Source organism: Hyla sarda, chromosome 5 (assembly GCF_029499605.1).
Source record: "Hyla sarda isolate aHylSar1 chromosome 5, aHylSar1.hap1, whole genome shotgun sequence".
Classification (NCBI taxonomy): Eukaryota; Metazoa; Chordata; class Amphibia; order Anura; family Hylidae; genus Hyla; species Hyla sarda.
Window position 1 is genome coordinate 189305656 of NC_079193.1, and position 144179 is coordinate 189449834.

Genomic DNA, 144179 nt, shown 5'->3' on the forward strand with positions numbered 1-144179 from the left:
CCAGTAGTAAGCTACCTTTTTAGTAAGGGCCAGTAAAAAGAGTCTAGTTAGTGCTGGACAAGCAGGTTTTCTTTTCTTTTATGCCAATGTTAATATGGCTGTTTTTTTTTTTTTTTGTGGACAATACACTACAGGAGAAGCCATGCATTTGAACAGTGTCACTGTCTTAGACTGCTGTTTACTGCCATTTGCCCATCTCTACCAAGCTAAACACCCACAATATATAGACTATTGCAAAACAGTATAAAAATAATAAAATAAAATAAAACAGTGACAAAAGCCAAATCTGAATGCATGTATTTTATGACAGGCAACTTAACCACCTACTATGCCTATGTGGAAATTGTAAACTGGACTAATAACCTAAAACGGATTTTTTTTTATCAATTCTCTGCCTGTGGAAAAGGCTATAACAGACAGGGCATAGGTTGGCTGCTGTTAATAAGTGGTTGAGCTCAAGAGTCATCCAGAGGATGAGCAGATGAGGGAGGGCTATTGCCTATTATCTTCCAGCAGCTCATCACTCTAGCACAAGTTCAGGGAGAGCAGTGCATCTTCACACCTCACTTGCTCTTATAGAGATGAAGACTTCCTACACATCTTACAACCAAGGAGGATCCAGAACATGAGAAGGCTTTGAGGGTTTTTGTTATTGCTATTTCACTTTATGAATTAAAAAAAAAAACACAACCAAGAGAAAAGAAATCCTATTTGATCTTCAATATTTAACTTTTTTTGAGTTTACATGGGAAAGATTTACACACAGTAAGTAAAATCTTTTTACTACTATGTATTAAAAAAAAAGACTTGGCTTATTTGTGATACTCTGTATTTGTGTATTGCTGAAAATATGAAAGAAAAGATTTAAATCTGAATCAACAATATAAGAAATGTATTTATTGGAATTTATATTAATATTTTGTTTAAAATAATTGAGAGTGCCTTAATAATGTTTTATGGAATTTTGGTGGAAGTTTCAAACCTGTTATGTAAATAGATTTAAAAAATGTATCACATAAGTTACAAATAAAAATATGCTTTGGGCTATGTTCACACTAGTGTGATGTCTTCACTTTATAGCAGACACAAATGGCTTCTGGCAATCTCACGGATTTTAGTAAGGTCTGTCATGGTTATATCAAGTCTAGTATTCTTGTTGTACTAATGTGAACACAGCCTTACAAAATAATGAGTTCAGTGAGTTTACTGCATTTAGCTTCATATGTATTTGAGGCTTTTTTTTTTATTTTTATAAATGCAAGTTTATTCTAAAACTCTCTCGGAAGGGTTAATATTCTTACTGTTACACAAAAAACAGACTGATTCTTGTAAGTAATCTTGTAATCTAATGATTCAAGCCCCATGTTATCACAGGGAGCACTGCGCAAATGTAAGCATTTCCAATAACCGTTATAGATGTCAACTTTTAACTCACTGATTGATTTACTAAATGTCAGGCTGCCATTTACCTCGCCATCTCCTATAGTCAAATTTACATTTACATATTATATTAAAAATGGGAAACAAATTTTGAAATCATTTTCTATAAGTACTCATAATGTTATGTGTTTCAAAAGCATCCAACATTGGTCATTGTAGTATGTTTTGGAAACAAGATATAGGGTAACGTTCTCTATGTAGATTGATTCGCATAAAGACTTAGGGTAGGGTTACAATTTCCGTATTTTGCTGTTTATTTGCTGCTGCGTATTTTCCTACTTACTGAAGTCAATGGGTAGCAAAATATGCAGATGATTTTGCTACCCATTGACTTCAATGGGTAGGAAAATATGCAGCAGCAAATTTGCAGCAAAATACTGCACATGTGACCCTATCCTAAATACACTAACCTTTTCATTTTTTTCTGAATGTTTTTGACAGTATCTAAAAATCCCTTATTTGAATCGGAATCATAGCTAGAAAGCAGAAAGGTGATGGACGCTGTCCGGTCTTTGCTGGTGCTGAAATGTCATATACTTGACGGTTATTATACAACTCCAGATAACACCCATGTTAATCTAAGAATAGTCAGTGTTACATTTCTGCATATAATTTGTAACATAGTAGCCCAAATACAGTCCTCTTATTTATACTACACTGTATACAAGCTTCTGTTTGGAAGGTTATTCCATGTTCTTTTAGGTAAGTTTTTAAAATGATTCTATAAGTGACACACATTTAAATCCCAGAGTTTTTTCGTTTATCTTTTTTTTCTGCATGATGGTTAATATATCAAAGCGTTATACTGAAAGTGTAATAATTCTAACAATATTCATGTCCATAGACACTTTCATTTGCACTACTTACTTGTCTCTACAGTTTAAAAATCATTCTAGTCATAGAAATTGCCTTACACTGGGTACATGCATATAATAAGAATTTTTTATGCAACTTGAGTCCATCATGATATGTAAGTTATCACAGAGAATACAACAAAATGACAAATAGTAAGAGTGAGCGTAATGTTACAGGTGTTTGGTTGGTTACAAAACTGCAAACAAGACCTGTATTTTTCATATGATGATATTCATACATTTGTACTTTCTATTCAAATAAACATAACTGCTAAATGATGTTCAGTTATATTCTGCTTTTAACCTTTTTTTGACCATGATATTTTTATTACATGATGGGTAGACACTTCTGTATATACTAATGTGTTTTTAGTGGCCATCTTTTGTAATTTGATAGGTAATGAAAAAATATGATTTGTGTTTATTTTCACTGCATAGAATATTATTTCCCTATTTAAAATTTTTCAAGTAAAATAACTTTCATTTCTGAACTGTCACCCCATACTGTACATGTGAATCAGTTTATATGACCCTAGTTTCTACAGCTAAAATGTGTTATTTGTGATATTTTTTTTACCGTATAAATGAATATCAACTCCAAATGGACACAATATTATATTATATCTTCATTTCCTGCTGCCTGTTATAAGGTATAACTTTCCTGCAGTTTTACAGTTGTCACAATTAGATTACCTTTTTTTTTAATCCTGGGTTTTGTTAGTCTTGCCAGTCCCCCTCGAGGTGAAAGAAGCATTATATATATGCCCAAAGCAAGGGTTAGTGCATGAACATTTAGTTCTGTTGATTTATGTAAGAGGCGCTCATATAACATAACAAGTACAGTCACTTACAGATGGCTACATGATTGCATGTGCAGGCGCTAACACATATATACAATGGCTTCAGTTTTACAATATTTTCAACATACAATGGTCTTTTCTGGACCATTGTAAGTTGAAACCAGACTCAGCATGCAATGCTACAGACAGTCCAGATCTGTGAAACGTGTCAATGGCTGGAAGAACTGATCAATCGGAGTGAGCATTTCACTGGTAAACCATCTGTATTACTGAAATGCATGCACTTATGCGCCGTCTAGTTATGCTTCTCTAAAGTATGGTATGGAACTGCATGTCCGATATTGCTCTTTTACTTGTATCAGGATGAGCTGCTTTGGACACTGCTCCATTTTCCAGCTGCTCTTTCTGACTTGTAAGGACTTGCTTTATCTGTATTAGTAGTCTGCTTAAAGTGGAACTCCGCCCCTTGACATCTTATCCCCTATCCAACTTCCTTCCATCTTATCCCCTGTCCAATCGCAGGGGTCCCACTGCTGGGGACCCCCGCAATCTCTCCGGCAGCCCCCCGAGTCATCAGCTCTCCGGAGCTAGGTTTGCTCCATGGCTGATGACTCATGATACAGGGACTGGTGGTTCGTGACATCATGGCTCCGCCCCCTCATGCCATCACACCCGCCCCCTTAATACAAGTTTATGGGAGGGGGCGTGGCTGTTACCACGCCCCCCTCTAATAGACTTGCATTAAGGAGTCAGGTTGTGATGTCCTGAGGGGGCGGAGCCATGATGTCACGAACCATCGGCCTCTGTCATCAGCCATGGAGCAAACTTAGCTCCGGAGAGCTGATGACTCGGGGTGCTGCAGGAGAGATTGCGGGGGTCCCTAGCAGCGGGATCCCTGCGATCAGACATCTAATCCCCTATCCTTGGATAGGGAATAAGATGTCTCGGGGAGGAGTTCCCCTTTAATATTCTTTACTATTTTTTGTTAATATTCTTTCCTATTTTTTTGTTAAAATTTTGGGGACATCAGAACCAATTGTTAGTTTTCCATAGTTATGGTCCCAAGATGTAATGGTTTTAACTAACAATGAACTGCAACAGAACCAATTATTATAGTGACTTTGGCACAGACCAAAATGCACCAAATTTATTAAGAACATGTCTTTTACTCATGTAGATCTTACGCAATTTGTATAAAATTAGCATATTAAAATATGGGTACAAACAACTAAGAGGTGTGCCTCATTTTTTAAAAGTATTTGGGGGAAATTTTTTATAAAGTTTCAGACTCAAAATATAAATAAAAAAACATATATTTACCTCCCTTGCTCCCCCACAACTGTCACTGAGTCGGTCCCTGCTGTGCTGTAATTCCTTGTATCGGTGTCAGCAAGGACCTGCCCTATCAGCCAGTCAGCGGCTGCAGTGGTGTTCTGCCTCAGTCACTGATTGGCTAAATGGGAAAGTCTTTGTGTTGATACCAACAAGAGGAAGTGCAGCTCAGCGGGGACTGACACTATGACAGAGGTGGGGCGAGTGAAGAAGAAAAGTAGGGATTTTTTTTCTATTTTACTGGACCCTGAGCCTGAATTTCTTGTGGAATACCCCTTTAAGTGCTTTTACCAGTTTTAGAGTAATAAAGCTTAATCACTGCCTAAACTAAGTTTTTTTATGATGCTTTATCTTTCAATGACAGTGAATGTGATCCCGCAAGTTTACTTCCGAGGCTTTAACCCCATACATACTGCTCTCAGTTGAAGATTTGCTTCAAGCGTTTTCAGTCTAGACAATGCTCTGTGAGCAGCACAAACCTATCCAGTTGTTTGCTACAATGTATCAGCCTGGAGCCCAGGCTGTGTTGTGCATTACAATTGTATCAGCTTCTCAGCTGAGAGGATAACCTATGTACCAGCTTACTTTCTCTAAATGTACACAAGAGCATTCTCATTCACTGACAGTAAAATACAACTAATTTGAATGTATATGTTTTTACTTTGCTGGTCAAGTTAAAGCATTTTTGTCTGCAAGTGAGAATGACTTGCTCTTCTTCAGTGTTGCTTATTATTTACATTTCTTTGTAAAACAGGTAACTGAATTGTCCGTTGTATAATTATGTTGAGTGATAACAATCTTGTTCATCAATATGGATCCTACTTTATACCACAATTGATACAAATATTTGCACACAGTCTTGTATTTGTCTGATTCTGTTCACTACTGTGTTTGTCTACTACAGGTATAAATATTGATCCTTCTTACAACTCTGGTATACAGTCTATAGTCTTAGTAGCACCTAATGAATAAACCTAGAGCACCAGTCGGGCAGATGTCTTCAGTGGTTGCTCCTGCTAAAGACTCTAATGCAATGGGAACCAAGGAAGTAGAGCTTATACTCGTAAAGGAACAAAATGGAGTTCAGTTTACTAATTCTGTACTGGTAACCCCATCCCAGACACATCCTGATAATGAAGAGAGGGAGACCTGGAGTAAGAAGATTGATTTTCTTCTTTCCGTTATTGGATTTGCTGTGGACTTAGCTAATGTTTGGAGGTTTCCCTACTTGTGTTACAAAAATGGTGGAGGTAAGCCGTATGCTGTCAGCCAACAAGCATGTATTTACTTTGCATAACTGTTTGGTTGGTATTACTAATCAGAAATGTAATTGTTTAACATTGATACTAACAACATTGATAACAAACATGTTGGAAAATGTAATAAATGGATGTCCTTGAGATGAGAACCCCACTGTTTTCTAGAACCAAGTGGCTGTTGGGCTGTCTTGACTTTACTTGGTGTATGTTCATGGAAACGCTTATCCCTACATCTTATCGTCTTACTGATACAGAAATATCCACAATTGTATATCAATGCATACACCACATACTTTGTTTGCTATTTTAATATCAAACTTGTGGATGCTTCTTTATCAGCAAGACAATAAGCATTCCAGTTAACACATGTACTTTGTAAGAACAGGACATTGTTGCTCTAAGGTAACAGCATATACCAAACATGATGGCATGGCCCTTTCACTCTTTTCAGATTTTGTTATGGTGAGGCCTTGTGCTAAAGTTAACAAAATTAAAGTTTTCTTAATAGAAATGTAAAAACTACATTTCAGAAATGATTGCAAATGTATTAAAAAGGAAAATAAAATATTGCATATACAGTACTCAGACCCTCTACTCTGTACTTTGGCAGAGATTACAGCCTCTAGTCATCTTGGGTATGATGCCACAAGGTTTACACACCTGGATTTGGAGATTTTCTGCAATTCTTTACTGCAGATCCTCTCAAGATCTGTCAGGTTGGCAGCAATTTTCAGAGATGTTTGATAGGGTTCAAGTCATCACTCTGGCTAGGTCACTCAAGATCATTCATAGAGTTGTCCCTCAGCCACTCTTGTGTTGTCTTGGCTGTATGCTTAGGGTCATTGTCTTGAAAGGTGAACCTTTAACCCAGTTTGGTGTTTAAAGCACTCTAGATAAAGTTTTTATTAAGAAAATATCTGTACTTTGCTTCACCCAGCTTCCTACCCTATTTAGTTTCCTTGTCCCAGACACTAAAAAACACCCCCACAGCATGATGCTACCACCACACCAGGCTTCACTGTAAGGATGATATTGGGCAGGTGATTAACATTGCCTGCATACCTCCAGACATGACACTGAGAATTGAGGCAAGAAAGTTAAGCTTTGGTTCTATCAGACTAAAGAATTTTGTTTCTCACAATCTGCAAACTCTTTAAGGGTTTTCTTGAAAACTATGGGTGGGGTTTCATGTGTATTTTACCAAAGAGGGGCTTCTTTCTGGACACCCTGTCTGGTGCCCATATTGGTGAAGTTTTACAAAAATTGTTATCCTTCTGGAAGTGTCTCTCAATTGCACATGATCTTTGTAGCTTAGCCAGGGGGTTTGGGTCACCTCTTTCACAAGGACATTCTACTTAGGTTTGGTGGGGTGACCAGCATTAGGAAGAGTTCTGGTTGTTCCAAACTTCTTCCATTTAAGAATTATGGAGGCCACTGTGCTAGTTAGTTAGTCTTTCCAAATTATGTCCAGTTAACTGAATTTACCACAGGTGACTCTAATCAAGGTATTTAAACGGAACGGAGGTTCAAAAAACGCCAGAAAAAAACAACCTGTGTGGAAACCTAGCCAAAAGGTCATTTATACTGCATGGTGAACTTGCAAAAACAAATCCCCCAAAAATGTCATAATTGCTTTATGAATTAGTTCTACATGTTTAAAACATTTTTACAATACATTATTATAAGGTACATAAAACTACACCACTAGAAAATACAACTCGCCTGGCAAAAAAACAACCATGAATGAGAAAAAAAAAGAAGAAAACTTTGGCTGTGTTTGGAGGGGATACCAATGTGGGATTTATCATCATGGTCCAGATAGAATTTTTAACAATCAGACATTTATCGAAATTGATGGTCAGAAAACGTTTTCAGCTTATCATATTGAGCATACTGTATATTTCTCTCAATCTTATCATCTAATTTGACTTGCATATGTTTTGTTTCATTGAGATGTAACATACAGATTGGCTCTGTTGATGGCTCTGTGGGCAGATTATTATATATATTTTTTCTCATGTACTGAGTCTCCTTGCAGAGATCTGGTAATAACGTAGCAATGTTCCCTGGAAAGAGTATAAAAAATATAATTCTATGAAGAAAACTGATTCTCAAGCTCTTGGATGCACCCTACCATTATGATGATAATTTATACAACAGGTTGAAAAGATCATTATATTATTTTAATTATTTAGGGTACACATTTTGCTGCAGATTTTCTGACAATGTGAAGGAAAATTTGCTGCAGATAATATGCAGTCAATATGCAGCAAAATCCGCAGCAGAATGCGCACATGTGAAAGTACCCTTAAAGGAGTACTCCGGTGGAAAACATTTTTTTTTAAATCAACTGTTGCCAGAAAGTTAAACAGATTTGTAAATTGCTTGTATTAAAAAATCTTTACTCTTCCAGTACTTTTTAGCAGCTGTATGCTACAGAGGAAATTCTTTTCTTTTTGAATTTATTTTTTGTCTTGTCAACAGTGCTCTCTGCTGACACCTGATGCCTGTAACAGGAACTGTCTAGAGCAGGGGAAAAACCCCATAGCAAACCTATGCTGCTCTGGACAGTTCCTGACATGGACAGAGGTGTCACCAGAGAGCACTATGGACAAGACAAAAAAGAAATTAAAAAATAAAAGAATTTCCTCTGTAGCATACAGTTGCTAAAAAGCACTGGAAGGGTAGAGATTTTTTAATAGAAATAATTTACAAATCTGTTTAACATTCTGGCATCAGCTCATAAAAAAAAAAGTTTTCCACTGGAGTACTCCTTTAACCTCTTAAAGGGGTACTCCGGCGCTTAGACATCATATCCCTATTCAAAGGATAGGGGATAAGATGCCTGATCGCGGGAGTCCCGCCGCTGGGGACCCCCGTGATCTTGCACACAGCACCCCAGTTAAAATCAGTCCTTGGAGCATGTTCGCTCCGGGTCTGATTACCAGCGACCACAGGGCAGGCGGCGTGTGACGTCACGCCTCCGCCCCCGTGTGACGTCATGCTCCGCCCCTCAATGCAAGCCTATGCAAGCCTAGACTTCACGCCTCTGCCCCCGTGTGACATCACGCCCCCTCCCATAGGCTTGCCCTGTGGTCAGCCTGCCCTGTGGTCTGCCCCTGTGTGATGTCACGCCCCCTCCCACAGACTTGCATTGAGGGTATGGGCGTGACGTCACACAGGGGCCTAGTCCTGACGTCACGGACTTCCATTCCCGTAGTCGCGCCTTAGACCCTCCAGCGCTTCTGGACAAAAAACAGGTGGGTTCCGCATGCAATACTGCGGGGGTCCCCAGCGGCGGGACCCCCGAGATCAGACATCTTATCCCCTATCCTTTGGATAGGGGATAAGATGTCTAGGGTGGGAGTACCCCTTTAAGGGGTTAAGAAATATTACCATTTTCTTTATGGTTGGAGCATATGACAGGAAAATCCTGATGTATGTTCTAATTCTATGACCTAAATGTAGGCAGCGTTATGCCATACACTTGCATTTGCTGCCTACAAACTTCCATAGGCAATATAGGCTAAATGTGTGTACTGTGTAGGATATGTTTTTCTCTTTTCTTTTTTTTTTTTGCAGGATTTCTTGGTACTAAAAGTGTAGTTGACTATATTATAGATGTTTATGTAATGTAAATTTTTTTGCTTTTGTATTTTTCTATTTAGGTGTATATGTACACACTAGGATGTTCTGAGCAGTTTGCTATTATCCCTGGATAGGGAATAGTTAATGCTCTGAGCCAATGAGAACTCGGGTGGGGCTATTTAAACCGGAGTTCTCCTGCATTCTGTGCTGGTTATTTGAGCAAAACTCTGATGATGTCTGTTCCATGATGCACCTTGTATTTATCTGTTAATATCGAGTTTTAACCATGGTTTCATTATCCTGTTTATGATAGATTTTAGTCTGCTTGGTTTCAAAGGACATTTGTCGGTTTTTAGGATTATGTATGTCCTTTCTGCTTAGTCTGTGTTCACACTATGTTAGTCTCGCTTGTTACCTGTGTTCTGTGTGTAATAATTCCTGTTTGGAATCCTGGAGTCTGTTCAGACTCATCTGGTTCTAGTCTAGTGTTTCATATTTCTGTTTCCTTCTGGGTCAGCATCCTGATCACACGGTGGAGTGTGCCCACTGGCTAGTAGTCTATTTGGCTTTATTATACTGTCTACTCCTTTTGTGGAGTGAGGTGTCCAGTTTTCGGTTCTGTGTCCCAGTGCGAAGAGTGTTCTATGTTCCTGATCAGTTTGGTGTTTAGCATTCAGTTTTTCTGTTCACCCCCTGCATCTCTTGGATTCTGCTGTATACTTGTTGCATACCTAGCCTTGTTCATTTAATTATGTCTGCCATTTATCTGGATTCTGGTTTGTGAACTGTTTGTAAGTACACTGCATCCTGCCCTGTTTGCTTGTATATATTCTTTCTGGTATATCTGGTTGTCTGGTAGTTTTCCCATTCGGTTTTTGGCCTGTGTCCAACTAGGTATAATATTAGTTTTACACCCATTGCACTTTAGCGCAGGGAGGGACCGGCTCCAAGTTGTCGATCCACCGTTTAGGGTGGATGGGCAAGTAGGCAGGGAGAGTTTTTCTAGGGTCAGTTTAGGGCTCACTCTCCCTGTCCACCCCTGGTCATGTCAGTTTAAATGTGATCATTAGAACATCTTGATGTATGGTATTGCATCCAGTCTTATGTGTGATTAAACTTTATAGTATCCATGTATGTACGAAAATGCTGATATAGGTGAACATCTTACAGAAAAGATTTTGTGTTTATTTAGAGGAACATGTTTCTTTCCCAAAATTCACCTTCTAATCATTATAGGGTTTTCATGGAAAATTTGTGGATTGCTTGACCAGGAGGGTGGTGACATCTGGAAATCCCACCTACATTCATGGCCGTAAATATTGGCACCTCAGACATTTTTCTAGAAAATGAAGTATTTCTCAAAGAAAAGGATTGCAGTAACACATGTTTTGCTATACACATATTTGTTCGCTTTGTGTGTATTAGAAATAAACCAAAAAAGGAAGGGAAAAAAAGCAAATTGGACATAATATCATGCCAAACTCCAAAAATGGGCTGGACAAAATTATTGGGATCCTTTCACAATTGTGGAAAAATAAGGTTTTAAGCATGTCATGCTCCTTTAAACTCACCTGGAGAAAGTAACAGGTGAGTGCAATATAAAAATCAGACCTGAAAGCAGATAAAAAGGAGATAAGTTCACTTAGTCTTTGCATTGTGTGTATGTGTGTGGCACACTAAGCACGGACAACAGAAAGAGGAGAAGAGAACTATCTCAGGACTTGAGAACCAACATTGTGGAAAAATATCAACAATCGCAAGGTTACAAGTCCATCTCCAGAGATCTAGATTTGCCTTTGTCCACGGTACACAACATTATCAAGAGGTTTGCAATCCATGGCACTGTAGCTAATCTCCCGGTAGTGGACAGAAGAGAAAAATTCATGAAAGGTGTCAACGCAGGATAGTCCGGATGGTGGATAAGCAGCCCCAAATAAGTTCCAAACATATTCAAGCTGTCCTGCAGGCTCAGGGAGCATCAGTGTCAGCACAAACTATCCGTCGACATTTAAATCAAATGAAACGCTATGGCAGGAGACCCAGGAGGACCCCACTGCTGACACAGAGACATAAAAAAGCAAGACTACATTTTGCCAAAATCCTTCTGGGAAAACGTCTTGTGCACAGATGAGACCAAGATAGAGCTTTTTAGTAAAGCACATCATTCTACTGTTTACCTAAAACGGAATGAGGCCTACAAAGAAAAGAACACGGTGCCTACAGCGAAATATGGTGGAGGTTCAATGATGTTTTGGGGATGTTTTGCTGCCTCTAGAACTGGGTGCCTTGAATGTGTGCAAGGCATCATGAAATTTCAGGATTACCAACGGATTTTGGGTTGCACTGTACAGCCCAGTGTCAGAAAGTTGGGTTTCCGAGATCTTGTGTCTTCCAGCAGGACAATGACCCCAAACATATGTAAAAAAGCACCCAGAAATGGATGACAACAAAGCGCTGGAGAGTTCTGAAGTGGTCAGCAATGAGTTCAGATCTAAATCCCATTGAATACCTGTGGAGAGATCTTAAAATTGCTGTTGGGAAAAGGCGCCCTTCCAATAAGAGAGACCTGGATCAGTTTGCAAAGGAAGAGTGGTCCAACATTCCGGCTGAGAGGTGTAAGAAGCTTATTGATGGTTATAGGAAGCGACTAACTTTAGTTATTTTTTCCAAAGGGTGTGCAACCAAATATTAAGTTAAAGGGGTACTCCCGTGGAAAACTTTTTTTTTTTTAAATCAACTGGTGCCAGAAAGTTAAACAGATTTGTAAATTACTTCTATTAAAAAATCTTAACCCTTCCAGTACTTTTTAGGGGCTGTATACTACAGAGGAAATGCTTTTCTTTTTGGATTTCTCTTATGCCACGACCACAGTGCTCTCTGCTGACCTCTGCTGTCCACTTGAGGAACTGTTCAGAGCAGGAGAAAATCCCAATTGCTCTGGACAGTTCCTAAAATGGACAGCAGAGGTCAGCAGAGAGCACTGTGGTCATGACAGAAGAGAAATCCAAAAAGAAAAGCATTTCCTCTGTAGTATACAGCCCCTAAAAAGTACTGGAAGGATTAAGATTTTTTAATAGAAGTAATTTACAAATCTGGAATAAAAAATAGTAAGTTCAGCTCACAACTTAGCCGAGGTACAATATGGTTGAACACCTACACCTTAGGTGTAAAATAAATTTGTAGAAAGAAGAAAAATTGTAACCATAAACCTCAAGGCCAATGTGAGATGAACCGATACATGATGAATGTAAAAGAACCGTGCTTCAATTGTATGATGAAAGAAATGTATACATTTATTAAAATGCATATACCAGAAATTGTATCAGTAATAAACCTCCTTTCACAGGGCCCTTGTGAGGAGGTAAATGTAATAATACATATCAAAAAATTTAAATGAATAATAGGTTTAAAATCACACCACTGTGTGCAATGTTGTATAATATAATTAGTTAGATCGGCATTTGTTAGTTCAGAACATGGAACTTTCACAGTCCGCAAACTAGAGTAATATGGGTATATAGACCCGAGTCCATGAGTTAGACACCAATGATGGATGTATATTTACCAGCCAGATTAAGTTAACAGATAGATCGCTCCAAAGAAACTGGTGCCGGCAAGCACCCGAGTCGGGGTCTGTGTGCGCTGAGCACAAGCGCTGGCATGCGCTTCTGCGGCTGGCTTCTGCGGCTGGTCTATGGTTAAAAAAAATGTCTTCTTTTTACTAATTTACAAATCTGTTTAACTTTCTGGCACCAGTTGATTTAAAAAAAAAAGTTTTCCACAGAAGTACCCCTTTAACCCCTTAAGGACCAGGCACATATGAGTACGCCCCTGCGCCCTGGGTCTGAACAAAAAACCAAGTGCTCGTCATTACTGGAGCGGGGACGTCCTCTATCAGACCCCGCTTTACAGTATGGTGATGAGACGGAAGCGGTACGAGGCAATTCGGAAATGCCTGCATTATGCAGATAATGTGGCATGTCCGCCCCGAGGTGATCCCGCCCATGACCGGCTTTACAAAGTGAGGCCGGTCATCGATCACTTTGGGGCCAAATTTTTGGAGGCCTACGTACCGCTCAGGGACCTCTCTGTAGATGAGTCTCTCATCAGTTTTAAGGGGCGACTCATCTTCCACCAGTATATTCCCTCGAAGCGGGCGCGGTATGGCGTGAAACTCTACAAACTCTGCGAGAGTACCTCCGGGTACACTTGCAAGTTTAGAGTACATGAGGGACGAGATTCCCGTATCGAACCCTCAGAATGTCCCCCCACTCTGGGTGTTAGCGGGAAACTCGTTTGAACGTTGTGCACCCATTGCTGGATGAGGGTTTCCACGTATACGTGGATAACTTTTATACCAGCATCCCTCTGTTTAAATCCCTTTCCGCCATGCGGAAGAACCAGAGAGGCCTCCCTCTAAATTTGGTCCAGACGCCTATCCTCAAGGGGGAGTCCCGTGCCCTCACCCATGATAACCTGTTGTTGGTGAAGTATAAGGATAAGAGGGATGTCCTTATGCTCACCCCTATTCATGAGAATGGCAGCACCCCTGTCCCTGTGCGAGGTACCGTGGGACTGGTCCTCAAGCCCGATTGTATTCTGGACTATAATCGGTATATGGGGGGAGTTGATCTCTCAGATCAAGTCCTTAAGCCATATAACGCCATGCGGAAAACACGGGCATGGTACAAAAAAGTTGCGATCTACTTGGTACAGGTTGCCATGTACAACACTTTTGTCTCTGCATAGGCTGCTTCAGGGAGTATCACACTTCCATGGAGCCCTAAATTTTCCCTTTTCAGTTTAATTTTCCATAATTTGACCAATGTACCAAGTCCAGAGTACATTCCAAATTGTTAACCTCCTAAAACCACAAAATTGCCCCAAAAAACTGGAAAAAAAAATACCTGATAAGACCTCTGGGGGTGTTTTTTCAAAAATGGGTCATAGGTCACTGAGTTACTATCATCGGGGACTTTTTTATGTTGCCTCAAATGCGCAGCGCTCTCTCTTCACCTGAGAGGGTGCGCATTTGAGGCAACAGGTTAGGGACGGCCACACACATCACATTCCCAGAATGATGACTCAGAGCATAGGGTTTGGGGTGGGCATATATTTTTTAGTTTTGGCTACGCTCTGGGTCATCATTCTGGGAATATATCCTTTTTTATTATAATTTATAATTTTCTGGCCCATTGTCCCCCATAGTGTTCCCCTATTTTAGGGCTCAGTGCTCCCCCCATTAATGCTCCTTGAGGGGGGGTCCCACATCCTCTGCTATGAAAAGCTCAAGGCCCCTGACTGACCTCATGCCTATACCAAGACCTGGTGTTCACCAGAGGAGCCAAAATCATCCAAAAATCAGGTATGTCCTTACTCCAAAGAAATGTATTTACAAATTGTGGGGTGTCTTTTCTGCTATTAACCCTTGTAAAAATTTAACATTTTGGGGAAAACCCACATTTTAGTGAAAATGTTTTTTTTTTTTTACATATGCAAAAGTAGTGAAACCCCTGTGGGGTATTAAGGCTCACTTTATTCCTTGTTATGTTCCTCAAAGGGTCTAGTTTCCAAAATTGTTTGCCATGTGTTTTTTTTTTGCTGTTCTGGCACCATAGTGGCTTCCTAAATGCGACATGCCCCCTGAGCAAAATTTGCTCTCAAAAAGCCAAATATGACTCCTTCTCTTCTGAGCATTGTAGTTCGCCCGTTGTGCACTTCAGGTCAACTTATGGGGTACCTCCACACCCAGAAGAGATGGGGTTACAAATTTTACAGGGTATTTTCTGCTATTAATCCTTGCAAAAATGTGAAATTTGGGGGGAAACACACATTTTAGTGAAAACATTTTTTTTTTACATATGCAAAAGTCGTGAAACACCTGTGGGGTATTAAGGCTCACTTAATTCCTTGTTACGTTCCTCAAGGGGTCTAGTTTCCAAAATGGTGTGCCGTGTGTTTTTTTTTGCTGTTCTGGCACCATAGGGGCTTCCTAAATGCAACATGCCCCCCAAAAACCATTCAGAAAAACGTACTCTCCAAAATCCCCTTGTCGCTCCTTCGCTTCTGAGCCCTCTTCTGCGCCCGCCGAACACTCTACATAGACATATGAGGTATGTGCTTACTCAAGAGAAATTGGGCTACAAATACATTGGGCTACATTAAAGGTTCATTCGTTTGCCATAGACTTCAATGTTAAAATTATGATGTCCGTGTTTTCTTCCGTTTTTTTCACGGAAGAAAAAATACTGCATGTGCCGTTTTTTTCTTTTATGAAAAAAACGGAAATGAGTGCAAATGGGTGCACACGGATGTAAAGGGATTGTAAAAAAAATCCCATTGACATGAATTGGATTTTTAAAAAAACGTTTTTAAGGGGTGGATAGAGATGGGCTGTAAAATGTATGTAAATCAAGTAATTTATTGCTGTATCATGTAATATGCAATATGAAAAAAAAATAGTATACTATACAATGAATGGAGCTGAGGCTTCTGGCCCCTTCTCTGGTTACATCCAGGTGCTGCATATGTGCAGAACAACTGGTAGGCAGGAGTCCTATGTGTTGCTATCCTATCAATCAGTTATTAGATAGGACATCCTTTAATATTCTATGGAAAACCTCTTTAAAGGGGTGATCCGCCCCTAGACATGTTATCCCCTATCCAAAGGATTGAGTATAAGATGTCTTATTGCGGGGGTCTCGGCACCTCAGACATCCAGTGCATAGAGCGAACTTCGCTCCGCGCTGGATGACTGGTGATGCGGGGCGAAGGCTTGTGATGTCACAGTCACGCCCCGCTCGGGATGTCAGAGTCACGCCCCCTCAATTCAAGTCTATGGGAGGGGCTGTGAGATTGTCATGCCCCCTCCCATACCTTAGACTTGCATTGACGGGGTGTGGTCATGACATCACAAGCGGGGCATGACCGTGATGTCACGAGCTTCCAGCGCTGCACCCGATGCTCTAAATGAATGCGAGGTGCAGCAGGGAGGTCGCGGGGGTCCCCAGCAGCAGGACCCCCACAATCAGACATCTTATCTCTTATCCTTTCAATGTTGACTTATATTGCTATCATACTATAAGCACTTGAAATATAGACATATAATATCAAAATACATAAATCCTTAATAATCATACCATTTAGATACTACTGTATAGTGTAGACTATAGTGCTGCTCATTAAGAGTCATGACATAGCCACAGCCCCCATAACTTCTGAGAATATTGATCAGAAGGAAAACATATCAGTAAAGAGCTTCTCTTGAATACAGTTTTAAAGCTAAAGATGGTACATTTCCTAGCCATCAAAAATTGCCAATGTGAAATGCACTTATGTTACAGCTGTAATACACAGAACTACGTTTATACTAACGTCACAGCTATAAGTGGCCAAATGTCTAACACCATTGGTATATAGTTAGTGCAGTGGTGGACAGTGTTGGGTGGGACACCACCTGGGAGATTTTAAAAATATTATTATTAAGATGGATAAGAGATCACTTTGTTCCCTATGATAATTAGTAAATACAGTAGTTTGGCTACTGATTTACCTCACCACACACTGAGATTCAATATATTAACAGTTTGCCGTCTAAGGACGAGCCGGCTCATCCTGAGACGGCAAGTGGTGTGTGACGCGGGCTCCTGACTCGAGCCCGCGTCATACCGGCCAGCGTTAATAGCCGACATGCGACCACCAGGGACATTTAAACCATCCCTGGTGGTCCAGTGGGGTGGATCTCCCCCCCCCCCCCGCAACGCGATTGTGGAGGGGGGAGATCCACTTCTGAGGTAGCCGGAGGGCTTACCTCTCCACCTGTGCTGGCTGTTGCACTGAGAACGATAAAGCCTGGCAGGACCAGGCTTTATCAATCAAACGTAGAGCACACAGATCAATTGATCTGTTTGAGGAATCTACTGATTCCTCCTAAATGTTCCCTATGGGGACTAAAAGTGTAAAAAAAAAAAAAGTTGAATAAAAAGTTTAAAAACACACACATTAACCCCTTTCATACTAAAAGTGTGAATCTACCCCCCTTTTCCCAAACTCTATATAAAAAATATGTAAACATAATAAAAATAAACATATGTGGTATCGCTGCGTATGTAAATATCGGAACTATAAAATTATAATGTTAATTAAACCGCGCGGTCAATGGCAAATGCGTAAAAGAAATTCCAAAGTCCAAAATTGCATATTTTTAGTCACTTTGTATACCCTAACAAAATGTATAAAAAGTGATCAAAAGGTCCCGTCAAAACTAAAATGGTACCGATAAAAACTTCAGATCACCGCAAAAAAAATTAGCCCTCATATATCCCAGTATTTGGAAAAATAAAAAAGTTATAGGGGTCAGAAGATGACGATTTTACACATACTAATTTTAGTGCATATAGTTATAATTTGTTTTAAGTAGTAAAATAAAAAAATAAAACCTAAATAAATTAGGTATCCTTGTAACTGTATGGACCGACAGAATAAAGATAGGGTGTCATTTGTACCGAAAAGTGCACTACATAGAATCGGAAGCTCCCAAAAGTTACAAAATTGTGTTTTTTTTTTCAATTTTGCCCCACAAATAAATTTTTCAGGTTTTGCGGTAAATTTTGTGGTGAAATGATTGATGTCATTATAAAGTACAATTGGTGGTACAAAAAAGCCCTCATGTGGGTCTGTATGTGCAAAATTGAAAGCGTTATGATTTTTAGAAGGTGATGAAGAAAAAACGAAAGTGCAAAAACTGAAAAACCCTTTGTCCTTAAGGGGTTAACCCCTTAAGGACGCAGGACGTAAATGTACGTCCTGGTGAGGTGGTACTTAATGCACCAGGACGTACATTTACGTCCTAAGCATAACCGCGGGCATCTGAGCGATGCCCGTGTCATGCGCGGCTGATCCCGGCTGCTGATCGCAGCCAGGGACCCGCCGGCAATGGCCGACGCCCGCGATCTCGCGGGCGTCCGCCATTAATCCCTCAGGTGCCGGAATCAATACAGATCCCGGCATCTGCGGCAGTTCGCCATTTAAATGAACGATCGGATCGCCCGCAGCGCTGCTGCGGGGATCCGATCATTCATAACGCCGCACGGAGGTCCCCTCTCCTTCCTCCGTGCGGCTCCCGGCGTCTCCTGCTCTGGTCTGTGATCGAGCAGACCAGAGCAGGAGATGACCGATAATACTGATCTGTTCTATGTCCTATACATAGAACAGATCAGTATTAGCAATCATGGTATTGCTATGAATAGTCCCCTATGGGGACTATTCAAGTGTAAAAAAAAATGTAAAAAAATGTAAAAGTAAAAGTAAAAAAAAAGTGAAAAATCCCCTCCCCCAATAAAAAAGTAAAACGTCCGTTTTTTCATATTTTACCCCCAAAAAGCGTAAAAAACATTTTTTATAGACATATTTGGTATCGCCGCGTGCGTAAATGTCCGAACTATTAAAATAAAATGTTAATGATCCCTTACGGTGAACGGCGTGAACGAAAAAAAATAAAAAAAAGTCCAAAATTCCTACTTTTTTAATACATTTTATTAAAAAAAAATTATAAAAAATGTATTAAAAGTTTTTTATATGCAAATGTGGTATCAAAAAAAAGTACAGATCATGGCGCTAAAAATGAGCCCCCATACCGCCACTTATACGGAAAAATAAAAAAGTTAGAGGTCATCAAAATAAAGGGATTATAAACGTACTAATTTGGTTAAAAAGTTTGTGATTTTTTTTAAGCTCAACAATAATATAAAAGTATATAATAATGGGTATCATTTTAATCGTATTGACCCTCAGAATAAAGAACACATGTCATTTTTACCATAAATTGTACGGCGTGAAAACAAAACCTTCCAAAATTAGCAAAATTGCGTTTTTCGTTTTAATTTCCCCACAAAAATAGTGTTTTTTGGTTGCGCCATACATTTTATGATATAATGAGTGATGTCATTACAAAGGACAACTGGTTGCGCAAAAAACAAGCCCTCATACTAGTCTGTGAATGAAAATATCAAAGAGTTATGATTTCTAGAAGGCGAGGAGGAAAAAATGAAAACGTAAAAATTAAATTGTCTGAGTCCTTAAGGCCAAAATGGGCTGAGTCCTTAAGGGGTTAAACAAGACTTATCCACGACAACATTGCCCTTGAAGAGCATTTTATGGTCTACAAGAAAAGCTGTACAGATCTCCAACAATTTGCTGTTTTAGGAAGTCTGTCAAAAGCTGATTTTTTCTTTTTTGTTGTGATATGCACTTCATATCTTGCTGTTATTTTCTGCTTTTACAGGTGCATTTCTAGTGCCATATCTGTTTTTTATGATAATTGCTGGGATGCCTCTTTTCTACATGGAATTGGCTATAGGACAGTTCAACAGAGAAGGAGCTGCAGGTGTTTGGAAGATATGTCCAATATTCAAAGGTAAACATGCATGTTTAAGCTTTACATTTGGGAAGTCATTAATAGTGTTAAGCCAATTTACAGTAAATGCAGGTAAAACCTTGTGGTTCGGTCGTTGATTCGTTTAGTCTGCATAAATAGACTGTACCAATCTTTTCCAGGCACCTGGAGCATTTAGAAAACAGAACAAATTTAAGCGGACTAAAGCAATCAATAGCTGATCCATCAGGTACAGATTTGGCTGCATTTATTGTAAGTGATCACTAGCTGACTACGCTTAAGCCATTGAATTGAATGGGCCCGTGCTTGTCCAAGCATGATTAACTATCAATGTTCATGCTGTAATCTATGGTAGTTATAATGCAATTCCCTCTTTAAACAAATATGGGATTTAACAAAACCTGTGTAGAGGAAGAGTTGTGCAGTTGCCCATACCAGCCTAACAGATTGCTTATTTCATTTTTTAGAGCCCTTTTTTTAAATCAGATATTTATAAAATTTTTGAACATTTTTTAAACATACAGACAAAGAAACAATTGATTCGGTTCCAACGAGGAGGGTAACCGGACCAGGTAGGGAGCAGCAACCTCCCAGGGGAGCACAGGAGACCGGGTTCCCAGTGCAGGAGAGGCCGAGGCTCTGGGGCCTATATCCCGTGGTGGAGGCCGCCAGCCCCAAAACAGGAGGGAGCCACAGAAAACAGGGCCAGAAGGTAGCAAAGAGCAGTGGGGGCACCACTACAGAGGCAGATGACCACAAATATGCAGGATGGCAGGGATAAATGGAGGATAAACTGGCAGGATGGCGGGAGCTCTAAACAGGCGTGTCCGCTCAGGCAGCCATGCAGACCACGCCCCTCTTCAGAGGCCTTTTTAAAAATGAAAGAAGCAATCTAGTTGGTTGCTATGGGCAACTGCACACCTTTTACAGTAGACAGGTTTTGTTAATCTCCCCTATCCTCAATAAGGATTGCTAATCCAAAAATATCTAAAAGACTGGTATTATGTATGCATCACTTTATATGGAGGTGCAGATTTTTGTACAGCATCATTGGTGGCAGGACAACATTTAAATTGTTCTCTGTAGTAAATGAACAACCAGTGCTGTGGCTGATATGGTAGTGGAATTGGTATGCTGGATGGACAGAAACAGGAACCTAGACAAAAAGAATTTTTGAGGCTCAAGGTCTTTGGATAAGGAACACACTTGTTGGTTAAAATATATGAAATATTAATTAATTAATTAATTAATTAATTACTATCAACTGATAGTCCGGGATCACAGGGCCCTTGTAAATCCACGGAATCCGTGGATTTACAAGTGCCCTGTGATCCCGGACTATCAGTTGATAGTAATTAATTCATTAATAAATATTTCATATATTTTAACCAACAAGTGTGTTCCTTATCCAAAGACCTTGAGCCTCAAAAATTATTTTTGTCTAGTCCTCCCTTTTCAGACACCTTGGGTACAGGTGTTAGTTTGAGTTGCCCGGGTCATTCTAGTGAAACTTTCCGCAGGAGCCTCTCCGTCCTTTTTTCTATATTAGAAACAGGAACCTGCCTGCTACATTTAAGATACATTGGAGATAATTTAGGACAAGAAGAAATAGGTGCTTTTTGGCTGTCTCCAGCTTAATAAAATGCAAATTATGGAGATTACTTTACAGCATGCTTAATTATGCAAAGTGTTAATTTGGCAGTGTTAAATACTGCAGAGAAATTGAGAAAAATCAATAGTTGAAACTGCATTTAGATGTAAGGAGATCATTTAAAGGCGTTATTCACCATAAGGTGATTTAAGTACGTACCTGCCAGACAGTAATAACCATGCTTAGGACGGATCTGCGCTTGTCTTGGGGCTAAATGGCTATGTTGTGAGAATGCCACAAAACTGAGGATATATTTTTGTGAACTGGCTATTTGCTTTTAGAGTTTACTACAAATCCCATATTTCCTTGTTTGTTAGTGTAAGGTCCATTTTCTCCCTCCCACACATCAGCCAGCCCACCCATTGAAACACACCTGTGATTTCTTCAATGCAACAGACCAGTGTTTTCTGACCAGGGTGCCTCCAGCTGTTGCAAAACAGAATGATCTTCCTGCCACTCAGCGGTCACTTCACCCATTGAAGCAAAGACAGACTCACTCTGATGACCTGACTAGTGATGTAATGTCTCAAGCTGCACTACAACCTGGGAAAACCAAAGACACTCAATTTGTAAACCTTGGGGCAAAAATCATAGAAGAATTGCAAGACCACCATGAAACATAGGTGCAGACACTACATTATGAACTACACAAACTTTACGGCCCCTGTAGCATAAAAAATATCCTAGAATACCCCTTTAAGACTTTAGTTAGGGAATTCTCTGTACAGTGTAAAATACCTAAACAAGATTGTGAGGCTATGTTCACATGCCAGAATTTCCGGGCGGAATTCCGCATTGGTATTCCGCCCAGAGATCCGCAGCAGAGTCCCATTGGTTTCAATGGGATTCTGCTGCGCTGTGCACATAGCTGAACTTCCTGGCGGGAAACATCTGGCACGGAAATACAAATGTCCATTCTTCCTGCGGACTCCGCATGGAATGCATTGCTGTCTATGAGACGGCACATTTCTGAGCAGTCCTAGCGCCAGCATATCATGCCAGCTTCCTCAGAATGTCCACACAGAGATTTTCCGTGCGGACATTCTGACATGTGAACATAGTCTTAGAGTTCTGAAGAAACTTAGCTGATCAATTGAGAGTAGACTAAGTATTCCAAGAGTTTAGAGGTGATGACGTGGGCCGTACCAGGGGACCGGTTCTAAGAAGTTACTGGTTTTCACCAGAGCCCGCCGCAAGGCGGGATGGACTTGCTGTGGCGGTAACTCCCAGGTCGTATCCCCTGATAGTGACTTGACCTCACTGACAGCTGAGATAGGCATGGTACACAGGGACAAGGCGAAGGCAAGGTCGGACGTAGCAAGAGGTCAAGGCAGGCGGCAAAGGTTCGTAGTCAGGGGCAACGGCAAAGGGTCTGGATACACAGGCTAGGGATACACAAAACGCTTTCTTAGGGCACTAGGGCAACAAGATCCGGCAAGGACAGGAAGGGGAAGTGGGGTTTTTATGTATTTTGCACTGATTGGGCCAGGCACCAATTAGTGGTGCACTGGCCCTTTAAATTTCATAAAGCCGGCATGCACGCGCCATAGAGGGCGGGGCCGCGCGCGCCGGGATAGAAGTGAAGGGGGATGCGGTTGGTAAGAGACATGGGACGCGATCCGTGAGCGGGCACGTCCTGTCCCGTGGATCGAGTCCCCTTCGGTGACAGAGGAGCAGCGCTCACGGTCAGCGGCGCCGACCGGAGCGCTGCAAGCAGACGGACGCTGCGAGCGCTCCGGGGATGCAGCGGGACCCGGAGGGCTCGGCGTTACAGTAGCCCTCCCTTAGAACTCCCCCTCTTTTTGGAACCCAAGAATCTACGAATGAGTTCCTTGTCAAGGATATTAGCCTTGGGTTCCCAAGACCTCTCTTCGGGGCCACAATTCTCCCAATCAACAAGATTTTTTTTTTTTTTTTTTTTACCTCAGACGACCTTAGAGGAATACGAAGAGAAGAAGGAAGATGGAGCTTATAGGAGACGGAATTGATTTGATTTTTGATTTTAAATGGCCCAAGGTACCGAGGACCAAGCTTGTAGCTAGGGACACGGAAACTGATGTATTTGGCAGAGAGCCACACTTTGTCCCCGGGGGCAAAGACAGGAGGAATTCTTCTCTTTTTATCAGCATGTCTCTTCATGCGAGATGAGGCCAGTAGGAGCGACTTTTGAGTTTTCTTCCAGATAGAGGAGAAGTCTTGTGTCAATTCATCTACGGCAGGGACTCCAGATGAAATGGGAATGGGGAGGGGGGAAGCGGATGACGGTCGTACTCCACAAAAAATGGAGATTTGGAGGAAGATTCAGAATTTTTGAAGTTGTACGAGAATTCAAACCAGGGCAGAAGGTCAACCCAATCATCTTGGCGGGAGGAAACAAAATGTCGCAGGTAGTCACCAAGAATCTGGTTCACTCTTTCCACTTGTCCATTGGATTGCGGATGATTAGCAGAAGAAAAATGTAATTCGATTTTTAATTGACTGGAAAGTGCCCTCCAAAATTTTGAGACAAATTGAACGCCTCTATCAGAGACAATATGCGTGGGAAGCCCGTGGAGACGGAAAATTTGGAGAAAAAATTGTTTTGCCAATTGATGCGCAGAAGGAAGGCCTGGAAGTGGGACAAAATGAGCCATTTTGGAAAAGCGATAAAATGACCATCCAAATGACAGTGTTGCCATGAGGTGAAGGAAGGTCGGTGATTAAGTCCATAGCTATATGGGACCATGGTTGTTCAGGCACAGGCAGAGGAAGGAGAAGACCAGCAGGCTTCTGGCGTGGAGTCTTGTCATGTGCACACACTGTACAGGCCCGTACGAAATCCGTCACATCTTTCTCCAGGGAGGACCACCAATATTGTCTGGCAATTAGCTGTATGGACTTTTTGATTCCAGCATGACCAGCCAGGTGGGAGGAATGACCCCATTTGAGAGTTTGGAGGCGAAGACGTGGAGGAACATAAGTTTTTCCCGGAGGAAGAGGCACCAGAGAAGCAGGAGCAGAGGAGATCAGACAATCTGGAGGTATGATGTGCTGAGGAAGAGCTTCGGATTCTAAGGCATCGGTGGAACGTGATAGAGCATCTGCCCTGACATACTTGTCCGCAGGGCGAAAATGAATCTGAAAATTGAAACGGGCAAAAAACAACGACCATCTAGCCTGGCAAGGATTTAAACGCTGGGCGGACTGAAGATAAGACAAATTTTTGTGGTCCGTGTAGATGATGATGGGATGAAGGGACCCTTCCAGAAGATGTCTCCACTCTTCAGGTGCCAACTTAATGGCCAATAATTCACGGTCACCTATAGAATTGTTTTTTTCAGGAGGAGAAAAAGTTTTGGAGAAAAATCCGCAAGTGACGTTTTTTCCCTTAGCGGTTTTTAGAAGAAGGACAGCTCCGGCTCCGACTGAGGAGGCGTCAACCTCAAGGAAGAAAGGTTTGAGAGGATCTGGCCTGGACAAGACTGGTGCAGAGGCGAAGGCGGCTTTGAGGTGGTTAAAGGCTTCCTCCGCCTGCGGTGGCCAGGATTTCGGATTAGCATTTTTCTTGGTCAATGCTACAGTGGGAGCAACGATGGTGGAGAAGTGGGGAATGAATTGTCGTAATAATTAGCAAATCCAAGAAATCGTTGGATAGCTCGCAGACCAGTGGGGTGTGGCCAATCTATTACCACCGATAGCTTGTCAGGGTCCATTTGAAGGCCTTGACCGGACACTATGCATCCCAGGAAAGGTAGACTGCTGCGCTCAGAGACATTTTTCAATTTTGACATAAAGTTGGTTTTTGCGCAGGCACTGAAGCACTTGACGGACACGGAGGCGGTGTTCGTCTAGGTTGGGGCAGAAAATGAGGATGTCATCAAGATACGACTACCACACAGAAATACATCAAGTCCCGAAAAATCTCATTGACAAAGTCCTGAAAGACTGCAGGGGCATTGAAAAGCCCAAAGGGCATGACAAGGTACTCAAAGTGTCCATCTCTAGTATTGAAGGCGGTTTTCCATTCATCACCTTCTCAAATACGGATGAGATTATAGGCACCCCTGAGATCGAGCTTGGTAAAAAATTTTTGCTCCCCGCAGGCGATCAAATAGTTCTGAGATGAGAGGCAGAGGATAACGGTTCTTTACACTGATTTTGTTAAGACCGCAGTAATCAATGAAAGACCATAGGGATCCATCTTTTTTGGCAACGAAAAAGAAGCCTGCTCCTGCAGGAGATGAAGATTTTCGAATAAAACCCTTTTTAAGGTTTTCTTGTATATATTCAGACATGGCCTGCGTTTCAGGAGCGGATAGTGGGAAAATCCTGCCACGGGGTGGAGTAGTGCCAGGAAGCAAATCAATAGGACAGTCAAAGGGTGTGTGTGGCCGTAAGACTTCTGCTTGCTTTTTGAGAAAACATCAGAGTAGTCCTGATAGACTTGACAGGTAGGAACAGACTCGAGACATCGTTTGTGGCAGGAAGATCCCCAACTTTTAATGACCCCAGTGGCCCAGTCGAGGGTAGGTGCGTGACGCTGGAGCCAGGGAAGACCAAGAAGAATTTCAGATGTACAGTTGGGTAATACAAAAAATTCAATACTCTCATGATGGAGATCTCCAACGCTCATGAACAGAGGTTCTGTGCGATAACGCACGGTGCAGACCAGTCTCTCTCCATTTACAGATGAAATGAAGAGAGGTTTGACAAGACGGGTAACAGGGATATTGAATTTATTGATGAGAGAGGCTTCAATTAAATTTCCTGCTGAACCTGAGTCCAGAAAAGCCACAGCGGAGAAGGAAGTATTGGTACTTGCAGGTAGAGAAATCCGCACAGGTATAGTCAGACGTGGAGAGGATGAATTCACACCTAGTAATGCCTCTCCCACGTTAACTAGGTGCGCACGTTTCCCTGACGCGGAGGACGAATAGGGCAGTCCTTTAGGAAATGTTCGGTACTAGCACAGTACAGGCACAAATTTTCATTTCTGCGGCGAGTCCTCTCTTCTTGGGTCAAGCGGGACCGAACCACTTACATAGCCTCCTCGGTGGGAGGCACAGGAGTAGGTTGCAGTGGACTCTGGAAAAGAGGTGCCAAGCGAAGAAACCGCCTGGTGCGAACAAAATCCTTTTCTTGGCGGAGCTCCTGGCGTCTTTCAGAGAAACGCATATCAATGCGGGTGGCCAACTGGATAAGTTCAGACAGGGTAGCAGGAATTTCTTGTGCGGCCAGAACATCTTTGATGTGGCTGGATAAACCTTTCTTGAAGGTCGCGCAGAGGGCCTCATTGTTCCAGGCGAGTTCAGAGGCGAGGGTACGGAACTGTATGGCATATTCGCCCACTGAAGAGTTCCCTTGGACAAGATTCAGAAGAGCCGTCTTGGCTGAGGAAGCCCGGGATGGCTCCTCAAAGACAGTGCGTACTTCAGAGAAGAAGGACTGGATGGACGCAGTTGCAGGATCGTTGCGGTCCCAAAGCGGTGTGGCCCAGGACAAGGCCTTTCCAGACAACAAGCTGACCACGACAGCCACCTTAGACCGTTCTGTGGGGAACTGGTCCGATATCATCTCGAGGTGCAGGGAACATTGAGACAGGAACCCACGGCACATCTTAGAGTCCCCATCAAATTTCTCAGGAAGAGACAGGCGGACTCGAGAGGTAGAAGCGGCAGCTCGCAGTGGAGGGGAAGCTGGAGCTGGCGGAGGAGATGATTGACGCTGTGGAGGAAGAAGCTGCTGGAACATGGCGGTCAACTGCAACAGCTGTTGTCCTTGTTGGGCGAACTGTTGAGACTGCTGGGCAACCATGGTGGTGAAGTCAGCGAGATTTGGCAACGGCACCTCAGCGGGATCCATGGCCGGATCTACTGTCAGGAACCGGACTGGTATGCGGGTAGTGGATCCTCTGTATCAGTGAGGCGATGACGTGGGCCGTACCAGGGGACCGGTTCTAAGAAGTTACTGGTTTTCACCAGAGCCCGCCGCAAGGCGGGATGGACTTGCTGCGGCGGAAACTCCCAGGTCGTATCCCCTGATAGCGACTCGACCTCACTGACAGCTGAGATAGGCGTGGCACACAGGGTCAAGGCGAAGGCAAGGTCAGACGTAGCAAGAGGTCAAGGCAGGCAGCAAATGTTCGTAGTCAGGGGCAACGTCAAAGGGTCTGGATACACAGGCTAGGGATACACAAAACGCTTTCTCAGGGCACTAGGGCAACAAGATCCGGCAAGGACAGGAAGGAGAAGTGGGGTTTTTATGTGTTTTGCACTGATTGGGCCAGGCACCAATTAGTGGTGCACTGGCCCTTTAAATTTCATTGAGCTGGATGGAAGTGAAGGGGGATGCGGCTGATAAGAGACATGGGACACGATCCGTGAGCGGGCATGTCCCTTCCCACGGATCGAGTCCCCTTCGGTGACAGAGGAGCAGCGCTTCTGGTCAGTGGCCCCGACTGGAGCGCTGCAAGCAGAGAGACGCCGTGAGTGCTTCGGGGATGCAGCGGGACCCGGAGCGCTCGGCATTACAGATATCATGTTCTTGTTAAAGAGGATCTGCAGACAGTCTGAAAAAACAAGTTGAGCTTGTACCCTTCAGTGCCCTATTTTTATTTCCATGCCCCTTACCTCTTTCCAACATATATGGACTTTACTGTGTGGCTACAAATTTGCACACTTCCACCACTACTAAAATGGGCAGTAACTTTCTTAGGAACAAGCTACTTGAATGTGATACCCAGGGGATTTATGTCCCCCCCCAAGCCTATTATTTACAACCCTCCCAAAAAATTTTACTGTCCATTTGGGTGTTGGTAGAAATGTGCAATTTAACAGCCAAACATATCTATCTTCCTAGGCTCTGGTTAAAATAAATAAAAACTGAGCTGTGATTAGTTGTTATGGACAAATCCAGACAGGTTTTGTTTCAGACAGATTAATAAATCTGGGCCATATTTTTTGTATTGAAGTTATTGTAATTACTATTCAAAGCGTGCTTTGTTTTTTCTTACTAGGTGTTGGCTATACAGTTATTCTCATATCGTTATATGTTGGTTTCTTCTACAATGTTATCATCGCCTGGGCCATACACTATCTGTTCTCCTCATTTACATCAGAACTTCCTTGGATTCACTGCAACAATTCATGGAATAGTCCAAACTGTTCAGAGACAATATATATAAATTTTAATGAGTCTGGATTTTCCTACATCAATGATAGTTATAGAGTAACACCTGCTGCAGAATACTTTGAGTAAGTACTTCTACCCATTTCCAGTATCAAAGTAACTACACTATGAGAAATTGGCCTACTTAGTAATGTTTTAACTGTCAGAGAATCCAATTCATGCTTTACAAGCACCTATGTATTCCCCTAGCAGATTAACCTTAAAGGGAAACAATCATCAGATTTTACCCTATATAACGCTTGGCAAATCATTATATAGGGTAAAATCTTTATCCTCACCATCCCCAGGGGATGCTCCTGCCCCCAGGGATGATGAAGATTTGAAGTTATAAACTAGTCACTGCTGCAGCCATAAGTAGGCCCCTGGGTGGGGAGCTCCACTCACCTAGTCCCGTGTCTTTGGCTGGCAGCAACGCCCCATCGGCTTGATTGACGGGCCGTGTCATCGCTCTGCTTACTGAACAGACGGAGCAGAGCGATGATGCGGCCCGTCAATCAAGCCGAGGGGGCGTTGCTGCCAGCCAAAGACACGGGACTAGGTGTGGAGTGGAGCTCCCGACCCAGGGGACTACTTACGGCCATGGCGGTGATATCTGAATAGGACCTTGTATCTTTTTTTTATTTTTATTAAACTTTTTTTTAAACTAAAGGAAAGAAAAGAGACAGAGTTTACAGATCAGAAGCAAATTGCTGAGGCAACTCATGATGCCTGAAGCCTCTCCTGCAGAGATTCTGAACAGCAGAGGCAATACACAGGAGATACAATTTAAGTGCAAAATATTCCAAAAAAAATGCTCATAGGCATTGTGATAGCCCAGCTCAAGTTTTAACTGTGTGGTTTGTATGAGGCCCATGACCATCATTGCCCAGAGACCCCAGGCCATTTTCAGGCTACCCCTGGGGGCTTGTCATCTACTTTGGGTAACTAGGCAAATTAGTAGAATGAAATCTCTGGCTGTTATATGGGCCAAATTTTTACATATGTGCACAGGTTAACTGTTAGAATCATGTTAAATTGTTTGTAAAACTTTTTAGGAATTGAGTGGATTGATCCAAACTATGATAGTTACCTTAGACAGATGGTCTTTTATCTCCAGTAAGATGTGCTTTTGTTGTGCAAATCCTCCACAGCAGCAGATGTTACGGCTGTCATGAGGTTTTGATGTGTGGCAGCTACTTGTTTACCATGATGTCTGATTTAGAGAGGTGGAGAAGTTCTTTTGAGGTATTAATGTTTTCCTTCTTTTTGCCAAAAGCTGTTTAGCTTTGATAGCTTCTAAATATGTTAGCTTTGTGACTGTATCTACACAAAGATCTACAAGTGAGCAAACAAATATAAAACAGCAATGTTAAGTGCAAAAAACACATTTGAAAAAAAGGGCCAAAGGTAAACATCTTCTGATTAGCTGCCAGCAAGAATCACATAATATCTAACCAATAATTGTTACGACTTAAGAACAACTTAAAATGACGTCAATTTTAAATATCTAGAATCCAAAAAAGGCCTCAGCATTTATGTATCGTGCAAAAAATAGTTGTTAATTCTCCAATATCAAAAGCTGCAATGTTATAGCCCAACATTAGGCCTTTTTTTTTTATCATAACAGATGCATTGTGGTATATGTACAATTGGGCTCAAAAGTCAGTATACCCTTGCAGAAATTGTGAAAATTAATTTTATAAATATGACTGGTCATGCAAATAAGTTATCTTTTATTTAAGGATAAAGACCATAAGAAACAATGTATTATTGTATAGTTGCTTGGCTCCTTTTTGAATCATGATAATAGCAGAAATCACCCAAATGGCCCCTGTCAAAAGTTTACATACCCTTGAATGTTTGGCTTTGTTACAGGCACACACAGGTTAAAGGTGACACACACACAGGTTAAAGGTGACACACACACACACAGGTTAAAATGGCAATTCACAATAAATTTCCCACCCACAGCTGTGGCTTTTTAAATTTAAGTTAGTGGCCCTCATTTACTAACAGGATCTTGACACTTTTTGTCGGGTTTTGCGCCAGAATTCTGTCTGAGCCAGAATTTGCGCCAGAAACTGGCGCACAACCTGACAAAATCAAAGTCACTCAGAGTGAAAAAAAAAAAAACTACAAAAGGGGCGTTTTTCCCGACAAAATGGGCGTGTTCCCGACAAAAAGAAAAAAAAACCTCCGAGTGTGAAGAAAACTCAGCTCTGAGCTGTCGGGAAATTACTCCAAACGGAGTGAATCCTGCTACCCCCAGCATGGAACAGGGTTTGTTCCATGTTGGGGGTAGTAGTACAGGGGCTGAGTGATTGATCGCACCGGGTCTCACTTCTGAGACCCGATTCGATCAAAAGTTATTAAGCAGGGGAGCAGGCGGCATGTTCCGATCCCCTGCAATGTACTGTAAACTTTCATTTTTAAATTCCCCACCAGAAGCCCTCCTGGCAGGGTTTTAATATAGAAGCGCTGTGGTGGGCAAAGATGTATAGATGTATAGAATCACTGGGGGGGGGGGGGGGGGGGGTTATATACCTTGCCCCTCCAGCGTTTCTATATATATTTCCCCCTGCTGCGCTATATAAAACTTAGTGGCCGCTGCGCTTGAATAAATGTACTGCCCCCCCAGCGCTATTATATATCTATACTGACCCCCGCTGCACATATACTGACCCCTGCTGCGCATGTTAATATATATACTGCCCCCCCAAGCTGTGCATATTAATCTTCATCTTCTCCCTCCCCTGGCTGCCAATGAATGAAAACTCTATTAGCGGGGGAGTGGAGGGCTGCTGCCTGCTCTCGCTGCTAAGGGTTTGTCATTCATAGTGGGCAGCAGCTGCATATCATGCTGTGGGGGTCAGACATATGGATATATGTCTGACCCTCACAGCATACATATACAAATGCCGGCTCACCACTATGAATGACAAGTAAAGCAGTGCAGGGAGCGGAGGCTCGCGCTGCTGCTGCCAATAGCTTACTTGTTTTCATTCATTGGCAGCCAGGGGAGAGAGAAAATGAAGATTAATATGCGCAGCTTGGGGGGGTGGCAGTATATATATAAATATGCTCAGCGGGGGTCAGTATATGCACAGCGGGGGTCAGTATAGATATATAATAGCGCTGGGGGGGGCAGTACATTTATTCAAGCGCAGCGGCCACTAAGTTTGGTATAGCACAGCAGGGGGAAATATATATAGAAACGCTGGAGGGGCCAGATATATAACCCCCCCCAGCGATTCTATACATCTTTGCCCACCACAGCGCTTCTATATTAAAAACCTGCCAGGAGGGCTTCTGGTGGGGAATTTAAAAATGAAAGTTTACAGTACATTGCAGGGGATCGGAACATGCCGCCTGCTCCCCTGCTTAATAACTTTTGATCGGATCGCTTCTGAGACCCGGTGCGATCAGTCCCTCAGCCCCTGTACTACTACCCCCAACATGGAACAGACCCTGTTCCATGAAGGGGGTAGCAGTACAAGCACTAATGTAGTCAGAATTTGCAGAGACTTTTTCTGTGACCCTGCGACAGAAAGAAAGGGAAATTGGGCGACAGCTTAGTAAATCACAAGGGAAAAAAAGACGAGTACACTGAAAAAGAAAACTAACCGACACTCCAGTCTTTGTAAATGAAGGCCAGTGTGTGTGTGTGTGTGGTGTCCCGGTACCGTATTCTATACATTACCTATGTAGAGGTCCCCATAGTCAGAGTCCCTAGGACTTCGGGGTCCCTCTTTTCTAGTCTTCCCCTTGTCACCTCTCACTTAGCCACTAAATTTATAGTAGTTCTATATGATATTTATACAGTTATAAGTATAAAAAGTGTATATATTGAATTGTCTAACTGTTTGTAGCGTAACAGGACCTGCGGGTCATGTGATCAGGTGGAAAACTCTATGGTTTTGCTTTAGGACCTTAGGAGGTCCCAGTGACGTGTTCATCCACCATGCCTTGTAACGGTGAGTGACAGCTGACACGGACCAATCAAAAACGGCCCTGCCCATATAAGGGAGCAGCGGCCATTACTCGCTCTCTTACCTCGTGGGCTGCTGATGAAGGAGGATCTGCGCAGCTGTCATCAGAAGTGACTAGGCCCAAGCCTTGCGGCAACGGCCATTCAAACAAAACTGTGAGTTATCTCAATCCCTGTTAACTTCGCAAGATCACCGGACCTAAACAGACCCCTAAATCCGGACGGATCTCTGCAACAATCCTAATTCTATTAATCCTTGGATAATTCAATGGTCCGCAGCATCTGTCAATCACTGCCGTACTATATAGAGACTGTATTGCTAAGACTGCTGCTGTTAATTGGATGTATCGCAAGTACTTCAGTAAAGTTTATGCAAGTTCAAGTTCATCCCTATTGTGGACCTTGATTCATTTAAGCACGCACCTATCGTTTCTGGGAAGGGTGGCTATAGGCTGAAGATTTACCTCAGCGTATTAACCCTCACCCTGGCGTCACGAGTGACAGGGGTTAAATTAACCCCTCACATACCGAAGCAACACCCCCACTGTATTATATCCCCCCAAGGGCTACCACAAAGCCTTTTTGGCATTGCACGAACAGGATTCGGGTGTGTGCCTTCTACAGTTGCCACTAGTGAAAGTGTACTCCCCCAAGTAACAAACTTTATTCATGTGCTGCGAACCGTGTTGTTGTGTACAGGAGCGGTGTCCGTGGTGCGCCATACAAGGGGGCCACGAGAAAAGTAAGGGGGGAGGCGAAAATGTATCTGCAACTAGGATGTGTAAACTACGCAATGAATTCATGCTGCGATCCTCTAGTCCGGTCAGCACAGGCGGAGCTGAACTGCTGCCGGAAAAGCGTGCGAAGAAGGCCCACCCTGCGCCACGCCCCGTGGCTGCCAAGTTGCTGTGTCGCAGCCGAAGGGGAACTTGGAGATACAGGAGTCGCCTCTGGAAGGACCGGAAGTCGGGGCTGCACCGATGACGTCCTTCCTGCCGACTGCCATTTTGGGGAAGCCCACTATAAAGACACCACGCACAGCGACCTCTTCAGTCTGCACAGAGAGCCGGAGAGTACAGACATGGCGGAGAGCAGCGCTCCACGTGGTGAAGATGGCACAATGGCGCCGGAACAGCGGAAAGTCGTGGCAGTCGCAGCCCGACTATTCCAAGAAATTGCTGACCGTCTGCAGCGGTTGTCATTAGACGAAGAGGGGGGCTGCAATCTTCCCCCACTGCCTGATGATGATGACGATTGGCCAGAGACACCTCCAGCGGAGAGCGCAGGGACACCTGGAGGTGCATTGCCGGTGAGACTGTCCCCTCACCACAGAAATTGGGGCTCGTGGGCCGAGATCCCATCGGAGGAGTCTGCAGTGAGCACCCCGCCAGAGCCAGACTTTTCTTCCTCCTCCAGCCCTGAAGCTATACCTCGATCAAATTTGCCAAGTGCACGACCGTGCTCATCAGATTTACCCCAGTGGATCTTTGGGGACGAGCCGGGACTCATCGAGTATATGCACACGGTTCTACTACCTATACCTGGGAAGCCACTCCCACCAGTTCCAGCCGCACAAAGGGAAAGGGCCCGTCAAGAAGCCGAGCTGGCTGAACTGATGGAAAGATTAAAGGCCTGACACAGAGAACTGTATGCCCCCAAGCATGTGCATTTGCCTCCTGAGGAAAGAATCCGCTACCAGGAGAATACTAAAGAAATGGAAGCTTTATTCATCCGCAAGTGGGACAATCCCCGAGAAGGGGTGGAGCCTCTAGAACGGCGAAGGGCATCTGTAGCCAAGTTCAACAAGGTCAGAGGTTACGGGACACTTCTTGATTGCCACACTGGGCAAACCACCCTCGTAAACCGGCGAGCAGTACAGAGGCCATATCTTTACAAGTAATGGAACTTTATAAAGATGGAAAAATATAAAAAACATATCCAAATCCTTGAAAATGCCAGTCAGTATTATCCAATTACTTGTTAGGAAGTGGAGAATTCAGGGATCAATTAGACCAGGAAACATTTCAGACACAACAGCCAGAAGATTTTTTTGGGACAGAAAAAAAAAAACCAGATGTAAAATACAGACTTCTCTGGAAAAAAGACATTGGGGGACATTTATCAAGGTATTTAGACCCTTTTTCTGCTTACAAAAGTTTTTTTAACCCACTTTTGTGGGCAAGCAAAAAGTTACAAACAGTTTTCACTTTGCAGCGGTCAGGTATTTATGATGTGCGAAAGTCACACGCAAACCACCTTCAAAAAGTCTCAATTCTGCTCTAGGTCTGACCTGAACGTGAGCAAATTTAAAAAGTCACCGCCACTCATCTCATCTCTCCTCCACCGCCGCCCATCTCTCCTCCCACCGCTCATCTCCCCCCTGCTCCCTCGGCCGCTCATACCCCCCCCCTCGCTCATCTCTCCCTCCCGACTCTCATCTCCCCCCCCCGCTACTGGGAGAGATGAGTGGTGGCGGGGGGTGATGAGCGGTGGCGGCAGGGGAGAGATGAGTGTCGGTGGCAGAGGATAGATGAGCGGCGGTGGGGGAGAGATGAGTGGCAGTGGTGGGGGACAGATGAGCAGCAGCAGCGGGGGACAGATGAGCAGCAGCGGGGGACAGATGAGCGGCAGCGGGGGACAGATGAGATGCCAGGGCAGCGGAGCCAGCATGCTCCCAGAAATATGACTTCAAAGACGTAGAAATATGCAGTCGGCACTCACCATGTTCTTCTGTCTTAAGATCTTTATTTGCATATACTCACATATACATATGACAGGACGGGAGACGGTGCATGGAATGGGGGGGGGGGGGGGGGGTACCACCAGGCTACAGCACTGTTTCACTCTTTACAGAGCTTCAACGGGCCTGTTGAAGCTCTGTAAAGAGCGAAACAGTGCTGTAGCCTGGTGGTACCCCCCCCCCCCCTATTCCATGCACCGTCTCCCGTCCTGTCATATGTATACGTGAGTATATGCAAATAAAGATCTAAATACAGAAGAACATGGTGAGTGCCGACTGCATATTTCTATGTCTTTGAAGTTGTATCTACTACTTTCTTCGTCTGAGCACCGCACAGTTCTCACCCATTTACAGCCGTGATCCACAGGCATATATCTCACACCTCTATTTGCGCTCAGTGCCGGACTTACTTTTACTTCTTTATGTTGGTCGCAGAAATATGAAGCTACACTGTAATTTCATATTTCTCAGCCGAGACCGACCAGCCAATCACAGCCCATGGTGGGAAATATGAAATTACAGTGTAGTTTCATATATCTGGGAGACGTCCGGTTCCACTCCTCGGCCACCCGCCTGGAACTACCAGCCATTGCAACTACAACTCCCAGCATGTCCTCACTGAAAGGGCATGCTGGCAGTTGTAGTCCTGTAACAGCTCAGGTAGCCAGTGGGTGGGAGATGTCGAGAGCAGAGGGGGACATGAGTGGGGGGGGGGAGAGCGGCGGGGGACATGAGCGGAGCGGGGGGGGGGGGGTAGATGAGGGGCCGGGGCACAAGAGCCGGCCGGCTCCCAGAAATACTAAACTACACTGTAATTTCATATTTTTTCCGGGCTGTGCCGTGATTGTCCGAGACCATCAGGCCAATCACGGCACCGCCCGGGAAATATGAAAGTACAGTATAGTTTTGTATTCCTGGGAGCCTGCCGCCTCAGCAACCCAACCACCTGCCCGCAACTACCACCTGCCTGCTAGCCATTGCGATTACAATTCCCAGAATGTCCTCACTGTTAGGGCATGCTGGGAGTTGTAGTCTTGCAACTGCTAGCAGGTGGGTTGTAGGTGAGGGCGGGTGCCCGGTGAGTGGCTGGTGCCTCCAGCTGTTGCTAAACTACAACTCCCATGACAGTAGTTGTACTTTAGGAACGGGGTGCCTCCAACTGTTGCTAAACTACAACTCCCATAACGGGAGTTGTAGTTTAGGAACGGGGTGCATCCAGCTGTTGCTCAACTACAACTCCCATGATGGGAGTTGTAGTTTAGAAACAGCGAGACTCCAGCTGTTGCTAAATTACAAGTTACATCTTTCCCAGACAGCCAAAGGCTGACTGGAAATGATGGGAGTTGTGGTGTAGAAACAGCTGGAGACTCCCTGTTTGGAAACGCTGGTTTATGGGCATTTCCCTAAGGGAGGGCACCATAAATGTACTTACCAATTTTACGTGTTTTTTTCTTCACATTTCAGATCCGTGTATGCAGAGGAATTCTTCAGAATCGGCGGACTATGTCGGTGACCAGCGTTTTTTTGTTTAAAATTAATAAAATGGTTAACGAGGGCTTGTGGGGGAGTATTTTTTGGAGTAAAAGTTTTTAAAATGTGTTTTTTTATTTACTTTACAGGCTTAGTAGTGGAAGCTGTCTTATAGACAGAGTCCTTTACTAAGCTGGGCTTAGCATTAGCCACCAAAACTGCTAGCGCTAACCCCCAATTATTACCTCGGTATCCACTGTCACAGGGGTTCCAGGAAGAGCTGGTACCAACAGGCCAGGAGCATCAAAAATGGCGCTCCTGGGTCTAGGCGTTAACAGGATGGCATTATTTATGCTGGGGAGGGCCAGCAATGGTTCTAGATCACCCTGGTAACATCAGGCTGTTGCTGCTTGGTTGGTATTTGGCTGACAATAAACATAGGAGGAACCCTATGCGTTTTTTTTTTTTATGATTTATGCTTCGCACCTGTTGGTGCCGGCTCTTCCCGACACCCCTGTGGCAGTGGGTAGCGGGGTAGTAATTGGAGGTTAGCGCTAGCTGTTTTTGGGCTAACACTAAGCCCCGGCTTAGTAATGGATTCCGTCTATAAGACAGCTTCCACTACTAAGCCTGTAAGGTAATTGAAAAAAAAAACCACAACACTTTTTAAAAACTTTTATTCCAAAAAACACTCCCCCACAAGCCCTTGTTAACCCTTTTATTAATAAATAAATAAAAAGCTGGTCATCGACGTAGTCTACAGAATCCGAAGAAGTCCTCTGCTTACACCGATCTGAAATTATAAGATAAAAAACCTCAGGAAAAGTGGTTAGTACATTTATGGTGCCCTCCCTTAGGGAAAACACCCATAAACCAGTGTTTTCAAACAGGGAGCCTCCAGCTGATACTAAACTGCAACCCCCATCATTTCTAATGCTAATTTTTATGTAAATACGCAAACGTCCGTCAGTCACTTTTTTGTTTGTGCCTTAACAGACGTTATTTTTGATGGGGCACAATGGGAAACAATGGGTCCCGACAGATGCCATTCAGTGTTATGGGGTCTGTAGGGTGCCATTGTTTTTTGACGGGCACAACTGGAGGAAAAAACATTGCATGATGTATTTTTCCTCCTGCAATTCTCCACGGATTCCCCCACAGACATCACACTGTTGTGTCACAACGGCAGTGTGAAAGAAGCCTAAGTTTGATATAATTTCAACTGTATGGACCTACACAATATATAGAATGTGTCATTTTTACTGAAAAGGGCAATGGGTAGAAATGGAAGGTCCTAAAAGTCACAAAATGGCGTTTTTTTTCTCCACAATCTCACACTTTTTTTTTTTTACAGTGGAGAGGAGGTGGGGTTACAAAGTGGTGTTCAGGAGTCATTTATTGGTTTTTGCTTATGTGTACTAAAAAAAAATGGTATTCAAAGGTGATTTATTGGTTTTTGCTTATGTTAGCCAAATTTATCACCCCCCCTGTGATAGTATAATAAATATTTCACAAAACCAAAAGCAAGGAAAAAATGCCTACAAAACTTGCTTACCAAAGCAACGATGATAAATGCCCCTGATTGTGGTCATTTCAGGGAGCACTATACGACGATATTTGAAAAGAAAAAATAAGCTGCAACAAGCCACTAAAAAAGTGGTCCTGATAACACTTAGACATGCCTCACAGCTTCTGGCACATTGAAATTTAAAGCGACAAGACCAAAATTGAGCTTTATGGGCACAATTTCAAGCGATATGCTTGGTGAGCGGTAAACAATGTTCATACCAAACCAACCCAACTGTAAAGCATTGTGGTGGCTCACTGATGCTTTGGGGGTATGTACAGCTCAAATCATGATGGTAAGATGCAGATTGTTGTCATAAAATACTGGCAGACAATTTGCATTATTCTGCTCAAAAGCAGTGCATGGTACTTTCAAACACTGCAATGACCCTAAGCACAAGGCCAAGTTGACCCTCCAGTCATCAACATAAAAAGGTGAAGGCTCTGCAGTGTCCATCACAGGGCCACTCTAGGCAAATTCAAACATCCAGTTCCCTTCACATAAAGACTCTGCATGACCTAGAGGCATTTTGCCTAGAGGAACAGGCAGCTATACCACCTTCAAGAATTCAGGGCCTCACAGACGACTATTACAAAAGACTTCCTGCTGTAACTGATTCTAAATTGATGCATTGAGGGGAGTACACTATTAAAAACAGACTTCTGAACAGGGGTCATTTAATTATTTTATTTGTTGCCATGTTTTGTTTTATGATTTTGCCATTCTGTTATAACCTACAGTTGAATATGAATCCCACAAGAAATAAAAGAAATGTTTTGCCTTCTCGGGTCATTTAAAAATGGTACAAATATTACTAATTCTCCAAGGGTATGCAAACTTTTGAGCAAAACTGTATACATTTATATATATGCTAGTTATTAAAGTTAGAATAAAATCTTCCCAGAAAAGGGAAGCTGTTACATCTGCCACCTTAGAAGAAGCTGCTTACAGTGTGCCACTTCTCCACTTGCTCTATGCATAGTTATTGATAAATGACTATAGGCAGGTTCTAATTGCTGCCTAAAAGACATGTTACAATCATTAAAAACATAATATGATTAATAATATTTTTGGTTTTGTTACTTTTAGGCGAGGTGTTCTACATGTTCATGAAAGTGCAGGAATCCATGATTTAGGCCTGCCACGCTGGAAGCTTACCTCTTGCCTTATTGTTGTGATTGTATTCCTTTATTTTAGCTTATGGAAAGGCGTAAAAACCTCTGGCAAGGTAAGATTTTCTTGTGCATTCCATCTGATAATGACAGAAGTGCATGTAACTTTATCTTCATATTATGGAAATGAAGACAGCAGTATTAGGAGCTTCCTCCATTTTCATCTGCACTATTTTTCTGTTTGGATTTTAGGTAGTGTGGATTACAGCTACAATGCCTTATGTTGTGCTGACAGCATTGTTACTTCGTGGTATCACTCTTCCAGGAGCTATAGATGGAATTAAAGCTTATTTAAGTGTTGATTTTCTTCGACTTTGTGACCCTTCGGTAAGTGGACATATAGTCAGTAACAGGATTCATTGTGTAGCTTTATTGTCATAATTTTGGCATATTAATATTGTTTAATCTCATGGCACATTTCTACTAAGCTAAATCTGAGAGGGTAATATGTCTTCTTGGGGAAAGCATTGGGCTGGCGTGGGGAATCTTGTAAGCCTCCTTGGAAAAAATTATATAATGTAAAGGGGAGGCTGGCAAAGTCTAAATCATGGGTTCCACTATCCAATTTACTAACTTGGATGATAAAATGGGATTTAGTCATTAGTTTGATTGGTCAGTTCTCAAGTAAAAATGATGCTATAAAATAGGGCTATAGTTTTTTTTTTTTTTAGCTATGCAACACTTCCTACAAAAACATACTGTTGGTATTATTGTTTGCTATGTAACAAATACAGTTTAGCTGCAGCTTGGTCACCATTTCTATGAACTTGCTAGCTGCCATTGTTCTTGGCTTTTACATTACTCTTGCCACTCCTGTTTCCTTCCTTAAAGGGTACCTCTCATCTAATAAACTTTTGATATATTTTAGATTAATGAATGTTGAATAACTTTCCAATAGTATGTTAATGAAAAATATGCTTCTTTCTATTGTATTTTTCCCGATCAGTCCTGTCAGCAAGCATTTCTGACTCATGCTGGAGTCCTAAACACTCAGAGCTGCTAGCCTGCTTTGTTCACAGCCAAACCGGCTGTGAACAAAGCAGGCTGGCAGCTCTGAGTGTTCTCCTTTGTGAACAAAGCAGACTGGCAGCTTGTAGTGTTTAGGACTCCAGCATGAGTCTGAAATGCTTGCTGCCAGGACTGGTAGGGAGACCCCTAGTGGTCATTTCTTCAAAGTGGAAAATTAAATAGAAAGAAGCATATTTTTTAATAACATGCAATTGTAAAGTTATTCTGCATACATTAATCTATAATATATCAAACGTTTTTTTGATGAGCGGTACCCTTTAACTCCTGATAGTTCATTCATGTAATCATACAGCTCTCCCACCACAAGACTTATACCAAGACTACTGTAATCACCAGACTTTATTTCCCAGATTCTTCCCCTTACAAATACACAAGCAGCTTGCAATTCTGACACTGACACCAATGGGAAGAAAGTAAGAGGCAACAGTAATTCAAGTCTTTATCTATTTTGTCCCATATTCAAATAGTTACATAGCGTGTAAGGCTAAAAAAGTAATACAGTGATCCCTCAAGTTACAATATTAATTGGTTCAAGGACGACCATTGTATGTTCAAACCATTGTATGTTGAGACCATTACTCTATGGAAACCTGGTAATTGGTTCTGAAGCCCCAAAATGTCATCCAAAAATAGGAGAAAAAAAGTGAGGACTAAAGAAAAATAAGTAGATAACTAAAATATAGATAAAGCAAATCCTTACATATACAAGTAAGAAAGATCTGCTGGAAGCTGTAAATCACTGTCTATGTCAGTGTTTCCCAACCAGGGTGCCTCCATCTGTTGCAAAACTACAACTCCCAGCATGCCCGGACAGCCGTTGGCTGTCCGGGCATGCTGGGAGTTGTAGTTTTGCAACAGCTGGAGGCACCCTGGTTGGGAAACAATGGTTTATGTAGAGGACAGGAGCTTCTTCAGGGTCCTATACAGTACACAGTGTCCCAAATGGAGCTGCCCTTACTTGGTGTCCAAAAGGAGCAGCTAACCCTGGCACAGGTAAGGAGTAGTACAGAACTTGTAGTTCCTCCCTGTACTGCAGGGGGCGCTACCAGACCACCAGTCGGTGCATGCACTTCAGTAATACAGGTGATTTACCAGTAAAATGCCCATTCTTTCGGTCGGTTCCTCCAGTTGTGACACGTTTCACAGATCCTGACTGTCTGTACATTGTATGTTGAGTCTGGTTTCAAGTTACGATGGTCCAAAAAAGACCATTGTATGTTGAAACTATTGTATGTTGAGGCCATTGTAAGGTGAGGGATCACTGTATGTCCATTCAATTCAGCATATTGCCCTATAATGTTGATCTAGAGGAAGACAAAAAAAAAAAAAAACCCAGACAAATTTTTCTCATTTTTCTACTTGACTCCAAATCTGGCTTTCAGAATAAATCCCTGGGTCAACAACCCCTGTCAAGAATCTAATGACTATAACCTGCAATATAGACAGGAACAAAAGACACTGCGGCAATCAGGCACTGCACCTGTGGCATTGACAACACCTAGTGAATTCGGGTAGAAAAACAGACATGGTGCACATCTACAATCTTGTATAATGATCTGATTGCTTCTCAGCATAATATCAAAAACTAACAGGTTGTTAGTATACATTTTTGATCAAAAAGTACAAGCCCACTCGCCACGTCAAGGCCACCTATTTTGAGTGGGTCCCTAACGTCCCTAGCATAAAATGGCGCAGCACCGAGCGGCGACCACCACCGCCGCGACACCAATGCCCACAGGGGGGGGAACGACCCACCGGCAGAGCGGCCCCAATGCCACTCAAACCAGTCTATGGGCCGCACCCCCCCCGCAGACACGGCGCCACGGCAGTAACGGACACCGCACAGCACCACACCAGTGTGAACAGGGTGTAATGGCTCACTTACCATGCTCTCCCAGTCAGACTGGGAGGCTGCTAGGAAAGAAATGACCCATGTGTAGCTAACTACTACTTATATAGGGTTGGGCTGAGGGGGTGGGGAAGAGTGCAGACAACATGTTCAAACCAAAAAAAAGGAGGGGATAGAAATCACAGTGTGAATTCGGGTAGAAAAACAGACATGGTGCACATCTACAATCTTGTATAATGATCTGATTGCTTCTCAGCATAATATCAAAAACTAACAGGTTGTTAGTATACATTTTTGATCAAAAAGTACAAGCCCACTCGCCACGTCAAGGCCACCTATTTTGAGTGGGTCCCTAACGTCCCTAGCATAAAATGGCGCAGCACCGAGCGGCGACCACCACCGCCGCGACACCAATGCCCACAGGGGGGGGAACGACCCACCGGCAGAGCGGCCCCAATGCCACTCAAACCAGTCTATGGGCCGCACCCCCCCGCAGACACGGCGCCACGGCAGTAACGGACACCGCACAGCACCACACCAGTGTGAACAGGGTGTAATGGCTCACTTACCATGCTCTCCCAGTCAGACTGGGAGGCTGCTAGGAAAGAAATGACCCATGTGTAGCTAACTACTACTTATATAGGGTTGGGCTGAGGGGGTGGGGAAGAGTGCAGACAACATGTTCAAACCAAAAAAAAGAGGGGATAGAAATCACAGTGTGAATTCGGGTAGAAAAACAGACATGGTGCACATCTACAATCTTGTATAATGATCTGATTGCTTCTCAGCATAATATCAAAAACTAACAGGTTGTTAGTATACATTTTTGATCAAAAAGTACAAGCCCACTCGCCACGTCAAGGCCACCTATTTTGAGTGGGTCCCTAACGTCCCTAGCATAAAATGGCGCAGCACCGAGCGGCGACCACCACCGCCGCGACACCAATGCCCACAGGGGGGGGAACGACCCACCGGCAGAGCGGCCCCAATGCCACTCAAACCAGTCTATGGGCCGCACCCCCCCGCAGACACGGCAGTAACGGACACCGCACAGCACCACACCAGTGTGAACAGGGTGTAATGGCTCACTTACCATACTCTCCCAGTCAGACTGGGAGGCTGCTAGGAAAGAAATGACCCATGTGTCGCTAACTACTACTTATATAGGGTTGGGCTGAGGGGGTGGGGAAGAGTGCAGACAACATGTTCAAACCAAAAAAAAAGGTAGATGTGCACCATGACAGCTCTTCTACCCGAATTCACACTAGAATTCTATCCCCTCCTTTTTCTTTGTTTTAACATGTGCTGCACTCTTCCCCACCCCCTCAGCCCAACCCTATATAAGCAGTAGTTAGCTGCACATGGGCCATTTCTTTCCTAGCTGCCTCCCAGTCTGACTGGGAGAGTATGGTAAGTGAGCTTTTACATCCCTTTTCACACTGGTGTGGTGCTGTGCGGTGTCCGTTGCTGCCGTGGCGCCTTGTCTGCCCGGGGGGGGTGCGGCTCAATGACTGGTTTGAGTGGCATTGGGGCTGCTCTGCCAGTGGGTCGTTTTCCCCCCGTGTGGGCATTGGCGTTGCGGCGGTGGTGGTCGCCGCCCGGTGCTGCGCCATTTTATGCTAGGGACGTTAGGGACCCACTCTGGATAGGTGGCCTTGACGTGGCGAGTGGGCTTGTACTTTTTGATCATAATGTATACTAACAACCTGTTAGTTTTTGATATTATGCTGAGAAGCAATCAGATCATTATACAAGATTGTAGATGTGCACCATGACAGCTCTTCTACCCGAATTCACACTAGAATTCTATCCCCTCCTTTTTCTTTGTTTTAACATGTGCTGCACTCTTCCCCACCCCCTCAGCCCAACCCTATATAAGCAGTAGTTAGCTGCACATGGGCCATTTCTTTCCTAGCTGCCTCCCAGTCTGACTGGGAGAGTATGGTAAGTGAGCTTTTACATCCCTGTTCACACTGGTGTGGTGCTGTGCGGTGTCCGTTGCTGCCGTGGCGCCTTGTCTGCCCGGGGGGGGTGCGGCTCAATGACTGGTTTGAGTGGCATTGGGGCTGCTCTGCCAGTGGGTCGTTTTCCCCCAGTGTGGGCATTGGCGTTGCGGCGGTGGTGGTCGCCGCCCGGTGCTGCGCCATTTTATGCTAGGGACGTTAGGGACCCACTCTGGATAGGTGGCCTTGACGTGGCGAGTGGGCTTGTACTTTTTGATCATAATGTATACTAACAACCTGTTAGTTTTTGATATTATGCTGAGAAGCAATCAGATCATTATACAAGATTGTAGATGTGCACCATGACAGCTCTTCTACCCGAATTCACACTAGAATTCTATCCCCTCCTTTTTCTTTGTTTTAACATGTGCTGCACTCTTCCCCACCCCCTCAGCCCAACCCTATATAAGCAGTAGTTAGCTGCACATGGGCCATTTCTTTCCTAGCTGCCTCCCAGTCTGACTGGGAGAGTATGGTAAGTGAGCTTTTACATCCCTGTTCACACTGGTGTGGTGCTGTGCGGTGTCCGTTGCTGCCGTGGCGCCTTGTCTGCCCGGGGGGGGGGTGCGGCTCAATGACTGGTTTGAGTGGCATTGGGGCTGCTCTGCCAGTGGGTCGTTTTCCCCCCGTGTGGGCATTGGCGTTGCGGCGGTGGTGGTCGCCGCCCGGTGCTGCGCCATTTTATGCTAGGGACGTTAGGGACCCACTCTGGATAGGTGGCCTTGACGTGGCGAGTGGGCTTGTACTTTTTGATCATAATGTATACTAACAACCTGTTAGTTTTTGATATTATGCTGAGAAGCAATCAGATCATTATACAAGATTGTAGATGTGCACCATGACAGCTCTTCTACCCGAATTCATTCATTGACAACACCTAGTTTGCTGTGTGTAGCACAGTCTCTATACTCCATAGCTGAAAGGGAGTTCTAGCATTCACAGTAGAGATTCTAACGAAAAAGTCCTCTCAAAAAATTAAGAAAGCTGAACTCACACACAAGATTCTTGCCAGGGAATAAGCTTAATTGAAGTGTATTCCAAGAAGGTAAACAGGAGTCGGATTAGTGGGTAGTGAGACGCAGCTCTCGGGTGTGGGGGCGTACCACTAGATTACGACTAGTTTCACGTCATGAAGATGCTTCTTCCGGTCAGTAGTACGACCATCTGTAGTGGTATTGATGCTTATATAAAGGTGAGGGATTTGTATAAAAAACAAAAATTACAAAAACCAATATCAAATTGATACACCTAGTGAATTTAAAACATAAGCAAACACTACCATTTGTCAAAAAGACAGCACTACCAAAAATGTGCTTTCAAAAGAAAGAGGAGTGGTCGTTCCTTTCATTTAACCCTAAGGGGCCCAGTGCACGATCCAAAAAGCTTCTCTACGGAGCAGATAGGTGTGCTGATCCTCTCCTTGTGGAACGCTTTCTCTTCATTTGAGGCTGGCAAACTTGAGGTCTCTGATATTACTATTATGATGTTCTCTCATATGTGTAATGAAACGTGTGGCGCCCTTGCCTGTCTGGAGTGAATTGAGGTGTTCACGTATACGTGTACATAGTTTTCTCTTTGTCTAATGAAAGAGTACACAACAAAAATTTTTTGACATGAGAGAAACTGGTTTACAAAAATGTTTTCACCTCCTTGAATAAAATTGCTTTTTTCTAAATTCAATTTACAATAGTTGCAATTTCTACAGGGGTAATTCCCTTTTGGGGTGGACATAGTGAGCTAGTTATCTTTTTTTCTTCTGAGTTTTCTGTTTTTCATTTTTTATGATATCGCCTATTGTTTTTGTATGCGGAAAAGTGATGATGGGCCTTTCCTTTGCATATTCATATTGATGGTATGGGAGGGTACACAATTAGAATTTGACACTTTTGTACAGTACCTTAACCCCTTAAGGACAATGGATGTACTCCTACGCCCCCGTTTCCGAGTCCTTAAGGACCGAGGATGTAGGAGTTCATCCTGTCCATTCCCGGCCCCCCCGCAGCCAGCTGGAGCGGAGACGGTGCCCGATACCTGCTGATATCGATCAGCAGGCATCGCGGCATATCGCCCATGTCATGATGACCCCCCATGTCGGCAATGGCCGCAGATCGCTGAACAATTCAGTCCAGCAATCTGCGGCGGATTCTGGGTCAATCGGGTCTCCAGTGACCCGGTGACCCGGAATTACTGGCGGATCGGGGCCGTCTCTGACGGCCCCGAACAGCCATAGCTAGCACTGGTGCCACCTCACGATCGCCCTGATTCGTCGGCCGGTTTACCGGCCGACCAATCAGGGCAGCTGCTGCGGGTGTCACTCCCGCAACTGGCTCCGCCCCTCTTCCGGAGGACGTGATCGAGTGCGGGAAGAGGACCCCGGCAGCTGTGGACCCCGATTCCCAGCGTCCCTGTTGGGATCAGGGCCCCAGGAGCGGCGGCGGCGGCGAGGGACTGACCTGCAGCGGCGGGGTGGATCAGCAGTTGGACGTGAGTGACAGCCTCCTGCTGTTGCTTAGCAACAGCTCCCAGCATGCAAAAAGGGCATGCTGGGAGCTGTAGTTATGCAACAGCAGGAGGCAGACCACCACAACTCCCAGCATTCCCTTATGGGCATGTTGGGACTTGTAGTTTTGCAACAGCTGGAGGCACATTTTTTCTATGGAAAAGTGTACCTTCAGCTGTTGTATAACTACAACTCCCAGCTTGCACAATCAGCTAAAGTGCATGCTGGGAGTTGTAGTGGTGTATCTGCTGGTTGCATAACTACAACTCCCAGCATGCCCATTGGCTGTCGGTGACTGCTGAGAGTTGTAGTTTTGCAACAGCTGAAGGCACACTGGTTGTGAAACACTGAGTTAAGTAGCAAACCAGTGTGTCTCCAGCTGTTGCATAACTACAATCCCCAGCCAAAGTAGTATGCCTCCAGTTGTTGCATAACTACAAGTCCCAGCATGCCCTTCCACTGTCTGTACATGCTGGGGGTTGTAGCTTTTGCAACAGCTGAAGGCACACTGGTTGCGAAAAACTGAGTTTGTTACCAAATTCGGAGTTTCACAACCAGTGTGCCTCCAGCTGTTGTAAAACTACAACTCCCAGCATGCACTGATAGACCGCACATGCTGGAAGTTGTAGTTTTGCAACAGCTGGATGTTCCCCCCCCCCCCAATGTGAATGTACAGGGTACACTCATATGGGCGGAGGTTTACAGTAAGTATCCGGCTGCAAGTTTGAGCTGCGGCACATTTTCTGCCGCAGCTCAAACTGCCAGCGAGAAACTACTGTGAACCCCCGCCCGTGTGACTGTACCCTAAAAACACTACACTACACTATACTAACACACAATAAAATAAAATGTAAAAAACACTACATATACACATACCCCTACACAGCCCCCCTCCCCTCCCCAATAAAAATGAAAAACGTCTGGTACGCCACTGTTTCCAAAACGGAGCCTCCAGCTGTTGCAAAACAACTACTCCCAGTATTGCCAGATAGCCACTGACTGTCCAGGCTTTCTGGGAGTTTTACAACAGCTGGAGGCACCCTGTTTGGGAATCACTGGCATAGAATACCCCTATGTCCACCCCTATGCAAGTCCCTAATTTAGGCCTCAAATGCGCAAGGCACTCTTTCGCTTTGGAGCCCTGTCGTATTTCAAGGCAACAGTTTAGGGTCACATATGGGGTATCGCCGTACTCGGGAGAAATTGTGTTACAAATTTTGGGGAGTATTTACTGCTATTACCCTTTTTTAAAATGTTAAATTTTTGGGAAATCAAGCATTTTAGGTAAAAAAATTTTTTTTTTTTTTACATATGCAAAAGTCGTGAAACACCTGTGGGGTATAAATGTTCACATTACCCCTTGTTACGTTCCCCAAGGGATCTAGTTTCCAAAATAGTATGTCATGTGTTTTTTTTTTTTTTTTTGCTGTTCTGGCACCATAGGGGCTTCCTAAATGCGGCATGCCCCCAGAGAAAATTTGCTTTCAAAAAGCAAAATGTGACTCCTTCTCTTCTGAGACCTGTAGTGCACCAGCAGAGCACTTTTCACCCCCATATGGGGTGTTTTCTGACTCGGGAGAAATTGGGCTTAAAATTTTGGGGGGTATTTTCTGCTATTACCCTTTTAAAAATGTAAAATTTTGGGGAAACCAAGCATTTTAGGTAAAATTATTATTATTTTTTTTACATATGCAAAAGTCGTGAATCACCTGTGGGGTATTAAGGTTCACTTTACCCCCTGTTATGTTCCCCGAGGGGTCTAGTTTCCAAAATGGTATGCCATGTGTTTTTTTTTGCTGTTCTGGCACCATAGGGGCTTCCTAAAGGTGACATGCCCCCCAAAAACCATTTGTCGCTCCTTCCCTTCTGAGCCCTCTACTGCGCCCACCGAACAATTTACATAGACATATGAGGTATGTCCTTACTCGAGAGAAATTGGGTTTGAAATACAAGTAAAAATTTTCTCCTTTTTACCCCTTGTAAAAATTCAAAAATTGGGTCTACAAGAACATGCGAGTGTAAAAAATGAAGATTTAGAATTTTCTCCTTCACTTTGCTGCTATTCCTGTGAAACACCTAAAGGGTTCAAACACTTACTGAATGTCATTTTAAATACTTTGGGGGGTCGCAGTTTTTATAATGGGGTCATTTGTGGGGTATTTCTAAGATGAAGACCCTTCAAATCCACTTCAAAACTGAACTTGTCACTGAAAAATAGCGAGTTTGAAAATTTTGTGAAAAATGAAAAAATTGCTGCTGAACTTTGAAGCCCTCTGGTGTTTTCCAAAAGTAAAAACTCATAAATTTTATGATGCAAACATAAAGTAGACATATTGTATATGTGAACCAAGAAAAATTTATTTTGAATATCCATTTTCCTTACAAGCAGAGTGCTTCAAAGTTAGAAAAATGCAAAATTTTCATTTTTTTCATAAAATTTGGGGATTTTTCACCAAGAAAGGATGCAAGGTACCACAAAAATTTACCACTATGTTAAAGTAGAATATGTCACGAAAAAACAATCTCAAAATCAGAATGATAAGTAAAAGCATTCCAGAGTTATTAATGTTTAAAGTGACAGTGGTCAGAATAGCAAAAAATGCTTTGGTCCTTAAGGTGTAAAATGGCCTGGTCCTTAACCCCTTAACGACGCAGGACGTATATTTACATCCTGCGCCGGCCCCTGCTATATGAAGCGGGATCGCGCTGCGATCCCGCATCATATCGCGTCGGTCCCGGCGCTCATCAACGGCCGGGACCCGCGGCTAATACCACACATCAAAGCTGACCGCCGCTTCTAAAGTGAAAGTGACTCGGCTGCTCAGTCGGGCTGTTCGGGACCGCCGTGGTGAAATTGCGGCGTCCCGAACAGCTTGCAGGACACCGGGAGGGCCCTTACCTGCCTCCTTGGTGTCCGATCGGCGAATGACTGCTCCATGCCTGAGATCCAGGCAGGAGCAGTCAAGCGCCGATAACACTGATCACAGGCGTGTTAATACACGCCTGTGATCTGTGTAAAAGATCAGTGTGTGCAGTGTTATAGGTCCCTATGGGACCTATAACACTGCAAAAAAAAGTTAAAAAAAGGGTTAATAAAGGTCATTTAACCCCTTCCCTAATAAAAGTTTGAATCACCCCCCTTTTCCCATAAAAAAATAAAACAGTGTAAAAAAATAAATAAATAAACATATGTGGTATCGCGTAAATGTCCGAACTATAAAAATATATCATTAATTAAACTGCACGGTCAATGGCGTACGTGCTAAAAAATTCCAAAGTCAAAAAAAGCGCATTTTTGGTCACTTTTTATACCATTAAAAAATTAATAAAAAGTGATCAAAAAGTCCGATCAAAACAAATATCATACCGATAAAAACTTCACATCACGGCGCAAAAAATGAGTCCCCATACCACCCTGTACGTGGAAAAATAAAAAAGTTATAGGGGTCAGAAAATGACATTTTTAAGTGTATAAATTTTCCTGCATGTAGTTATGATTTTTTCCAGAAGTGCGACAAAATCAAACCTATATAAGTAGGGTATTATTTTAATCGTATGGACCTACAGAATAATGATAAGGTGTCATTTTTACCGAAATATGCACTGCGTAGAAACGGAAGCCCCCAAAAGTTACAACATGATGGCGTTTTTTCTTCGATTTTGTCGCGCAATGATTTTTTCCCGTTTCGCCGTGCTTTTTTGGTAAAATTACTAATGTCACTGCAAAGTAGAATTGGCGACGCAAAAAATAAGCCATAATATGGATTTTTAGGTGGAAAATTGAAAGGGTTATGATTTTTAAAAGATATGGAGGAAAAAACGAAAGTGCAAAAACTGAAAAACCCTGAGTCCTTAAGGGGTTAAAGGGGTACTCCGGTGGAAAACTTTTTTTTATTTAAATCAACTGGTGCCAGAAAGCTAAACAGATTTGTAAATTACTTCTATTAAAAAATCTTAATCATTCCAGTACTTATTAGCTGCTGAATACTACAGAGGAAATTATATATATATATTTTGGAACACAGAGCTCTCTGCTGACATCACAAGCACAGTGCTCTCTGCTGACATCTGTCCATTTTAAGAACTGCCTAGAGTAGGAGAAAATCCCCATAGCAAACATATGCCGCTCTGGACAGTTCCTAAAATGGGCAGAGATGTCAGCAGAGAGCACTGTGCTCATGATGTCAGCAGAGAGCTCTGTGTTCCAAAAAGAAAATAATTTCCTCTGTAGTATTCAGCAGCTAATAAGTACTGGAAGGATTAAGATTTTTTAATAGAAGTAATTTACAAATCTGTTTAGCTTTCTGGCACCAGTTGATTTAAATAAAAACAGTTTTCCACCAGAGTACCCCTTTAAGGTACTGTACAAAAGTGTCAAATTCAAATTGTGTACCCAACCCATAACACCAATATGAATATCCAAGGGAAAGGCCCATCATCACTTTTCGGCATACAAAAACAATAGGTGACATCATAAAAAAGGAAAACCGAAAACTCAGTAGAAAAAAAGATAACTGGCTCACTATGTCCACCCCGAGAGGGAATTACCCCTGTAGAAATTGCAACTATTTTAAATTGAATTTAGCAAAATGCAATTTTATTCTAGGAGGTGAAAACATTTTTGTGAACCAGTTTATCTCATGTCAAAAAAAATTATGTTGTGTACTCTTGGTTTAGAGAAAGCTATGTAAATGTATACGTGAACACCTCTATTCACTCCAGACAGGCAGGGGCGCCACACGTTTCATTACACATATGAGAGAACATCATAATAGTAATATCAGAGACCTCAAGTTTGCCAGCCTCAAACGAATAGAAAGTGTTCCACAAGGAGAGGATCAGCACTGAGTTCCAAAAAGAAAATAATTTCTTCTGTAATATTCAGCAGCTAATAAGTACTTGAAGGATTAAGATTTTTTGATTGAAGTAATTTACAAATCTGTTTAACCTTCTAGCACCAGTTGATTTAAATAAAAAAAGTTTTCCACCGGAGTACCCCTTTAATACAGTAAACAACATGAATATGCTGTTTGCCATATTTGGGGGCAAGACCCTAGATTTAGATGTCAAATTGGAATTAACAGACAACATTTCAGAAACTTCTGGTTACCGCAAAACTATAGCAGAAAACTCTTTATTGCACTATGACAGCTCCCATTTAAAACACGTAAAGGATAACATCCCCTATAGCCAGATGTTAAGACTAAATAGAATCAACAGTAATCCCAACACTTTTAAAAACCAATTGCAGGACCTTTGTCTTAGATTATCCGAATGATGATATCCAAAGGAAGTTATCAATAATGCCCTAGGAAAAACTGAAAAAAAGAACCAGACAAGAATTGCTAAGAAAACCAAATAGTAAGAGGGAAATAAAAGATGCATTTTTTTTACTTTGCAAACACATGTATGAACCACAGAATTAAGAAAAGTATTCTAAACAATTGGTTCATTTTTGAACATGACCCTGAGTTACATGAATATGCAAAGGAAAGGCCCATTATCACTTTTCGGCGTACAAAAACAATAGGTGATAGCATAAAAAATGAAAAACGGAAAACTCTGAAGAAAAAAGATAACTGGCTCACTATGTGCACCCCGAAAACGAATTACCCCTGTAGAAATTGCAACTATTGTAAATTGAATTAAGCAAAACACAATTTTATTCTAGGAGGTGAAAACATTTTTTGTGAACTAGTTTTTTTACGTTGGAAAAAACAAAAAGAAAACTATACACAGGCATACGTGAGCACCTCTATTTGCTCCAGACCGGAAAGGGCGCCACACGTTTTGTTACACATATGTGAGAACATCATAATAATAATATCAGACCTCAAGTTTTTTGGCCTCGAACGAATAGAAAGCGTTCCACATGGAGGCGATCGGCACACCTATCTGCTCCTTAGAGAAGCTTTTTAGATTATGCACTTACAATCATTGGGCCAGTTAGCTTTAAATGAAAGGAACGACCACTCCTCTTTCCTTTGAAATCACATTTTTTGTAGTTCTGTCTTTTTGACAAATGGTAGTGTTTGCTTATGTTTTTAATTCACTAGGTGTATTTATTTGACATAGGTTTTTGTATTGTTATTTATACTAATCACTCAGCTTTATATAAGCATCAATACCACTACAGATGGAAGTACTACTGACCGGAAGAAGCATCTTTGTGACGTGAAACTAGTCGTCATCTAGTGGTACGACCCTGTACCCAATAGCTGCATCTCTCACTCCCGCTCATCCGACTCCTGTTTGCCTTCTTGGAAGACACTTCAATAAAGCTATTTCCCTGGCAAGAATCTTGTGGGTGAGAGCAGCTTCCTTACTTTCTTTTTGGATTTTTTTAATAACCTGCAATATAACTATTCTCCACAAATGTGTCAAGGCTCCTTTTGAACTCTTTTATTGAGTTCAACATGACCATTTCCTTTGGTAGTGAGTTCCATAGTCTAACTGCACATAGTCTCCCATCTGTGCTGGTGTAGAAACCTTCTTTCTTCTAGTAGTAGAGGATTCCCCTTGTTATAGATACAGTCCTGGGTATAAAAATTGTCATGGGAGAGATCTTTGTACTTCCCCCTGATATATTTATACACAAAACAAAATTAACGCTATTTTTAATAATCTTTCTGGGGACTGTAGTCCTCCCACTCTATGTATTACTTTGGTTTGGTTTCTCCAACTTCACTATATCTTTCTTGTTCACTGGTGTACACAGTATTCCATGTGTAGTCTTACTTGTGATTTGTACAGTGGGCATCTATGTCCCTTTTGATGTACACCATGATTTTATTTGCCATGGCAGCAGCGGCTGACACTGGTCGCAGCAGTTAAATTTACTATTAACTAAAACTCCTAAGTCTTTTTCCATGTCAGCTGTCCCCAGTGTTTTTCCATTTAACACCTAGTATCAGCCTGGATTTTTCCTCCCCATGTGCATAACTTTACATTTATCAGTTAAACCTCATCTGCTACTTCTCAGCCCAAGCCTTTGACCTTTCCAGATCCATTTGTAATAGTGCTCTGTCCTCTATTGTGCCAAATGCTTTTCTGAGCTTAGTATCATCTGCAATTGATACATTACTATACAATCACTCTACAAAGTGATTAATAAATATATTAAACCCCTGTGGTACCCCACTAGTAACAGTCACGCACTCAGAATGCGTACCATTAATAACTACCCTCTGTTTCTTATTTCCGAGCAAGCTACTTACTCACACACATTTTGGAGTTTAACTGGAGTTTGCAGCATTTAAGTCTCTGAAGCTATCAAACAGCCTAGCACCCATTTTTTTATTTGAGTGAGCTCCTCTTACAATCAAATTTGTATTGGTACCCCTTGTCCTCAGGACCATGCCATCTGGCATTTTAAAATGCTCTATGTCTTCCACTACTTCTGAATGTAATTCAATAAACACCAATACTGCAGATAAATTATTGAAACTATTGCTTAGTTCAATAGTTTAATGACAAGTTTACAGATTTGTTTTCTGAAGACATCTTTAGTGTACTATATACTATGAATGAACAATACCATAATTGTATTATATTAAACGCACCATCAAAGATATTTTACTTAAATTAATTTGTAAGAAATAAAACAAAAGACAACAAAACAATGCAACTGAGTCCATTCTTTTTCATTTACAACTAATTTAAACCAATATTTTATTTTCCATAAGAAAGAGCGCCAGAGGGGCATAATTTCCCTCTCTGTGAGCTCACGACTTGACAACTCAAAGCAATAATCGGAGAAATTGGAATTGGACTCAGTAATTGGTGAAATTACCTTGCATTCAACAGTATCTTTCATCTTTATGCTGAATGAACTTCCTGCAATTATCTCTAATAACAGCTCTCCCTCTCTCCCTCCTCCTTCTACCATTCTTTGTCTGGTTGGTTCTGGGGATTGTTTAAGGTTTGGATTGATGCTGCCACTCAGATCTGCTTCTCACTTGGTGTTGGATTTGGTGTGCTAATCGCCTTTTCCAGTTACAACAAGTTTACAAACAACTGTTACAGGTAAGCAATAAACAAGGACTACTATTAGCATCAAGAAAATATGTTATGGTAGCTGTAGCAATGACAAGTATCCAGAGTTGTAAGTTGATCATAAAAACTGAAAATGTTACCAGCAGAACTTATAAAATTGAAAATAAAATTTAAAACTACAAGAAATTAATATATTTTGACTAATAAAATACTGAAAAATGATTTCTATTTTACAAATCTAATCCTGGATCCCTAAAATTGACCATATATTTTAGGATTTGTGGATCTAATATGCTACATTGCACATACTGTATAATAAATGTATGTACGCTATTAATATAGAAGCTATGTCAATTGGTTTTAACCATGGGTATGACTGTTGAATGTATTAAATTACCGTAACTTCATGTTTGAAGCTTATGTTTGGTGTATCCAGGAAAATATATATTTTTTTACTTTTTTTTGCTGTATTAAATAGCATAAATAGCATAGGCAAGAGATGACTAATGGACAAGGCTGCATGAGTAGACCACCAATCACCTCCCACAACCACAAGGGAGGGACACGCCCCCTTCCCCTGAGGATTTGTAACACTGTGAGCTAATGAAAAGAGGTATTTTTATGATAAATCTAGGTAATAGAGGCATAAAAATTAGATGTATATGGTTAGGATTACGGACAGACTAACATATATATATTTTTTTTTTTGTGGGATCTGATAGGCATGCTTTAAATTAACTTATAAGGGATAAGTGTGAAATTGTATGCTGCACATAGTTATTGGTGTGTATGCCAACCCATTCCTCCATTCATAACAAAGGAGTTGGGGCGTTGTTCTGAGGATAGCATGGGGACCCAATGGTCAGTCCCCCCTGTGATCTTACACTTATCATCTATCTTGTGGATACGTTGAAGGGAAACTGACATCCTGTTCACCCACACAAAGCCCAATACACTGGGTTATAGTGCTGGTAAACAGCTTTAAAATGATTGGTCACTTACATAATTATGTTCAGCAGGTTAAAAGTTATCCCAGTAGCAGCATTGCTATAGTGCTGCTGTGCGCAATAGAGGCAGGGATTATGCAGCATTATTCCAGCCTCTAAAATGAATATTTTATTTTATTCACTCGCATGTCACTAGGATGTGAGAGTGAGGATAGTAGAATATTTATCAGATGGGAGGGCATAGTGCTGCATATTGAAGAGGCAGGGAAGCTTAGAGGATGTTTGTAATTTTCACTTCATAGAAAACAGCCAAATAAATGATTTGGCACAAATTTCTTCTGGCTTCATGATAAAACACACATCGTACTAAATTATAGAATCACTCAATGTTGAGCCAAAAAAGTAGAATCACCTTGTAATTTTTATTTCTAAAATGAATACTGACACAAGTCTGCGGCTGGGTTTATACAAACAAAGTAAAATGAGAAAAAGAAAACTGCAGTAAAAAAGGTATAAAGTGCTTTTTGAAGGGGTACTCCCTTGGAAAACTTTTTTTTTTTCAATCAACTGGTGCCAGAAAGTTAAACAGATTTGTAAATCACTTCTATTTAAAAACTTAATCCTTCCAGTACTTTTTAGGGGCTGCATACTAAAGAGAAATCCAAAAAAGAAACTAATTTCCTCTGATGTCATGACCACAGTGCTCTGTGCTGACCTCTGCTGTCCATTTTAGGAACTGTCCAGAGCAGCATATGTTTGCTATGGGGATTTTCTCCTGCTCCGGACAATTCCTAAAATGGAAAGCAGAGGTCAGCAGAGAGCGCTGTGGTCATGACATCAGGGGAAATGCATTTTTTTTTTTGAATTTTTCTTTAGTATACAGCCCCTAAAAATTACTGGTAGGATTAAGATTTTTTAATAGAAGTGATTTACAAATCTTTTTAACTTTCTGGCACCAGTTGATTTAAAAAAAAAAAGTTTTCCACGGGAGTACCCCTTTAATCTAATAATGTGTTCTATGAAAGTCTATGGGAAAGTGGCAAACAGGGTTTTAAAATGCAGCTGTTACGCCGAGCGCTCTGGGTCCCTGCTCCTCCCCGGAGCGCTCGCGGCGTTCTCCTCTCTGCAGCACCCCGGTCAGACCTGCTGACCGGGAGTGCTGCACTGACACTGACGACGGGGATGCGATTCGCATAGCGGGACGCGCCCGCTCGCGAATCGCATCCCAAGCCACTTACCTGTCCCGATCCCCGGCTGTCACGTTCTGGCGCACGCGGCTCCGCTCTCTAGGGCGCGCGCGTGCCAGCTCTCTAAGATTTAAAAGGCCAGTGCACCAATGATTGGTGCCTGGCCCAATCAGTCTAATTACCTTCCACCTGCTCCCTGCTCATATAACCTCACTTCCCCTTCCCAGCATCGCCGGATCTTGTTGCCTTGTGCCAGAGAAAGCGTTTTGTGTATGTCCCAAGCCTGTGTTCCAGACCTTCTGCTGTTGCCCAGTTGCGCAGTTGACCGCCATGCTACAGCAACTTCTGCCACTGCTACAGCAGCAACCATCTCCTCCGCCAGCTCCTGCACCTCCTCCGCAGCGAGTGGCCGCTCTTAGCCTCCGCTTGTCTCTGCCGGACAAATTTGATGGGGACTCTAATCTCTGCCGTGGTTTCCTGTCTCAATGTTCCCTACATTTGGAGATGTTGTCATACCAATTTCCTACAGAACAGTCTAAGGTGGTTTTCGTACTTAGTCTTCTGTCTGGAAAGGCTTTGTCTTGGGCCACACCGCTCTGGGACCGCAATGATCCTGCCACAGCCACTGTCCAGTCCTTCTTCGCTGAAGTCCGTAGTGTCTTCGAGGAGCCAGCCAGGGCCTCCTCTGCCGAGACTGCTTTGCTGAACCTAGTCCAAGGAACTTCTTCCGTAGGCGAATACGCCATCCAGTTTCGTACCCTTGCCTCAGAGCTCGCCTGGAACAATGAGGCCCTCTGCGCGACCTTCAAGAAAGGCTTATCCAGCAACATCAAAGATGTACTCGCCGCACGAGAAATTCCAGCTAACCTGTCTGAACTTATCTTTTTGGCCACCCGCATCGACAAGCGTTTTTCTGAAAGACACCAGGAGCTCCGCCAGGAAAAGGACCTTGATTTCTGGGCACCTCTCTCCCAGTATCCTTTGCAATCTACCCCTGTGCCTCCCGCCGAGGAGGCTATGCAAGTGGATCAGTCTCGCCTGACCCATGAAGAGAGGTCTTGTCGCAGAGATAAAAACTTATGCCTGCACTGCGCTAGTACTGAACATTTCCTGGTGGACTGCCCTATTTGTCCTCCGCGTCTGGGAAATGCACGCACCCTGTTCAAATGGGAGTGGCGTCCCTTGATGTGAATTCTGCTTCTCCACGTCTCACTGTGCCCGTGCGGATTGCTCCTTCTGCCAACTCCTCCTTCTCAGCTGTGGCCTTCTTGGACTCTGGTTCTGCTGGAAATTTTATTCTGGCCTCTTTTGTTAATAGGTTCTGCATCCCAGTGACCCGTCTCGTCAAGCCTCTCTACATTTCTTCGGTCAACGGAGTAAAATTGGACTGCACTGTGCGTTACCGCACAGAACCTCTGCTTATGAGCATTGGACTGCATCACGAGAAAATTGAATTTTTTGTTCTGCCCAACTGCACTTCTGAAGTCCTCCTTGGTCTGCCATGGCTCCAACGTCATTCTCCCACCCTTGACTGGACCACCGGGGAGATCAAGAATTGGGGTCCTGCTTGTCACAAACGTTGCCTCACATCCTCTCCTCATAGCCCCCTTCCTGGTAACACTCTGCCCCGTGACAAGCTTCACCCTCTGCCCCCCCCTCCCCATTCCCACTTCTTCTGGATTGCCTGCCGCTGATGTAGCTTCCCAGGACTTCTCTTATTTCCGGAAGGAGACTCAAGAGTCGCCCCCTATGTTCTCGTCTCATTTGAAGGGACAAGGAGACAAAAAGAGGGGGAGACCTAAGGGGGGGGGGGGGGGTACTGTTACGCCGAACGCTCCGGGTCCCTGCTCCTCCCCGGAGCGCTCGCGGCGTTCTCCTCTCTGCAGCGCTCCGGTCAGACCCGCTGACCGGGAGCGCTGCACTGACACTGACGACGGGGATGCGATTCGCATAGCGAATCGCACCCCAAGCCACTTACCTGTCCCGGTCCCCGGCTGTCACGTTCTGGCGCGCGTGACTCCGCTCTCTAGGGCGCGCCAGCTCTCTAAGATTTAAAGGGCCAGTGCACCAATGATTGGTGCCTGGCCCAATCAGTCTAATTACCTTCCACCTGCTCCCTGCTCATATAACCTCACTTCCCCTTCCCAGCATCGCCGGATCTTGTTGCCTTGTGCCAGAGAAAGCGTTTTGTGTATGTCCCAAGCCTGTGTTCCAGACCTTCTGCTCTTGCCCCTGACTACGACCCTTGCTGTCTGCCCTGACCTTCTGCTACGTCCGACCTTGCTCTTGCCTTGTCCTCTAGTACCGCGCCTGTCTCAGCAGTCAGAGAGGTTGAGCCGTTACCGGTGGATACGACCTGGTTGCTACCGCCGCAGCAAGACCATCCCGCTTTGCGGCGGGCTCTGGTAAATACCAGTAGCAACTTAGAACCGGTCCACCGGTACGGTCCACGCCAATCCCTCTCTGACACAGAGGATCCACCTCCAGCCTGCCGAATCCTGACAACAGCAGTAATACTAATGTAAGAATTACTGCAGTTTTTTTGTGCATTGAAAGAACCCAGCCTAAAAGGGCTAATTATTCTGGAGTTTTGTGAGAAAGTACTTAGAGGTTCCCCACAGTCCCATCATTTCATTGTATCAGTGTCTTTGCACCTCTGCTACAACTGAATAAGAGGGAGCTGACTCCCTTCTCACCAGTGCTCTATAAAGTAGCAGTGCAGTTAGCTCTATCTGCATCATACTGCTCTAGAGAGACTTGATTAGTGGAGCAACTTGGAATCCCAGTACCAGTGGGTATTTAAAGGGACTAGTTGCAAAATTCATTAGGGGACAGTGGCACAGTTAGTTTTGGAGCACAATGCCACAGATTAACCCCTTAAGGACTCAGCCCATTTTGGCCTTAAGGACTCAGACAATTTAATTTTTACGTTTAAATTTTTTCCTCCTCGCCTTCTAAAAATCATAACTCTTTTATATTTTCATCCACAGACTAGTATGAGGGCTTGTTTTTTGCGCGACCAGTTGTCCTTTGTAATGACATAACTCATTATATCATAAAATGTATGGCGCAACAAAAAAACACTATTTTTGTGGGGAAATTAAAACGAAAAACGCAATTTTGCTAATTTTGGAAGGTTTCGTTTTCATGCCGTACAATTTATGGTAAAAATTACGTGTGTTCTTTATTCTGAGGGTCAATATGATTAAAATGATACCCATTATTACATACTTTTATATTATTGTTGTGCTTAAAAAAAATCACAAACTTTTTAACCAAATTAGCACGTTTATAATCCCTTTATTTTGATGACCCCTAACTTTTTTATTTTTCCGTATAAGCGGCAGTATGGGGGCTCATTTTTTGCGCCATGATCTGTACTTTTTTTTAATACCACATTTGCATATAAAAAACTTTTAATACATTTTTTATAATTTTTTTTAAATAAAATGTATTAAAAAAGTAGGAATTTTGGACTTTTTTTTTTTTCGTTCACGCCGTTAACCGTACGGGATCATTAACATTTTATTTTAATAGTTCGGACATTTACACACGCGGCGATACCAAATATGTCTATAAAAAAAAATGTTTACGCTTTTTGGGGGTAAAATAGGAAAAAACAGACGTTTTACTTTTTATTGGGGGAGGGGATTTTTCACTTTTTTTTTACTTTTACTTTTACATAGGGGACTATTCATAGCAATACCATGATTGCTAATACTGATCTGTTCTATGTATAGGACATAGAACAGATCAGTGTTTTCGGTCATCTTCTGCTCTGGTCTGCTCGATCACAGACCAGAGCAGGAGACGCCGGGAGCCGGACGGAGGAAGGTGAGGGGACCTCCGTGCGGCGTTGTGAATGATCGGATCCCCGCAGCAGCGCTGCCGGCGATCCGATCATTCATTCAAATCGCGCACTGCCGCAGATGCCGGGATCTGTATTGATCCCGGCACCTGAGGGGTTAATGGCGGACGCCCGCGAGATCGCGGGCGTCGGCCATTGCCGGCGGGTCCCTGGCTGCGATCAGCAGCCAGGATCAGCCGCGCATGACACGGGCATCGGAGCTCCGATGCCCGCGGTTATGCTTAGGACGTAAATGTACGTCCTGGTGCGTTAAATACCACCGCACCAGGACGTACATTTACGTCCTGCGTCCTTAAGGGGTTAAAGAGTGCAATGGCACAGTTTATGGGCACAGTGGCACAGGTCCTATGGGAGTGCAGTGGCACATTTTATAGGCACAGGGGCACGGTTCATTTGGGGGCACATTGTGTGGGCATAGTGCACAGTTCATTTCGGGCACCATGTCACATTTTACGGGCAGTAGCACAACTTATAGGGACAGCCTTGCAATTCATAAATTATCCCCCTGTTCCACTAATAAAATTCCTGTTTCCTGCCCACTTCGGCAGGAAACAGGAATTTTATTAGTGGAACAGTGGCAACATTTATTTTTTGCAAGAGGTACAGTGGCATAAAGAATGTGGCAGTATTGCATTCATGGGCACAGCATGTGGCGGTATTGTATTCAGGGGCACAGTGTGTGGCAGAATTATATTTAGGGGAACAGCATATAGCAGTATTATATTCAGGGCTTGGTATGTGGAGGTATTGTATTTAAGGTCATCAATTGTGGCAATTTTATAGTTGTTGAGACATAACAAGAAGAACACTTAATGGCGAACTGGGCCGAATGGAGAAGAAAAGAAAAAAGAACAGTTCTAATAAAAGAGAACATATCACATGTGAGTCCCTGGAGGAAACTGGTAGGGGATAAGTTTTAGATCACGGGGGGCTGGTGTTACGGTTCTCCCCTGGAGTGGCGTGCCAAAACCCTTGCATGGAGTGGGGGCCACCATGCCCCCTCGATATATCTCAATAGGAGAGCCGTTTGTCTATCTTCAGCTCTCCCATAGAGGTATATGAATTGGGAGTGGCTGGCCCCGCTTCGTGCGGTGGTTGTGACACGCTGCTCCTGGGGAGAATCGGGGCTCCGTACAGGAGATTGCGGGGGGCCCGAGCGCTCAGACACCCAGCGATTTAAAACTTATCCCCTATCTGTTTCCGGCATGAGACTACTGCTTTAAATTGTTTGATTTTGAATCTCTATAAATGGCTTTAAATCAGGTTTTTGATAAAAAAAAATATTGGACTTTGTATGGGAAGTAACAGTTACTGCATTCATGTCTGCCTTTCCATCTCTTTCTGTGTAGCTTTAGTCTTATGCTAGAAACAAGATAGAGAAGTCAGCAGCATAGACCATTTCTCTTAATATATAAAGGACTGGTAGGAGTTTCTCCCATGTGCATTATATTTTCTACTTAGTTGTTGGTTGAAAACTCCTCACCTTTTTTTTCTCTTACAGAGATACAATCATTACCACTTCAGTCAATTCTTTGACAAGTTTTTTCTCAGGTTTTGTTATCTTCTCCTTCCTTGGATATATGTCACAGAAACATAATGTGCCAATTGGTGATGTTGCAAAAGACGGTAAGTACATCAATGCTTCCTAAAATGTGGCATACCTGTTTTTTTTGTTGTTTTTACTGTAAACTGTAACTGCTGAGTTTTTCTGTTCTGTCAAAAAAACAAACAAAAAAACAGTAGTATCACTTTACTTCTAAAGCACTAGTCTAACATCTGCTTTAAGGACAGCACCCAAAAAAGCCCTTTTTAGGGCTCAAATATCAGTCTGTGTGTCTTGCAACAGCTGGAGGCACCCTGGTTGGGAGGGAACCGGTGGGTAAAAGGGGTACTCCGGTGTAAAACTTAATTTCCTTCAAGCAACTAACTACAGTATTAAAAGGGCTATAAGTTCAGTCCGTGTGTCTGGCAACCTTTTTTGCTCATTGTTACACTAGTGCAAATTACATTTGGTGTGACAGTTGTTCAAATAAAAAAATACCTTTTTTGGCTGTGAAATAAAACCAGTGCTGCCTAAAGGGGGGCTCTAACTATGTGCTACCTAATATGGGGGAATCTATGTGCTGCCTAAAGGGGGGGCTCTAACTATGTGCTGCCTAACATGGGGGAATCTATGTGTTGCCTAAAGGGGGGATCTAACTATGTGCTGCCTAAAAAGGGCTCTAAGTGCTGCCTAAAGGGAGGCTCTACCTATGTGCTGCCTAATATGGGGGAATCTATGTGCTGCCTAAAGGGGGGATCTAACTATGTGATGCCTAAAGGGGGGCTCTATGTGCTGCCTAAAGGGGGCTAAAGCACGTTATTCCAAAGAATTTAGGAATAATAGGTGATTTATGCCCTTTATGGATTAAAACCAGACTCTGCATCAACTATGTAATTTTCCATGGGAGTTTTGCCATGGATCTCCCTCCAGCACGCCACAATCCAGGTATTAGTCCCCTTGAAACAACTTTTAAATCACTATTGTGGCCAGAAAGAGTCCCTGTGGGTTTTAAAATTCACCTGCCCATTGAAGTCAATGGCGGTTCGCCCGGTTCGCGAACATTTGCGGAAGTTCGCGTTCGCCGTTCGCGAACCGAAAATTTTATGTTCACGACATCACTTCTGATATCCCCAGGACTTAGAGTTCAGCTGATTACAGTAGCCAGCAAGCAGTCAAAAGGAAAAGCATACAAGCACTATCAATATCAGAAGGTATCAAGTATGAGACAACAACTCATCATTTGTTGATGGTATTGGAAATGACAATTTAGATGATGGTACAAATGATTGATAATAATGGCAGCCAGGAATAATACATAAGATCACAAAACAAAGATACAACAGGACGAGGCCCTAAATAACTTACTCTTATCTTTCCCTAGATCGTCCCCTAAACACAGGTAACTAAACATATCTGCCCTGTAATATCCCTGCATAGTCCTAGACTAAACTAAACCAAAACACACAAGAAGGCACAACTGAGCCAAATTGCTAAATTGTGTGTGCAGTGTGTTTTTATTTTGGGGATTAAGTTATCATCTAATTTTGCACTGTTTTCATGTTGTTTGTGCTGGTTTCCTCATTTTTTTGTGTGTGCTTCCAGGGGGTGAGTGCAACATAATATATTTTGCTTACCAACTGAGAAAACCACACACATGCCAGCAGGTTGTGCATTGCATACAAATTTTGCACTAATAATGAATTCCCCCTGTGATTTTATAATATGAATATCAGAATAAGGGTCCGTTTGGCACATTTTTTCTTCTTGCACTGAATGGATCCTGAAACCGAATGGAGCAAAACGGACACCGCCGGGTCTCGACGGACCATCAGAGATCTTGAAGTTTAGCGGAATTTAGTAGAGAAAAAAATAGTGCATAAACTCCCATTATCTGATGGAGTGGTCAACGAAGCTCTGAATAGCGGAGTCCGACAGCAGTGGGAAAGTACCATAAGACAAGTTAACCTCATCAGGAGCATGCCCAGGCGTTGTAGGGAGGTCATACGGGCACGTGGAGGCCACACACACTACTGATACTCATTTTGACTTGTTTTAAGGACAATACATCAAAGTTGGATCAGTCTGTAGTGTGGTTTTCCACTTTGATTTTGAGTGTGACTCCATATCCAGACCTCCATGGGTTAATAAATTTGATTTCCATTGATAATTTTTGTGTGATTCTGTTGTCAGCACATTCAAATATGTAAAGACGAAAGTATTTCATACGATTAGTTCATTCATTCAGATCTAGGATGTATTATCTTAGTGTTCCCTTAATTTTTTTGAGCAGTGTATGTTTACTTGAATTATAGCACTGTAATTTATTTTGCTGTCTTTTAGGGCCTGGATTGATATTTATAATCTACCCTGAAGCTATAGCTACTCTGCCACTTTCCTCTGTGTGGGCAGTTATATTCTTTATAATGCTTGTTACACTTGGAATTGACAGTGCTGTAAGTAAATATTTAAATTGCTATTAATATATTATATACACTGTATTTATTTGGTAATATTATTAATAAAGAATTTTGCAATGGTCATAAACAGACATAATTGTTCATATCTTAAAGAGTACCTGTCACCAAATAACACTTTTAATATAGTGTTCCTTGTGTAATTAGCAGACACTTTCCTACTCACTTGCTTTTAAAATTATCAACATAAATATGTTGAAAATGTAATTTAAAAAACGGCCCCTGGGTGGCGCTGTTCTGTTCCCGGCTACAATTAATACAGTGAGTTTGGTCTCATCCCGACATGGCAGGAGTCCAAACTCAGGAAGTGTTATCAATCAAGCACTGAGCTTGATTGATAACTGCACAGAAAGTGACAGCCCACAGATTCTGACAGAAAGCTGCACAGACTGAAACCTGCAGGAGAACCTCATTGATAGCAACACAGAATGAAACATGCACAGAGCTTGAGGTCTTCTATTCACACCACTGCAACCATGTGAGGGCAGAAGTGGTCCCCCAGCAGGCTTCAGTGATTTCCTGCCTGCTGGAAAATGCCCACTTTATCCTGCTGGGAAATTGCACTATATGAGCAAGAAAAAAGGTATGATACAGAACTTTTTAAAGCAATAAAAAAAAAAAAAAAAAAGTGTAATGACTGTAGGGGTGTTTGGAGTAGTTAGGGAACATAGCCTGAGTTAGTTTAGAACTGTTTATTTGGTAACATGTACTTTTTAACAAACTCTGTCAGCATCAGCCCCATGTTCGCTACTCATAAGAGGTCACATTCACATACGTCCTGTACAATACGTTTGTTGAATACATTGGAATGCTGGCAGAATGGTGTGCAACATAAATTTGGTGCATCTCTTGCAGACTTTGTAGGTCAGACTTAGAAATCTACTCCAGCTCTGAGTACAATTGCTGTACAGCCTTTACATAACAGTTGGGAATACATATTTGTATTAAAGAATGCAAAGATGGTAAAACTTGTCAGTTATACAAAAGATTATGTGACCTAACAAAAACAAATTATGCATATTTCTGTATATTGGAAATTTAACTCACCTCGGTGTCCCTTTATATTACAGATGGGGGGAATGGAATCAGTAATAACAGGACTCATTGATGAATTCAAGTTCCTACGCAGACATCGAGAGCTCTTTACACTTTTCATTGTCCTTTGTACATTCTTCATATCCCTCTCCTGTGTAACCAATGTATGTTATTTTCTCAACAGAAGATTCTTAACTTGTAGAGTCTCTACATGAAATCTACAAAATATAATTTTGCCTCCCTTTAAAATCACAGTGCAGTGTTGTAGGTCCTTCAAGTTTGAGCCACCTAAGTTGATCAATTTAATATGAGTCTGAAGGGATATCCCACCTTTTCAAATCAAGGGCCCATCGTCAGAATATTTACATTGACTGCAAGCTGGTTCATACTTACATACATACTTGCACTGCTGCTGCAAATAGTACAGAGTTGTCCTGTTCACTTGAGTACTGCTACTATTGAAAACATCTTACATCTTACAGAAATTGTTCCATAGAAGTCCTCTTATGTGAGTCCTTTAGGAACCTTAAGAGCCTGTCAATTATTACCAAATTCATGTAGGTGTTTGAGTACTGTTTCTGAATAAAAAAACAACTATTAATTTGGAGAGCCACTTTCTGGATCAGTATACCACATGCTACTGCATGCTTGTCCTGATCGGTAGGGGTCTCAGTACTGAGACCCTACCGATCAAAACTTTTGACAAGTCCCTGTGACATGAAAAAAGTTTTTTTTTAATGAAAGGGACACTTCAAGGCTTGTGGATTCCGTGGTAGGGCTATTCAACTATAAATGGATAGAAAGATAGGTGGTGAAGGAATCTTGGTAATAAATGTAAAACATCGGTAGACTACCATGCATTATTGAAAAAACATGTTTTTGTAGTGTTTGTGTTTATATTTAAATTCACAACTGACATCTTTTACTTTGAAGGACCTGTCCTAGTCACATTACATAATATTTGGTGCTCAACTGGCTGTGTTTGCTACTGTAGTATTCACTACTTCCTCTGATGCTACACTATGGTAAAAAACAAGTTTAATTGCGACGCCCTACCATTGGGTAAGTAGGCACCAAGGCACATGTAGTCACATCGCCCCTTCCTCCTCCCAACCACTCACGCTTGATTGACATACTTGCACTGTATGCTACACACTAAGTGTGCCAATTAAGCACATATTATGGGAGTAATTTATCAAAACCAGTGAAGACGAAAAGTTGCCCAGTTGCCCATAGCAACGAATCAGATTGCGTCTTTCATTTTTCAGAGGCCTTGTTAAAAATGAAAAAAGCAATCTGATTGGTTGCTATGGGCAACTGGGCAACTTTTTCTCTGGACAGGTTTTGATAAATCTCCCCCATAGTGCGGCATCAGAGGAAGCATATGCCCTATGTCTAAAATGTATTGGGGAGGGCTTTTAGGGGTTAGGGGACCTGACAGTTTCCCTTTAAGTTAGTGCCAGTATGGTTTTGCTATGTATTAAAGAAATGTAAAGGCATGTCACTTGTACGCAGCCCCAAAAGGTCAAAAGGATGATCAATCACAATTGTTAAGATGTTGACTTCCACTCTGTAATGTGAACTACCAAAATGACAGTTATTGATTAACTACTGTGGAAAAATCGCTGTTTTCTCTTCTCAATTTTTCATCTCTGACCTAAAAACATCAGCACTCCATTGAGCAATATGTTTAATGAAGACATGTTCTGTCTATGTCAGATTTATGAAGATATATATATATATATATATATATATATATATATATCATGTATACCTCTGTAAGTAACAGTCATGTTCTCTTTCTTTTATTGTAGGGTGGAATTTATGTTTTTACTCTTCTTGATCATTTTGCAGCAGGTACTTCAATTTTATTTGGAGTACTCATTGAAGCCATTGGAATTGCATGGTTTTACGGTAAGAACTGATGACGTTTTTTTTTACTCAAGATGTAAAAGGTTTATTTGTATTTTATTTTTTATTTAAATAGGTCCAGGATATCTTAATATCTTGTTGGGTATTTATCCCCATTATTATAACCATGTAGCTAAAAGGGGGAAATGTTTTATGAGTAATTGTGATCAGGCTTCTGTCAAATAAAAAGAAAACACATACTTTCCTTCCTTGCTGCCACTGTTCTGAACAAGCCTAGTCTCTCTTTGTATCACTTGGGGGGGTTAGGGTTGGCGTGTGGACTTTCCTGGTCAGTCAATCAGTTGCTGCAATGGTGTCCCTCCTTAGCTACAGATTGGCTATTCCATGTGGCAACCTCTAAAATGTTGTAAGGCAGGATCTGGCTTGTTCAGCGTCCAGGGAGTGACGAATGTAAGTATAAGTTTTTTCTTCTATTTGATAAAAGCATGATCACAATTACCTATAAAAATTTGTCTCCAAAATACCTCTTTATGGTCTATTCACACTTTACATAAAAATCATAAAGTCCTGCACATCAAATCTATGCAGAATACTGTACATGTGAATAGACCCTAAAGGGTGTTTTCATCTTACATCTTTCTGTCATATATACTGGATATACAATGCATTTCTAATAGGTGCTGGTTCCACTTCTAGATGCTCACATATTGGGAGAACAATGACCCACAATAGGTGAAAATTGCTGATATCAAGCAGAGAACATGGGCAACCAACCATTATTCTCTCTATTGATTATGTGACAAACAGCCAGTTATGTCTTCTTTTGCCATAAGCTAACCATGACAGTTTGAGTTGTTAGATCAAATTACAAATGGTGGATGTGCGGCTGTGTTTCTCTTTTTGTGTTGCACAGTTTGAGTGAAGTTAACCATTAAAATGTTATGACTGTATGATGAAAAATCCCTTGAGATATCCATTGGCCTATCAATCCTGACAGGAGGGCATCTCAACAAACTGCAAAAAGGTGTGTGATCATGGCACCCTAAGCAACTAATAACAGTAAAATCTAAATTTTTGGCCGCAGGTCCTCCTTAAACAGCTAAGCCAAAAGTTTACATTTAGTGGCTTTCAGTTTCTAAACCTTCAATTTATGTTATGTTTCCTACATAGGAGGAGGCTGACTTCTCTGATGTTCTTAAAGCATTACTGTCATTTAGAAAACTTTTGATTTGTCACACAGACATGTCAAATGTTTTTATCAGTTGGGGTCTCAATGGTGAGACCCCCTCACAATTCTCTAGATATTACCAGGAAAAGCATGCATCTGTACTCTTTACTCCCCACCCTGCCATCTCATTGAACCCACTGCAGTAGTCGTGCTCCATAAATTTAGAGTCTTTGCACACTGGGGAAACAAGGAATTTCCTTTCTGAATTTCTTCAGCTGATCCACACTTCCCGGAATCGGCACTTATTTCACACAGAATTATCCAAGGAAATTAGCATTGGAAATTAAACTCCCATTGACTAATGCATTTTTTGGAAGGATTCCTCTGAAAGAATATGTCATTTTTTTAAATGGAATCCAGATCCATGTAGAAAATTCCACAGTGTGAACAATGTAGCATAATCACACTTTAAACAATGTAAAGCTACTGCAAGTGGGTTCTGTTTACATTTCTCTGTTGGAAATTCAGAGTGGAATCTCTGTAGTGTGCATGGCCTCTTTCAGTGGAGCCCATTTCCTGCAATAAGTGAGATTAAGCAGTGAGCCAGGAAGTAAAATGCACAGGCACATACGTTTCGCAACTATATCTATAGACAGGTGGGAGCCTCGACTGAACAAAACATTTGACATGTCTGTGCGACATGTCAAAAGATTTTTTTTTAAATGACAATTGTGCTTTATTTAAATGCAGCAATTTTGTAAGGTTTACTTATGGCTCATGTATGTATATATTTTTACCAGGAGTTGGTCGGTTCAGTGATGACATTCAGGAAATGATTGGAAAGAGACCAGGATTGTACTGGAGACTTTGTTGGAAATTTGTCAGTCCCTGTTTTCTTTTGGTAATTATTCTAAATATATGTACCTAAAGTAATTTGTCTACCTATCTATCTATATGCTCTCCCAGTTAAAACCAGATACCTAAGGCTATGTTTTTTAGGCGTATTTCAACCATCCACAAAATCGTGTGAGCATCTTAAAGGGGTACTCCGGCGCTTAGACATCTTATCCCCTATCCAAAGGATTGGGGGTAAGATGCCTGATCACGGGGATCCCGGCGCTGGGGACCCCCGTGATCTTGCATGCACGGGGGGGGGGGGGGGGGGGTGGCCGCGACGTCACAATGCTCTGGCCCCAGTGATTGCCAGTAATCAGACCTGGAGCGAACGTGCTCTGGGGGCTGATTCTAACGGGGTGTGGCGTGCAAGATCACGGGGGTCCCCAGCGGCGGAACCCCAGCGATCAGGCATCTTTTCCACTTTCCTTTGGATAGGGGATAAGATGTCTAAGTGCCGGAGTACCCCTATTAACATCCTCTATGTAAGTCTTTGAGAAAGTGGTTGTCTGTGCACATGCAGATGCATGTGGATGCATTTTTACAAATGAAATAGGTCTGAAAAAACACTGTGCAAACATAACCTTAGATTTTTAATTTGGCTTATATAGTTTGACTTACCTTAATTGACCTAACTGCAATGATTTCTGACCCTGGGAATTCATCTGCGTGCTTCATTTACAGTAGTCTGTATTTAGGTTATGGTCATTTAGCTACATATTTAAATTCAAAATGAAATATGTCTTTATTTGGAAAAATGTTATCCCCTTCACCAATGCTTCCAGAGTGTTCTGTTGGCTACACTTTTAGGGCATGTTCACACAATAAATTATTCTATTACCCTTTCCACTGAACCTAGATGTTACTCTGTGTAGATAGGACATGAAATATAAAATATGTTTTACCCTGTGTTCTCATTGGCGTTAGGATGTTGTCAGCTCTACTTGACTGTCTCATGTAACATTTCATAAAAACACAGTTTTTGAATAGCTGTTCTTTTATAATCATGCCACCTTTTATGAACACTCATTACATTTATGTAATTAAGAAAACTTCTATGATTTGTTTTTCCATTCCATTTTTTTTCTTCTTTTTGATGGATCATTATCTAAATGCTTATTTAGATGTAATTAATATTTTTGTATGGACTCCCAAAATAAAGGCATAAATGTTCACAATTGTACTGCAACCTTGAGGCTTGGTCATTCCAGTCGCAAATGCATCTGTTTACGTTTTTGGAAAATCTACAAGCAGATCTATTGTAAAATTATCTTGAATTTTTTATGTGCATTTTGCAATGTACAACAAGCATTTTTTTTTATTCCTATAAAATTTTAGACATTATACATGAATAAAACTTAATACATTGGCCAGTTTTATCAAGCATCATGGCTTAAGGAGGTGTTAAAGGTGTTTTTCTTACTTGTTTGTAGGGTTCAATAAACTGATTAAAAAAAAAACACTCCTCAGCTGAGCTCCCAGTTATAAACTATTATCTGGTTATGGTTATGTGTTCTACTGCACTGTCACAAGGAAAATTAAGGTGCAACTCCAATAATGTTGTGGCAGAAGAATACATGATAAATTGGCAGCAACTCTATAATCCCGCTGCTAAAATGAGAGATTTTCCAGATGTCTTTGGAATTTCTGGCAAATTCATAGGCCGTCCGCTTAAAGGGGTACTCTGCCCCTAGACATCTTATCTCCTATCCAAAGAATAGGGGATAATATGTCTGATCGCGGGGGTCCCTGCTGCACCCAACATACGTTTAGAGCTTCGGGTGGTGTGCTGGAGGCTCGTAACATCATGGCCACACCCCCTCAATGTCTATGGGAGGGGGCTTGATGGCAATCGCGCCCCCTCCCATAGACGTGCATTGAGGGGCCATCACGCCCCCTCCCATAGACTTGCATTAAGGGGTCATGGCCGTGACGTCACGAGCGGGGCGTGACTGTGACATCACGACCCTCTGCCCCGCATCTTCAGTCATCCAGCATGGAGCGAAATCCACACCGTGCACCGGATGTCTGGGGTGCCACAGCTGAGATTGTGGGGGTCCCCAGTGGCGGGACCCCCTGCGATCAGGCATCTTATCCCCTATCCTTTGAATAGGGCATAAGATGTCTAGAGTGGAGTACCGTTTTAAGCAGCGGCCAACTCTCGATAACGTATATCCTTCCACCACAACACCATTGGAGTTGCGCTTTAAAAATTACATAGTACTCAATGGGCAAATCAATGGGCTTTCTGTGTTAGGCAAGTTAGGATATGTCCTTGAGAAGAGAGACAGGGGATCACCCTCTATTGGCTTAGACTCACCTAATAGGGAATATGAAAATAGGTTTTCTAAACAGAACAATGCCTTTATCCTCCACTGTAAAATGTCATTCTCACAAGCAGAGAGATATTTCTTCATATCCTTTGTGGTCATGGTGCACATGCACAATCATCTTTGATAGAAGTTATGAGGAGAAATATTTCATCTTGTGAGAGAGATTTGAGGATTGAAGCTATAGATTAGATACTATGTTTATTTCAGTAAGCTGTCTTTGCTTGAGTGTAGTAAAAGTAAAGCTCTGGGATAAAAAAAAAATAGGTTCAAAATGAAAAAAATATTTCAATAAACCTATTAGTCTATTAAGATTTTGTTAAATGAAGGCCATTTTATATAACAGCCTAAAAAGTAATGATGGTATGATTTACATTTGTAATACAGTAAACTAAATTAAATTAGGCCAGGAAAAGAAGCAGAAAGTCCAATTGTATAAGAGAGTATATCAGCCTTGATATTGTCAAAGGTGGCATTTTTGAGATGTGTTTCTGCCATGGTTTTTGATAAATCATTTTCTGAATTCATTTTTTTAAATTCATTTTTAAGTTATTTCTTAAAAAAACAAAAACTTGTGAATAGATGGGTTTATTGTAAATTTAAGGTGTCTGGATCAGAAAGTAAATGCAAAGAAGCTGAAATTGTATGTGTATGTGAGACACAGAACAAATGTGTGGATGCTGGAGAAGTGGTTGATGCCTTCTGTCATACATGATAAAGGAAGTGTAATTTTATATTGCTTCTTCACTATAGGTAGATTTATACATAATGCAAGGAATAATAAACCAGAAAGGCTAATGCTATGATCTGAAGCCTAATATTAGGAAAGCTATAAGCAAACTATTTAGTGAAATAACAGGTAGCACTGCCTTTTATGGACTACAAGCACAATCATCAGGACAAAAGTGGGTTAGTTGTAGAACCACTAAGAAGAGCTTTGGTTATCGTAGGTACTTATTAACCATCTCATACAAACGTTAATAGAACTATACTTTGATCAATTGAAAAGTATTTATTAAAAAAGGCTTTTATCTATCTATTTATCTATTTGATTGCTTCATATATATTTAATTTTATTGTTGTTTTTTCAGTTTGTGGTTGTTGTCAGCATTATAACCTATAGGTCTCCAAAATATGGAAACTACACATTCCCAGAATGGGCAAATGTAACAGGCTGGTTACTAGCGGCTTCATCCATGGCAATGGTACCTATCTATGCTATATACAAATATTGTACTCTTCCTGGATCCTTTAAAGAAGTAAGTTATACATGTTGTGTGTGCTATATATATATCTATCTATCTATATGTGTGTGTGTGTGTGTGTGTGTATGTGTGTATCTATACACAGTACTATTCAAATGTCTAAGGCACATGGAATAAACTAAATGTTTCAATTTTCTTTTGTATACTTTACAGGTAAAGTAGATTTATGTGTACACAGTCAGCTGTAAACATTAGAGGAAACCTTCAGCGGGCGTTGAAGGGGTTGTCCAGTGAAAAACAACTTATCTACAGGAAAGGGGATAAGTGTATGATCGAGGGGGGTCTGACTGCTGGGACCCCCCACGCTCTCCTGAATGGGGCTCGGCTCTCTGAGAGTGGTGCATACTGCAGACGGCGCACACTCCATTCATTCCTATGGGAGTGCCAGAGATGACTGAGTACTCAGGTCTCTTCAGTGCTCACATAAAGAATTAATGGATCCTGTGCTGTCAGCAGCATATGCTCCTCCCAGTGAGCTGGGTCCCATAGAAGAGATTACAGGGGGTCCGACTGCTAGGGCCCCATGCAATCTCTTGTACCGGACCTTGGCTCTCTAAGAGTAGTGTGTGCTGCAGCGGCACATGCTTCATTATTTGTCTATGGGAACACAGAAGAGACCCGAGTACTCTACTATGAATAGGGAATAAGTTGTCTTTCACTGAACAATCCCTTTAAGTTTCCCAGCAGCATCACCCCAGTGGAAATGAGGCATTACACCGTTTCCATTGAACTCTTCAGGCTGAAATCTACAGACATACTGGGACAAAAAGAGGCATTTTTTGTTGCTGCTCTCTACTGGCTTAACAGGCTCATAGATGAAGATCTTAAATTGGTGAACCTAACATATTAAGTCTACATTCCCAATAACATTGAAGTTTGTTTTTCTATATCAGACGACAACCACTGCTGCTCTTAGTTTCTGAAGTCAATCACTGTGCCATTCGTCCTAAACTCTAGGGTAGGGTAGGGTCACACAATTGAAAATTATGTTAATTTTCTAACAGAATTTCCATGCCACAGATCCACAGCATTTACAGTAGCAGTGACACAAATCAGATTAAAAAAATCCACATGTGGCAGAAAAAAGTTACACAAAATTCTTGTGGAAATTCACCTACAATGCACAGCATATCAGTAGAGAGAGAGTTAAAGTAGAGTGGAGTAGAGAGAGACAAATCCACAATATGTCAATTTTAATATTGGAAACGTTGAAGATCTCCTGGGGATTTTTTTTCAGTGACAGTGGGGAAATAAAAATCTGCAATTAATCATTGTAAATCATTGTGAGTTTTGGATTTTGCTGCAATAACACTGCAGAGAAGATGGAGTAGAGAGAGCTAACACAGCTCAAAGTAGTGTTCTGTCAGACCTATGTTAGAAGGAATAGAACAACCGTATATGTGAAGGAGATGATGAAGATTTTTTTTTTAGAAAATTCCATAACTTTGCAATTGTAAAGCAAATAAACAACAGAAATAATATCTGCGCAATTGTGTCCATAGCCTTTAACAAGTTTGAAGTGCATACTGTAATGTTTGTGCCACTGAAGAAATACATCCATACTCCAAAACTTTGTGCTTCCGGAAAGCATACCTTTAAATCTGTCATATAGGATAACCAGTTTCTCTTGTGCAATTCAGTTTACAAATCTTTGTAAAAACTAATTGTTTGAAAAATTTATGTTAATACATATTGAAAATGTCTAATAGTCTACTGAAATACTAAGCAGAAGATTACACTAAAGTACCTTAAACATTTGAACAGTCTATAAACACATTTATAAAATGTGTCCCTTCTTAGCTTTCCTTTTGGCTCAGCGTACTCTATTGAAAATAAAGTGACACAAAATGTTCAGCTTTCATATTGCATAAAAGAATCATGTTTTATTGTTGTTATTATTACTATTATTATTTTATTATTATTTTTATTTTCATCTGGAAATGCAAATACCCAGTTGTCGTAATGTGGATTGCAAACTGTCAAAGGTTTTGCTAGCATGCTGTAAAGTATAATATGCATTTCTGTTGTATTTCAGAAAACTGCTTATGCTATAACTCCTGAAAAAGAGTATGATCTAATAGAAAATGGAGAAGTGCGACAATTTACAGTAAGTTATTTCCTATATTTAGCTTCACAAAGCGCTTTCAAAATACTCAACAAAAGTAGAAAAAGAGCAGCAACTCACCGATATTCCTTCATAAACTTTATTCCAAGAAGAGGTGCATAAATGATTATTTCCGCAAGCCTCCTCCACACACTGTGGGCTGGGATGCTCAGTGCTCTCGCAGTGCAGTCAGAACACACTGAGCATCTCAGGCCACAGTGTGTGGAGGAGGCTCATGGAAATGATCATTCATGCACCTCTTAGAATAAAGTTTATGAAAGATAATGGGTGAGTTGCTGTTCTTTTTCTACTTTTATTGGATTTGAAAGAATGGTTAAACTACCTTGAATTTGACTACCACCACCATCTAGTATACAGTTAAACCCTGTCATAGTCTTCCATCATGTACCAAGATAATTCCTGATTATTGCTGGCTGCACTGCAGACATGTACCAAAGACATGCCATGAGAAGTGTATGTATTTACCTTTTTAACTTTCCAGGAGGGGGTGTCTTCATTAGAATATATTGCTATTTTGGGTTTAATGGGATTCTAAACAGAAACCTGAATAATTCTGTGTTACGGTGGGAAAAAAAAGGTTTGAGCCCCTGATGATTTTGTATGTTCCCACTGACAAAGAAATGATCAGTTTATAATTTTAATGGTAAATTTATTTGAACAGTGAGAGACAGAAGAACAGAAAAATCCAGAAAAACACATTTCCAAAAAAAGCATTGGATCTCAAGGGTCTTTTATATAGGTAACAAGCTGAGATTAGGAGCACTCCCTTAACCTCTTCAGGATGCAGGGCGTATGCATACGCCCTGCATCCTGAGTCCTTAAGGATGCAGGGCATATATGTACGCCCGTGGGAATTTTTGTCCCTGCCGCTGGCCGGTTGGGGACTGGACCGGGACGCCTGCTGAAATCATTCAGCAGGCATCCTGGGACACATCGCCAAAGGGGTCCTGAGACCGCCCATATCGGTGATTGCGACAAATCGCTGGTCAATTCAGACCAGAGTTTTTCGGTGATTCCGGGTCATACAGGTCTCCATTGACCCAGCCCCGGTCTCCCTGAAGGGATAGGAGTGAGGTGGCAGGGGTGCCACCCCTCCTATCACTGCGATTGATCGGTCAGAAGCGACTGACCAGTCGCAGAAGAGGGGGGGTAAAGTTCAGTTCCCTTGCTCTGCCCACCCATGGGTGTCCGGGCAGAATGGGGGAACAGTGGAGCTCACCCAATCTAGGTCCAGGTGGCAGCAATCATGATGTCATGGCGACGGCGGCACAGAACTTCAGCGGCAGTGATCTGAGTAAGTGGCTTGGAGGTCTGTAGGACCATAGTTTTGAGTTTCTAAACTGTGGACCTTCAGATCTTGCAAAACTACAACTCCCAACATGCCCACACAGACATTTGCTGTCTGGGCATGCTGGAATTTGTAGTTTTGCAACATCTGGGGGGCCACAGTTTGGAGATGACTGTTTTGCAGTTGCAAAACTACAACTCTCAGCATGGACTGACAGACTGCGCATGCTGAGAGTTGTAGTTTTCTCCCAGCTGGAGGCACACTGGTGAGGAAACACCGAGTTAGGTAACTCAGTGCTTCCCCTCCAGTGTGCCTCCAGCTGTTACAAAACTACAACTCCCAGCATCCACGGTCTGTCAGTGCATGATTGGAGTTGTATTTTTGCAACAGCTGGAGGCAGTGCAGTGCATGCTGGGAGTTGTAGGCATGCAACAGCTGGAGGCACGCAACCCAACTCCCAGCATGCCAAGACAGCAGTTTGCTGTTCGTGCATGATGGGAGTTGTAGTTATGCAACATGTGGAAGGCCACAGTTTAGAGGCAACTGCACAGTGATCTCCAAACTGTGGCCCTCCAGATATTGCAAAACTACAAATCCCAGCATGCCCAGACAGCAAATGGCTGTGTTGGCATGCTGGGAGCTGTAGTTTTGCAAGCTCTGAAGGGCCACAGTTTAAAGACCACTGCACAGTGATCTTCAAACTGTGGCCCTTCAGATGTTGCAAAACTATAAATCCCAGCATGCCCACACAGCCATTTGCTGGGTTTTCCTGTTCGTGCATGCTGGGAGTTGTAGTTATGCAACATGTGGAAGGCCACAGGTTAGAGGCCACTGCACAGTGATCTCCAAACTGTGGCCCTCCAGATGTTGCAAAACTACAAATCCCAGCATGCCCAGAAAGCAAATGACTGTGTGGGCATGCTGGGATTTGTAGTTTTGCAACATCTGTAGGGCCACAGTTTGGAGATCACTGTGCAGTGGCCTCTAAACATTGGCCTTCCACATGTTGCATAACTACAACTCCCAGCATGCACAAACAGCAAACTGCTGTCTTGGCATGCTGGGAGTTAGGTTGCGTGCCTCCAGCTGTTGCATAACTACAACTCCCAGCATGCACTGCACTACCTCCAACTGTTGCAAAACTCCAACTCCCAGCATGCACTGACAGACCGTTTTTTGTAGTAGTTTTGTAACAGCTGGAGGCACACAGGAGGGGAAGCACTGAGTTAGTCTGTTACCTAACTCTGTGTTTCCTCACCAGTGTGCCTCCAACTGTGGGAAAACAACAACTCTCAGTATGCACGGTCTGTCAGTTCATGCTGAGAGTTGTAGTTTTTTCAACAGCTGGAGAGGTTTGTGCAAGGTTACATTCACATGGGCGGGGGTTTCGAGTGAGTTTTCTGCTGCAAGTTTGATCTGCGGCAAATTATCCCTTGCAGCTCAAATTCCCAGCAGGAAACTCGCTGTGAACCCCACCCGTGTGACTGTTCCCTAAAAAGACTATAATACACTACAAAAAATAAAGCGTAAAGCACTACATATTTATATAGTGTCTCCAAAAAGGAGCCTCCAGCTGTTGCAAAACAACAACTCCCAGCATTGCTGGACAGCCATTGACTCTCCAGGCATGCTTGGAATTTTGGAGCAGCTGGAGGCACCCTGTTTGGGAAACACTGCTGTAGGCTATTTGTAGTGGCTGAGGCAATTGTAACGGTTGCATCCGGGTCCGCCCCTGTGCAAATCCCTAACTTAGGCCTCAAATGTGCATGGCACTCTCTCACTTCAGAGCCCTGTCATATTTTAAGGCAACAGTTTAGTGCCACACATGGGGTATTTCCGTACTCGGGAGAAATTGCGTTACAGATTTTGGGGGATTTGTTTTCCTTTTACCCCTTATGAAATGGAAGTTGGGGTCTACACCAGTATGTTAGTGTAAATTTTTTTTAATGTTTACACTAACATGCTGGTATGCTGGTGTTGTCCCATACTTTTTATTTTCACTAGAGGTAAAAGGAAAAAAGACCCTCAAAATTTGTAACTCAATTTCTCCTGAGTGCGGAAATACCCCACATGTGGGTGTAAAGTGATCTGCAGACGCACAACAGGGCTCATGCACCATGTACATTTGAGGCCTAAATTGGTGATTTGCACAGAGGTGGCTGATAGCTTCAATGGTTCTGACATAAATGCAAAAAAAAACACCCACATGTGACCCTATTTTGGAAACTACACCCCTTATGGAACATAATAAAGGGGATAGTAAGCCTGAAGACCCCACAAGTGTTTGACAAATTTTCATTAAAGTCGGACGTGAAAATTAAAATTTTATTTTTTTTCACTAAAGCTGGTGTTACCCCAATTTTTTTTATTTTCACAAGGAGTAAAGGAGTAATAGGAGAATAAGCCCCCCAAAATGTGTAACCCCATTTCTTCTGAGTATGGAAATATCCCATATGTGGATGTAAAGTACTCTGCAGGCACACTACAGGGCTCAGAAGAGAAGGAGCGCTATTGGGCTTTTGGAGAGAGAATTTGGCTGGAAATGAAGGCCATGTGCATTTACAAAGCTCCCATGGTGCTAGAACAGTGGACCCCCAAATGTGACCCCCTTTTGGAAACAACACCCCTTAAAGAATGTAATAAGGGGTGCAGTGAGCATTTACGCCCCACAGGTGTCTGACAGATATTTTAAACAGTGGTCCATGAAAATGAAATTTCCATTTTTCATTTGCACAGCCTACTGTTCCAAAGATCTGTCAAACGCCAGAGGGGTGTAAATGCTCACTGCTCCTCTTATTACATTCCTTGAGGGGCGTAGTTTCCAAAATAGGGTCACATGTGGGGGGTCCACTGTTCTGGCACCATGGGGGCTTTTTAAATGCACATGGCCCCTGACTTCTATTCCAACCAAATTCTCTCTCCAAAAGCCCAGTGGTGCTCCTTCTGTTGTAGTGACCTGTAGTGCACCAGCAGAGCATTTTACATCCACATTTGGGGTATTTCCTTACTCGGGAGAAATTGGGCTTCAAATTTTGGGGTCCATTTTCTCCTATTACTCCATGTAAAAATGAAAAATTTGGAGCAACACCATGATTTTAGTGTTAAAAATCTAATTTTTTCATTTTCCCGTCCAACTTCAATGCAAACCTGTCAAACACCTGTGAGGCGTTAAGGCTCACTATACCCCTTGTTACATTCCTTGAGGGGTGTAGTTTCCCAAATAGCTGCCATGCGCTGTTCTGGCACCATGGGGGCTCCCTAAAGGTGACATGCCCCCCAAAAACCATTTCAGCAAAATTCTCTCTTCATAAGCCTAATGGCACTCCTTCTGTTCTGAGACCTGTAGTGCGCCAGCAGAGCCCTTTACGTCCACATATGGGGTATTTCCTTACTCGGGAGAAATTGGGCTTCACATTTAGGTGTACATTTTCTCCTATAACCCCATGTGAAAATGAAAAATTTGGAGTAACAACATCATTTTAGTGTTAAAAATCACATTTTTCATTTTCACCTCAACGCAAATCTGTCAAGCACCTGTGAGGTGTTAAGGCTCACTATACCCCTTGTTATGTTCCTTGAGGAGTATAGTTTCCCAAATAGTGTGCCATGTGTTTTTTTTCCCGTTGTTCTGGCACAATGGGGGCTTCCTAAATGCAACATGCCCCCTAAAAACAATTTAAGCAAAATTCGCCCTCCAAAATCCCACAGTTCCCTCTTAAGCTATGTTGCGAGCCCGCAGAGCACTTTACGTCAACATATGAGATATTTCCTTACTCAAGAGAAATTGGGCTACAAGTTTTGTGGGGCCTTTTCTCCACAAAACCTTTGTAAAAATGAAAAAATTGGGCCACATGAACATGTTAGTGTAAAAAATTTAGATTTAGATTTTTTTCTCCTCTACTTTGCTGCTGTTCCTGTGAAACACCTAAAGGGTAAACACACTTTCTGAATGTCATTTTGAATACATTGAGGGGTGCAGTTTCTACAATGGGGTCATTTGTGGGGGGTTTTCTCACAGAAAGGCCCCTCAAACCCACTTCAAACTTATAGAGGTATTCCAGGAATACCAGAAACTGACTCCAGAAAGTTAAACAGATTTATAAATTACTTCTATTAAAAAATCTTACTCTTTCCAATAATTTTCAACTGCTGAAGTTGAGTTGTTCTTTTCTGTCTGGCCACAGTGCTCTCTGCTGACATCTCTGCTTGTCTCGGGAACTGCACAGAGTAGAAGAGGTTTGCTATGGAGATTTGCTTCTACTCTGGACAGTTCCCTAGACACGTGTCATCAGAGAACACTCTGACAGAAAAGAGCAACTCAACTTCACCAGATCATGAGTGCTTGAAGGATTAAGATTTTTTTATAGAAGTAATTTACAAATCTGTTTAACTCTCTGGAGCCAGTTGATATATAAGCCAGTTGACATATCCTTTATTTGCAATATCCATTTTCCTTACAAGAAGAGAGTTTCAAAGTTTGGAAAAAGCAACATTTTTAAAAATTTTCATGAAATTTTGGGATTTTTCACCAAGAAAGGATGCAAGTAACAACGAAAATGTACAACAATGTTAAAGTAGAATATGTCACAAAAAAAAACATTCTCAGAATGAGAATGAAAAGTAAAAGCATCCCAGAGTTATTAATTTATAAAGCAACAGTGGTCAGATTTGCAAACAAGGACTGCATCCTTAAGGGGTTAAAGGAAGATACAAAATAACCGTCAATCTCCCTCTTTCCGGGGCCCCATGCAAGATCCCACCTTGTGAAGTTTTAGTGATCATGAGAATGGTGAGGAATTAAACCAGAACTACATGGGAGGATCTTGTCAATGATCTCAAGGCAGCTGGAACCGTAGTCACCAAGAAAACAATTGGTAACTCTGCCATGAAGAACTGAAATCCTGCAGTGCCTGCAAGGCCCCCTGCTCAGGAAATCACATGTACTGGTCTTGTAGTACATTCCAGCCTTGCTTAGGCCTACAGGTAACAAGCTGAGATTAGGAGCACTCCGTTTGGGAGAGTGCTCCTAATCTTAGCTTGTTTCCTTATATAAAACATACTATTTACTAATTTCATTATAATCAATTCATAATTTATTTAAAATGTTTATTACTGTAATTTTTTTGTTTTTATTCTGTCTCTCACTGTTCAAATAAGCCTACCATTAAAATTGTAGACTAATAATTTCTTTGTCAGTGGGCAAACGTACAAAATCAGCAGAGAATCGAATAATTTTTTCCTTAACTGTAGAATACAATGAACCATAAGCTGTACACTGAATATTCAGTTTATAATATATGTATTAAAAAACTGATGTAAACCTAAACCACAACTTCCTTTTTTTTTGTTTCTTTTTTTTTTATTTGTCTATTTTGCAGTCTGTATTTTGTGGTAGTAAGCACTAAGGCTGGGTTCTCATGTAGTGGTCACAAAGTGACCAGGGTGCAGCTGGGATGAGGCTGAAACCATATTGCATGTAATTCAGTGTGGCTTTCAAATTTACTTCAGATACAAGGTTTGTTTTCTCACTGCACCTTTGGTCGCGTGGTGCTATGTGATAATTCAGTTACAAAATGACAAATAATATGCACATATTTGGTATCATGATAACTGCAATAATCTTTTATATTATTTTATATAATTTACATTATTTTAAATCTAAGAATGATTTAAGCATTAATTTAATAAAAAGGAAAATGTACAAAAAAAAAACAAAATAAAGTCTGAAATGATTAGTCAAAATTTTTTGTTAATGTTTCATTGGTCCTAATATACCATGTTCAACAGGAAAGAGCAAAATAAGAGTTTCTTTGGCCTGTGATTACTGTTGCTGCACTTTTAAATGACTTAGTGGAGCATGTTAATAATAGGTTTAACAATGTAATTATGCAAGCACCCTACTGCCGGCCACATGTCTAATCAGGACATTCACCCTGTTATTGCCTTCATTATAAGGCTAGATTTAATAGCTGAAAAGCAGAGATGCTCCCCTTGTACACAAGAGTTAAGACTGTGTGTAGTTCTCTAAGTATGTGACCTCTGAGATGTATTCAGGCTACTTTACTTGAATTCTTAGAGTAGGAGTGAAAAAAGCTAAAAGTCACATTTACAGTGAATAAAAGTGTAAGTAACGTCAACCAATTAAACAATTATGTTCATGTAAGACTCCTGAAAAGCTACAGTGAGGCAAAAAATGATTTAGTCAACCAGCAATTGTGCAAATTCTCCCACTTAAAAAGATGAGAGAGACCTGTAATTTTCATCATAGGCATACCTCAACCATGAGAGACATAATGAGAAAAAAAAATCCATAAAATCACATTGTCTGATTTTTAAAGAATTTATTTGAAAATTGTGATGGAAAATAAGTATTTGGTCACCTACAAACATGCAATATTTCTGGCTCTCACAGACCTGTAACTTCTTTTTTAAGAGTCTTATCTATCCTCCACTCGCTACCTGTATTAATGGCCCCTGTTTGAACTTGTTATCAATATAAAAGACACCTGTCCACAACCTCAAACAGTTACACTCCAAACTCCACTATGGCCAAAACGAAAGAGCTATCAAAGGACACCAGAAACAAAATTGTAGACCTGCACCAGGCTGGGAAGACTGAATCTGCAATAGGGAAGCAGCTTGGTGTGAAGAAATCATCTGCGGGAGCAATTACTAGAAAATGGAATACATACAAGACCACTGATAATCTCCCTCGATCTGGGGCTCCATGCAAGATCTCACCACGTGGTGTCAAAATGATTACAAGAACGGTGAGCAAAAATCCCAGAACCACATGGTGGGACCTAGTGAATGACCAGAAGAGCGGTGGGACCAAAGTAAAAAGGCTACCATCAGTAACACACTACGCCGCCAGGGACTCAAATCATGCAGTTCCAGACGTATTCCCTTGCTTAAGCTAGTACATGTCTGGGCCCGTCTGAAGTTTGCTAGAGAGCATTTGGATGATCCAGAAGAGCATTGGGAGAATGTCATATGGTCAGATAAAACCAAAGTAGAACTTTTTGGTAAAAACTCAACTCATCGTGTTTGGAGGAGAAAGAATGCTGAGTTGCATCCAAAGAACACCATACCTACTGTGAAGCATGGGGGTGAAAACAACATGCTTTGGGTCTGTTTTCTGCAAAGGGACAAGGACGACTGATCTGTTTAAAGGAAAAAATGAATGGGGCCATTTATCGTGAGATTTTGAGTGAAAGCCTCCTTCCATCAGTAAGGGCATTGAAGATGAAAAGTGGCTGGGTCTTTCAGCATAACAATGATCCCAAACACCCTGCCCGCGGAAACGAAGGAGTGGCTTCATAAGAAGCATTTCAAGGTCCTGGAGTGGTCTAGCCAGTCTCCAGATCTCAACCCCATAGAAAACCTTTGGAGGGAGTTGAAAGTCCTTGTTGCCCAGCGACAGCCCCAAAACATCACTGCTCTAGAGGAGATCTGCATGGAGGAATTATGCCAAAATACCAGCAACAGTGTGTGAAAACCTTGTGTAGATTTACAGAAAACGTTTGAGTATTGAGATTAACTTTTGTTATTGACTAAATACTTATTTTCCACCATATTATGCAAATAAATTCTTTAAAAATCAGACAATATGATTTTATGGATTTTTTTCTCATTATGTCTCTCATAGTTGAGGTATACCTATGATGGAAATTACAGGCCTCTCTCATCTTTTTAAGTGGGAGAACATTCACAATTGGTGGCTGACTAAATACTTTTTTTTACCCCACTGTAGATTTAGTTGGCTCCCCAGTTATTAGGGTTTGTTTGCCAAAGTATGCAGGGCATTAAGACACTTTTCAGAAACATTTAGAAATGTATTAAAAAGGAAAAACAAAAATTTGACATAAAGTAGTTGACCCATATAACGAAAACAGTGGAAGAAAGAAATAGAGCATAGAACTAACATTAACAGTAGAAATAAATAGTATCAAAGCAATACAGGACCAAAAGTTAAAATTAAGCATTATCAAATGGATAGATCAGACAAGGAAACAATAAAATGAGGGGATCTTTTAGGAATTAGGAAGTTAATTATATGCTGTTGTAATAGTAGTGTAGTCTACTATGCTTTTCCATTCCTTTTCTTTGCAGTACGCATACTGGCTAGATGGGGCCAAAAAGAACACGCTTTTCTTTTTTACTGTCTGTCCACAGTGCTCTCAGCTGACCCCTCTGTCCATGTCAGAAACTGTCCAGAGCAGGATTGGTTTGCTATGGGGATTTACTCCTACCCTGGACAGTTCCTGGCATGGAGAGGTCTCAGCAGAGAGCACTGTGGACAGACAGAAAAGAAATTCAAAAAGAAAAGAACTTTCTCTGTAGTATACAGCAGCTTATGAATACTGGAAGGATTAAGTTTTTTTTTATAGAAGTAATTTACAAATCTGTATAACTTTCTGGTACCAGTTGATTTAACATAAATTGTTTACCACCGATGTACCCCTTTAACTTAGACTCAGAATTTGTGTTCTGTCCCCATTGGTTAGTGGTATTTTTGATATCTGTCTCTGGGAAATAATATACTAATATACTTGAACAAGTGATGGTGGCCATTAGGGATGAGCGAATCGAATCTGACAAATCCAAATTCATTACGAATTTCAGGAGAAATGTAATTCATAATGAATGTGAATATCGCCGCAATTCGATTGCCCAAATTGTTTCATTAAACTCCATATAGTGCGGTCCAGGCTCCAGGAGCCGGACATCTAAAATGGCAGATCCACATGTGAGGACATGGGGCAAGAAATCCTGGGAAGGCGGGAACAAGGGTAGACAGGATGACCCTGAATCACATGCAGCATGCAGCCTATCAGCAGCCAGCCACCCCTGTGAAATTACAGCCCTATATAATTGGCAGCCATCTTGCGGCCATTCACATCAGCGTTCTATTACAGAGAGAGAGGGACAGACAAGCAGTGTGTGTTGCACAGAAAATCATTTTTACAGCAGCGATTCACGTCTCAGTTACATCAGCGTTCTATTGCAGGGAGAGAGGGATAGAGAGCAGTGTGTTGCACAGAAAAGCATTTTTACAGCAGTGATTCACCTCTCAGTCACATCAGTGTTCTATTGCAAGGAGGGAGAGAGAGAGCAGTTTGTTGCACAAACAAGCTTTTTTACAGCAGCGATTCACCTCAAGCCCAAATCTAGCCTAGAAGCACTGATAGGGAAGGGGTGAGATTGAGAGAGAAAATGCAATTTTGGGTGTAGTTCACAGCGACTGTGTGCTGCAGCAGTGGTGTGTACAACAACTGAAAAGCTATACCACAAATACAAAAGGAGTCATTTAAGTAGAATATAAAATATATATATAATTGTATTGATTGTATTAAAAACATGTAGTTCATAAAACATAAAAGAGGGGGAGGATTGCAACTACTTTGGGAGACTAGACAAAAGGGGCGACACTACCTGCTTGCGCATAATACATTATCACAAAAATAAAGTGCATGACTGGTAGACAAATATAAAGTGCATAATAGGGGCTATTACAGCTTCCATGGAGTGCATAATCATGTCTAAGAACCAGCATACATACCAAGGAACTATAGAAAAACAATGCAGCAGCTGACCCAAGCAGGAGTGACGCCAGCCCAACGATCGTTTCGGCGATACCTTCGTCCTGGGGTGGCGTCCTAACAGTGCATGATGGTATAAATACACAGAGTAGCCAATCAAATCATTCTTATTACATAACACACCTGAGTACTAAGTCTATTCCTCCTCCTGAATCGGCGCATAGCGCCCGAGCTTCCAGACGCCGCGGCACTTCCGGGTGTCGCGTCAGACGCCGAAATCACATGACAAGTCACGTGACCGGCGCTTGGGAGGACGCGGCACTCGGAGACCACAGCGCCGGAGATCGGCGCATGCGCACATAAGAAAAAGAAGGACTTAGAGGGACATTTATCAATGTTTGCTTATGTATTCTTTTTTTTAGTAATTTTTTCCTTACTTTTTTTTTGCTTATGTGCGACTTATTTATCAACTGGTTTCAGCCTGTTGATAATTTTCTTTCACGTAAGCAATTTTTCCTTCTTTACTTTGGTAGTAGCTTTTTCTGCTCCATGTTTGAGCTGGAGTAAATTTAGTCAATTTTTAACGCTGTTGCGACTTTTTTTTGTGCAGTTGCGACTGTCGCAGTTAATAAATACCTGACTGCCCATAGTCCATTTTAAAATTATTACTACATAGTTAATTTTTGGAAAACTTGCTTTTCTCGCTTTCCAGTCAAAATGTCGCACGAAAAATCGTGTAGTCGCAGCTGCGACAATTTTGCGACAATTATAGTAAAGAAAACCTGACTAAACCCGTTGATAAATGTCCATATTAGTCTCCACAGACTACACAGGAAAATTCATAGAGCGAAATGGCCGGATACTGAAATTAAATGTTAAAAAATATTAATAAAAACAAGATTTTAAAGGGCAATCACATCTCTAATAGTGAAGCTAATTCATTGTGCATTAAAAAGGTGATAATACATAAAGATAATGAATATATACAAATGAATGAATGTGATGGATAAATCTGATGTTGTGAAGAAATATATATTAGAATTTTTTGTTAAAAAAGTGTTATGAAAAATGATGGTGAAGAATGGAATTATTAATAAATAATATATGAACAACTGAAAAGCTAATAGTAGCCAGCCAGTTAGGGTGAGCAGAGCACTAAAAGCATATTGTTCTCTATTAAGTGTAACCTGTGTGTACATCTAAATGGTGTACTATTTTTTTCTTGTTAAAGTCTTAAGGGCCTAGATACTGTGAAAGGCCAACCAAAAGTACACACCGGCTGGTGTTGTAGACTTATACTGTTTTAAGTGTACTGTAGCTCATTGTCCTTCCCTCATAAGTGCATACCACATACATACATCTAAGTGGTGTACTATTTTGTTCCTGTTAAAGTCCTAAGGGCCTAGATACTGTAAAAGGCCAGCCAAAAGTACACACCTGCTGGTGTTGTAGACAAATACTGTTTTAAGCATACTGGAGCTCATTGTCCTTCCCTATTATACGCATTGAGTATGTCAGGCAGACAAGTGCCAGGACATGCACAGAGGAGTGACAGAGGCCTAAATTCATCAGGCAGAGGTCGCAGCAGATTAGGGGCAAGTGTCAGCAGGAGTCGCAGCGAGAATCACGAGCTCCCGGTATTAGTTAGCGGTCGTGTCTCAACCAGCAACGCATCTGCCATCATCTATTGGTTAACACGGTCATCCACTTCATCCCAAGTGACATCTGACACCCCCAGTCAACAGGTGGGTTTCTCAGACACAACCCTCAGTTGGCATGGCCTTGGAGCAGTCCCTGTCCTCCTATTGCCTCTGTCCTATGCTGTTCCTTCCCCTACAGAAGTATCTTATACTGTGGGTTCAGCTCCAGTATTCAATGAGGACGAAGAAGAGGACAGTCAGCAGTTACTGCCCAGCCAAAAAGTGGAGGAGACATCCACCGCTTCCTCCGCTAGGCGGGCAGGTAGTGATGAGGAGAGTGGCAAGGGAGGTGGTGTTGCGAGCGTTCAGGCTCCTGAAGCAGACACTGTTGAGGAACCTGAGGAGGACATCAGTGACATGCAGACACAACTCAATGATGATGAAGCCGATTGCACTTGGGAGAAGAAGGGGCTCCATCATCATCAGGTGAAGAGGATTGCAGGTTGACCGTAAAGCAGCAGCAGAGCCAGCAAGGTGGTAGCATGGTTGGCAGTCAGCATGGTGGCAGAAGGGGCAAGTCTGGAGCCAAACTTGTCCAGGGTAGACCACCTGCTTCTCGGCAGCCTACTCTCCCAGGAGATAGTGGAACAGGGGTTCCTGGAGTCCGCGGCAGTTGCAGTCAATCAGTGCGGACTGATGGTGGGAAGATCAGCTACTCGGCGGTATTGCAGTTTTTCATCAAGCATCCGGGGGATGTTAACCTTGCCACATGCAAGATGTGTCAGCAGAAGGCAAAGTGTTGCCAGGGTCCCAATGTTGGCACCACGGCCCAGCGTCAACATATGCAGTGTCACCATAAAGCGGCCTGGGAGAGCTGTGGCTTCGATGTGGTGGTCCAGCCTGCCGCATCACCCAGTGGCACGCTGCTCCCTGTTTCAGCCAGCCAAGGCGCCACCACCTCAGCTGAAGGGAGTTTTCTGTCATACCCATCTTCTGTCACTCCAGATGCTCCTTCTCCTCCTACGTCGAGTCAGTCATTCTGCCTGAAATCCATCCACAAAGCCATGTCCAAGAGATAACAGTATGCGCGCACACATCCAACTGTGCAGAAGCAGAATGTGCTCCTGTCCAAGTTACTGGTGCTGCAGTCCCTCCCTTTTCAAGTGGTGGACTCTGCACCTTTCAGAGTACTGATGGCTTGTGCCGAGATGAGGTGGTGAGTCCCAAGCCGTAATTTCTTTGCGAAGAAGGCAGTACCAGCCCTGCACAATTTTGTGGAACAGAAGGTGGGCCAGTCCTTGAGCCTGTCGGTTTGTACCAAAGTGCACGGCAGCGCCGATGTGTGGAGCTGTAACTATGGTCAGGGACAATACATGTCCTTTTTCAGCCCACTGAGTGAATGTGGTTCCTGCACAGCCACAACAGCAACTTGGACAGGTCACGCCGCTCCCTCCTCCACGCTCTCAGGCTGTTGGCCCTGTGACAGTGTGCGACTTCGCCTCCTCATCCTCCACCATGTCCTCAGCCTCCACTGCACAGACAAGTCTCAGTGACCCACCAGCATACCATGTGTGCAGAGCACAGCAGTGTCACACTGTTGTTCACATGGTTTGCCTTGGGGAGGAACTGCTAAAAGTCATTTATCAAGAAATTTAATCATGGCTTACTCCACAAAAACTGGAAATGGGAACCATGGTGACCAACAACGGGAAGAACATCTTGTCTGCGCTTCTATAAGGAAGCCTGAGACATGCGCCCTGCATGGCACACGTGTTCAATCTGGTTGTTAAGCGGTTCCTGAAGTGTTCCCCCCATTTGCAAGACATCCAAACTTTGCATGCACTTCAGCCACTCATACACCGCAAAGCACATCCTTCTTGAGCTGCAGCGTTAGAACGGTATCCCCCAACATAGTCTGATTTGCGACGTTTTCACACATTGGAATTCCACCCTCCATATGTTGGACCAACTATACCAACATAGAAAAGCCATCACCAATTTCTTGATGATCCAAGCGGATATAGGTACTCTTCTGTGTAACTTCAATGTGAACCAGTGGCAGCTCATATGTGACACCTGCCGTTTGCTCAGGCCCTTTGAGAAAGCCACATTATTAGTAAGTCGCCAAGATTATGGAAGGAATTATGTTTTTCCACTGCTTCATTTACAATAACACGTGTTGGAAACTATGGCTGGTCAGGGCACTGGAGACGTAGCGCCTACATCTCACGGCCACATGAGCCCTGTGGGGGCTGAACTGGAGGAGGAGGGGGAGGAGCACAGTGGAGCACAGTTTAGGTTTCATAAGATGGGCAGTTTTTCTAGTCATCTTACAGGAGAGGAGGAGCAGAAGAAACTAGAGGAGATAGAGGGTTAAGAGGAAGGCGAGAAAGAGGACTTAGACACACCGCGGAAGTTTGCAGTGGAGATGGAGGCAGGGAATCCTTCCGAGTCACTTGCAGAAATGGCACGATGCATGCTCAGTTGCTTGCGTAGTGACCGCTGAATTGTCACCACTCAGCAGCGGGATGACTTCTGGCTCTCCACCTTTTATGACCCTCGCTACCGGCACAAAATGGGGGCCTTTTTTGCATCCACCGAGAGGGAGGACAAACTGACCTACTACAGAGACATTCTATGTAGTCAGTTGGCCGATGCCTATCTGCCCCATCGTCCATCCTCTCGCATGTCTGACTAGGGGGGCCCTCTGTGCTCACCTTCCATGCCATGGCTGCTCGGGAGGGGTGGTGTGGCAGGAGCAGTACCAGCTCCATCAGCAGCAGCCTTAGTCTACAGTCGCTGATGAGTACCTTTCTTCACCCGCAAAGTGAAGCAACTCATCAGCAGCAGGTACACATGGAGCAGGACCTGAACCAGCAGGTGGTGGCATACCTTGACATGCCCATGTCAACACACCTTGAAGATCTGCTGGACTTCTGGGCAGCCAAACTTGATTTGTGGTCGCAACTAGCAGAGTTTGCCCTGGAAAAGCTGTCCTGCCCAGCCAGTAGTGTGCCATCAGAGTGGATGTTTAGTGCGGCAGGGGCCATAGTAACCCCAAGGAGAACTCGTCTGTCAACGAAAAATGTGACTGACCTTTGTGAAGATGAATCAGGCATGGATCAGCCAGGATTTCCACCCACCAATGCCTGATGCATCAGAGTAGATTGACCATGGTGCCACACCAACACTTCACAAATATGGATAGAGCCAAACAGATTTAAGGTGCTGCTCCCCAGTTACAGACATTCCTCAGCATCAGACCACAAGTAAGTATTGAGGATATGCATTAGCTAAAACTTTATTTTTCTTAGGATAAAATATATGTACCCAAATGATTTTTTTTAATCAAACAAAAGGAAAGGTGTGCAAAGAAACACTGTGTGCCACCTATACCACCAAGTATTGATGTAATGCAAAGACCTCTAAAAGGTGGAAGGGAACAACGTATGGTCCATTGTAACCGGTGGGGGTAAAAACTTCCCCTGTAAGGCCTTACTCTCGCACTATTGATTCCCTTCTTGGCAAGTGTTACTCCACACAGGAACCTCTCCCTATTTCCACCTACAAACACTGCCATTTCACAGGGTTTTGAGGTTGAAATAGGGAGAGGTTCCTGTGCGGGGCCGCCCTTTTTAGAGCAAGTAACACTTGCCAAGAAAGGAATTTATAATGCCTGAGTAGGCCAAAAATAGCCATTTGTAATACAGATTTGCCGCAAATAAATTCGGACCGACCAAATTATTCAAAAATTCCCTCAGCTCTAGTGGCCATCACTACAATTAATAAAATTATTATATCACTAAAATACCTTCAATTTCATATGAAGGTATTCATAGTTTTTCTTTCATATTCTAGTCAGATAAAACTCCTATTCTGCTCCTTACTGAAAGGTTACATTGATCCATTCTTCAAGATTTTGGAGTGAATAGCAATATTTCATAGGTATGGTGACAACTGGTAAGAAACAAAAATAGAACAATTTTGTCTTTCACCAGAAAGGGATTCTTCTTTTAAACATGTTTTATTATACTCACAAAAGTGTTAAAGTTAAAATACTGCATTTAACATCAACTCCATGCATGATTTGCAACACAAGCCCGACTAGAATTGGTTTTGGCTGTGAAGATCTGGAAAGTAAGAAAGCACAGATGATAAAATAAAGATATATGCAATTGTATCAGGTTGAAGAGACAAAAGATGATCAGAGCACTTACCCCATCTTCCTGCTATGATTCTTTTATTGATTGACTGTCCATTAATACAAAAGTGTACATACCTACCCCGAACAACGAGCAGAGCTATGCTGGTAGGAGGGTGCACATGGGCTGAAGGAAATGTTTCTTGCTGAAAGGCCCCGTGTTTATGTGTAGTTTTTGTTTATTTACTGGTGATCTTTGGCATTGTATGTTAGATTTCAAACAGCATTTTCCCATGAGATGCTACACTAAGAAGGTATTGGACCCTGGAAGTTTTGCTTTTAGGAGTGAATTTATCCATAATATGCATTTTCAAAACATAGTGCATGGAGCTCTCCAGTATAGAACCATAGGGAATCTATGTGCCAATGTACAGGCTCCATGCACCTGGATTTGACACATAAATAAGGCCTCAGATTGCAAAACATCATTTTATCAAACATAAAATATAATTTGTAAGTACATTTTTGTTTATGTTTTGCTTTACATTTGTTTATGTTGTTTCTTAATGTCTCCTTTCAGCTTCGACATTGGTTGAGTGTATAAGACAATGAACCAAGGGGCAAATATCATCATCTGTTTCCGAAAGATTCACAAGACGCGTATAGCAAGAAAAGAAAACATGTATGATGTACTACTATCTGATGAGAGGCATAATTGTATCTGCCAAGAAAGGCTTTCTCTTCAGAATATTTGCTCAGTGTCTGTGAATCAAGATAGGTATCAAGATCATCTTGTCAATGTAATATCTTTCATTTGTTCACAGATTTTTTCTTTTCTTAATATATCCAGAATATGTTATCTGAAAGCATTATTTATGAAAATAGAACATCATACATATACAGTATATTTAGACAGGGTGCAGTATACCAAAATATATTAAACCTAAGTAACAATGTAATGAGAACTGTAGCACATGAAGTTACTCAGTGCATCTAAGTTTTTTCTTTTTGTCTTTATTTCCTCTCACAAAAAAAAATATAGAAAACTTGAAATAGACAATAAATCCTATTACTTTTCTTAAATAATGTTAGTCCCTAAAATAGTATATATTTGTCTACAGTGAAAATGTTAGGTTAAGGCTGCCTTCACACTATAGAATTATTCGTTTTAAAGATCCGTTAAAATGATCCTTTAACAAAACCATTAAAAACGGACGTTACAAAATCCCATTATAGTCTATGGGATTTTTACATTACCCATTTTAACCCGTCATAGCCTGTTATTAATAACGGACGTTATTTTGTGATGGGAGAAATAACGGGAGAAATAGTGCATGCACTATTTCTCCTGTTACTTTCTCCCATCACAAAATAACGTCCGTTATTAATAATGGCTATGACGGATTAAAACGGGTAATGTAAAAATCCCATAGACAATAATGGGATTTTGTAACGGCCATTTAACAACCGTTTTTAATGGTTTATTAACAGATCATTATAACGGATCTTTAAAACTGAGAATTCTATAGTGTGAACGCAGCCTTAGATTGTTTGTTTTGCAAACAATAGAAAGTGTGTAAGTCTTGCAAATAAACATAATTTGCAATGAGGGTGAATAATTGTAATTATGATAACTGTATGTCCTGAATAAACACATTTTTGTTTCAAGGAATTCAGCAGTCTGCAAATAGCATGAGCTGCCTTTGAACACATTGTAAGATTAAAATTAGTGCAGTGCAGCATCTGACTGAGGGTGCATGCATACTACATTTTTGCTATATATAGTTCCCCTATACGGTTTCAAGTTAAAAACCGTACGGAACCATATAGCAAACCATATGCATTGACTTAACATTGTAAACTGTAAGTCAAACGCATCATAGTCCGTTTTGCGTCTTATACGGTTTTGTCAATTTTTTTGCCCATACCCAAAACCGTAGACTACCAAGTTTTTTGGTCTGGGTGAAAAACCGTATTAAACCGTATGCGTTTTTTTTAACATGGGAGTCAATGGGAACCATACAGAACCGCATGTTCATACGGTTCCATCTGGTTTGCACCATAAAATATTTGACTTTGATTGAAATTCCAAGAAAAAAAAACTGTGCAAACAAGTGAAACTTTATTCAAAATGGAGTGAAAAGTAAAAAATGTATACGTTTTTTTCTTAAAAGACGGATGCAACCGGACACCATTATCCAAACCATATACGGTTTTTAACCATATACGAGTTGAAATTTGTACACACATTTTGATACAGTTTAGTCAGGTTTTGAGGATTCCATTTTTTCATCAAAAACCTGATACGGGAACTGTATTGCAAAAACGTGGTGTGCATGCACCCTAAGCTGAGTAGGTAGACTTGGAGAGATAGTAATTTGTTGACTCACGTAGTCATCTGAGGGGTATAACGTTAGGGTCATGGAGTAAACAATCAACCTAATTAGGGGCAGAAGAGGGACTACATGATCCTCTCAATTCTTATTTGAAGAAAAAAACATGAACAAAAGTCTTTATTATCTAATTTCCCCACCTGGGGTCATAGGAAGCAACACAAGTGCAGGAGGAAGAGATCAGATCTCCCCCATATATGCACACTGTCAGCATGTCCCCTATTGCTCCCTTTTCTGCTATATTGAGAAAGTATAATATGCTCAAGTTTGTAATATACAGGGTGGGCCATTTATATGGATACACCTTAATAAAAATGGGAATGGTTGGTGATATTAACTTCCTGTTTGTGGCACATTAGTATATGTGAGGGGGGAATCTTTTCAAGATGGGTGGTTACCATGGTGGCCATTTTGAAGTTGGCCATTTTGAATCCAACTTTTGTTTTTTCTATAGGAAGATGGTCATGTGACACATCAAACGTATTGGGAATTTCACAAGAAAAACAATGATGTGCTTGGTTTTAACATAACTTTATTCTTTCATGAGTTATTTACAAGTTTCTGACCACTTATAAAATGTGTTCAATGTGCTGCCCATTGTGTTGGATTGTCAATGCAATCCTCTTCTCCCACTCTTCACACACTGATAGCAACACCGCAGGAGAAATGCTAGAACAGGCTTCCAGTATCCGTAGTTTCAGGTGCTGCAGAATGGGCAAAACAAAAATTGGAACTGGACCCTCAGTTTACGCAGAAGATTTTGTACAGTGATGAGGCAAACATTTATGTGAATGGTGAAGTTAAGGTACATCTTGTAGCAAATTACTTCTGCCCTATATGGCCATAAGTATGTGGACTTTTGACCATGCTGGGCACTCCATTCCTGGACCATAGGAATTTAATGAGTTCCCTATAATTACCTTCCATTCTAAGAAACATAAATTTTCTCAATGAGGCACGTCCACCAGCTGTGGGTGTGCATGCTCTGATCATTCTGCACTGTTTTCAGGTATGTTCTGGTTCCCCTCTGTTCCTGCTTCACATGCATGAGGAGCTGCAGTGTAATCTTATCAAACAAGAACAATTTAAATATCCTGAGATAGCTAATATAAATCAATTTACATAAAAATACATAAAGTTGTCTCTCCAAGTTCAGTATAAAATGGCACTTTTAATGACCACTTCATGACAAGTGTCCTCAGTACTTAGTAGAGTACCTTTGCTGTAATCACCTGCTGCAAATGTGATGCATAGACAAACTCCAGCATCTGTGAACTATTTTGAATCTAGACTCATTCCTCATGGGCAATGGCCTCCAGCTATTATTTTTCCCTAATATTTTTAGGTTTACGTGCTGCAACCAACTTTATCACCACCAAAGATATTCTATTGGCCTTAAGTAAGGCAACTGTAACTGCCACTCCAGAATCTTTCATCACCTCTTCTAAAACTAAGCTTTGAAGGGCTTTCAAGTATACTCAGGATCATTGTGCTGTTAGAAGGTCCAATGATGTTAAGGCCTCAGCTTTCTCACTGAAGCATAATGTTCTCTAGTAGGATTTTCTGATACTTGATTGAATCCATTTGCCCTCCACATACGGCTGGTATTCTGTACCAGAAAGCAGAACAGCAGTAGAGCATCGGTTAGTCACAGCTGTTCTTCACTTTAGGCAGATTTGTTTTTTTCACATAAGCTTCATTCTTCCTTCTCCAGACGCGCTGCTGCTTCATAGACCCTAAAATGTTCTAGTTTTGTTCAATTGCATCACAGAGTACAATCCCAAAACTTTATATGGTTTTGAGTATACTGAAACCAATTTTTGGGTGGTTTTGGGTGTAGTTATGCATTTTACTGTGCAAATGGAAACCTCAGTGCTAGATGCCTCCAAATGTTGTTGAACATCCCTTGAGGGTTTTTTGATCATCTGCCTCCTCAGTAATTTGGCGGCTGATAAAAGTTACCTGTTTCTACCATTTCCAGGTTGTACAGCCAAGGTTCCTTTAAAGGGGTACTCCGCCCCTAGACATCTTATTCCCTATTGAAAGGATAGGGGATAAGATGTCAGATTCCGGGGGTGCCGCCGCTGGGATCCCCGGGATCTCGGCTGCAGCACCCACCTGTTGTGGCTTCCGGCAGCGATGGAGGCTCTCATCCTAACTCACGACCACGGTGACGGGAGATCTTGACGCCACGACTCCGCGCCCGTGTGACATCATGCCCCGCCCCCCTCAGTGCAAGTCTATGGGAGGGGGCATCACGCGGAGGGGGCGGAGTCATGAAGTCACGATCTCACGTTACCGTGGTCGGGAGCCGAAGCCTCCAGCGTTTTCAGAAGCCACAACAGGTGGGTGGTGCAGCCGAGGTCCCAGGGGTCCCCAGCAGCGGGACCCCCGCCATCTGACATCTTATCCCCTATCCTTTGGATAGGGGATAAGATGTCTAGGGGCGGAGTAACACTTTAACTTTCAATTTAGAAAAATATACTTTCAACTGTATCTCTAAAAACATTTAATGCATTTGCTATATTTTATATTCTTTGCATACTTTTGATTGTTTATGCAAGGCAGTGATCTCTTTGGACCACTTTCTTGACATTTATAACATGACACCAAACATGACAGTCATCAAAGCCCAAGTTAGTCCAGGTATTAAATGTGTTTTATCTCTAGTATGCCTGATGCGCTCCTGATGTTTGAGATAATACCTGATCTGTACATGTCATGTGTTTTCTTACGAGGGAATCATTTTTATTGGGTTGAATAATTCGGACAATTAAATAGTCATTCCAAGTGTCATTTTATGCTAAATTAAGAGAAATGACTTGTTCTATTAGTTGTGTTGCACTTTTATTGTTCTAGCTAGGCCTCTTTCACAATACTGTTATGTTCCTGCAAAAACTTCCCGTCAGAAGGTCCATAAAACGACCGTCAAAATATCCCATTCAAGTCCATAGGATTTTATGACCATCCTTTAGCATCAGTTATGTCCTGTTATGACTAATGTCCGTTATTTTTGAACGGCACAAAAGACTGTGCATGTAGTAATTTTTGTCCCGTCAAAAATAACGGACGTTAAGATTTTAACATTGAAGTCTATGGCTGACGGATGTTCACAAATGACATCAGTTATTGTCCGTTATTTTTATGTTCTGTTATGATTATTGCTACTGAGCATGCTCAGTACAGCATAACAACCAGGAAGTCACATGGAAATAAAATAAGGGACATAAAACAATGCACTATAACAGTGCATGAAGGATGGCACATGTCCATTATTTTGACAGAATGTCTGTCAAAATTGGTCATCAGTTATCATCAGTTGTATTCAGTCATTTCATCCATTTTTTCATGACCTATTATTTCTGAACAACGGGTGTCACAATGCAGGAACATGACAGTAATGTGAAAGGGGCCTTAGATTGTTTGTTTTGCAAACAATAGAAAGTGTAATGGGGATGAATAATTGTAATATTGATAACTATATGTTCTGAATAAACACATTTTTATTTTGAGGAATTCAGCAAGTTTCCAGATACAATGAGCTGCCTTTAAACACAAATTGAGTGATGAAAGGTAGTGCAGGAAAGTAGTCTGACTAAGCTGAGTTGGTAGACTTGGAAAGATAGCAATTTTTTTTTTACCCATTTAGTCATCTAAGGGGTGGAAGAGTGAGTACATGAGCAAGTGATCCTCTCAATTATAATTATTATTATTATTATTTTTAAGAAAACCTGAACAAGAGTCTGCATTATCTTTTTTCCCCACCTGGGGTCATATGAAGCCACATAAGGGCAGAAGGAAGAGATCAGATCTTCTTTTAATCTTTGCACACTGTCAGCATGTCCACTACTACCCCTTTCTGCTATATGTGAGCTACATGTATATGTAGTTCGCATTTTAACCTGATTCTTGGCTGAAAAACAATATGAAAATCTGTTTTAACTGAGATCTACCTTGAGATTTCATAAGCAGTTCCATCTGAAGTCACTGCTTTAGTTCTGCTTGGGTTTAGCAGTATTTTCCAGTTTTCTAACAGAGAATGTATCAGTAGCTTGGTTAATATGGAGTTAGCCCCTCATTAATCCAACTCTGTGCTAGCCACAAGACTTTGGGACTTTTTACATACAAAAAAAGACACAACAGTGAGTTTAGGTACTGGATTAGTAGCTTTTTCCTCCATGCCTTTTAATAGCTGGAACTTAAAGGGGTTCTCCGCCCCTAGACATCTTATCCCCTAGCCAAAGGATAGGGGATAAGATGTCTGATCGCGGGGGTCCCACCCATAGACTTGTATTGAAGGGGCAAGCAGTGACATCACTAGGGGGCAGTGCCGTGACATCACGATACTCCAGCCCCTGTATCGCATCTCACCCGAGATTGCGGGTGTCCCCAGTAGTGGGACCCCCGCGGTCAGACATTTTATCCCCTATCCTTTGGATAGGGGATAATATGTCTAGGCGCGGAGTACCCTTTTAATTTTCCATCTACAGGGCCATATGAGGATTACACTTCTATTACCACATAAACTGCTGAAAGACAAAAACCATTATTTGTGGGGTGACATTGGGGGGAGTTTCATTTTTACGTAGTTCACTTTGATAAAATGATATGTTATAAACACGACAATACCTAAATTATGAAGGTTTAAATTATTACTATTTTTTTTTAACCAAGCTTAAAATCCACCTATTCTGACAACTAGAACTTTGTGGCCCCAAAAACATTTATCTATATTTTTTTTAGCAGCAGTGCTGTTCAAATAGGACTTTTTGATCACCCTTTATCCATAATATATATATGTGTGTGTGTGTGTGTGTGTGTGTATATGATGTGACCAAAAATCAGCAATTCTCGAATTTGGTATATTTTTTAGTTTATACAGTACACTGTACAGGTTCATAAACATTTGTTATTATTTTTAACACTTCTACATGTGGCAATACCAAATATGTTAAGTTTATTTTTGTTTACTTGTTTTTAAATATGAAAATAGTTTTTAAAAAATGGAGTTCAAAATTTTTATTAGAGGAGTAACTTTTTTATTTTTTAAAACATTTTTTATAATTTTATCTTTTGAATTCCCCATTATTTTTTTAAACATTTTTTTAATTCCCCATAGGAGACTATGATAAGCAATCGTTAAATTGCTTATATCTTTCAATGCTATGCTGCAATTTAGTTCAATGTACGTATGTACTGTGAGCAAAGGGCTTAGCTTAATCCTCCTCCACCAAATTTTACAGTAGGCATTATAGGTTCTAGGGGGTAGTCTACCACTAGACTACTTATCAATCTAGATGACACTCTATAGTGAATATTCAAAGTACCTGGGTTCTTCAGTATGACCCATACTACTAACAACATTTGTTTATGTAAAGTGCATGGTATTGCATGGTGTGGAATACTTTTGCACCTAATAACTATAAGGGTCTTCCACATACTTTTGGAAATACAGTGTAAATATGTATATGAATCAGCAGTTAAATCTTGGGTATCTGCTCTTGAGAACCAAATTAAAAGGGTATTTCAAGAAGGAACTTTTAAACTTTTATTGGACTAACAGTATTTTTGGGAGCTTTCAAGAGTCCTCTCTTTATCAAGTCAAAAGCATTTCTGAGCACATAAGCAGAGAATACACAGGTTACCGCTCACAAATATGAAGGGAATAAAACAACAGATGTGGAGAATTCACACCAAGTTGGGTTATACATTTTCTAGCTATAGGACCATAGATTACACAGATGAGGATGAGAAAGGTGGGGCAGCAGGGTGAGCATGGTGACAAAGTAGGACATGATGAGATACAGGAGAAAGAAAATAATCCAGAACAGGTAGTTTTGATAATGGGCTAAGAAGCTCAAAGCCACATTAAGGGGGATATTTATCAAAACCTGTCTAGAGGAAAAGTTGCTGAGTTGCCTATAGCAACCAATCAGAGCACTTTTTTAATTTTTCCGGAGCCTTTTAAAAAAAAAAAAAATGAAAGAAACGATCTGATTGGTTGCTATGGGCAACTCAGCAACTTTTCCTCTGAACAGGTTTTGATGACTCTTTGTTCTTGAAATTAAAAAAAAAAAGTATAATTTTGGATTCAAACATCTTTCTTTCGAGTGTTTTTGAAGTACCCTGTTTGGGTAAAATAGTGTCCATCTGGGGTGCAATAGTAATTTTTTTTTATTGTGGTTGATCTATATAGATTCATCCTTTTGTTGAGTTTCTGGCTGGTTTTGCTAATGTAACATCCTAGGTCACACTTGGTGCATTGTATCCATGTATACTACATTTTAAGATGTGTAGTTCCTTAATGTGGTTTGTCATGCTGTTGTGGGTGGCTTTATTCCTTGTGCAAATGTGTTGGCAGAGTTTCTAGCGAGGTTTGGTGCATGGTTTGGTCCCATTGTCTGTGTGTGTTGTTTCTATAGGTAATTTCCTGGTGTTTCTCTCTGTATTCTAGCAGGTATTCACGTGGTGTTTTAATCAGAAAATACACTCCGCTATTCATAGTCCTTGGTTTGTATGCTTTCTGTTTGTATTTTTCAGATAGTGTTTGTAGATACATGTCTCTGTCATCAGCGTTGAAGCAGATGCGGTAATACCTGGTAGCTTGGCTGTATATGATGCCTTTCTTAGTGTGTAAAGGATGGGAACTTGATTTGTTTTTCTTTTCCTTCTGCCCAAATAATGAAAATATCATTCCATCAGTAGTATCTGTAGGGTTTGTGAATTTGTGTGTCTAGAAATCGTTTCTAGGTGAGCCATGAATAGATTGGCATATTGTGGTGCCATCCTTGTAAGCATTGTAGTGGCCATCATTTGTAGATATATGTCACTGTTGAAGCTGACGTAGTTGTGTCTGATGATGAATTATGAGTTTGGTAATGATTTGAGGGCATCAATTCCATCTCTGTGTGGAATGTTACTGTACAGAGATTCTACATCCATTATTACCAGTATGGAGTTGGTAGACAAGTTTATAATCTGACTGAGATTGTTAAAAAAAAAGTCGGTGTTGTCTTTTATTAAACTATTGGTGTATTTGACAAAGGGCTTTAACACGGTTTCTATTAAGAGGTCTGCTCGGTTAATGTGTCTACAACTTTTATTATTGTTCTTTTTGGAAGCATGTAGAATGTCCATGTTTTTGGATTCATGGGTATGAATGCCTCTTTATGTGAGTCCTTTGGGAAGGATTTGATCCATTTTCTCAGTTCCATAGTGTATACTTTAGTCTTGTGTCTGTTTCTTGTAGTATGTGTTGTCAGACAATTGTCTTTTTCCCTTTTTGATGTAATCCTGGGTGCTCATGATCACTTCTGCTCCTCCCTTGTCTGCTGGTTGGATTGTAATAGTTTGATTATTCCCTAATATTTTGATGGCCTCTTTTTCTAGTACTGAGAGATTGTAATAGGTTTCATAGTGGTGTTTTGTGACTAAGAATGCTGTTCTTTGTCTAAAATTTGTAATGTAACTGTTCATCCTGGTGCTTGGTGAAGTGGGAATTCTTTTTCTTGACATTGTTATCCAAAGTAGTTGTAGAAGTGTCCTCTCTATCATAAGAGAACTCTTTTAGTCATAGTCACCTAAATAATTCTTTTAAGACTGGGTATAGTTTGATGTCATCCAGTTTAGTGCTTGGACAGAATGATATTCCTTTAGAGGGAATAGATCTCTCAGTAGTATATATGGTATGTCCAATCACCCTTGTTGCTTATCCTCCAGCACACCTGTGTTACGGACCCGCCGGTCCCGCCCTTGGCTACTCAACAGTAGTATACAAAAAGATGTGTCCGGCACTCAAGGCATATGAATAAAAGATGCTTGCTCTATTGAAGTTTTGACACAGAAATCACATACAGATAAGGTTGTCTGACGCGTTTTGCACCAGCCGGTGCTTAACCCCTTAGGGACCAAGCCCATTATGACCTTAAGGAACAGGCCATTTTTTGCACATCTGAGCACTGCAAATTTAAGCATTAATAACTCTGGGATGCTTTTACTTATGAATTTGATTCCAACAGAGTTTTTTTCGTGACATATTCTACTTTATGTTAGTTGATACTTGCATCATTTCTTGGTGAAAAATTCCAAAATGTCATGAAAAATTTGAAAATTTTGCATTTTTCTAACTTTGAAGCTCTCTGCTTGTAAGGAAAATGGACATGCCAAATAAATTATATATTGATTCCCATTTACAATATGTCTACTTTATGTTTGCATCATAAAGTTGACATGCTTTTCCTTTTTAAAGACATTAGAGGGTTTCAAAGTATAGCAAAAATTTTCAAATTTTTCATGAAAATTTCTAAATGTGAATTTTTCAGGGACCAGTTCAGTTTTGAAGTGAATTTTAGGGTCTTTTTGTTAAAAATACCCCATAATGGACCTCATTATGAAAACTGCACCCCTCAATGTATTCAAAATGACATACAGAAAGTTTGTTGACCCTTTAGGTGTTTCACAGGAATAGCAGCAAAATGGAGGGGAAAATTCAAAATCTTCATTTTTTACAATTACATGTTCTTGTAGACCCATATTTTTTAAGGAAATACCTCATATGCGGATGTAAAGTGCTCTGTGGGTGCACTAGAGGGCTCAGAAGGTAAGGAGTGACAATGGGATTTTGGGGAGCGCATTTTGCTGAAATGGTTTTTTGGGGGCACATCGCTTTTAGGAAGCCCCCATGGTGCCATTACAGCAAAAAAAACACCCATATGGCACACTATTTGGGAAACTACACCTCTCAAGGAATGTAACAAGGAGTACCGTGAGCCTTTACACCCCCCAGCCAAAGGCTGTCTGAACATGCTGGAAGATGTAGTTTTGAAACTTCGAGGGGGCCACAGTTGAAGATCACTTGCCTCGATCTTCAGACTCGTCCCCACCACTGGTCACTTCTGCCCTCCTGCCACCGGTCACATCTGCCGCTCCCGCCGGTCACTCTCGCCGCCACTGCCACCACTGAGTCCCTGCAGCCATCACCAAGGTACCCTCGCTCTGCCTGGACTTCCAGGAGCGGGCAGAGCGGGGGATCATGATTTTTCCATGTCAACACTTCAATAAAGCAAGCATCTTTTATCCATACGCCTTAAGTGCCGGACACATATTTTCGTGAACAGATCTCTCAGGTTTAAATAGTTCATAATCTGAAATATTTATAATTCATGCGTTATCTGTATTGTTGTCAGGGGTAGTAGTGAGACCATTGGCTGTTTCAGGTATTCATTTGTTTGTAGTGATCCTGGTTTCTCTTTCTGCTTAGTGTTCATTAAAATTTTGGGAAAGTTTGCTAAGTTTCTTATTTTTCTTCAGGAAAAGATATTTTTGTTGTTTTGTGTGGAAGTATGATATTTCTTTTTCCACTTTCTCAGCCATGTGTTTATTCTTTTCCGTAGATCCTCAAATAGGGATTGTTTTATAATTTGGACGCCTTTTTTTTTAATTTTTTTTTTTTTACAATAGGTAGATAAGATGACTTGTAAGTGTTTCACTGGTATGTTTGCAGAGGTTTTGGCCATATTTTAAGTTAAGCTTTGCAGCAACTGGATTTTTCAACCTTAGTCTATTGGGGATCAGTCTTCTTTTTTACAGTGAGAAATGAAGTATATGCTCCTGTGAACCTGTGTTTCCTTTCTGGTGATCTTGAATATGTGCTTTGTTAAGTGGTTATATGCAGTGCCTTCCATAGTACAGTATATATTCACAGATATATTCTTCTTCCTCATTCTGTCCTGCTACTACCATTCTCACAGAGCCGGTCCCACTAAACAGATATATCACCTTCCTCACTCCCCCTGCTGCCACCATTCTCACAGAGCCAGTCCTGCTGCACAGCACTTTCTTTGTTTGGCACATGATATTGCTCTCTCAGCCAATCAGTGCTTGCAGCGGTGTTCTGGATTAGCCATTGATAAGGGAGGAAATAGAGATTTTTTTTTTCTATTTTTTTTTCCAACAGACATAGCACAGATCTACATAAACATTATTCCCCTGAATATCCCCTTTATGCAAGATATAAATTGCATACTTTATGCATCTGTATGTGAAGTTTAAATAATGTTTTTATGTTACCCTTAAACATCTTTAAAATGCTGTTTAAAATGACTACACATTCATTTACATTTCCTATGAAGAAAAGGTGTTCATTAAAAAAAAAAAAAAAAAAAGCTAAAAGCTTCAGATTAAATGTGCATTTAGTATTTAATTTACTTTGTTATTCAGTTTAGAGTCTATTAAAAAATCAACAAAAACTTTCACATACATAGCAGATATTTTGTTTAGGCCATATACATATAGGGGGAAATTTATCAAAACCTGTCTAGAGGAAAAGTTGATGAGTTGCCCATAGCAACCAATCAGATCACTCCTTTCATTTTTCAGAGGCCTTTTCAAAAGTAAAAGAAGCGATCTGATTGGTTGCTATGGGCAACTCAGCAACTTTTCCTCTGGACAGGTGTTAATAAATCTGCCCCATAAAGCTTTAGAAAATTAGTACTTTTATGTATATGTAGTGTCATAAAATGTGTATTTTAAAGGTTTATAATTTTTTAACTATAGTTTATTATTACAGATTTATTATATTATATAAAAGATAATATTTTACGCTGTGCCATTGTTGTAAAATAAATTATATCTTACTGAACCTGGAATGTGAAATGCTCCACTTTCTACCATTCTTTTTTTTAACTGTACATTCAATATTGAAGCTACTTGTATGAGTATTAATAAGTTAACAGATAAGAAAAGATTTTAGATTTTATGTACATTTACAATGTTTCTAATGGGTAATGGACCCAGTCTGAAAGCAGATATTTTATTATTGAGTGGGAAGTTTAAAAGGAAATTCAACTTACTGTATGTCGACTACACAACAATAAAGCTATTCTAGCCTTTTATTGGGAGATGTAGGGATATTATTTTCAGTGCCCCATGTATTGTGTTATCTGCAGTGGAATATTTTTAATACTATATTTTTCTCATGCTATACACAATGATTAATTATATTACTGACATGTTATAGTCAAAAGTAGTGAAGCATTCATATTACTCGTCAAACTGTCACCGGAAGTTGGTTGACAGGTGCCACGCCCCCTTAGTCCCAAATCCCAACATGTCAGCCAGCCCCTTCTGGTGGTGTTTGACAGATACCACGCCCCTCACCACATGTTCTAACTATGCCGATATGTTGGCCGCAGCCTTCCCATGACCCCCACCTCTAGCAACTGATACCATGCTGCTGTGGCAGCTATGTCCCAGCCCCCTCCCCAGCTTATCACACACATACAATCACATTAACTATCAGGAAAATATGGAACCCATAGTTTGCTTATTTAGTTATGAGCACCCTTTATATCACATTTTCATTTATACCAAAGTAAATCAGTCATTGACAGCAACACATTATACTGCATAGCAATTTACAATAGGATTTTTTACTATGCGGTTGATTAAAAAATACTAATACTAATTCACAGACACACACATTCAGTATATTGTGAAAAAAGCTATTCACATACACTGCTATGTTTCTAAAAAGAACCCTAAAACTACTACACTTTTAGGGGTAAGAAGTATATACGGAGTGCTAGTCCTGGCACCCAATCTTTCTGAATGAATAGCATTGGCTTCATAGTGCAAGCTTTGTGTAATAAAGCCCCTTATTGTAACGTAGTAGGCGGAGGCTAAATTGCGTAGATTTCAATGCATACGCCTATACCGACAAGCCCAGACATTTTTTGTGCAATAAAGCCCCCCCATATGGTGACGTAGTAGGTGGAGGCTAAATTGTGCAGATTTCTATGTGAAAACATGTCTGGACATGTCTGAAAGGGGCAGTGTGAAAAGCTCAAGTCTGCAAGTCACCACCCATATATATTCCCCTTTATAGATAATTAAACGGACCAGTAGTGCAAAGTTTAAAAAACTTTATTGAACAGATAAAATAATACATAACCGTATAAAAATGTAAACTAGATATAATAAAATAAGACAATACAAATATAATGCTATTTATTTACAATACAATATTGTTCATTAATATACATAATATTCACAGAGTTAACCAAGCAGTTTGTAAAAATGACAGTGTCCTTTTTTTTTAGGAAGCAGGCTTCCCTGTGTTAGCATCGGCGGAGTAGAAGATGTATTGAACATTTAGGGGTTGCTGTTCCTGAAGGGGAACACCATTTAACTCCATTTTTATTCCATCCAGAATCTCTCTAGTGCTTGAATTACCCACAACACTAGACGGTATGTTTAATTCAGCCATGGCACGGGGTAAATGTTTCCCATCCAGAGGGTATTTCGTTTTTGAGCAAGCCGTGACTTTGTGTTGTGTTTCGCACCAAATCCACCCTATTAGATACAGGAACCACATTACCCTTGTAAATAAATTCACCTTTATCACTCCACGCCATAACGTCTCTGTTCTGGAGCATTCTTCTTAACAATAACTCTGCATTTCTTTTAAACCTGGGATTGACACTATTCACAATCTCATTCACATGATCACTTTTATAAGTAATGTAATTGTCAATTGTTGAGGACCAGGCGCAGTTGTTGTAAAAAGGTTTAAAGACACTAACTCTTTTGCATCCTGTTTAGCAAGAACCAAGTATATTTTAGTTTTCACATCATACTCTATTATTTATTAAAAAGTTGGCTCATTATTAATGGAATTGCATAACCCAACAGTGGACCTATGAATCCACCAGTTTGATTCAGTAAGCGCTTCTTTTTCTTTATGGGCATGGTCTTTTCACTCAGCTTCCTTATAGCTTCACGCCACTTCTTTAGTATATTTTTCTGGCGGTCTTTTAGAGATATACACCCTTTTAAGATGTTTAAAGCAATTTCCCCTACGGCCGCTATTAAATCATCATTCACGTGAGGCAAGATAGATTTTCTGACTGAAGGAGTTGCCTTCACCAGGGTTTTTAAGAGAGCCCAATTATGTTTTAATCTCTCCGACATCTTGCCGGTGCTAGGTACAGTGCATAGAATGCGGTGCAAAGTGAATGTGAATTACTTTTTTGAGCTATTTTTCTTTGGTATATACACCTGCTGGTAAAGCTGGGAGGCGGGGGGGGGGGGGGGGGTATTGGCCTGTAAATCACTAGTAAATGACCGTAAGGCTCTCATGTGGCATCCTCAAAAACTTCTAAAAAGAAATGCGTTTTCCCTGGCTACATTTGCCCCGCTAATGTTAGAATTTGCAATTTATCATGAGGATTATTAAAAAGAACCATGTACTTGGTATTTAAATGAATGATTCTGCTCTTTTTACCCTGACAAAATATGTTCTGCACTAAATAAAATATACTAAGATTTCTGTGATGAACATACTTGGTAAAGGCTGTTTCTATTTAGTTATTTTCACTAGTGCTCTCCGTGAGGTCATCAACAATTGACAAAATTCCACTACTGATAAAAGTGATGATGTGAATAACATTGTGAATAATGTCAATCCCAGGTTTAAAATACAGAGCTACTGTTAAGCAGAATGCTCCAGAACAGAGACGTTACGGCATGAAGTGATAAAGGTGAATTTATTTACAAGGGTAATGTGGTTCCTGGATCTAATGGTGGATTTAGTGTGAAACACAACACAAAGTTACGGCTTGCTCAAAAACAAAACACCCCCTGGATAGGAAACAATTATTGGTGCCATGGCTGAATTAAACATACCGTCTAGTGTTGTGGGTAATTCAAGCTCTAGAGAGATTCTGGATGGAATAAAATTGAGTTAAATGCCCCTTAAGGAACAACAACCCCTAAAACAACAAATACATCTTACACCTTCTACTCTGCCGATGCTAACACAGGGAAGCCTGCTTCCTTAAAAAAAGGACATTTTTACAAACTGCCTGGTTAACTCTATGAATATTATGTATATTACTGCACAATATTGTATTGTAAATAAATATCATTATATTTGTATTGCACAAAACAAAAATATGTCTTATTTTATTATATCTAGTTTACATTTTTATACAGTTATGTAATATTTTATCTGTTCAATAAAGCTTTCTAAACTTTGCACTACTGGTCCGTTTGATTATCTATAAAGGGAAATATATATGGGTGGTTACTTGCAGACTTGAGCTTTTCAAACTGCCCCATCCAGACATGTTTACATGTAGAAATCTGTGCAGTTTAGCCTCCACCTACTATGCCACAATATGGGGGGTGGGGGGACTTTATTACACAAGACATGTCCGGGCTTGTCTGTATAGGCGTATGCATAGAAATCTACGCAATTTAGCTTCCGCTTACTACGTCACAATATGGGGACTTTATTACACAAAACTCGCGATATGAAGCCTATGCTATTCATTCAGAAAGATCCAGCACTGCAGCTAGCACTCCGTATATACTTAGTAGTTTTAGGGTTCTTTTTAGAAATATAGTAGTGTGTGTGAATAGTTTTTGTTCACAATATGCTGAATAAGCGGTGTGTGTCTGTGAATTAGTGTTAATATCTTTTAATCTACTGCATAGTAAAAAAAAATCCTATTGTAAATTGCTATGCAGTATAATGTGTGGTTGTCAATGACTGATTTACTTTGGTATAAATGAAAATGTGATATAAAGGGCGCTCATAACTAAGTAAGCAAACTACAGGTTCTGTATTTTCCTGATACGTAATGTGATTGTATGTGTTTGATATGCTGGGGAGGGGGCTGGGACATAGCTGCCACAGCAGCATGACGTCCGTTGTTAGTGGTGGGGGTCGTGAGAGGGCTGGGGCCAACATATGGGCGTAGTTAGGACATGTGGTGAGGGGCGTGGTTTCTCTTAAACACCACAGGAAGGGGCTGGCTGACGTGTTGGGATTTGGGACTAAGGGGGTGTAGCACCTGTCAACCAACTTCCGGTGACAGTTTGACGAGTAATATGAATGCTTCACTACTTTTGACCATAACATGTCAGTAATATCATTTATCATTGTGTATAGCATGAGAAAAATATGAATGCTTCACTACTGTCAAACACAGTACAAAAGAAAACTAATACAGGTCAATGGATTAATCGTGTTGCACCCAGTCTCTGACAAAAGGTATAAACTGTTGCTGATGAAAAACTTTATTGAAACTTCTTAAATTGTATTAATCATTTTTAATTGCTTGAATATTTTTTAAACAGAGAATAATGAAGGCCACTCCAGGCCTCAGGTATTACAGGCCCTAGGGTCAGTGTCAGACCAGCCCCATATATCCTACCTCTCTGTGTGACTACTGAGGTTCTGCCAGCAATTTACTTACCCTATAAATATGCTCTTAGATTAAGTGGAATTTTTCTTTGAGAAAGTGAAAGAAATAACTTAATGCAACATCAGTGAAAGTTGCTATAGTTATAAAGAGCCAGTGCATACATAGACTGTTTCACATTGTAAATTCATTTAATTCATTTTAAACTGCTGCATAGTTGACTGTTAATATTTGTTAATATGAAATTCTCTGTCCCATTTCTTTTTGTGAACTTGTAATGAAGTCCATAGTTGTACTGTTATACGACCAACAAATATGCCTTTTTAATATGCTGTAAAGTTCATTCCTTACAGCGGTGCTGAAAAGTATGCCCAGTGTGAGGGCTACTCTATAAAAAGTGTGTAACATGCATAGTGGTTAAACCCTGCATAAAAAGGAGCAGGAGGTAAAACAATATAATAATACTTTATTAATAATACATTTATCCTTATCTAACCTGAATAGTGTCTTCAAAATGTAGCCTGACTGTAAAATAAATTTACTGATAAGCTGATAAACCGATAAGCTTAAAGTGTACTTATACAGTTTTATTCACTTTTATTAAAAATGGCTATATTGAAGACTGTACACAATTCATTTCGTTTTTGGTGCCAGAATACCATTACTGAGCATATCCCTGCTCCCCCACGCATATAACTGCATTTGGAGGCTCAGATATCTTCTTCATCTCCAAAGCAACCATCTTTAGCATGAGACCCACAAAAACTATATGACTATAGTGCACAGTGCTGCACTATAATAATTTTTTCGTAAAAGGGAATAAGGTACATTTAACAAACAGGTTTGCTATATACTCTCAGTAGTTTTTAAGGCATTTTTGTGCAGAGGAAGACACTAGAGGAAAATGTTAGATTCTGATAAGTAGTCTATTTCATTATGTTTACTGCCACCTCACAAAACAGAAAGGGGCGGTCCTGACCACACAACCACAATGCTATGCAGTAACCTCCTGATTCTTATTCAATCTTTAAACAGGATAGGGAGCTGAAAGTCAACTCAATAGAAGATATGCTATGTCCAAAACATCTTACCAGTAGTCCAGATGCTCCATTTCTTCACCATTTAGGTTAGTCAGTCCTGACTTGACAACTAGAATTTGCAGTGGTGGCACCCTGTGTCTAGTCCTAGCTACTCTCTTATTTCCTGAAAATTACCTTTTTAATATTTTGAGTGGGTTATGTCCAGTACATGCTTAACTGTAGCTTTAAACAGAGCCTAGGTCCCTAAGGGAAGCAAGAAACTAATTAGTCTGGGCAAGTGAAGTGCATGCATTACAATGCACACGCCACACTAGGCAATGCAACTGGGAAAACTGTACTTGCATTGGTACCTGCACAGGAAAAAAAAAAAGAGATCCTCTATAGAAAGATAGGAGCCATTTTTACATGTGTAACTTTAAATGTAGAACCATTGGCCAACATAACCACTAGTAACACAGTAATAATATACAAATACCAGGAATATATTAGCATTTATTCATTATACATGTAGGGGGAAATGATGGATACTCATGATTGTGGGAATACTCCTTTAAGTGTTCAAAATATGAGAACATTATTTTTAATATTTTCTAAGCCACAGGTTTATTGATCTCGTGGTAATCTTGGTTGCTTTAAATAGGAATAGAAAACCAGAGCTAATTTCTTCCCACAAAAAGTTCCACTCCTGTTGTCAGGTTCTGCGTGGTTTTGCAGCTCAGTTCCATTGAAGTGAATAGAGCCAAGTTGTTTTACCACACACAACCTGAGGATAGGGATAGCGCTGTTTTTGGAAGAAGTTAGCTCTGGTATTCTATTCCTGGACAACCCCTTTAAGTAACCAAGTATTTTGTCTTGGCCTTGTTCTAGGGAGGAGGTGGGGCAGCTGTTACATCCCTCTTGTCTAGTCTCTTTTACATTACTCAGGTCTACAGCTCAAGGTCAACTGGCACTGACCTAAAATCTGAGAATCTTCTTTAGATTTCAAAATTCTGTATTATTTATTATAAATTTAAGTCTGCAACCACTAATCTAAATGTTAGTCAACTTAAAGTCAATAACACCCTTGTCCAGTGCAGTGAATCAAATACAATATTATAAAACTAAAGGAATTTACTTAACTGCATATTAAAATGTTGGAAAGCTTTTTAGGATTGTCAACTATATACATTTTTACATCTGAATAATAATTTAAACATTTATAATAATAGCTATGTACTCTTGTTATAATGCCACGTATTAAGAAAGTACTGTTATTTTATTGCAATGTCAAGTTGAATAAAAATCTTTGTTTCCTCGATCTTTCTGATGTCCCTTACTTTTTTAAATAAATATGAGTAAAACATGTATACACCTGAACATTATACCAATACCTGATTGTTAAAACATTTAATTAAGCATATAAATGTAACATTGAATTTACAATTATGCTCACTCTTGTGTGTCTAATTTTGTTCGAAGGCCAAGGAAGGTGTTGAATCTCATCATAGAAAGATATAATAGAGCATCCCAGAAAACTATGCTAAGTAAAGCAGATTGTGTTTACAAAGTTACCTTGTATTTTTACCCAGCAAGCATCTGATTAATATAATGTAAAAACCCACTTAATGCAATAGTGCTTAAAGGCAATCGGTCAGCTCTATTTGCTACTCATTTCTGCAGACATTGTTGGATTGCTGTTAGGGTATAGAAGCAAACTGTACTGGAGACAATGGTGGTTGCCAAACTATTATAATCTTATTTTAAGTTCTCAGCCAGGTGTCAATGAGGTGGAGTCGAGCTGCTCAAGTGCCACAGTCTGGTACACTTCCTCACCTGCCTTCATCTTCTAGCCCCTCCTTGACTGACACACTGTACATGAGGGGCTTGGAGGTGAGGACAGCTTTTCCCCGTATACTTGATACTTGGCTGAGAAATAAAAAGGTGATTTTATATGGTTAGCAACCACCATCAGCTCTAGGAAAGGTACAGTTTGCTTTTATACCTCAATAGATATACAAATAGAGCCAAACAATACATGTGACTATTTTCTGTAATAGAGTGGTAAATTTTAGGCTAAGTTCAAACCATGTTTGTACCCTACCTCAGAAGACAACCAGCTAGCTCAATCCATAGAGCACGAGACTCCTAATCTTAGGGTCTTGTGTTTCAGCCCCATGTGGGGTGGCTAAATATGTTCAAACCATGTATGTAATGTTTGCAGTGCCAACCCTAGGATTATAGAAGCCTGGGTGCAGGTTTGTTTTTAATGCCATGGTTATAATATTATAGAATTGAAAAAGAAACAAAAATGGAGGGCAGCGCCTCGTGTAATCCCGACAGGTCACGTTGCAAGTAAAGCAGTAGGTATTATGCTCACCTTACGTGAACCTTGGGTTCATGCATTTAACCCCTCCGTGTTGGGGTGCTAGTAGATGATCCGGAGCTGCAGCCTGCGGATAATGGCCGGGATCCTCTCAGGGGTCGGCAAATTCATGGAACAGGATACGGGAAGAAAAACGAAGACATCCGAGCAGCGCTGGCACAAAGGGTCTTCGTTTTTCTTCCCGTATCCTGTTCCATGGGTATAATATTAACTTCTCCTTTACAGATGCCTATTTTAGACATGAAATGGGGGGATCCAACTAGCAGGAGTCCATGTGTTGTGTATAAAGAGACTAAAAAAATTGATGCAACCCTAAATTTGAACTTAAGCAAACAAATCTTCAATAAGGACTTAACCGACCTAGGGCTACACCAATGAATGTAGTCTAGAAGTACACTAATGGGAGTCACGAGGAAAGGCACAAAACAACATCACCTAAACAAATCCTCCTGATCTAATCAAAATCAGCTAAAACATAACCTTTAATATCATATACTAAAAGATACAATAGATCAAAAATAATGAAAAAGGTGAAAAACAGTGCAACACCAAGATTAATATTACTAGGAGCCCAGGGGTGTAATATCGGATATACTTAATGGTCAAGGTGGAAAATTGACAGCTGATTAGTCAGATGCAGAGTAGGGTCCCCTATATGCAGATATGGAAGTGTGGGTACTGATATTTAGATGCTATATAAGTATAGGCGATAAAATGGAAAGAGGGAAGGATAAATGCCCACTGGCATCTAGATGCCTGTCCCTGCCTTTTGAGGAACCCACCTCCTTAACAGGGTGGTCTCAACCATGGTGCTGGTCCCTGCACTACCTAAGTGAGGGAGAAAAACAAAAAAACTGAGTGATACAGAAAAAGAAAAGTCAGATAATATACCCCGGGGCTCCACAATACCCCCAAAAAATGCCAACTGCAAACGTGAAAAACACAGTTGTAATAAAATCACCAATGCGGCCAAAAAAAATTCCAGTTCCAATGCGTTTCACCTGTCAGGTTTATACAGGATCATCAGGGAAAAACCATTGGCAACATGCAAAATAGCATGATACAGATATATAAAAAAAAACAATGACTAAATGCACTGATAGAAATACCTAATAAAAATATGCAGACAAATTGGTACTAAACTACAGCAGTACAGTAGTAGTTCACCATGCTAAAATGAATATGGTGATGGAAATAACACAATGGTTAATGCAGTATGATACTAAATAAAAAACAGCGATACAATCATGTCAATAATTATTGCACAGCCCAATACAAAAAAACTATGCTGGAATAACAATCATAACCTACTGGCAGCAAATGCTAAATTGGATACAACCATTAATGTCTCAAAACAAGTAGGTGCCACAGCAAATTACTCTTATTATAGTTAGTTATATTATAGGGTAAATGCAGACAACCAGCATTAGTGATGCTATCACTAGTTTACACAAATAAATAGTGACTAATGCTATCACAAATAACTAACAAGCGAAGATAGATAGTAACTAAACAATTACAGATAATACATAATAGCGATGAAAAAATCCAGAGGTGTGTAATTGCACACCACTGGGAAGGATACTTAGCAATCCTAGGAAAGTCTGCGCTGATGTCAGGAGCGATGTAGTTATCCATATGAGGCCATGCTGTGGTCTGGCTATGAGGATCGCTTTACATACCGTATTTATCGGGGTATACCACGCACCGGCCTATAACACGCACCCTCATTTTACCAAGGATATTTGGGTAAAAAAAGTTTTTTACCCAAATATCCATGATAAAATGAGGGTGCGTGTGTGCGCGTGTATACCCCGATATACCCCCAGGAAAGGCAGGGGGAGAGAGGCCATCGCTGCCCGCTTCTCTCCCCCTGCCTTTCCTGGGGTCTAGAGCGCTGCTGTCGGCCCTTTTCACCCCCTGGTTATCGGCGCCGCTGCCCGTTCTGTCCCCCTGACTATCGGTGCCGGCGCCGATAGCCAGGGGGAGAGAAGCGGCGCCGACAGCCAGGGGGAGAGAAGGGGCAGCGGCACCCATTGCCGGCGCCGCTGCCCCGTTGCCTCCCCCCATCCCCGGTGGCATAATTACCTGAGTCGGGTCCGCGCTGCTCCAGGCCTCCGTCGTGCGTCCCCAGCGTCGTTGCTATGCACAGCGCGGCGCTCTGACGTCATGCGCCGCGCCGTTCAGCGCATAGCAATGACGCCGGGGACGCACGACGGAGGCCTGGAGCAGCGCGGACCCGACTCAGGTAATTATGCCACCGGGGATGGGGGGAGGCAACGGGGCAGCGGCGCCGGCAATGGGTGTCGGCGCCGCTTCTCTCTCCCTGGCTATCGGCGCCGGCACCGATAGTCAGAGGGACAGAACGGGCAGCGGCGCCGATAACCAGGGGGTGAAAAGGGCCGACAGCAGCGCTCTAGACCCCAGGAAAGGCAGGGGGAGAGAAGTGGGCAGCGACGGCCTCTCTCCCCCTGCCTTTCCTGGGGGTGTATCGGCGTATAACACGCACACAGACTTTAGGCTAAAAATTTTAGCCTAAAAAGTGCGTGTTATACGCCGATAAATACGGTATTTATGTATGGCGCCGCTGACGTACCTTCCGGTAAGGTGCACGTAGCTTGCTGGTGTCACACGCTGATCGAGAGCGTAGTTGCGGAAGTAAGGAGCCGTGAGCATGCCAAACACCGGAAGTAGGCATCTGATGTGCATCAAGTGCCCTCCAGAGATAATACTTGAAGACGATAAACTTGTAAATCCCCATAAAATTAGATACAAAGCAAATCTGACCAATATATGGTAGGGATGCACATCTTTAAATATATGAATGGTTGTAAAATAAGTAAAATTGACAAACCAGAAGAACAAGATATAGTGACTTCATATTACCACATAGATGTAGAAAGAACTACTAAACAATGATTGTACATAACACCAAAAGGTGTAAAATAGAATCACTGGATCCCGGTCAATAAGGAAAAATAATGCTTAGAGCCGGCGCTGGGGACTCATGACATCACGGCCCTGCCCACTTGTGATGTAACACTGTGCCCCCTTGCAACATTATGCCCCACCTCTTCAATGCAAGTCTATGGGAGGGGGCATGGTGGCCGCAATGCCCCCTCCCATAGACTTGCATTGAAGAAGCGGGACATAATGTCGCGAGGCGGCGGGGTGTTACATCACAAGGGGGCAGGGCCGTGATGTCACGAGTCCCCAGCGCCGGCTCCAAGCATTACTTTTTCTTATTGAAGTTTTGCTTGCTTAAGTTCCAATTTAGATAGACTTGCAATGAGGGGGTGGGGCGTGATGGCAAAAGGGGTGGGCCATGATGTCACGAGTCCCCTTTAAGGTATGATGACACCAGGGGCCCACTTGCACTATAACATTTTGGAAGATTTTAATTTCATAAATACATTTTGCTGAAGGTTAAATCCCTTCATGGCCATGATTTTAAAGGGGGTGGGAGCAAATCTCTGTGCCTACATTGCCTAAATAATTTCTATACCAAATCCCAATTCTTATCTTTTGGTTGCTATGGGCAACTGGACAACTTTTCCTTTGCACAGGTTTTGATAAATCTCCCCTATTGAGTTTTATATATATAGATAGATAAAATTAGTACCACAAATAGTTAAAACCACAGATCACAGTTCACTGATCAATAAAACATTTGCCACAACACCCCTTATGATATGGCAGGTGACACGAAACATGTATGGGAGGCGTAGGGCTAATATTTTAATTATCAGTATCCCAGTCCATTTTCTTAGTGGGTACTGCAGACACCTATTATCAAGAGTCTCGACTGAGAGGAAGTTATATTGATCAGTGGACTGTGATCTGTGGTTTTAACTACTTGTGGAACCAATTTTAATGCATGTCAATAAATGTAATGTTTTACAATATACGTTAATAGAGAAATTCCGAGATATGGGGTCTTATACCCCATGATCCCGAAGAGAGTCAGTCTCTCTGTGACACTAAGGGTTTGGTATAGAAATGAATTTACCCCATTCATACCCTGGGGCACTGATGTGTTTATACAACATTATCTAAATATTAACTCTAGCAAAAGTACATAACTTAATTTTCTTAACATTTGCAGGTATGTTTGATAGAAGGATCATGAGCATAAGAAATCCTATATTAGAGTAAGAATTATTTGTGGCAAGTATCTCTCTGTTGTTCTGTTGTCAAGGCGCCATGACGTGGCAGGTTTGAGACTCGAAAACAGGGTCCATCTGACTCTCAAATAACCAGAGACAGGGATGGGAGGAAGAACAAGAAGCCAACCCAGGCTTCAGCACTTCAGGGGCTTGGGACATCTTTTTGACACTTGGCATCAGAGCATAAAAGCATTTGTCTGTGTTCTGGAAGCAAATGGAGATATATTAAAAGGTCTTTGCCCTATCAGCTATCTAACATGTTAGCAGTTTACAACTTAAATTAGAGGGATTATCCTGGAATAAGAAAACAGAGCTAATTTCTTTGAAAAACTTTCCCCGTCTGTCTCCAGGTTGGGTGCAGTTCTGCAGCTCAGAACCAAGCAGCGCAGAGCCAAGTTGCAATACCACACACAACCTGTGGACAGACTTGGAGCAGTTTTTGAAATAAATTATGTCTGTTTTTCCTTTTCTGGATAACCCCTTTGAAGCTGACAGATTCCCTTTCCCTAATAACAAAAGACGGTAGACAATCTAGGTATCCATATGTTATCAAATGAAGACTGAGAGTCATGTAGAATGCTAGTCAGCCAATGTTTAGCCATTAACCACATTACATCACTGACAAAAAACAAAACATAAGGCACCAAGAAGGAGTTGTTGGAATCTAAGTGTGTATGTGTGTGTGTGTGTGTGTGTGTATGTGTGTGTGTGTGTGTGTGTGTGTGTATGAAACAATTATATATTTAAGTGATTATCATTGCAAAGTGAAATGATAAGTTACGTTTTACAACTGGAAAGAGAATGTAAGTTGATTCCAGTGTCTAAAATATAAAAATAATTATCCCAGCTGCTCAGTCAGGCTTATCGGATGGAATTGCTGGGACTTGATCAGCTGTGAGAACGATAAGAGGGCCCTTACCCGCTTCCTTGCCATCCGATCAGCACTCCAATGCTCAAGGAAGCCATGGAAGGCTGGAGTAATCGAGCGCTGATAACACTGATCAATACTGTACAATGGAACAGCATTGAACTGTGTATATTAGCCCCCTATAGGGACAAAAAAAAAAAGTGCAAAAAGCTTTTAAAGAATTTTTTTTATAAAACATGAATTAATGCGAAATAAACTGTAGCCCTCCAGATGTTACAAAACTATAACTCCCAGCATGCCCAGACAGCTGTTTGCTGTTTGGGCATGCTGGTATTTGCAGTTTTGCAACAGCTAGAGGTCTTAAGTTTGGAGATCATTGTGCGGTGGTCTCTAAACTGTGGCCCTCCAGATGTTGCAAAACATCAAATCCCAGCATGCCCAAACAGCAAACAGCTGTATTGGCATGCTGGGAGTTGCAGTTGCAGACCTCCAGCTGTTGCATAACTACATCTCTCAGCATGCCCTTCGACGATCAACTTCAAGCAGGAAACTTACTGTAAACCCGCCTGCTTGAATGTACCCTGTACATGGGGGGGGGGGGGGGGGGGGAAACCTCCAGCTGTTTCAAAATTACAGCTCCCAGCATGTATTGACAGACCGTGCATGCTGGGAGTTGTAGTTTTGCTACAGCTGGAGGCACACTGGTTGGAAAATACTGATTTAGGTAACAGAACCTAACTGAAGGTTTTCCACCCAGTGTGCCTCCAGCTGTTACAAAAGTACAACTCCCAGCATGCTGTCAATACATGCTGGGAGTTGTAGTTTTGAAACAGCTGGAGGTTTCCCGCCTGTACAGGGTACATTCAAGCAGGCGGGTTTACAGTAAGTTTCCTGCTTGAAGTTCGAGCTGCGGCAAGTTTTTTGCCACAGCGCAAACTCCTAGCGGGAAACTCACCGTAACCCCCCCCCAGTGCGAATGTACCCTAAAAACACTAACACATAAAAAAGGTAAAACACTACATATACACCCCCTTACACTGTCCCCCCTTATAAAAATGAAAAACGTATCATACGGCAGTGTTTCCAAAACAGATCCTCCAGCTGTTGCAAAACAACAACTCCCAGCATTTCCAGACAGCAACTGACTGACCAGGCACGCTGGGAGTTTAGCAACAGCTGGAGGCACCCTGTTTGGGAATCACTGGCATAGAATACCCCTATGTCAACCCCTATCCAATCCCTAATTCAGTCCTCAAATGCGCATGGTGCTCTCTCACTTCAGAGCCCTGTAGTATTTCAAGGAAAAGTTTAGGGCCACATACTGGGTATTTCCGTACTCGGGAGAAATTGCACTACAAATTTTGGGGAGCTTTTTCTCCTTTTAGCCCTTATGAAAAGGAAAAGTTGGGGGCTACACCAGCCTGTTAGTGTAAAGGAATAAAAAATTTTACACTAACATGCTGGTGTTGCCCCATACTTTTTTTTTTCATAAGCAGTAAAAGGAAAAAAAGCCCCCCAAAATTTGTAACCCAATTTCTCCTGAGTAGGAAAATACCCCATATGTGGGCGTAAATTGCTCTGCGGGCGCACAACAAGGCTCAGGAGTGAGAGCACACTATGTACATTTGAGGCCTAAATTGGTGATATGCACAGAGGTGGGTGATTTTACAGTGGTTCTGACATAAACGCCAAAAAATAAATACCCACATGTGACCCCATTTTGGAAACTACACCCCTCATGGAATGTAACAAGTGAGCCTTAACACCCCACAGGTGTTTGAAGAATTTTCATTAAAGTTGGATGGGAAAATAAAAAAAAAATGTTTTCCCTAAAATGCTGGTGTTACCCTAAATTTTTCATTTTCACAAGGGAAAAAAGCCCCCCAAAATTTGTAATCCCATTTCTTCTAAGTAAGAACATACCCCATATGTTGATGTAAAGTGCTCTGCTGGTGAACTACAATGCTCAGAAGAGAAGGAGCACCATTGGGCTTTTGAAGAGAAAATTTGTCCGGAATTGAAGGCCATGTGTTTACAAAGCCCCCATGGTGCCAGAACAATGGACCCCCCCCACATGTGAATGCATTTTGGAAATTACACCCCTCATGTAATGTAATAAGGGGTACAGTGAGCATTTACGCCCCACAGGTGTCTGACAGATTTTTGGAACAGTGGTCCATGGAAATGGAAAATGTAATTTTTCATTTCCACAGCCTACTGTTCCAAAGATCTGTCAAACGCCAGTGGGGTGTAAATACTCACTGCACCCCTTATTACATTCTGTGAGGGGTGTAGATTCCAAAATGGGGTCACATGTGGGGGTTTCCACTGTTCTGGCACCACTGTGGCTTTGTAAATGCACATGGCCCCTGACTTCCATTTCAAACAAATTCTCTATCCAAAAGCTCAATGGCGCCCCTCCTCTTCTGAGCATTGTAGTGCGGCAGCAGAGCACTTGACATCCACACATGGGGTATTTCCATACTCAGAAGAAATGGGGTAACAAATTTTGTGAGTCGTTTTTTCCTTTCACCCCTTGTAAAAATTTCAAATTTGGGGAAAAACCTACATTTTAGTGAAAACATTTTTTTTTATTTACACATCCAACTTTAACAAAAAGTCGTCAAACACCTGTGTAGTGTTAAGTCTCACTGTACTCCTTATTGCGTTCCTTTTGGGGTGTAGTTTCCAAAATAGTATGCCACTTGTTTTTTTTTTTTGCTCTTCTGGCACCATAGGGGCTTCCTAAATGCGACATGCCCCCCAAAATCCATTTTAGCAAAATTTGCTTTCCACAAGCCAAAATGTGACTCATTCTCTTCTGAGCATTGTAGTGCACCAGCTGAGTACTTGACGTCCACACAGGTTTTTTTTCCATACTCAGAAGAGATGGCGTTACAAATTTTGGGGTGCATTTTCTCCTATTACCCCTTGTAAAAATGTAACATTTTTAAAATTTGGGGGAAAACTAGCATTTTAGTGAAAAAAAAAATCATTTACACATCCAACTTTAACGAAAAGTTGTCAAACACTTGTGAGGTGTTAAGGCTCACTGTACCCCTTGTTACATAGTTACATAGTTACATAGTTACATAGTTAGTACGGTCGAAAAAAGACATATGTCCATCAAGTTCAACCAGGGAATTAAGGGGTAGGGGTGTGGCGCGATATTGGGGAAGGGATGAGATTTTATATTTCTTCATAAGCATTAATCTTATTTTGTTCCAGGAATGTATCTAATCCTGTTTTAAAGCTGTTAATTGTTCCTGCTGTGACCAGTTCCTGAGGTAGACCGTTCCATAAATTCACAGTCCTCACGGTAAAGAAGGCGTGTCGCCCCTTGAGACTAAACTTTTTTTTCTCCAGACGGAGGGAGTGCCCCCTCGTCCTTTTGGGGGGTTTAACCTGGAACAGTTTTTCTCCATATTTTTTGTATGGGCCATTAATATACTTATATACGTTTATCATATCCCCCCTTAAACGTCTCTTCTCAAGACTAAACAATTGTAACTCCTTTAATCGCTCCTCATAGCTAAGATGTTCCATGCCCCATATTAGTTTAGTCGCGCGTCTCTGCACCCTTTCCAACTCCGCAGTGTCCCTTTTATGGACAGGTGACCAAAACTGAACAGCATATTCCAGGTGAGGCCGTACCAATGCTTTATAAAGGGGGAGTATTATGTCCCTGTCCCTTGAGTCCATGCCTCTTTTGATACATGACAATATCCTGCCGGCTTTGGAAGCAGCAGCCTGACATTGCATGCTATTCTGTAGTCTGTGATCTACAAGTACACCCAGATCCTTCTCTACCAGTGACTCTGCCAGTTTAATCCCCCCTAAAACATACGATGCATGCAGGTTATTAGTACCCAGATGCATAACTTTACATTTATCCACATTGAACCTCATTTGCCAAGTGGAGGCCCAGACACTTAGTCTATCCAAGTCATCTTGTAACTTATACACATCCTCTATAGACTGTACCGTGCTACAAAGCTTGGTGTCATCTGCAAAGATAGAAACAGAGCTGTTAATACCATCCTCTATATCATTGATAAATAAATTAAACAACAGCGGTCCCAGTACTGAACCTTGGGGTACACCACTAATAACCGGGGACCAATCAGAGTACGAATCATTGACCACCACTCTCTGGGTACGATCCATGAGCCAGTGTTCAATCCAGTTACAAACTAAAATTTCCAAACCCAAAGACCTTAACTTACCTGTCAGACGTCTATGAGGGACAGTATCAAATGCTTTAGCAAAATCCAGAAACACTATATCCACAGCCATTCCTCTGTCAAGGCTTCTACTCACCTCTTCATAAAAGCAAATTAGATTGGTTTGACAACTTCTATCCTTAGTAAACCCATGCTGGCTATCACTTATAATACAATTATCCCCTATGTATTCCTGTATGTAATCCCTTATAAGTCCTTCAAACAATTTACCCACAATGCACGTTAAACTTACCGGTCTATAGTTTCCTGGGGAAGACCTAGAGCCCTTTTTGAAGATTGGCACCACATTCGCCTTGCGCCAGTCCCTTGGCACAATACCAGACACCAGAGAATCTCTAAATATCATGAACAGGGGTACAGATATTACTGAACTTACCTCTCTAAGAACTCTTGGGTGTAGTCCATCCGGTCCTGGGGATTTGCTTACATTTATATCACTTAACTTACCTTGTACCATCTCTACATTAAGCCAGTTCAGTACATTACATGATGTGTTACCAGCACTGACCTGGCCAATGTCAGCTCCTTCTTCCATAGTGTATACAGAACTAAAGAACCCATTCAGTAGCTCCGCCTTCTCTTGATCGCCTGTGACAACCTCCCCATTATCATTATTAAGGGGTCCTACATGCTCTGTCCTTGGTTTTTTTGCATTTATATATCTAAAAAAATATTTAGGATTAGTTTTGCTTTCTTTGGCCACCTGTCTCTCATTTTGAATTTTTGCTGTTTTTATTACATTTTTACAGATTTTATTAAGCTCCTTGTACTGTTTAAATGTTATCGCTGACCCATCAGATTTGTATTTTTTGAAGGCTATTTTTTTGCTGTTTATTGCTCTTTTAACATCATGTGTCAGCCATGTAGGATTTAGTTTCAATCGTTTATATTTGTTCCCCTTTGGTATATATTTAGCTGTATAGTTATTTAGAGTTAATTTAAAGATGTCCCATTTACCTTCTGTATCAGTATTTGACAACACCTCCCCCCAGTCTATGTCCTGTAGTGCAGCCCTCAGCCCAGGGAAATTTGCCTTTTTAAAGTTATATGTTTTTGCCTTCCCCACCTGTCTTTGTTTTCTACATTTTAAGTCAAAAGTAACTATATTGTGGTCGCTATTACCAAGGTTTTCCCGCACAGTTACATTACCAACCAGCTCTGCGTTGTTGGAAATGATCAGATCCAACAAGGCATCACTTCTTGTTGGGTCCTCCACAAACTGGCCCATAAAATTATCCTGCAATAAATTTAGGAATTGTCGCCCCTTTGTAGTTTTAGCCAACCCCGGACCCCAATCTATATCTGGATAGTTAAAATCTCCCATTATTGTTACGTTCCTTGAGGGTGTAGTTTCCAAAATAGTATGCCATGTGGGTTTTATTTTGATGTTCTGGAACCATAGGGGCTTCTTAAATGTGACATACCCCCCAAAAACCATTTCAGAAAAACTCACTCTCCAAAATCCCACTGTCACTCCTTCCCTTCTGAGCCCTCTTGACATATGCATATGAGGTATTTCCTTACTTGACAGAAATTGGGTTACACATTTTAGGAAGATTTCTCTCCTCTACCCATTGTAAAAATTCAAAAACTGTGTCTACAAGAAAATGCCAGTGTAAAAAATGAAGATTTTGAATTTTCTCCTTCAATTTGCTGCTATTCCTGTGAAACACTTAAAGGATTAACAAACCTTTTGAATGTCATTTTTCCCCCTTTTTTTCCCCTTTATTGATCAGAAAAATACATACAAAATTGTAATAAAAAAGAGAACCACACCATTATTTGAATTTAATCCAAATCCTCCCATGCCCCCATATCAGTAGATTATCAGTAGTATAATTATTTTAAAAAACAAATCGTCACACCATACAGGAGATGATGCAAACATATAAAATAACTTAGGAAGTAGGATTGTTTTAATCAATACTAATCTATCAGCTCTCGAGATCTTAAATGAGCTCCATATTCGGGCCTTCTGTTCTATCTGTTTAACAATAGGAAGCAAATTTAAGGAGTGTTGATCTTTTATTTCCCCTGAGATCCTAACCCCAATATATTTAAAGTGTTTATTTTTACCCAGAATTTTTAAATCTGGACAACACCACTGCCCCTCCTTTCCCAAGGGGAGGAGGGTAGATTTCGCCCAATTAATTTCTAACCCAGCAAATGCCCCATATTCTCTGATAGTTTTTATAACCTCGTATAGATCCATTTCTCTTCTCAGAAAAACCAAGACGTCGTCCGCATACAGTGCAAGCTTATCCTCTCTCCCCCTCTCTCCAAACCCCTCAATTCCTCCATCTTCTCTGATTTTCACCGCCAACGGCTCCATACTAAGGGCAAAGAGCAAGGGGGAGAGAGGACAGCCCTGCCTGGTCCCTCTTGACAAACTAAACTGTTCTGACCTGCCACCTCCCACTGAAACCCTTGCCATTGGGTCAGAACAGTAAACTTATCATATTTATAAACCTATTCCCCAAACCAAAACCCCTTAATGTTTCCCACAAAAATCCCCACTCCACCCTGTCGAACGCCTTAGACGCATCCAATGACAGGATGGAGTGGGAAACCTCCCCCAAGTTAGCCCCCAGTTTTATATTCGCCAGAACCCTGAAGATACTATGACAGCCCATTCTGCCTGGAATAAATCCACACTGGTCCCAGTGTATCAGGCCTCCAATTACCCCCTGTAGCCAAAGCGCCAAAGCACTGGCGTAGATTTTAATATTGGTGTTGAGAAAGGAGATGGGCCTATACGAACCCATCTCCTCCTCACTCTTCCCTTCCTTCAACAGTAGAATTATGATGGATTCCCTCATAGAGGGTGGCAACCCTAGTCCCTCCCCACTGGAGGACAAAACTCGGGCTAGTGCTGGTAACAGACAGCTACTGTATCTTCTGTATGCCTCAAAAGGGAGGCCATCACTCCCAGGAGTGGTGTTGCCCCTTGTTTTTTTAAGGGCATGCTCTAGTTCCCCCACACTCACTGGGTTCTCCATTTCCTCCATAACTTCTCTCGGAATCTGAGGGAGCTCTATTACTTCTAAGTACTTTTTTTATTTCCTCTCTTTTTGTTTATCTACTTCTGATGTATATAATTCCTTCTAATATTCCCCAAATTCTCTAAGAACCTCTTCCCTTCCCACACATTCCTTACCTTCCCTGCCTATAATTTTCTGAGGCCCCGGAGAGGCTCCCTGCTGCCTCACCAATGACATCAGGAACTTACTCGAGGTACCCGCCTCTACCAATCTCTGGTGTCCCTGAAAGAGGAACCTATTCTTACTTTTGCTTAACAGATAACCATCCAGGGCGTCCTGCCACACCTGCCACTTTCTTTTACCATCCTCCGTGGGGTTCCGTACTTGCTGTTCTTCTGCTTTCGCGCAATTCCTCCTCAACTCTTCCTCCCTACTCCTAAACTCCCGCTTCTTTATTTTAATTGCTCTAATTAACTCTCCCCTAAGGAATGCCTTCCCTGCTTCCCATACCATCTGATCACTCGCTGACCCCCAGTTGTTCCTGAAATATTCTTCGAGGCTCTTTAGTATCTCTCCATTATCTATGAGTGTGAACCAGTGTGCATTAATTTTCAGCAACCCCTCCCAGGGCATCCCTCCCGTAACAATATTTATCTCTATCGCTGCATGGTCAGACAAGCAGCGGATCTGGCTTATTTTATCCCAGCTTTGTGGGTTACCGATGCATGTATCTAATCTGGACAGAGTTCGGCTGGTTTTATTCCAGCAAGAATACTTTCTAGCTTCCGGATTTTGCATCCTCCAGATATCCCTCCATCCGAACTCTGTGCAGATTTTAGCCAATGGGGACACCCCCGTACTTCAAACTACTCCCTGCATATGAAGTCTATCCAAATCTTCTGAGCTTACACAGTTCATATCTCCCTGCAAGAACATAGGACAGTCCTTCCCTGCACAGAAGTCAAAAAGCTTAATCAAAATATCTGAGGAAAAAGGAGGAGGGATGTAAACAAAGGCTAGGACATTAATCAAATCATCCAAATTACCATATAAAAAAATAAAGCGCCCATACTCATCGACCCTCTTCCCAAACAATTCCCATTTTATGAGCCTATGAATAAGAACCGAGACTCTCCTAGAGTGTGAAGAAAAAAAGGAGTGATAGCTACTACCCCACCAATTTCTTCCCAGGAGGTGCACCGTTTCCCCCGTGAGGTGCGTCTCAAGCAACCCCACCACACTCGGGAGGTGATTTCTTACTACCCCCATTACTGCCATCCTCTTAATATTTTCCCCTAATCCACTAACGTTCCATGTGAGAATCTTAATTTTATTTACCTTATTCTGTAACACAGCAGGGGAGATGAAAAAAAAAACGACACCTAAGCATCCTGAACGGTGGGAGAGAGAAAAAAAAAAAACCTTGTCACCCCCTCTGGGCATTCCAACCCCCTCTGGGCATTCCAACCCCCGCTGCATAGTCCGGAAAAACCGTGATCTTAAATTGTACTTCCTTTTTTTTCCTGAATGCCATTAAAACATTGTCGCGGTCCCTGTCGTTCAAATGTCATTTTGAATACTTTGAGGGGTGCAGTTTTTATAATGGGGTAATTTATGGGATATTTCTAATAAGAAAACCCATCAAATCCACTTCAAAACAGAACTGGTCCCTGAAAAATTTCGATTTTGAAAATTTTGTGAAAAATTGGAAAATTGCTGCTATAATTTGAAGCCCTCTGATGTTTTGCAAAAGTAAAAACATGTCAACTTTATGATTCCAACAAAAAGTAGACATATTGTATATGTGAATCATTATATCATTTATTTGGAATATCCATTTTCCTTATAAGCAGAGAGCTTCAAAGTAAAAAAAAAAATGCTACATTTTCAATTTTTTCATAAAATTTTTGCATTTTTCACCAAGAAATTATGAAAGTATCGACAAAATTTTACCACTAACATAAAGTAGAATATGTCACAAAAGTTTGGGCTCTGTTTGGTGAAAATTCTCCTGTGGGACAAAGGTCTGGTCCTGTCTGAGTCTCAGCAAGAGGCAAAATGGGTGAGCTGATTACGATATTTCTGAATATATAAATTAGGTATCTTTGTAATTTCTTCAATTTTGTCCCATAAATATATATATATATATATATATATATATATATATATATATATATATTTTTTTAGTTTTGCTGTCCCCCCCAATAAAAATGAAAACCGTATTGTATGGCAGTGTTTCCAAAACGGAGCCTCCAGCTGTTGCAAAACAACAACTCCCAGCATTTCCAGATAGCCACTGACTGTCCAGGCATGCTGGGAATTTAGCAACAGCTGGAGGCACCCTGTTTGGGAATCACTGGCATAGAATACCCCTATGTCCACCCCTATGCAATCCCTAATTTAGTCCTCAAATGTGCATGGCGCTCTCTCACTTCGGAGCCCTGTCGTATTTCAAGGAAACAGTTTAGGGCCACATATGGGGTATCTCCGTACTCGGGAGAAATTGCACTACAAATTTTGGGGGGATTTTTCTCCTTTTACCCCTTATGAAAAGGAAAAGTTGGGGATACACCAGCTTGTTAGTGTAAAAAAATAAAAAAACATTTACACTAACATGCTGGTGTTGCCCTTTACTTTTTATTTTCACAAGCGTTAAAAGGAAAAAAAGACCCCCAAATTTAGTAACGCAATTTCTCCTGAGTACAGAAATACCTCATATGTGGGCGTAAAATGCTCTGCGGGCGCACAACAAGGCTCAGGAGTGAGAGAGCACCATGTACATTTGAGGCCTAAATTGTTGATTTGCACAGGGGTGGCTGATTTTTCAGCGGTTCTGACATAAACGCAAAAAAATAAATACCCACATGTGATCCCATTTTGGAAACTACACCCCTAACGTAATGTAATAAGGGGTACAGTGAGCATTTACGCCCCACAGGTGTCTGACAGATTTTTGTAACAGTGGTCCGTGAAAATGAAAAATGTTATTTTTCATTTGCACAGCCCACTGTTCCAAAGATCTGTCAAACGCCAGTGGGGTGTAAATACTCACTGCACCCCTTATTAAATTCTGTGAGGGGTGTCGTTTCCAAAATAGGGTCACATGTGGGGGGTTCCACTGTTCTGGCACCACGGGGAGCTTTGTAAACGCACATGGCCCCTGACTTCCATTCCAAAAATTTTTCCCCAAAAGCTCAATGGCGCTCCTTCTCTTCTGAGCATTGTAGTGCGCCAGCAGAGCACTTGACGTCCACACATGGGGTATTTCCATACTCAGAAGAGATGGCGTTGCAAATTTTGGGGGGTCTTTTCTGCTATTAACCCTTGCAAAAATGTGAAATTTGGGGGGAAACACACATTTTAGTGGAAATTTTTTTTTTTTTACATATGCAAAAGTCGTGAAACACCTGTTGGGTATTAAGGCTCACTTAATTCCTTGTTACGTTCCTCAAGGGGTCTAGTTTCCAAAATGGTATGGCATGTGTTTTTTTTTGCTGTTCTGGCACCATAGGGGCTTCCTAAATGCAACATGCCTTCCAAAAACCATTTCACAAAAACGTACTCTCCAAAATCCCCTTGTCGCTCCTTCGCTTCTGAGCCCTCTACTGCGCCCGCCGAACAATTTACATAGACATATGAGGTATGTGCTTACGCGAGAGAAATTGGGCCACAAATATAAGTATACATTTTCTCCTTTTACCCCTTGTAAAAATAAAAAAATTGGGTCTACAAGAACATGCGAGTGTAAAAAGTGAAGATTGTGAATTTTCTCCTTCACTTTGCTGCTATTCCTGTGAAACACCTAAAGGGTTAAAACACTAACTAAATGTTATTTCAAATACTTTGGGGCTGCAGTTTTTATAATGGGGTCATTTGTGGGGTATTTCTAATAGGAAGACCCTTCAAATCCACTTCAAACCTGAACTGGTCCCTGAAAAATAGTGAGTTTGAAAATTTTGTGAAAAATTGGAAAACTGCTGCTGAACTTTGAAGCCCTCTGATGTCTTCCAAAGTAAAAACTCATCAGTTTTATGATGCAAACATAAAATAGACATATTGTATATGTGAATCAAAATATGTTTTATTTGGAATATCCATTTTCCTTACAAACAGATAGCTTGCAAAATTTTCTAATTTTTCATAAAATTTTGGGATTTTTCACCAAGAAAGGATGCAAGTTACCATAAAATGTTACCCCTATGTTAAAGTAGAATATGTCACGAAAAAACAATCGCGGAATCAGAATGATAACTAAAAGCATTCCAGAGTTATTAATGTTTAAAGTGACAGTGGTCAGATGTGCAAAAAACGCTCTGGTCCTAAGGTGTAAAATGGCCTGGTCCTTAAGGGGTTAAAATTGGCATTTTATGACCCCTATAACTTTTTTATTTTTCTGTGTACGGGGCGGTATTATGGCAAATTTTTTGCGCCAACATCTGTAGTTTTTATTGGTACCATTTTTGTTTTGATGGGACTTTTTGATCGCTTTTTATTAATATTTTTATGGTATATGAAGTGACCAAAAATGCACAATTTTGAACTTTGGTATTTTTTTTTACGTGTACGCCCTTTACCGTGTGGCTTAGCTAACCTAATATAGTTAATATAGTTATTAATTATTAATAGTTCAGACATTTACGCATGCGGCGGTACCTCATATGATTATTTTTATTCTTTATTTCATTATTTTATTTAAAAAATGGGAAAAGGGGGGTTTTAATAGGGAAGGGGTTAATAAACTTTTATTAAAAAAAAATGTATTATTTTTTTTTTATTAGCCCCCATAGGGGGCTACAAAATGGAATATTCTGATTGCATACATTGATCAGTGCTTTGCCATTGCAAAGCACTGATCAGTGTAACCTGCGATCTACTGCTCTAGCCTGCTGTGCAGGCATGGAGCAGTAGATCGCTGATTGGACAACGGAGAGGCAGGTGAGGACCCTCCCATCGTCCGGTAAGCTGATTGGGACATTGCGATTTTGTGGCCATAGTCCCGATCAGCTCCGCTGAGCTGCCGGGATTATTTTACTTTTGTTTTAGATGCCGCAATCAACTTTGATTTCGACATCTAAAGGTTTATGTTACGCCGAGCGCTCCGGGTCCCTGCTCCTCCCCGGAGCGCTCGCGGCGTTCTCCTCTCTGCAGCGCCCCGGTCAGACCCGCTGACCGGGAGCGCTGCACTGACACTGCCGACGGGGATGCGATTCGCATAGCGGGACGCGCCCGCTCGCGGATCGCATCCCAATCCACTTACCTGTCCCAATCCCCGGCTGTCACGTCCTGGCGCGCGCGGCTCCGCTCCCTAGGGCGCGTGCGCGCCAGCTCTCTAAGATTTAAAGGGCCAGTGCACCACTAATTGGTGCCAGGCCCAATCAGTGTAATTGGCTCCCACCTGCTCCACGGCTTTATAACCTCACTTCCCCTTCCCAGCATTGCCAGATCTGGTTGCCCTTGTGCCTAGTGAAAGCGTTTCCTGTGATTGCCTAAACAGTGTTTCCAGACCTTCTGCCGTTACCATTGACTACGAACCTTGCCGCCTGCCCTGACCTTCTGCTACGTCTGACCTCGCCTCTGTCTAGTCCTTCTAAATGCTCTGCGGGCGCACAACAAGGCTCAGGAGTGAGAGAGCACCATGTACATTTGAGGCCTAAATTGTTGATTTGCACAGGGGTGGCTGATTTTTCAGCGGTTCTGACATAAACGCAAAAAAATAAATACCCACATGTGATCCCATTTTGGAAACTACACCCCTAACGTAATGTAATAAGGGGTACAGTGAGCATTTACGCCCCACAGGTGTCTGACAGATTTTTGTAACAGTGGTCCGTGAAAATGAAAAATGTTATTTTTCATTTGCACAGCCCACTGTTCCAAAGATCTGTCAAATGCCAGTGGGGTGTAAATACTCACTGCACCCCTTATTAAATTCTGTGAGGGGTGTCGTTTCCAAAATAGGGTCACATGTGGGGGGTTCCACTGTTCTGGCACCACGGGGGGCTTTGTAAACGCACATGGCCCCTGACTTCCATTCCAAAAATTTTTCCCCAAAAGCTCAATGGCGCTCCTTCTCTTCTGAGCATTGTAGTGCGCCAGCAGAGCACTTGACGTCCACACATGGGGTATTTCCATACTCAGAAGAGATGGCGTTGCAAATTTTGGGGGGTCTTTTCTGCTATTAACCCTTGCAAAAATGTGAAATTTGGGGGGAAACACACATTTTAGTGGAATTTTTTTTTTTTTACATATGCAAAAGTCGTGAAACACCTGTTGGGTATTAAGGCTCACTTAATTCCTTGTTACGTTCCTCAAGGGGTCTAGTTTCCAAAATGGTATGGCATGTGTTTTTTTTTGCTGTTCTGGCACCATAGGGGCTTCCTAAATGCAACATGCCTTCCAAAAACCATTTCACAAAAACGTACTCTCCAAAATCCCCTTGTCGCTCCTTCGCTTCTGAGCCCTCTACTGCGCCCGCCGAACAATTTACATAGACATATGAGGTATGTGCTTACGCGAGAGAAATTGGGCCACAAATATAAGTATACATTTTCTCCTTTTACCCCTTGTAAAAATAAAAAAATTGGGTCTACAAGAACATGCGAGTGTAAAAAGTGAAGATTGTGAATTTTCTCCTTCACTTTGCTGCTATTCCTGTGAAACACCTAAAGGGTTAAAACACTAACTAAATGTTATTTCAAATACTTTGGGGGTGCAGTTTTTATAATGGGGTCATTTGTGGGGTATTTCTAATAGGAAGACCCTTCAAATCCACTTCAAACCTGAACTGGTCCCTGAAAAATAGTGAGTTTGAAAATTTTGTGAAAAATTGGAAAACTGCTGCTGAACTTTGAAGCCCTCTGATGTCTTCCAAAGTAAAAACTCATCAGTTTTATGATGCAAACATAAAATAGACATATTGTATATGTGAATCAAAATATGTTTTATTTGGAATATCCATTTTCCTTACAAACAGATAGCTTGCAAAATTTTCTAATTTTTCATAAAATTTTGGGATTTTTCACCAAGAAAGGATGCAAGTTACCATAAAATGTTACCCCTATGTTAAAGTAGAATATGTCACGAAAAAACAATCGCGGAATCAGAATGATAACTAAAAGCATTCCAGAGTTATTAATGTTTAAAGTGACAGTGGTCAGATGTGCAAAAAACGCTCTGGTCCTAAGGTGTAAAATGGCCTGGTCCTTAAGGGGTTAAAATTGGCATTTTATGACCCCTATAACTTTTTTATTTTTCTGTGTACGGGGCGGTATTATGGCAAATTTTTTGCGCCAACATCTGTAGTTTTTATTGGTACCATTTTTGTTTTGATGGGACTTTTTGATCGCTTTTTATTAATATTTTTATGGTATATGAAGTGACCAAAAATGCACAATTTTGAACTTTGGTATTTTTTTTACGTGTACGCCATTGACCGTGTGGCTTAGCTAACCTAATATAGTTAATATAGTTATTAATTATTAATAGTTCAGACATTTACGCATGCGGCGGTACCTCATATGATTATTTTTATTCTTTATTTCATTATTTTATTTAAAAAATGGGAAAAGGGGGGTTTTAATAGGGAAGGGGTTAATAAACTTTTATTTAAAAAAAATTTATTATTCTTTTTTTATTAGCCCCCATAGGGGGCTACAAAATGGAATATTCTGATTGCATACATTGATCAGTGCTTTGCCATTGCAAAGCACTGATCAGTGTAACCTGCGATCTACTGCTCTAGCCTGCTGTGCAGGCATGGAGCAGTAGATCGCTGATTGGACAACGGAGAGGCAGGTGAGGACCCTCCCATCGTCCGGTAAGCTGATTGGGACATTGCGATTTTGTGGCCATAGTCCCGATCAGCTCCGCTGAGCTGCCGGGATTATTTTACTTTTGTTTTAGATGCCGCAATCAACTTTGATTTTGACATCTAAAGGTTTATGTTACGCCGAGCGCTCCGGGTCCCTGCTCCTCCCCGGAGCGCTCGCGGCGTTCTCCTCTCTGCAGCGCCCCGGTCAGACCCGCTGACCGGGAGCGCTGCACTGACACTGCCGACGGGGATGCGATTCGCATAGCGGGACGCGCCCGCTCGCGGATCGCATCCCAATCCACTTACCTGTCCCAATCCCCGGCTGTCACGTCCTGGCGCGCGCGGCTCCGCTCCCTAGGGCGCGTGCGCGCCAGCTCTCTAAGATTTAAAGGGCCAGTGCACCACTAATTGGTGCCAGGCCCAATCAGTGTAATTGGCTCCCACCTGCTCCACGGCTTTATAACCTCACTTCCCCTTCCCAGCATTGCCAGATCTGGTTGCCCTTGTGCCTAGTGAAAGCGTTTCCTGTGATTGCCTTACCAGTGTTTCCAGACCTTCTGCCGTTACCATTGACTACGAACCTTGCCGCCTGCCCTGACCTTCTGCTACGTCTGACCTCGCCTCTGTCTAGTCCTTCTGTCCCACGTCTTCTCAGCAGTCAGCGAGGTTGAGCCGTTACCGGTGGATACGACCTGGTTGCTCCCGCCGCAGCAAGACCATCCCGCTTTGCGGCGGGCTCTGGTGAATACCAGTAGCAGCTTAGACCCGGTCCACCGGTACGGTCCACGCCAATCCCTCGCTGACACAGAGGATCCACATCCAGCCTGCCGAATCCTAACAGTTTAATGCCAGGCATCAGCCAGATTGGCCATGCCCGGCATTAGCTGTGGGTCCTGGCTGCTCGTAGCAACCGGAACCCACCGGGTTTAACCCGTTCTCTGTTGGTGAGAACGGTTTAAATTCGGTAAACGGGACCAGGGCGTACAGGTACACCATGAGTCCTTAAGGATCGGGGATGCAGGGCGTATGCATACGCCCTGCATTTTCAAGATGTTAATATCCCTTTATATGAGGTAGAAGAGATTACACAAATATCCTCCTATGTGAGGAGAGGTAGAAGATAATACTAATATCCCCTTATGTGAGGTAGAAGACATTACACTAAATTCCCTATATGAGGTAAACTACATTACACAAATATCCTCTTATGTGTGATAGAAGACATCACACTTATATCACCTTATGTGAGGTAGACAGCATTACACTAATCTCCCCTAATGAGAAGTGGAAGAAAACACACTATGGGGGAGATTTATCAAAACCTGTGCAGAAAAAAAGTTGACCAGTTAAAGTGTACCTGTCACCATCAAAAACTTTTGATATAATGTAGATAATACCATTATATGTATATTTGTAATATACATTGATTAAAAAATGTATGTGTCTCTATGAGGAAACCAAATACAGGAAGTGAGGGCAGGACAAGCAGGGCTCTGTGCAGGCTCCTGGCTTGTCAATCATCCTGCTGTGTGAGCCAGAGGAATGTCATAGAGCCTCAGTGTGAAGAGCCCTGCTTTTCCTAAGTGCACAGAGCCCTCCTTGTCCACCCTGCTTGTAGGGGCAAAAATATACACATTTTTTAACCAATGTATATTACAAATATACATATAATGGTCCACTCACAGAAGCAGAGAAAATCCTGGCACAGCCATACAATCCAGCAATATAGGAGCCGATATGAACGTTGTTCTGTTGCACTTCTAGTATCTCACATCTTAGGATGGTGCTATAGGTAGTTCAGTAATAAATCCAAATATAGAGAAGAACGGAGCACTCATCCGGTCAGCAGTTAATCAGTGGATATTTCTTTATTTCATAAATTCGTGCAATGACAGGAACAGCCAGTGCCCTGTGTGACTGCTAACCCCCCGCATACCATCCCGTCTGCCTTCCCTGCTCTTCTGTTGTTTCTGTCATTGCAGGAATTTATGAAAGTACTATCCACTGATTTACTGCTGTCCATGTGAGTGCTCCATTCTTCTCTATCTGCATATAATGGTATTATCTACATTATATACAAAGTTTTTGTTGACGACAGGTACACTTTAAGAAGCCATCTGTTTGGTTGCTATGGGCAACTGGTCAAATTTTCCTCTGCACAGGTTTTGATACATTTCCCCATATAGCTCCATATACAGTATGAGGTACAATACATTAATTTGTTAAAGGGGTACTCCCGTGGAAAACTTTTTTTTTTTTAATCAACTGGTGCCAGAAAGTTAAACAGATTTGTAAATTAGTTAATATGGAAGAATAATACAGTGCTTTACAACAGGTAAATATGGTGTAGATTTTGATGCCCAAGCTGCTATACTGGTAATGTGATTCCCGAGTTTATATAAAGAAATAGACAGTAAGCGCTAAATGGGACTTATATATGTGTGTATCTCATACCTTAATTAACATATGTATATGACTTGATTGACGTGCAGTTGGATTACTCTCAGATGAGGATGTTGGTATGGGATGTGCTTAGTAGAGCTGTAAAAATATGTAAAACATATGAATAAATTACTAATATTATTTAGGCTTATCACTAAGTTGATGTATTTGAATAGCTAACTCCTGTTTAATACCTATGTAAATCTTGCATTGATAAAGCACTGTCCGATTGGTCGAGCATATACCATAGAGACAACTGAAATATGCTATTACTTTGTAGACCTGTTTGAAAATGAAAGCGTTTATGCTGTTTAAATGCCTTATGATGATACCGGCTTTATTGAAATTGTATTACTGATATGGTGCCTTTCCTGAAGAATCTTGAAGTTATGTGCTGATTTGCGGTAAAGTCTGGTAATTCAGTTTGAGGATGTCCTTCTATGGGGTGTAGCGGGAGAACGCCCCGGCTGGTGGCGTCTCAACCGCACTCACTTCGATTCGCGGCTCCTTCGTTGGTAAAGTGTTCCGGTGCGTGACATCACTGTGGAACAAGCTATGGGTGCAGCAGAGGTCCAAAAAATCAATCCAACGCGTTTTGAAAGCTGTAGGCGGCTTCCTTCGTCGGGGATACTTCTTTATTTCATAAATTCGTGCAATGACAGGAACAACCAGCGCCCTGTGTGACTGCTAACCCCCCACATACCATCCCGTCTGCCTTCCCTGCTCTTCTGTTGTTTCTGTCATTGCATGAATTTATGAAAGAACTATCCACTGATTTACTGCTGTCCATGTGAGTGCTCCGTTCTTCTCTATCTGCATATAATGGTATCATCTACATTATATACAAAGTTTTTGTTGACGACAGGTACACTTTAAGAAGCCACCTGTTTGGTTGCTATGAGCAACTGGTCAAATTTTCCTCTGCACAGGTTTTGATAAATTTCCCCATATAGCTCCATATACAGTATGAGGTACAATGCATGAATTTGTTAAAGGGGTACTCCCGTGGAAAACTTTTTTTTTTTTTTATCAACTGGTGCCAGAAAGTTAAACAGATTTGTAAATTACTTCTATTAACAAATCTTAATCTTTCCAGTACTTTTTAGGGGCTATATATACTACAGAAGAAATACTTTACTTTTTAGATTTCTCTGATGTCATGACCACAGTGCTCTCTTCTGACCTCTGCTGTCCATTTTAGGAACTGTCCAGAGCAGGAAAAAATCCCCATAGCAAACATATATATATATACTGCTCAGGACAGTTCCTAAAATGGACAGCAGAGGTCAGCAGTCCTACAATGAGTTCCAGTTTGTGTAGGCCGACCTTAACGGCCTATACAAACTGGAACTCATTGTAGGACTGTCTATTCCTATAGGTTATATTGCACAATTTTTTCCAGAACTATTATTTCCAGGACATTTGCAAATTTCTTTTTACAGGAATAATCACATCTCTAAGACTGTCATTATTCATAGGACACTTTTTCTTACAGGATATTTATTTTAATTCTTTACAGGTGTTACTTGCTTGACACACTATCATATATATAACTTGAAACCAAGGAATGTGTCAATATATGTGTCCATATGTTTTACAATTCTAGCATTAGTCTTATCTATGGGAATACCGCTCTGTAGTGTTATACTGATCTGTTTTTACTCATTGCAATGTTAATATCTTATTGCACTACCGTAGGGCCCTGAGGGAAACGCTGTATTTCTATGTTTATACATTTATTTTAATATGTTCTATTGTGGAATAAATATATATGTATAAAATTCTTCTTTTTTCTTTGGGTAACACAGACACCCACCCAATACTATTTAATATCGGGGTGTGCTGAGGACTGAATCCATATTACTAATTTACAATTCTGTTTAACTTTCTGGCACCAGTTTAAAAAAAAAAAAGTTTTCCATGGGAGTACCCCTTTAACCCCTTAAGGACTCAGGGTTTTTCCGTTTTTGCACTTTGTTTTTTTTCTCCTTACCTTTTAAAAATCATAACCTTTTCAATTTTCCACCTAAAAATCCATATTATGGCTTATTTTTTGCGTTGCCAATTCTACTTTGTAGTGACATTAGTCATTTTACCCAAAAATGCACGGTGAAACGGAAAAAAAAAAATTATTGTGCGACAAAATAAAAACGCCATTTTGTAACTTTTGGGGGCTTCCGTTTCTAGGCAGTGCATATTTCGGTAAAAATTACACCTTATTATTCTGTAGGTCCATACGGTTAAAATGATACCCTACTTTTATAGGTTTGATTTTGTCGCACTTCTGGAAAAAATCATAACTACATGCAGGAAAATTTATACGTTTAAAAATGTCATCTTCTGACCCCTATAACTTTTTTTATTTTTCCACGTACAGGGCGGTATGAGAGCTCATTTTTTGCGCCATGATCTGAAGTTTTTATCGGTATGATATTTGTTTTGATCGGACTTTTTGATCACTTTTTATTCATGTTTTAATGGTATAAAAAGTGACCAAAATACGCTTTTTTGGACTTTGGAATTTTTTTGTGCGTACGCCATTGACCGTGCGGTTTAATTAATGATATATTTTTATAGTTCGGACATTTACGCATGCGGCGATACCACATATGCTTATTTTTTTTTTTTTACACTGTTTTATTTTTTTATGGGAAAAGGGGGGTGATTCAAACTTTTATTAGGGAAGGGGTTAAATGACCTTTATTAACACTTTTTTTTTCTTTTTTTTTGCAGTGTTATAGGTCCCATAGGGACCTATAACACTGCACACACTGATCTTTTACACAGATCACAGGCGTGTATTAACACGCCTGTGATCAGTGTTATCGGCGCTTGACTGCTCCTGCCTGGATCTCAGGCACGGAGCAGTCATTTGCCGATCGGACACCGAGGAGGCAGGTAAGGGCCCTCCCGGTGTCCGGTCAGCTGTTCGAGACACCGCGATTTCACCGCGGCGGTCCCGAACAGCCCGACTGAGCAGCCGGGTCACTTTCACTTTAGAAGCGGCGGTCAGCTTTGACCGCCGCTTCTAAAGGGTTAATACCGCACATCGCCGCGATCGGCGATGTGTGGTATTAGCCGCGGGTCCCGGCCGTTGATGAGCGCCGGAACCGACGCGATATGATGCGGGATCGCGGCGCAATCCTGCTTCATATCGCGGGAGCCGGCGCAGGACGTAAATATACGTCCTGCGTCGTTAAGGGGTTAAGGACATAGGGATTTTTCGTTTTTGCACTTTAGTTTTTTCCTCCCAGCCTTTTAAAAATCAAAATGCTTTCAATTTTGCACCTACAGACTCATACAGGGGCTTGTTTTTTGCGCCACCAAATGTACTTTGTAATGACATCACACACTTTACCACCAAATCTGCGATAAAATAAAAAGAAAAATAATTTATGGGGCAAAATTGAAAAAATATATATTTTCAAAATTTTGAGGCTTGTGTTTATAATAAATGCACTTTTTAGTAAAAAATACATGTTATCTTTATTCTGTAGATCCATACAATTAAAATGATACCAAATTTATATAGGTTTAGTTTTATCTTATTACTTTAACTTCTTAACCCCTTAAGGACACATGACGTACTGGAACGTCATGTGTCCACTCCCGATCTATAACGCGGGGCCACGGCGTGGCCCCGCGTCATAGCGGTTCGGGCCCGGCCTCTAACAACGGCCGGGACCCGTGGCTAATAGCGCGCGGCATTGATCGCTGTGCCGCGCGCTATTAACCCTTTAGACGCGGCGTTCAAAGTTGAACGCCGCGTCTAAAGTGAAACCGAAAGCATGCCGGCTAGCTCAGTGGGCTGTTCGGGATAGCCGCGGTGAAATCGCGGCATCCCGAACAGCTGACAGGACAGCGGGAGGGCCCCTACCTGCCTCCTCGCTGTCCGATCGCCGAATGACTGCTCAGTGCCTGAGATCCAGGCATGAGCAGTCATGCGGCAGAATCATCGATCACTGGTTTCTTATGAGAAACCAGTGATCAATGTAAAAGATCAGTGTGTGCAGTGTTATAGGTCCCTATGGGACCTATAACACTGCAAAAAAAAAGTGCAAAAAAAAAGTGAATAAACATCATTTAACCCCTTCCCTATTAAAAGTTTGAATCACCCCCCTTTTCCCATAAAAGAAAAAACACAGTGTAAATAAAAATAAAAATAAACATAAATGGTATCGCCGCGTGCGGAAATGTCCGAATTATAAAAATATATCGTTAATTAAACCGCACGGTCAATGGCGTGCGCGCAAAAAAATTCCAAAGTCCAAAATAGTGCATTTTTGGTCACTTTTTATATCATGAAAAAATGAATAAAAAGCGATCAATAAGTCCTATCAATGCAAAAATGGTACCGTTAAAAACTTCAGATCACGGCGCAAAAAATGAGCCCTCATACCGCCCCATACACGGAAAAATAAAAAAGTTATAGGGGTCAGAAGATGACAATTTTAAACGTATTAATTTTCCTGCATGTAGTTATGATTTTTTCCAGAAGTCCGACAAAATCAAACCTATATAAGTAGGGTATCATTTTAATCGTATGGACCTACAGAATACATATCAGGTGTCATTTTTACCGAAAAATGTACTACGTAGAAATGGAAGCCCCCAAAAGTTACAAAACAGCGTTTTTTTTTAAATTTTGTCGCACAATGATTTTTTTTCCCGCTTCACCATAGATTTTTGGGCAAAATGACTGACGTCATTACAAAGTAGAATTGGTGGCGCAAAAAATAAGCCATCATATGGATTTTTAGGTGTAAATTTGAAAGAGTTATGATTTTTTAAAGGCAAGGAGCAAAAAACGAAAATGCAAAAACGGAAAAACCTCCGGTCCTTAAGGGGTTAAGGACACAGGGCGTACCTGTACACCCTGCGCCTGTTCCTGGTATGTAAAACGGGGTCACGCCGTGGCCCCGCATTATACCGGGTCTGTCCCGGCGGCTTATGATAGCCAGGACACTGGGCTAATAGCGCGCGGCACAGATCGTTGTGCTGCGCGCTATTAACCCTTCAGACACTGCGATCAAAGTTGATCGCTGCATCTAAAACGAAAGTAAAAGCTTTCCAGCAGCTCAGTCGGACTGATCGGGACTTTCATGATAAAATCGCAATGTCCCGATCAGCTAGGACGCGAGCGGAGGTCTCCTTACCTTGCTCCGTCGCGTCCGATCGGTGTGTGATTGCTCCAAGCCTGAGCAATCAACCCTCTATTACGCTGATCCATGCAAAGCTATGGGATCAGGTAAAAGATCAGTGTGTGCAGTGTTATAGCCCACTATAACCACTTCCCTAATAAAAGTTTGAATCACCCCCCTTTTACCATAAAAAAAAACTGTGTAAATAAAAATAAACATATGTGGTATTGCCGCGTGTGTAAATGTCCGAACTAGAAAAATATATCATTAATTAAACCGAAAGGTCAATGGCGTATGCGCAAAAAAATTCCAAAGTCCAAAATAGCGTATTTTTGGTCACTTTTTATATCATGAAAAAATTAATAAAAAGCGATCAAAAAGGCAGATCAATACAAAAATGGTACCAATAAAAACTTCAGAATACGCTGAAAAAAATTTGCCCTCATACCAGCCCGTACGTGGAAAATTAAAAATGGTTATAGGGGTCAGAAGATGAGAATTTTTTACGTATAAATTTTCCTGCATGTAGTTATGATTTTTTTCAGAAGTATGACAAAATCAAACCTATATAAGTAGGGTATCATTTTAACCATATGGACCTACAGAATAAAGATAAGGTTTCATTTTTACTGTAAAAATGCACTGCGTAGAAACGGAAACCCCCAAAAGTTACAAAATGAAATTTTTTCTTCAATTTTGTCGCACAATGAAATTTTTTTCCGTGGATTTCTTTGGTAAAATGACTAATGTCACTGCAAGAATTGGTGGCACAAAAAAATAGCCATCATATGGAATTTTATGTGCAAAATTTAAAGCGTTATGATTTTTAGAAGGTGATGGGGAAAAAATGAAAATGCAAAAACATATATGTTAACATATAAGGGGGATGTCAGTTCATAGCTAGAAGTTCTGCAGCAAGACACTGACTCTGACAGTCAGGAGGGTTTCTGCTCCAGTACAGGGGAAGGAGGAGCGCAGGGAAGGCCAGACAGGTTGTGGTAGTGAGGGACTCAATTATCAAAGGGACAGATAGGGCAATCTGTCACAAAGACTGGAATCGTCGAATAGTGTGTTGTCTTCCTTGTGCTCGAGTTTGGCACATTGTGGATCAGGTTGACAGATCATGGTTAATACTGCCGAGACTGGCGCAATCTCGGTCTCAGCTGTTTCAGAGGATTTTGAATATGATTCACAGTTGGGTCCCACCTCTAATGTCCACATTCCAGAGCACAGTGAGAATGCAGGATGTATGAATACGTCCAGTTGCAGAAACATGTCAGCTGCTAGGAAGTATGTATACATCCTCTAGCGGGAAGGGGTTAAAGGTTAAATTAAATGTTTGCCATTTAATCTCAACTTCAAACTGAAACTTAATCACTGACCAGAATAAAAAAGACCTTTGGCCAATCTCCCAGAAACAGTTCACCCAGCAAGGCTAAGCATCAAAACTCTGTCTAATACATAATCCTAACTAAAGGGAAAGAGTTGCTATTTGGTTCCTTCTTGACATGGCGGTCCCAAGTGGAGGCTTAGTGGACAGGATATCTGTAAGGAGGGATGATGCAGAGTACCCATGTGACTCTGGGTGCCCAATGGGAGGCCCCCCTGGCTAGGCCATATATATATATAGTGTAGGGGTGGAGGAGCTATTCAGTTTTAGTTTCAGTTTAGCCTAGCTCTAGGCTAATGTGTGTGCAGAGCTCAGTGTGAGCTGCAGTGTGGAGAAGAGACAGCAGGAGTGTGAGGTGATTCACGGGAAGCCTAAAATAAATCTTCAAACAAGCGACCGTACCATTCTGCATGTGTTCCCTGCCTAGGAGGAGTCAGAAATTCTTTATTGTGAGTACAGTAGCCAGTCAATTGATGGGCCACACACTGATTCATACCCTGGTGGTGTAGCCTTAATCAGAACACTAGTCAGTGTGGGAGGCCTCAGAATTAAATCAAAAGTCCCAAGTAAAATACTGCAAGTCACAGCAATTCTGCAGCACTACCAAGGGTTACTCTGCATCGCCTCTACTGTAATCTGCGCTGTGAGTATTATAACATCTACTCCTGCCTCAGTAAAATCAGTTATCCATAACCCGGCATCGGTGAATTTATAATCTTGGATCGTGTAGGTTAACGGTGCCCTAGCGTCACAAAGTGATACATCTAACCCCCCCCACCCGAGCCACAACCTTTCAGCACAGACAAAAACACTAGTGCACATCACAATATTAGCTCCAACGCCCACCACAGCATGAGCTACTAATCAGAATGAAGAGCCTGCACCAAGATTTGTGCAACACACCTGGAAGCTCATGAGGAAGATGATTAGAGTAATGGGGAAAAGAGAAGAACTTAAACAAACTTAACCCCTTAACGACCAAGCATTTTTCTGTTTTTACACTTTCGTTTTTTCCTCCTTACCTTTTAAATATCATAACCCTTTCAATTTTGCACCTAAAAATCCACATGAGGGCTTATTTTTTGCACCACCAATTCTACTTTGGAATTACGTCAGTCATTTTACACAAACATTTATGGCGAAACGGAAAAAAAAATCATTGTGCGACAAAATTGAAGAAAAAACACAATTTTGTAAATTTTGGGGGCTTCTGTTTCTAGGCAGTACATTTTCCGGTAAAAATGACACTTTATCTTTATTATGTAGGTCCATACGATTAAAATGATACCCTACTTATATAGGTTTGATTTCGTCGTACTTCTGGAAAAAATCATAACTACATGCAGGAAAATTTATACATTTAAAATTGTCCTTTTCTGACCCCTATAACTTTCTTATTTTTCCACGTACAGGGTGGTTTGAGGGCTCATTTTTTGCGACGTGATCTGAAGTATTAATCGGTATCATTTTTATTTTGATTGGACTTCTTGATCGCTTTTTATTAATTTTTTTATGGTATGAAAAGTGACCAAAAATACGCAATTTTGGACTTTGGAATTTTTTTGCGTGTATGCCATTGACCATGCGGTTTAATTAATTATATATTTTTATAGTTCAGACATTTACACATGCGGCGATATCACATATGTTAACTTTTATTATGGTTACATATTTTTAATATGGAATTTGGGAAAAGGGGGGTGATTTAAACTTTTAATAAGGAAGGGGTTAATGTGTGTGTATTTAAACTTTTTTTAAACTTTTTTTTTTACACTTTTAGTCCCCTTAGGGGACTTTTAGGAGGAATCATTAGATTCCTCATACAGATCATTGTGGTTTCATAAAACCACAATGATCTGCATGCTCTGCGCTCGATTGATAAAGCCTGGCCCTGCCAGGCTTTATCCTTCAGAGAGCCGGAGCCGCCGCAGCAGGAGAGGTAAGCCCTCAGGCTACCTCAGTAGTGGATCGCTCCCCCGCGATCGTGCTGCGGGGGGGGCGATACACCCCACTGGACTACCAGGGACTTAATACAGGCACC

General features: G+C 41.5%; 1 protein-coding gene across 1 annotated transcript; it reads left to right on the forward strand.

The window, feature by feature from the left end:
* The first annotated feature begins 561 nt into the window (after window positions 1-561).
* SLC6A3 (solute carrier family 6 member 3) lies at window positions 562-93301 on the forward strand. The gene is made up of 15 exons (XM_056518454.1): window positions 562-765; window positions 5331-5676; window positions 19556-19687; window positions 28312-28549; window positions 39318-39456; window positions 39593-39727; window positions 54703-54806; window positions 62280-62404; window positions 64662-64774; window positions 65866-65994; window positions 67645-67744; window positions 69671-69771; window positions 73186-73353; window positions 75395-75466; window positions 92676-93301. The coding sequence occupies exons 2-15, from the start codon at window positions 5391-5393 to the stop codon at window positions 92697-92699; spliced, it is 1866 nt and encodes a 621-aa protein (XP_056374429.1). The 5' UTR covers window positions 562-765; window positions 5331-5390; the 3' UTR covers window positions 92700-93301.
* Window positions 93302-144179: the final 50878 nt, after the last annotated feature.

Excerpts from the sequence above, each read along its gene's own strand:
- SLC6A3 (XM_056518454.1), top strand. The coding sequence starts at position 5,391 with ATGAATAAACCTAGAGCACCAGTCGGGCAGATGTCTTCAGTGGTTGCT. Across the intron at positions 39,457-39,592 it reads GCGTAAAAACCTCTGGCAAG|GTAGTGTGGATTACAGCTAC; the intron begins GTAAGATTTTCT and ends TTTGGATTTTAG. Across the intron at positions 69,772-73,185 it reads TCAGTCCCTGTTTTCTTTTG|TTTGTGGTTGTTGTCAGCAT; the intron begins GTAATTATTCTA and ends TTGTTTTTTCAG.